The 138,404-nt window shown below is 31.5% G+C and overlaps 2 protein-coding genes and 1 long non-coding RNA gene across 5 annotated transcripts; all 3 read left to right on the forward strand.

The window, feature by feature from the left end:
- Positions 1–1,571: 1,571 nt before the first annotated feature.
- LOC139511635 (protein crumbs-like) lies at positions 1,572–87,583 on the forward strand. Of its 3 annotated transcripts, none has more exons than XM_071298562.1 (31): positions 1,572–1,925; positions 10,829–11,410; positions 33,815–33,943; positions 36,696–36,791; positions 41,396–41,512; positions 47,588–47,730; positions 48,176–48,389; positions 49,329–49,506; positions 50,525–50,657; positions 51,269–51,422; positions 51,824–52,162; positions 53,968–54,285; positions 55,125–55,262; positions 55,926–56,121; positions 57,008–57,125; positions 57,989–58,172; positions 59,005–60,057; positions 60,444–61,125; positions 61,508–61,620; positions 62,210–63,035; positions 66,645–66,756; positions 68,577–68,639; positions 69,628–69,775; positions 70,724–70,837; positions 71,513–71,638; positions 72,221–72,442; positions 78,399–78,515; positions 79,535–79,765; positions 80,764–80,906; positions 82,816–82,909; positions 83,383–87,583. In XM_071298562.1, exons 1-31 carry the CDS (start codon positions 1,865–1,867, stop codon positions 83,520–83,522), a joined length of 7,284 nt encoding a protein of 2,427 aa, XP_071154663.1. In that variant the 5' UTR covers positions 1,572–1,864; the 3' UTR covers positions 83,523–87,583. The 3 variants fall into 3 exon arrangements, with proteins under 3 accessions (XP_071154663.1, XP_071154664.1, XP_071154665.1); XM_071298563.1 differs by having other exon boundaries at positions 1,592–1,925; positions 51,824–51,937; XM_071298564.1 differs by lacking the exons at positions 1,572–1,925; positions 10,829–11,410 and adding an exon at positions 28,854–29,813.
- A 27,051-nt stretch (positions 87,584–114,634) lies between these two features.
- Positions 114,635–116,880, forward strand: LOC139510751 (uncharacterized). The gene is made up of 2 exons (XM_071297279.1): positions 114,635–115,310; positions 116,765–116,880. Exons 1-2 carry the CDS (start codon positions 114,635–114,637, stop codon positions 116,878–116,880), a joined length of 792 nt encoding a protein of 263 aa, XP_071153380.1.
- A 4,794-nt stretch (positions 116,881–121,674) lies between these two features.
- LOC139511637 (uncharacterized) lies at positions 121,675–124,352 on the forward strand. Its single transcript, XR_011662061.1, has 3 exons — positions 121,675–122,216; positions 122,967–123,035; positions 123,801–124,352. It is a non-coding gene; the product is annotated as an uncharacterized lncRNA (long non-coding RNA).
- Positions 124,353–138,404: the final 14,052 nt, after the last annotated feature.

A 138,404-nucleotide genomic window follows, 5' to 3' on the forward strand; every position in this document is an offset into this window, starting at 1 on the left:
CTCTGCTGATGACTGAAGGGCTTGAGGGGCAATTTTATGGGTCTAGATTAGTGTGCTACAATTCTACAATCCATTAGTGATATATAATGTACATTGAAGCATTACTGATGTTCGTACAACGCAAGATAACTCAATATTCCCTGTCTAGAATACTACGCATCCCGCTTCTTCTCCATGGAAAAGTATTAAATTAATATTAAAATAATACATATATACATATTAATATTGAAAAAAATACTGTTTATTAATAAAATTTACAATTACGTTTCTGTACTGATATTTTGAATGAAAAAAATATTAGTACTTTTATAGTCAGATTGTATAAGAGTGAGCATTGGCATGTTGAATAAAGAAAACGAATAAACGGGTAGATAAGAATCTAAAACTCACACACGCACAAAGTCATGCATGCTCACTAAAAATGTCCACAGATATATATATAAAAAAAAAAGACAAATGCATTATATGATACTCAAAGCGCCAGTTATGTTATTAAGTCTAACATTTTAAATATAATAAACAAAGTATTTCAATATAAATCAAAAAGTGACCAATTTCTAGTTTCTTAGTTAAAGTGATAGTGCATTGGGCTATTTTTTCGTTTTTTTATGTTTTGCGTCAAGTCCATGCATCTGGAATTATTTCACCCACAGCGTCAAGATCTAAAAGTTGTTACATGTAAAACCTACTAGAATAGGAATATTTATGTCTGAATAGTAGAAATTTCATACTTTTCATTAATGTTACAAATATCCATACATTCAGAATGCTATTTAGTGCCAAGCATAATAATGATGACATTGCATGCTTTGAAATGTTTGCATCGGAGGACATCATTTACCAAATGCCACTGGAAATGGTTTATATCTGAAAGATAAAACGTCACTTTACTTTTGATTGAATTTATGTTTGAATTATTTATGTTCTGGTTTGAGATAAGGAAAACTTGTGACTCTTAGACTTTTTTTTTGATTTATTTGATTTATTTATTTATTATTATTTATTTATTTTTTATTTTTTTTTGGGGGGGGGGGGGGGTGAGGGGGGGTCTGAGGGACAGAAAGATTTCATGAGATTGACATTTTCCTTTATCTAAACGCATGCTTATTTTTAACTTTTGTGTACATAGGCAGTCTCTGATATTATTTTTTACTACACGTATTCGGTAAAATAAAAATCTGAGGCAACTGCCCGTGCATTTTTTGTAAAAAATTACATCCTGCATATTGTGTTTCAGAAGATTAATTTTCATCCCGTCCAAGGCATAGAGATATTCATCCCCCCCCCCCCCCCCCATTTTTAGGGACATGCAAAAAATACGGTGAACTCGTTCTGTCACGCAAAATAGTAAACAAAACTTTTTGTATGACCCGAACTATCGTACTACAGATTATTGGTAGAAGTTATTAAATATAAAGTTGCACTTGCGAGCTTTAAAAGGTTGAAATGAGCTTTTAATTCAAAATGACTTCGAAATTCGTTTAGGTTCAATGACTGTAAGGTATGCAATGTATACAATGTGACAGGTAAATCCAATTATCTCCCCTTTATCCAATTAACACACCTGTGAAACAGCAGACGACATATTAAACGTGACAAACTTTTTGATGTTCCAACTTTGAACTAAATAAAAGTATTGATAAGCCATTTAAAATGTTGACCAAGACTAGTTTTAAACAATAAAGAAGAATTTTACACAAATCAACCGATGATCCCTCAGGTTCACAGGTCACGTGATCATATGTGACATCTCTTATTTTTGTACACATTTCACGCATAGCTAAATTTATATTGATGGGAATACACCACGGATCCATAACATTTTAATGATGGACAGTTGACCGGTGCTATAGGGTGACCAAGCATGATGGGAGCACCCTTCCTGAGAGGGGTTAGGGCCACACCTCCTCTTGGATGCGTAGCAGGTAAGTTACAGGTATTTCTGTTTATGACCGATATCTACCCCATTGTGTCGGTTGTTTGTAAACAGAGATATCGATAAGTATTTATGTAACTGTTCAGCGTGGAAATTCTTGCAGTAAATTTACAGTGTGGAATTCCTTATGTAAAACTTTTAAAATAGTAGAATTGTACCATCTGGTTTCTATTGAATAAAAGTTATCCTGTTATATCGTGTTCAAGAACTTAATTGTTTGTTTTGGTTTTAGTTTTGGGTATTTGTTTGTTGTGTTTATTATTATTTCATATTTCTTAACTTGTTTAAGTTTAAGTTGTTGCTTAAAATTAGAGTCGGGTTTTATCTGGGACTATTATACTACTAATAATTAATACTCAGGTTTTATCAAATTACAGTTCATCAAAAATAAATTAAATGAGAACATCCTCTCCCATCCTTATGCCTAGTTCAATACTTTTAAAATAATTCATGGTACTTTGGAATATTGAAAACATTTAAAAATTTAAATAACACGTTAAAAAATAAAATGAATGATATATAGATTCTTGTATTAAAAAAGCAACAGAAGACATTGGATTGCTAAGATGGACTAAATGTCTTTGCTAAAATGTGTTCTAGTAGTTTTTAATTGTTTCCTTAAAATTTAAGTGCTCACAGAGAACAATCTCTCCAAATTTCTTAATTTCTGTGAGATGCTAGTTTGTTTACACCATGAAAAAGAGGGGTCATTTATAAAACTCAGTTGTCATCAAACTGGAATATCAAATTTGATATGTGTGTGCTTTAAAAGTAAAAACTTTTCTGAATTTTGGTCCAAAATCAATGTGTGCATGACTAACTAAGAGATACATCTATATTGTATAACAAAATGGTTTTCAACATAACAACCCAAGAAATTTAGTATAATTGAAAACACTGCGGAACCTGAAATGAAGGTCACCTCTATTCAAGGAAACTCTGTCATGCAAGATACAAAATGTATAAACCTCTTCTTGATCTGCTTTAGTACTGCCTATACTTTTTGATACTTTATTCAAATTTAATCTCTCTTATAAGGACATGACATGATAGTGACCTGCTATGGAATTTTGACTGTCCCCAAAATATATCTAATTCCTGGATTATTTTTTTTTTGCCTTAGTGCTACAAAGATGCATGCCAGCAATGCTAAACATATATTTTCAAGATTTAAAGGCAAGGGTTATGGTCATTTTCTTCTGGGACTAGTATAATATTCCCAGTTTTAATGTGTGTTATATAATGTATGATTTAATGAATTTTTCCATAATTGGCAAGCTTGAAACAAATACCTCTGACGATCCCTAGTTCGAGCATGTTAAATAATCTTTGGTTTGAGAAATAGAAAAAGCATGGCTATTCCTAAAAAAAGGCTGTCTGTCACTTTAGTGCAATCTCTGACTAAGTTCCTTTAAATAAATTATGTAATATATAGAATGTGGAACAAAGAAACTTTTAAAATAATTATTGTGTTAAAATTCTTTGTAATTTATAATTGATATAATTTAGTATTTGAAAAAGTTACAATTGCAAATGTAATTGTGTGATATACTTTAAAGGGAAAAATAAAAAAAAATACTGACAATGTTTTTCTCTAAAGCCCAATTTATTATCATGTTTTATGAAAAAGATCATTTCTGGTAAAACATGGATAATCTGGTAACAAGAACAACCTTAATTTCATCATTAAAATGATTTTTTTTTTAAATACTGAACCTGGGACTTCTGTTTCCTAATAATCATAGTACATGTTTACCTATACCTATATAAATATTTTACCTATCCCATAATTTAAACACTGGATATTTTCATGGGGTGTTATTTTCACTATGACTTGACCAAGAATTAAACATGGATATATTTTTCATTCAAGTTTCAAGTGTCATTGTAGCTTTTTGTTGTAAACCATTTTCTGTCGTCAGTATGTTTGTAGTATGAAAATTAACTTGAATTTTTGCTTGTTTAACAAATCTGATATTAGGATTTCGGGTTGAGGCATGAAAATCAGGATTGTACTGCCAACATCAGAATAGTTGACTGGTCATCAACTTTTTTTGGCAAACTTTAGTTTAATAAAAATCAGTAAATTTTGTAAAAATTAGCACGATCTAAAATAAAGAATTTCTAATTTTTGTTCTAGTTTAACTACATTGAGCTAATATTTTGTACTTTACACATCTCACATTTTTTTTTATATTTTATAATTTTTTTATGCATATAATATCAAGGACAGTATTTATTTTGCCTGAGGTAGAACAAATTAATTGATGAAGATTATGAAAATACCAGTAATTATTAATATGTTGACAGATTATGATAAATATGGTATGTTATCTTATATTCATAGCCAAAACATTTTGGTGTAATTACATCATTTTATTAAGCAAATTAAGATAAGTAGATAGTGCAACAAATGTAGAGGTGTAATTAGGGGCTTTGAAATTATAATGAATATAAACAAATGCAAGTTAAAAAATTTACCAGTGTTATTAGTATTCCAATAGGGGAGATAATTCATATTTTTGTTAAAACTATCTAAATTTGTTTCTTTTAATTTTACAATTTGCCATTTGAAAATGAAGGTTTGAGCGACATAACTCAATAAGAATAAGAAATCATAGTCAAAATTGCTCAAAATTTGGACATAAACATTTTTTTTAGTGCTAAATTGTCTCAGACTGTAAGACACCATAGTATGCATGAACCTTTCTTCAAGAGGACTTAAGAGTGCCTATGTAAACTTGATTTCAGAGATGTTGGGTACATGTAAAGGAGAAAGCTTTATGACCAAATATGAAAATGTTAATACATTTTATTGTTGACTCTTGCTTTCTGTGTGTTTGAGTTTCTTTCACAATAAGAACAGAACTCAGGGCATGCTTGTACCTGTTTGATGATGCCTAATGTTACCATCTCTTTTCCATTTATTTAATAGTGGTTTTAATCAGACTTTGAAGCATTTATTTAATTTAAAACTAAATTTACTTGTGACATTTTCTGATTTAAAACATTAGATTCATGCATAGAATAAAAATGACGTCATAAATTTCATTGGCCATTTAGGGTTCTGATAACCATCAAGCTGAACAAGGTTTTTCATGAATTTTAAAGCCATATAATTAACATTCTCAGTTAATTTCTGTGAAATGAGACATTCCAAATCCTATTTAATATTTTATCAGTTCAGAGGCATATAAGAATAAGCAAAAAATTTGTACCCCTGAAAAAAATGTTGCTGTTGGAACAAATATTCTATACCATTTATTCTGTTAGGAACATTTACTGGAATATTTATTCCAGCGAATATTATTTCCATTTGGAACTTATATTATGAAGGAACTTCTATTCCTTGACAGATTGATTGTTTATGACAAGTTGCTTTACATCCTGTGGCAAATTATTTCAAGCATTTGAAAAAGCCAAAAGCAAGGAAACCAGTAAGCACTAAGTCTTTTATTTGCTGTTCATCATCATAAGACCTTTGAATTTGACAGGGAGCACTTTTAAAACTCTCAACTCACTGCAAGTTCAAGACAACCCTTAGCATTGGAATAATTTAAGCTGAGTTCTTTGTTTGGTGTTTATAACCCTAATATAAATCAGTGCATTGAAGAACACAGCTGTCAGATTATATTAACAAATCATAAATTAAAATCTGTTGAATTAATCTGACAAATATGATCATAAATATGTAGATAATAAAACTTTATAATACAGAAACAATACAAACATGAGACTTACAAAAATCAAAATATATCTTTGATAACCTGAGGGAAAATATGAATGAAGTTACAGGACAAATAATTCCTGTTTACTAAAAATTATAACAATTACAATAAATAAATTGGTTGAAGTTAAGAGAATGATGTAGTGCACACATTTTTTCTTAATATATTCTTAGTTAAAATGTAAGAGCACTCATTATAATCTTTCCCCAGATTTGGTCCTCTATTTTAAATGCTTGAGACAGAATTAAACAATGGCTATATTATATTTCATATTTATCTATTGAAATAATATCTTTTAGATGGTAATTTTAATAGATTAAATATGATTATCTTTGACTTTAAATATCTTAGGTAAGGTTTTATAGTCAAGTGTCAAGTCTTTTTTTATTTGCAAGCTGACATTGCAAATACATGTGCAATTATATATCTAATTTTAAAAATTTATCTTTTGAAATTTCTATATTACTGGTACACGTATAGCAATTAGTTCCAAAGGTTGATATTATAATGAATACTCAGGGGTGGATCCATGATATTAAGTTAGGGAGGCTTGTACATAAATTTTTTGAGGTAAAATTATTGAAATATTGTTCTAGATAGGATGTAAAAGCAAAGTAGATATCTTGCTGAGGACAACCCATGCTTTGCAAATTTTAAGGGGGGAGGGGGAGAAAGGGGTGGAATCTACCCCTGATTCTAACCATGAACTCATTTATAAGTAGAGATAGATTCCTCATTCATAATTAAGCTGTCATTATTGTTCGCATATTTATATTGCTATTGTAAACATTTCTGAATGTTCTTTTAACTGTCTTCTAGCATTAGAACACACTTTTGGAATATACTTTTTCAATATATAAAATATTCATCGAAATCAAATTAAATCATACTTTCCTACAGTCTTCAAGAGTAACTTTTTTGAATAAAAGTTAAAAAAAAAAATGGGTGGCCCAAATAATGATGTCTACCTGTCAATATCCTGGCCAGAAAAATTGCCTGTATCTAATCTGTGCTACTAAGTAGAAATCTTAAGACTGAATGACAGCTTTTGTTTACTTCACGAGCACAGACGTCCTTCTTCTGGATTTTTTTTTAAAACATGAACATGATTTGTTGTAGGACTCTTTTTCCTTTATATATAACCACCAGAACAGAATATTCTAATTTTTCATGTTTTTTTTTCCCTTTATATATAACCACCAGAACAGAATATTCTAATTTTTCATGTTTTGCAGGATTTGTGTTTTTTCAGCGAGAATTAAGGCAAAACTTGTCTGAAATAATCTTGATTTCTTGATTTAGAGAAAATGTGTTATTTTTACTCATTAAACCACAGGTACTTATGTCTGAAAAAAAAATCCTATATGCCTTGATATTAAAGTATATAAGAAATTTTTGTTCAGAGAAGAAGTGCCTCAGTGTTTAAATTAAACTCTATTTATTTTATCATCCTTTATTCTTTGCTGGTTGTCCAATAATAGTAGACCTAATGACCCTATTGAATCATATATCAAACCTATAGATATTTATTTAAGATAGCCATTGATCTTTGATCTGTGATTGATATTATTGATTGATCAGGTCAATATTGTTATTATTGACAAAAGGTGTTATTGGTCACATGATACCGACAGGTATGCAAGGAATCTCATATATCTCTTATATAATTATAATAGGTATATCTTATTTCATATTAAAGTTATAAGGTATCTTAATATAGTACTACTATCACAAACTTAAATGGGAGTTTAATGGACATATTAGGCTTAACACATGTGCCATAGGCATAATCCTAAGAAAAAGGATAGACACCTTATTTCAGATAATAACAGATGTTTGATGTATCTATGGTATTAAAGATCATTAAATATCTGTATTTGTCACAATATATTCACCAAAGATATTTGTAGATGTAAAGGTATTATTTTGTTTGAACCATAGTTTACCATAAGAAAAAAATGATTAATTTGAGAATGGAAAAGGGGAATGTGTCAAAGAGACAACAACCTTACCAAAGAGCAGAAAATACTCACTCACTCTATCTGCCCAGGGCCACCCACGAGTTTTCAAAATGTGAGAAAATCTCGCACTAAGGGGCACAGCTCTGAGCTACATTTTGTAGCCCCAAAATGATAATGTATAACTAGTTCTGCAAATTGGCCCCCTCAATAAACTCCGAAACATATAAATGAACCAAACACACAAGACTTACAAAGGCAAGAGGTTCCTGACATAGGAGATGCCCAAACATGCGCTGGGTTCAAATAGGGAGTAGCTTGTGTATTTTTTTGTTTCATTGTGTTATTGGGTTGCTGTCTCATTTACATGTAAGCACTTTTAGCTGGGAAGCTGTCGTATCTCTATTTTTGCAATTTTTTCTTACACATGGTCTTATAAATTTACAACTAAATTATATAAATGTGGATGTGCAGAGAACAATTATTTCTCAGAGTGACTTTTTGACTTCAAAGAAGTGAGGTTAATTAAATAGAGAAAGCTTTAGTAAGCCATAATGAACTATGTAAATATATAAAACTCTAGGTATGTTATAGTATAGGAATGTTAACAAAAGATCTATTTACATTTATTGTCTTTCTATGTAGGTTTGTTCAAAGGAGGACAAACTGTTTGTTTAGGGAACCCTTATAACAATAATGTTTGGCAAAGATTATGGATTTTTATGGAGAGAAAAAAATCCAGATCACCTCTTTCACAAGTTTCAAATTGCTCATGACCATGCATGTGACTTATTTTTTTGGAGGATACATATGAAAAATAAAATTACTGAATATATACATAATGTAATGGATTGTTTAATATTTCCCATCAAAAAGGTTCTGCCAAATCTGTTTTTATAAAAAGCTGAAAACTTGAAAGATCATTAAAAAATCATTTTAAAATGCTATTCTTCTGCTTGGATATGGTAGTTAAACTAATTAATGAGTTTAATCAGTACTTTAATGTTTGAGTGTATTATAGATATAGTATAAAAGTCAAATTCTTAATAACTTTTGGTACTACATATACTTGTAATCTACATCGATACTCATGAGTATCAACTGGAAAAAAACACTTCATAGTCAATATGTAATGGCCATTTTTCAATAATCCATTAGCCTATATGTTTAACAGCAAGACCCTAATTACATGTATTTTGCCATGTCATGACCATAAAACAAAATATGGTAAAAGGAAGAATTGAAGGTAAAAAAGAAAGCACTTGAAGTTGATATTGTTTTCTATAATGTGAAAGAAAAGATACCTTTAATTATATCAATTGATTTAACTACTTTAAACCAACTTATTTTTGCGACTTTCGCGAGTAGAAAAATAACGCGAATATAAATCGTCGTGAATATGTAAAACTGAGATCTTTCCTGATTAAACTATATCCAGAAATAAGAAAATCGCGAAATTAAATTTATGGGAAATAGACTTGAAAGGGTAAAACGCAAAATAAAGTATCCGCGAAAATAAGTCGGTTTACAGTATCAGTTGACAATTTCTTAAAGATTGCAAAGTACAATTCATTGGCAGAAATAGTAGCTTTTTTCAGAAACAGAATATAAGGAAGTTTACATTAAGAATATAAGGTTAAATCTATAAAGCAGCCTACCTTCAAATTTTATAAAGATTTGTCCTGCTCTTACATCATATTTAGTGTCTAAACCATGCAACTTGTGTTGTTTGCCAAAAAAAAAACCCCATCTATACCTACCTATCCATCCCTACAAGGCATAGGTAGGCAACATCCAACAACAACTGTTTTGAGGGTGGCCGAGCTAACCTTGCAAGAATTAAGGAGAAGTAATAGGATAGTTTTTCTAAGTAAAATAATATTGGTTCATGTAGGTATTTATTAACACAATTTTTACTTTTTGATTATCAATTATTTCCTTTTGGGCTACTGAAAATGTATAATTTTGCCTTCGGATGCAAAGTGCAAATATAGTGTCTAGTTATAAAAATGTCGACTACATACAAGGAAAAATCAGGATTAGCAATACTCCTACTTCAAAATACCATATCACACAATGGTTCAAGTATAGATGTAATACCCATGGGTATTAATACCCATGGGTATTACATCTATGGTTCAAGTTAAACCTGTAGCACATTTAGGAATTGGAGTTGTTTCCCTTTGTACATGCTGTCTATAGTATATATGTCACAAAAAGAAGTAACATTCTTCATACTGTAAAGATATGAATTGTACATTATTTGTTCCTAAATGAATAAATGGTATAGTAAATTTGTTTCACTAGGAACAGATATAATGGCATTGTTAGATAACAAAGTTTCCAGATGAACTTCTGTCTGGCATGTTTGAAAAATATAGGTTGACAATGTCACACAAGCTCAATCTAATGTTTAAAAACTTGTTGACAGAAACCTATTACATAATGTACTTGGGAATTGGGATGTATGTTACTGGAAAATAGCATGAACTAATGCATAAAAGATGATCACTTTATAAAGATTAGCAAGGAAAAATCTTTAAAAAAATAATTTTGTTTCAACTTACTGTATTTGATACATAAGTAAGTACGATTCAACAGATATGTGGTGTTGTATTGCAGATTTTGTACATCTATCTATTAACTTTTATAGTTATGACACTATTCTCCAAATAAAATCCTCAAAAATATCCTAAGAAGTCTAGATTTATCAAGACAGAAGTATGGTTACCATTAACATTTAAAATCTCAGTTTAGTTATGATTTTTAAATGCAAGATTTTTTTTTTACTTATGTATAGATACTGTGGATTCATTATTATTTCTAGATAACTTATTTTGATGGGTATGTGTGAAGAGCAAATTTAAATGTTCAACAAAATACAAAATTTCACTGAACTAGTACACAGTTTTATTTAGGGGCCAGCCGAGGACCCCTCCGGGTGAGGGATTTTCTCGCTGCTTTGAAGACCCATCTGTAGCCTTTGACTGTTGTCTGCTCTTTGGTTGGGTTGTTGTCTCTTAGACACATTCCCCATTTCCATTCTTAATTTTGTTAGGCTAAAACATAAAACCTTTTGGCAATCTTTGAAAGTGTTAACCATGAAAATAAATAAATCCATAATAATGATAATTTCAAAACTTCGATAGGATAAAAAGGAAGACAGAAAAAGAAGGTGATTAAATAATTTTTCTTGTCTTTTTCAGGACTAGTGTTTCTAATCTACCTCAGTACACTTGTAACAGCAACAGGAAGAATTGCATTCTTGGACCATTCTGCCAACTCATCACTAGTGCTAACGCAGACTACAATAAATTTTAGCATGAAAACTTTCAGGATTGCATTTTCATTTTTAACGTGTAAAGAAGGACAACTTTTGTACCAAAGAGGAAACTCAGGAGATTTTATTAGATTATTTTTACAGAACGATTCTTTTCATATTTCGTGGAAATCACAATTAACAGAAGTATCATTAACTATCGCAAATCATTTGGATAAAAATTCATGGTATTTTGTAGATTTATTTGAAAGAACCGGTGATATTCATTTTATTTTGAAAAAAAGTGGTGTTTTAGTTAAAGATATTATATTTGCAAATAATACACACAGGACGAGTATCTTTCAACTTAATTTAAGTGGAAACACAGGCCTTTCGATTGGTGGAAATGAATTTACTGGCTGTGTGATGCAAGGACCATATTTTATATTTGTAAATAATCCAAATATTATAGAGGACAATGTGATATGGAATAATACAGACTGCCCATTTAGTTCTGCTGATTGTACTGGTAAGTCATAACATAGATTCTGTAGAAAATTGAAAACCAAATGTTGGTTTCTACTAACACAAGAAAATATTAAAGGATCTTCAGTCTAGCAGGAATTTTATTTTTATTTCATTTTGTTTTTTTGCAAACTCTTTTGCCAAAAAACTTAGATCGATATTATACATTTTAAGAAATTCTCACACAATTAAACTATGATAGCATCATTTATAATTGTCTGACAAGGGAGTCTTGCAGGGATTGCAATATCACGGTGGGTATGGTTGTCCTGCGAGAGAACGTACTGTGCTGGTGATTTGGTCCTGACGGGTGCTGGTGGGTCCTGATTCTGTGCTGGTGGGTTTGTTTACATTGTATCAGAACGGCAATAAAACGACTGTTTTGTTGCTTAATTTTTCTCTGATGCGTCATAAGTACCATGCAAAGTATATTACAACAATATAAAATTGCAAAAGTCGTGCAAGTTCGTTAAACGGAATTGTCCTGACGATGTGCTGGTGATAAGAAAAACGGTCCTGGTTCTGTGCTCCTATGTCCTGGTTCTGTGCCTTTATATTTTAGTCAAAAGTGGCAAATATTCAGTCAAGATCATTGATGCTGTACTGTTATTGACTACTAGTAATTAACTGTTGTCTGCTTTCTTGAAATTGACATTGTTATGAATCTGTTTACTGTTATTATGAGAGAAAAAAAAAAACAATTTTTTATTCTTTTTATAATTAACTGTGATTTTATTTATTGGCATGTTAATGGAACCCTTCTTGCCCCCTTTTAAGATAAGAAAATATGTTTACGATTTTCGGGATTACGATCATTTTGCAAGATCGCCAAAATACGTTGTAATTTATACAATACTTATATAAAGTAGATGATGTTGTATGTTTGTTGTCAATGGACAAATTTCCATAAGAAATCAAAGAAAGTATGTGTCAACAACCATACGTCATTGTACGACCTTCAACAATAACCCATAAAATAAAAATGTAAAAGGTTTTGTATAAAAATGGAGAGCAAAATTATAGAAGAAAGGACTTTCTGAGCGTTTGAATCATATGTCTTTAGCAGCTTAAAACACATTTGTTTGTGAAAAATTGAGTGCTGACTATAAGAATGACAATAGTATTGCGGGTTTGTTTGTTTGGTTTTTTTGAGGGGATGGGGGATAAGTTAGAGCGAGGTTACAGTGAAAGTGTTAAGCTTGGAATAGTTTCCCGTAAGATTTAAAAGTTGTATTTTAAAAGAAAAATGTATCTTACAGCTATTAAGAATCACTTGCTGTATCTGTAAGATTTTTTCAACATATTTTTTTGTCTGAACGGTTATCAGGTATTTTTTTTCGAAAGTTCGATAGAACACTAAAAAAAATCACTATTTTATGAAAGGGCAGACTAGAATATGTCAGAGAATATGTCAGAGAATGAAGACGAGATAACCTAGAGAACATTAACAAAACTAAGATTTCTTAGCTTTTTCATTTCAAAATTCCATAATAAATAAATATTTTTGATAAAGAATTACAGGGGAGGAAGTGAACAATGTGTCCTACTTTTCTATATTTAAATATTTTTATGAATAAAAAATCAAATGTGCCTTAATTATGATTGAAAATGAGTAAATGGAAAAACTACCAAACTAAAATACATTTTTATTTTAATATTGGTAATATCACTAAGCTTTTAAGTTTTGTGTGTCAAACACACCATCTCTGTAGTAATGACTCCTTATTAAGATATTTCACATCTCCATTTTTTTTCTGCATTTTTTTATATTGTGAATTCTTAGTATTATTATATTAAAATGTAGACTTAATTTATATTTAAAAAAACTGAATCTAAAGCCAGATAAATCAAACATTTTTGTTTCTATCTATCCGTTTTCAGGACTTTAACAATCAACGTAAACTCGCCTGGAAAGTAAAATGCGTACTCGGCTGTCTGTAATCGACCATTTTTAGACACCCTCCTAAAAAACAAGCCGGGGTGGGGGTTCAGAGATGCAAATTAAGTACTTAGATCAATATTTTATATTTTCGTGTATGGTTTATCACCCCCTCCTGTGGCCTGTCAATTACGAAAATGTGCAAACTGCAATAGTATCAAAACAGCACAGACAATGAATAATAGAGATATAATTTTGTACATATACATGTATCAAGGGGAAACTTCTTGCAAAGCATTATTATTTATAGTTCATTATTGTATTTAGTAGAAAAAGAGAATTTGGTGAAAATAAAATCACTATTTTTGTAGAAAATTCACAGACCTTTGTACAGAAATTTTTGTTATGTTTAGCATGGGATCAACACAAGGGTACATTATCCTTAAAAATCTATTTAAAAGTATTTGAAACTAACGTTTGCTTTGTTAATTGTGCCTTCAATTTCAAAAATTAAAATATCTCGTAACTTCATACTACCAATTGAGTATAAACAAGTAAATAAGTTTAAAAAAGAAATTCTTAGATTAAACACCTAGATTTAACTTTAAAAAGTCATAACAGTTTAAAACAATACAAATCTACACACACAAATAACTGGCTTAATTTCAACTGATTTTCAACCCGAATCGCTATAAGATCATATATAAGCTCAACTGTGTCGAGGGATCGTGTGAGGTTCATTTATTGTCTTGGCGTCCGTATTACAATGACCAAATGTTACCAAATGATTTTTTTCAAGAGTGAATCTAGGAAAAACAATATTCATCAACAAACCAGACCACTGTCTGTTAAAATGTATTCGAGTTTTTAGTTACAGCCGATTCCATTGAGTATGTAGGCAAATGTTATATCTTTGGTTAGCTTGCTTGTTAGCTAAACCGTGAAGTCATTGTTAGGTAAGGTCTATACCCTCCTTTCGAATTAGCCTGGTCCAACAGACAGAAAGATGTGTCATTTGTCGGACTAGTCTACTCTTAAAGTAGGGTAGTTTACATAACCTAACAATGACTTTTCTGTTCAGCAAGCAAGATAACCAAAGATATTCCCTTTGTCTACACACTCATTGAAATCGGCTTTAATATTGCAAATGTTCAAGCAATTAGGGCAAAACTTACCGAGTAAAAAAAATCAAAATGTCTATCACCTTGCACATTTCAGAAAATTCAGATCAGATAACGAAACTGGGTCCAGCAACATTTATAAGCAATTTAAGATTTTGACCCTCACAGTTTCCATTCACCACAAATATTCTCGTTACAACGAATCAAATACCAGTTGCAGCCTTTTGTTTATCTATTAATATATGTATACGGATAAAGTTATGAAAGGCAGCAGGGTCACCAGGGTGAGGAGTCCATGTCATCTGAAATAAATGCTAAGCATAGTTCTAGAAAGCGGCAGATAATCATGGCATTAAAAAAACTCTCTTCTTTTCGACTTTTTTCGAACAAATTGACACATAAAATGAATTATATAGTATTATGGAATTTTTAACTTGTGTTCAATTCATTGGTTACACCTTTTACTAGGATAACAGTCCTGTCAAGTATGAGCTGGGTAAAATATTTCAGAAAAGAAGATGGAAATGTGAAAGTTTCCGTGCGTCAGGTGCAACAGCATACGAACAGCTAACATGTCTCGTCAGGGTGGAAGCTAAAAAGTCCACGAAAATTTGATTTAAAACCTTTATTCGTTCCATCAAAGATATTGTGATTTTGTTGAGGATTTAACCATCTACGACAACAAAATTTCTTTTTTTTTTAAATTTACAGCTCTACTATAAATATATGCAAAGCAAACCATTGATTAAATTGCTTGCTATGATTGTTTGGATGTTTGTAAACGACATTATACTACAATTTATTTGGAAAATAAACATTAACTTCAATTCCTGTCAGTTTGTATTTGTCCAATCAAATCCCAGTATGTATTGAAACTCCGCCTACCTATTATTTGAAAACATCCAAGCAAACATAGCAAGCAAGTCAATCAAAGTTTTTTTTTGCATGCTTTTATAGAAGAGCTGTACTATATAATGCAAGGAAGCGTTTAAGTCTTTCGCCAAAAAATACTATCAATTTCTTTTTGTCCTATGTAAACTTACGTACCATTTCCTTCCATTCATGATCATTAAATTGAACTGTAAAATATTGCTTGGTACCTTCTTAATTCCTTTATGAGTCTTATGTAAACATAATTATGACAATAACTGTTGTGAGAACAAGATTCACTGCACACTTTTAAAGTTCTGCTTCATCAAACATTAAAATGTGAACTTAAGTTTTGAGACTTTTTTAATCTACACGATTGGGATTTTTGTATATGAGAACATGGTTTATCTATTAGTTGAAAATGCGGCTTTGAACTAGCTTTCAGTACCTGCAAGCATTCGTTATTCAATAATGTGTGTCTTTGTGTTATTATTTTATGTAATAAATTGTTGTGTTGGTACACCACTGTAACAATGAAGGAGGAAATGAGGAGGGTTGGTTGGGTGGAAGTGGGGAGGGGTATGCGGAGCGCTAACAAACATGTCTATGCGGCATTGGCTTTGATCATTGTTGAAGCATCAATGTAAGGGGCATTTAAAATATCTTAATAAAACTATTCTTATTTTAGATACTATATATTGTTATCTGATATTGGACGAAAGATGTTGCCCTTTTATGTAATTATTTAATACAAGTTACGATCATTTCAAAACACATATTAAAAAGCCAAATGGATGCACAAGAGCTAAAATAGGAGTCATAGATCCTATTGACAACAATTATCTGCCCAATTTTATTGATTTTGTAACATTTGTTTCAAATATGACCAACTTCTTATCCAAAATCACCAGCACCGTATCAGGACCCACCAGCACAATGACAGGACCCACCAGCACAGTATCAGGACATGAATAAATTGAGAAAATGCTAAATGTTGATAAATTGCAATGTTTTTTCACAAAATAGTTTTGTCGCGTGGATTGCGGTATAGAAAGCGGACTCTATGAGCATTTTTGTTTTATTTTTTCAGTTCGATATTTTCTGAAAATGAGCATTTCTGTGTTACGCTTACTGAAAAAGTTTAGAGGGTCAACTTTTTAATGGTTTACATATGAACCCATAAGAAACAAAATTGAAAAATCTCAACCGTTTTCTTCCATTTTTTATGAGTGAAAACGTCAAAAATCATTATTTTCGTCTTTGTTTACATTTTTTCATTGATCACCAGCACCCGTCAGGACCAAATCACCAGCACAGTACGTTCTCTCGCAGGACAACCATACCCACCGTGAATATATAATACCAAAACTTTCAGCAACATCCAATTCCTGTAGAAAGGATGCAATAATAGGAGGCATTTTCACCATCTTTTTTTTAGCTCTCATCTGCTTGTATACAAATTCTGTTTCTTTTGGAACTTATCTGGTGCATATACCAATTAAACTTTAAGGGGACAGAACATTGATCTACTTTTTATGTATACAGGTATTAAGAGATTTCAGCTAAAATAGCATTTATATTTTACAAAGAATTCTACATGAAATATTTGAAACTAAATTATGAATTTATATATAAGATATATTTCTACATTTAAAAGATGTCCTGGTGCCATAAATATTTTGAAATTAGCCCAAATCCTCAACATTTTATACATGTACTTCTAGGTTTTCTAAATGTTTACTAGAGTTAACTCCCCTTCACCAATACAAGTAACTCAAATTTCTTTAATTGAATAGAAATGAATCTTCTTTATCTTTTGCTTAAAAGTAGCTAAATAACTTTAATTTGTAAATTCATTATTTTAAGTTTATGCTTTTGATTTTATTTTATAAAACCGCATAGAAAGCTTTTATCAAAATATTTCAAAATAATTGCTGAACAACTATATTTTCAGGAAATATCGTCCCTTATTGTATTTTAAATTGGACTTTTTTATAATCATATAAACACGAAAGAAACTGTTTTAAAACTTTATTTAAATAACACAGAAGTAAATGTGAAATAATATCAAAAATAATGATGCATTCAAAAAAAATATACTTACCAAATTGCTGTTTCCGGTCAAAACATCTCGTCAGTTTTAATTAAGCATATCTAGCTGGAGCTTATTTTCTATGCAATTAACCGAAATGCCACTTGTGGGGCTATGCATATAACCATACAATTTAACATTAGATGAATGGGAAATGGTTTTGTGCAGGAGAAAAGTATGCAATTAACCGAATTATGCTATTAAGCGGTATGCAATTAAGTGGAATCGACTGTACTTTCTGTCTATCTTTGAGGTATTTTGTATAAGGTAGTCTCTGTCTATCTGGGGCAATATGCGCAATTGTTTCTCCATAGGCCGTAATGGTAACGTTTTCTTCTGTTGCTCAGCCCATATCGTAAACTTGTGTATGTATGATGGCTTGTTTCGAAGCTGAGACATTTTTACATATGTGGTTAAATTTTCGGGGTACGAAGTGTGATTCATTTTTCCGTAATTTAGCAAACCCTGAGTATCCTTTTGCGATGTGGCTCCTCATGGTAAAAAATCCCATTTTTAACACAATAAGTTCTTTGAAATTTTAATACTTTGAACACATTTAATAGCTCCATGGTTTTTATACGACCGCAAAATTTGAAAAATTTTTCGTCGTATATTGCTATCACGTTGGCGTTGGCGTCGTCGTCGTCGTCGTCGTCGTCCGGCGTCCGAATACTTTTAGTTTTCGCACTCTAACTTTAGTAAAAGTGAATGGAAATCTATGAAATTTTAACACAAGGTTTATGACCACAAAAGGAAGGTTGGTATTGATTTTGGGAGTTTTGGTCCCAACATTTTAGGAATTAGGGGCCAAAAAGGGCCCAAATAAGCATTTTCTTGGTTTTCGCACTATAACTTTAGTTTAAGTTAATAGAAATCTATGAAATTTTGACACAAGGTTTATGACCACAAAAGAACGGTTGGGATTGATTTTGAGAGTTTAGGTTTCAACAGTTTAGGAATTAGGGGCCAAAAAAGGGCCCAAATAAGCATTATTCTTGGTTTTCGCACAATAACTTTAGTTTAAGTAAATAGAAATCAATGAAATTTAAACACAATGTTAATGACTACAAAAGGAAGGTTGGTATTGATTTTGGGAGTTTGGGTCCCAACAGTTTAGGAATTAGGGGCCAAAAAGGGACCCAAATAAGCATTTTTCTTGGTTTTCGCACCATAACGTTAGTATAAGTAAATAGAAATCTATGAAATTTAAACACAAGGTTTATGACCATTAAAGGAAGGTTGGTATTGATTTTGGGAGTTTTGGTCCCAACAGAATAAGGGGCCCAAAGGGTCCAAAATTAAACTTTGTTTGATTTCATCAAAATTGAATAATTGGGGTTCTTTGATATGCCGAATCTAACTGTCATGACTGTGTATGTAGATTCTTAACTTTTGGTCCCGTTTTCAAATTGGTCTACATTAAGGTCCAAAGGGTCCAAAATTAAACTTAGTTTGATTTTGACAAAAAATGAATCAGTTAGGTTCTTTGATATGCTGAATCTAAAAATGTACTTAGATTCTTGATTATTGGCCCAGTTTTCAAGTTGGTCCAAATCGGGGTCCAAAATTAAACTTTGTTTGATTTCATCAAAAATTGAATAAATGGGGTTCTTTGATATACCAAATCTAACTGTGTATGTAGATTCTTCATTTTTGGTCCTGTTTTCAAATTGGTCTACACCAAAGTCCAAAGGGTCAAAATTAAACTTAGTCTGATTTCAACAAAAATTGAAATCTTGGGGTTCTTTGATATGCTTAATCCAAAAATGTACTTAGATTTTTTATTATGGGCCCAGTTTTCAAGTTGGTCCAAATCAGGATCTAAAATTATTATATTAAGTATTGTGCAATAGCAAGTCTTTTCAATTGCACAGTATTGCGCAATGGCAAGAAATATCTAATTGCACAATATTGTGAAATAGCAAATTTTTTTTTAATTAGAGTTATCTTTCTTTGTCCAGAATAGTAAGCAAGAAATATTTAATTGCAAAATATTGTGCAATAGCAAGATTTTTTTTTTAATTGGAGTTATCTTTCTTTGTCCAGAATCAACTTAAATCTTTGTTATATACAATATACAATGTATATTCACTTTTTACTACCAACTGATAAATTATAATAAATAACATTCAGTGATAACAAGCAGTTTTTTTTACATCTTAATATTTTATGATGTATTTAAATGAGTAGTTATTGTTGCAAACTCCATTAGAAATTTTAATTGAGATTAGTTTTGGAATAAGGGAAAGGGGGATGTGATTAAAAAAATTGGGTTCAATTTTTATACGACCGCAAAATTTGAAAAATTTTTCGTCGTATATTGCTATCACGTTGGCGTCGGCGTCGTTGTCATCGTCGTCGTCGTCCGAATACTTTTAGTTTTCGCACTCTAACTTTAGTAAAAGTGAATAGAAATCTATGAAATTTTAACATAAGGTTTATGACCACAAAAGGAAGGTTGGGATTGATTTTGGGAGTTTTGGTCCCAACATTTTAGGAATAAGGGGCCAAAAGGGCCCAAATAAGCATTTTCTTGGTTTTCGCACTATAACTTTAGTTTAAGTTAATAGAAATCTATGAAATTTTGAAACAAGGTTTATGACCACAAAAGAAAGGTTGGGATTGATTTTAGGAGTTTTGGTTCCAACAGTTTAGGAATTAGGGGCAAAAAAAGGGCCCAAATAAGCATTATTCTTGGTTTTCGCACAATAACTTTAGTTTAAGTAAATAGAAATCTATTAAATTTAAACACAAGGTTTATGACCATAAAAGGAAGGTTGGTATTGATTTTGGGAGTTTTGGTCCCAACAGTTTAGGAATAAAGGGCCCAAAGGGTCCAAATTAAACTTTGTTTGATTTCATCAAAAATTGAATAATTGGGGTTCTTTGGTATGCCGAATCTAACTGTGTATGCAGATTCTTAATTTTTGGTCCTGTTTTCAAATTGGTCTACATTAAGGTCCAAAGGGTCCAAAATTAAACTTAGTTTGATTTTAACAAAAATTGAATCCTGGGGGTTGTTTGATATGCTGAATTTAGAAATGTACTTAGATTTTTAATTATTGGCCTAGTTTTCAAGTTGGTCCAAATGGGGGTCCAAAATTAAACTTTGTTCATCAAAAATTGAATAAATGGGTTCTTTGATATGCCAAATCTAACTGTGTATGTAGATTCTTAATTTTTGGTCCAGTTTTCAAATGGTCTACATTAAGGTCCAAAGGGTCCAAAATTAAACTAAGTTTGATTTTAACAAAAATTAAATTCTTGGGCTTATTTGATATGCTTTATCTAAATATGTACTTTGATTTTTGATTATGGGCCCAGTTTTCAAGTTGGTCCAAATCAGGATTCCATATCAAGTATTGTGCAATAGCAAGAAATTTTCAATTGCACAGTATTGCACAATAGCAAGAAATATCTAATTGCACAATATTGTGCAATAGCAATTAATTTTCAATTGGAGTTATCTTTCTTTGTATAGAATAGAAGTTGATAATATATGTTTGCCAGACATGACTATGATGTCATTTTCTATTTTTATTTGCCAATAACTTTATGTAAATAACTTCATTGGAAATTTGCCAATATAAAATGTTGCTGATGAAGCTTTTTTTCCTTATCTTATCTAAAATGTTTTTAGATAATGTATGTTGGACATTTGCCAGACATGACTATGATGTCATTTTCTATTTTTATTTGCCAATAACTTTATGTAAATAACTTCATTGGAAATTTGCCAATATAAAATGTTGCTGATGAAGTTTTTTTTATTGTTTTATACAATAAACAATGTATATTCACTTTTACTACCAACCAATGTTTACCATTCAGTGATAACAAGCACTTTATTTTACATTTTTATATTTTATGATGTATTTAAAAGAGTAGTTATTGTTGCAAACTCCATTAGAAATTTGAATTGATATCAGTTTTGGAAAAAGGAAAATGGGGATGTGAAAAAAAAGGGGGGGGGGGTTTAAATTTTTCTCATTTCAGATTTCATAAATAAAAAGAAAATTTCTTCAAACATTTTTTTGAGAGGATTAATATTCAACAGCATAGTGAATTGCTCAAAGGCAAAAAAAATATTTTAAGTTCATTAGACCACATTCATTCTGTGTCAGAAACCTATGCTGTGTCAACTATTTAATTTTAGATTTAAAAAGTTTGAAGAAGAAATCTTTAATTGATTTGTAAAATCTTGACATTTGATTTGTGTAAAAAAAAACATGTAATGTCAAAAATTTGATCACAATCCAAATTCAGAGCTGTATCACGCTTGAATGTTTTGTCCATACTTGCCCCAACTGTTCAGGGTTCGACCTCTGCGGTCGTATAAAGCTGCGCCCTGCGGAGCACCTGGTTACACATTTACTCTGTGTTCTCTTACTTTCTAAATTAACACTAATGGTTCAGCTCAGTCATTTGTTTATCATAGAAATGTGTCAAATATCACTACACAGAGATTTTTAGCTCACCTGGCCCGAAGGGCCAAGTGAGCTTTTCTCACCACTTGGCGTCCGTCGTCCGTCGTCGTCGTCGTCCGTCGTCGTCGTCGTCCGTCGTCGTCGTCGTCGTCGTCGTCGTTAACAATTTACATTTTGAACTTCTTCTAGAGAACCACTGAATGGAATGGAACCAAACATGGCATGAATGTTCCTTATGAGGTGCTGACCAAGTGTTGTTACTTTGTAGCCGATCCATCATCCAAGATGGCCGCCAGCGGGGGGACTTAGTTTAACATAGGACCCTATGGGAAATGCATACAGATGACTTCTTTTAGAGAACCACTGAATGGAATGAAACCAAACATGGCATGAATGTTCCTTATGAGGTACTGACCAAGTGTTGTTACTTTGTTGCCGATCCATCATCCAAGATGGCTGCTAGCCGGGGACTTAGTTTAACATAGGACCCTATGGGAAATGCATACAAATGACTTCTTTTAGAGAACCACTGAATTGAATGAAACCAAACATGGCATGAATGTTCCTTATGAGGTGCTGACCAAGTGTTGTTACTTTGTTGCCGATCCATCATCCAAGATGGCCGCCAGCGGGGGACTTAGTTTAACATAGGACCCTATGGGAAATGCATACAAATGACTTCCTCTAGAGAACCACTAAATGGAATGAAACCAAACATGGCATGAATGTTCCTTATGAGGTGCTGACCAAGTGTTGTTACTTTGTTGCCGATCCATCATCCAAGATGGCCGCCAGCCGGGAACTTAGTTTAACATAGGACCCTATGGGAAATGCATACAAATGACTTCTTTTAGAGAACCACTGAATGGAATAAAACCAAACATAGCATGAATGTTCCTTATGGGGTGCTGACCAAGTGTTGTTACTTTGTAGCCAATCCATCATCCAAGATGGCCGCCAGCGGGGGACTTAGTTTAACATAGGACCCTATGGGAAATGCATACAAATGACTTCTTCTAGAGAACCACTAAATGGAATGAAACCAAACATAGCATGAATGTTCCTTATGGAGTGCTGACCAAGTGTTGTTACTTTGTAGCCGATCCATCATCCAAGATGGCCGCCAGCGGGGGACTTAGTTTAACATAGGACCCTATGGGAAATGCATACAAATGACTTCTTCTAGAGAACCACTGAATGGAATGAAACCAAACATAGCATGAATGTTCCTTATGGAGTGCTGACCAAGTGTTGTTACTTTGTAGCCAATCCATCATCCAAGATGGCCGCCAGCGGGGGACTTAGTTTAAAATAGGACCCTATGGGAAATGCATACAAATGACTTCTTTTAGAGAACAACTGAATGGAATGAAACCAAACATTGCATGAATGTTCCTTATGCCGTGCTGACCATGTGTTGTTACTTTGTAGCCCATCCATCATCCAAGATGGCCGCCAGCATGGGACTTAGTTTAACATAGGACCCTATGGGAAATGCATACAGATGACTTCTTTTAGAGAACCACTGAATGGAATAAAACCAAACATGGCATGAATGTTCCTTATGAGGTGCTGACCAAGTGTTGTTACTTTGTAGCCGATCCGCCATCCAAGATGGCCGCCAGTGGGGGACTTTTGAATGAAATTAAACATGTTCCTTTCCTTATCAATGAGGTTGTGTTGTCACTTTTAGCCAAATTTTATATTTTTTCATATGATTTCAAAAACCCAAGTAGAATCAGGTGAGCGATACAGGCTCTTGAGAGCCTCTAGTTTGTTTACACGTGACTTTTGTGTTCCTCATTTGAAGGCGCATTAGGGGTATTGTCCCATCTTTGAAGTATTTTGTATATTTAAGGTATTCTGTCTATCTTTGAGGTATTTTGTATATTTAAGGTATTCTGTCTATCTTTGAAGTATTTTGTATATTTAAGGTATTCTGTCTATCTTTGAGGTATTTTGTATAAGGTATTCTATCTATCTTTGAGGTATTTTGTATATTTAATGTGTTCTGTCTATCTTTGAGGTATTTTGTATAAGGTATTCTATCTATCTTTGAGGTATTTTGTATATTTAATGTGTTCTGTCTATCTTTGAGGTAATTTGTTTAAGTTATTCTGTCTATCTTTGAAGTATTTTGTATATTTAAGGTATTCTGTCTATCTTTGAAGTATTTTGTATATTTAAGGTATTCTGTCTATCTTTGAAGTATTTTGTATATTTAAGGTATTCTGTCTATCTTTGAAGTATTTTGTATATTTAAGGTATTCTGTCTATCTTTGAAGTATTTTGTATATTTAAGGTATTGTCCCATCTTTGAAGTATTTTGTATATTTAAGGTGTTCTGTCTATCTTTGAGTTATTTTGTATACTGTGGATTCATTTTTATTCATTGGATACTAATTTTCGTGGATTTCGTTGATAAAGATGAACCATGAAATTAAGTATTCAACAAACACCAAATTTTTGTAAGGTAATATGCAGATTTTGGCAAAACCACAAAATTAAATATCCACGAACATTCAAATTTTCCTAAATCCATGAAAATTCATACCCACGAAAATAAATGAATTCACTGAGTAAGGTGTTCTGTCTATCTTTGAGGTATTTTGTATAATGTGTACAGTTAACATTTGAGTACTAATAGACTAATAGTACACATTTTCTTCTGTGTCCAAAATGTACATTGGTAATGTGACAGATGTTCAAAAGTTGGTAGGCAAAAACAAAAGTAACTGTGCATGCAACACTTCACAAAATCAGTCCTGTCTGTCCAGAACACCAACACTTAGTTAGAGTCAAAAATTTCAAACGAGTAATGGTTTGGCATTCAGACTTCATGTATAAGTTTGTAGTCATTGTGGTTTTAATCCTATAATGTATGAATGACCACCAGGCTAAAATTAAATTTCAAGAACTCTGCAAAATGACTGAAAATTGGTAAAATACAGCAATTTAATTAATATGCTGCTATTGTAAAGTCTAGACTAAGTAACAGCATTGTTCAAAAAATATAACATCTCATCACCATACAAAGGGTAGAAACAGTCTGTAAAATAACTTTTACAGCCAGATGAGCAGGGGTAGGAACCTTATTTATAAGAACTTAGGCAAGAAACCTTAAGTACATGGATGTTGGGCCAGGAGTAGAGTGTCGGGAAAGACTTACATGGGATTGGAGGCGAATCACAATAATGAAGTAACAAGAAAAAAGACCAGAGTAAAAATCAGTGACCAGAAATAAGGGATCGATTGTTTGATAAATTATAAGAGTGGGCAGGAGTATATTTAAAGCTGACATATATTCATAAAAAAATAATTTGGCAATGCAAAATTTATTTACCAGTACACCATGCTTTTGGAAAAATATTTTGATTATTTTCACAAGGTCAAGCTATCAATTGCCAAAATAGAAACCACCCAGTCAGTGTAAATAAAGTAATTGTGATCTAACTTTAGAAAAAGGAATAAATTTCCTAAAACTTCCCAGTTACTGGTGTCAGTTATTAGTGCTAAGAGTTCTGTTATAACAAGAATGTGTATACATGTATATGTTTTCAACTTAAGGTGGTACATAACACTACAGGGAGATAACTCTGTAAATCACTTTCTTTGGAGAAGGAAATACTTAGCTTCTCAATGATTAAATTAATATTTGTCAAACTGCATATCCAATGAAATTTTTCCGATAAAGTGTGTGCATGGTTGAAGTAGTTTTAAATTTATACATTTTTGTCGAAGAATAAAATTTAATATTTTGTCAGAGTTTTATGAAAATTTAAGCAGCCACATAAATTTTAGTCAAGGTGTTTGGTACCACCTTAAAAGAGACAAATTGCATTAATTTTCAGTAATGTCATGTGTCAGTTATAATTGTTTGCTGTGTATAATAGTCATGATTGATTATAATTTGATGAAATCTATTACAGTTGTTATTTCAATGAAATTGTAAAGCAGTTTTATAATTTCCTGCAATGTGCAAGTGATTTATTACATTACATTTGGGGCAATTGAATTCATTGTATATAACATTGATAATTCATCATTTTATTTTTATCAAAAAATTTGCCAACATAGAAATACAATGGAGTTTTTGTTAAATGGTACTTGCATGTAACAAACCTTGGCACAAAGTAGTTTCAGGCTGGATTTGGACATTCATTGAACAAATATTTCTGTCACATATTTCTCAGGCACTGCTGATCGTTTTCCTATACTTTGAATTAACATTGGGTGTGTGCTGCTTGGCATTCCAATGTATTTAACTTCTTGCGCCACATGTTATGCACTATCCCTTGGGTATGCTGGCATCAATTTACTTTGGGGCCTTGGTAGCAGAGTGGTCTAAGTAGTTACTACTGTAACCATAAGCCAGTCAACACTGAGGTTGTGGGTTCTAACCTGGCTTCTGCAGGTGCATTAATTCAACTATAATCTTAATTGACTAGGATTATTAGTTTTTCTATCTGAGGTCGGTGGTTTTCTGTTGGGACTGCGGCTTCCTTCACCAATAAAAAATGGCTGCCAAGAAATAGTCCAATAGCAGTGCTTCAAAATGGCTTTAATACACCATAAATAAAAAAATCATCAATTTACTTAAAACTTACACTGTTGTTGGGATAGATGAAAGTTGCATGTCTTTTTTTTTTGGGGTGAGGAAAATCAGATTTTCCTGGAGGACTTTTAACATCAAATTTTAAAGCAATATCAAGGAGATATGTTTTTATGCTTTCTTCAATATCCATTTTTTTCTTTCAATAATATTAATAAAGTCATAAGATAAGAGCATCTTGCACCCCTGGCGCATCTTTCAAATTAAAAAGATTGATTGATTGTTTGTGTTTTAACGCCACTTTTGGCCTTTTTTCATGGTGACCAGTTTTTATTGGTGGAGGAAGCTGGAGTGCACAGAAAAAACTACCAACCTTCGATAGGAAAACTGAAAATCCTAGTCAATTGAGAAATTAAAAAGAAAAAAAACACAACCTTATTTGTAGCTTGAGGGCTTAGCTAGCTATCTGTTTGTATACAAATGCAGTTATGTGATGAATATGTATCAATTAATAGTGTATCTTTAGGTCACAAATGAACAATAATCTGATTGTCTGCACATAACAATTTGTCAAAAATGACAGGTAGTAAAACTTTTATTATGTTGTGTACATTTACCTTATTTTAGTATTTGTATAAGTGGGTAGATGTGGGCTTGACATTTATATAATAGATGGATTCAATAAACATCAACAGGATAGAAAGCTTATACAAATTGTACTGAAACTGAAAAAAAATTGAATAATTTCTACATGTTCTAGAAATTTTTCTGATTAAAATTATGTTTCTGATCCAGCAAATAGTTCTGAAAGGGGGGATAACTCAATATTTTTCAAAATGCCAGACTCAAGAAAATTAAACTCCTGGCTGGCAGGTCAATTATAAAAGAACAATTATAGATAGAAAATACTTTCCTTACTTAATTTGCAAAAAGATGAAATAAAACTGTCAAAGAAAATACTTTCCTAACTTAATTTACAAAAAGATGAAATAAAACAGCCAACCAGTTCTCCAGGGTTTTCTAGTTCATGGTGTCACAAAGTGAATGTCAGAATTAAACAAACTTTGCAGCTTAAGACACACTGCAGTCCTGTGATTATCTTAAGTATTGGTTATCAAAGGTCTTCTGTATCACTATGACATGACTGTGTACAGCTGCAGGGTATCATGTTCATATTTACCAGGCCAGATAAATGATGTTGTTATCTTTGTAGTTACTCTGATGCACAAGAAATACCAGAAATACTATGAAATATAAATGAAAACAGGGTTGTAAAATCCTCTACAAAATTTGGAACATTTTAAAGTATCTTTCAAGTGAAACAATATTTAGATACAGTCTTGAAATTGGGGTACATTTTACCACTTAACTGGGAAAGTTATTATCAGCAGTGTAAATTATATGAATGCAAAACATATTATAGTGAAGCTCTGCATCTTATATGCTACATTTGTCATAGAAGACCCCTTTGGTATATATCCTAGATACATGTTAAATGCAGTGCCAACTCCATAATGTTCTTACAGTAAATGAGTGTATATATAGTAGTCATATTGTCATTGTAAAAATATACTTAAACACTTGAGCAACAATAAGGGGGGCTGAACTAAAAATAAGTTTGCTTTGGTATATGTAACAATGGATCCATGATTTTGAATGGGGGACTAGGCAACATTAAATAAAGGCAACAGTAGTATACCGCTGTTCAAAACTCATAAATCCATGGACAAAAAACAAAATCGGGATAACAAACTAAAACCGAGGGAAACGCATTAAATATAAGAGGAGAACAACGACATAACACTAAAATGTTTGACATATAGACAAAATCCCACGAGAATGACAAATATAACATATATATATAACATCAAAACCAAATACATGAATTTGGGATAGACAAGTACCGTGACACGTCTTATCGCAATGTGAATTTACACTCAAAAAGTGAGACACATATGAAGTCTATGTCTATTAATCATATATAATATAGCTCAATAAAGGGACAGGTCCCATAGGCCCCCTTAATCTGCCTCTGTATGTAGTGTTGATATAAACCAGTGAAAAATTTAAGAAAATAATAATATCTATTATCAATTTTAACTTATGATAAATTTTTTTTTGTGAAATAAGACCCAGTACCTTACCTTGTGGGTCTATCTATGTCCATTGAAGAAATTATACCTATGTACCTGTATTTGTACCTTTCTTCATTGGGGGATTATATCTCATTATTTTTTATACAGTTGTCTTTCTGAATGAAAATACCTCACATGCAGCCAAATTATTTTTGACAATTTAATTAGATTTTGAATGACTACTCAATGGCAAAATTTTGTTTTACACACTTTATTAAATTTAAATGAATTGAATTTGGAACCAGTTTGTTAAGATCACTTGGACCATAGCCTGGGGTGGTACACAATAACAAAATGCATGTCATTATGTCTTAGCTAGGAACATCTTTTGAAAAGTCCTCATTTTAAATCTACTCATGCAGAAATCAGGGGTGTCCATTTTTACCTGGCCATAGCATTAGATCGAGAACACAGAAGGTCACTGCATTCCTTATGGGATTAGGATAAAAAGGATTACTTTGGATTTAAAAAGCTATATGAATTTCAGTACTGCACCCAAAGTTTTATTCTAAAATCAAATTTTGGATTGATCTAAACTACTTAGGTGGACATTTTTGTTGTGTTTAGGGTGCATATATTTATACAATTACATGGTGAATTCCTGTGCAATTAATAGATTAAGGTGCAATTTTGGAAGTGACAGTATTAAATTTCATGTTTATTTTACTGCATGACTCATAATTTGGAAATTCTACCTGATAGCCTTGCTAATTTCAATTTAATACTAGAAAGTCTTTACACTGTGCTAATAAGAAAAGGAAAAGTCAGGCAAACTGAATTAATTATTGATAAAAACATAAAAGTGTAACACAGGTGGATGTTCTACCTGTAGTCTAAGATTTATTGAATTTTGTGCACATTTCAACAATTAAATTTGGATTTAAACTTGGAGAAACTTGTCAATTTGCGTTTTAAAGTTCACAGTTTACATGATATATTTTTGAAACATTATTCATTAATTTTTGTCAACAATGTCTTGTCACATGTGTTTACCTGGATTTTTACCTGTTTATGTGTGTACAACAATGGAGTGTGAATAGTGAGACAAAAATGTGTGTCAATCCTGTATAGTGATTTTTATTATTAATAATATCTGAAATAATAATTCAAACAGTCTTTATATGGAACTTATTAATGGAAAATTCAACTCTTAGGGAATATATACCTGTAGAAATTATGTGGAATGTTTATGGATAAATATCAATAATTGTGTGTGATTGAGGCAGATCAATACTGATTGAAGAGAATTATGAATGGAATTTATGGAATTTTACTACTACAACTAAGCATAGTACATTTTGTAATAGTACATGTGAGGTGTGAGACTACAGGTAATTCTATATTCATCTATAAAAGATACATATGAATCTTATGATCTCTAAACAGATGATAAAACCCCCAAAATGCTGATCATGAATTTCAGAACAATTTGACCTAAACCCATTAAATTGGGACAGTGGTTAAAATCCTGAAGAAACCAAAGTGGTAAAATCTTCCATAAGTCAGAAATGGTCATTGTCCATGAGTCCAAAATGGTTTTTGAAAGGGTATGAAATGAAGTATGTAAAATGGTGATGGTACACAATGGTTTTATAATGCCACAGCTGATTAGCTACTATTACATGTATTATAGCAATCTCAGGCCACAGTAAGGGTATGAAATGAAGAATTTGAAATTGTTGGGGTACAAATGTTTTTTGTAATAGTATATGTATAGAATAAAGATACAAAATGGTTTTTGTAAAAGTATGAAATAAAAAATGTGAAATATTAGGGTACTACATGATTTTTGTAATGAAGGATGCAAAATGTATGAGGTTACATTTAATTCCCCAAACTTATTTCAATAATACTTTTACTCAATACTGGTACCCACTCAATTTACCCTGTCAAAAATGATACTTGATGGTTGGTTGGAACTTACCAAATTAGCATATAAGATCACAAAATCTCGGTTGTAAAACTTGGTTGGTTGATAATATATTTTGACTCCAGCTCCTGTGGAGAAAAAACATAAATATACAGATATAATAAATTGCCGTGTCTTTCTTTAAACTAAAAGTACCTGTAATTGTCTGTTGGTGAAACTTGCAATGTTACATGTAATGGTCTATTCTGATGCTACAGTAGCTGAGATACATTTTTTTGTAAAACATCGGAATGCTTCAAATGAAGAATATTTTCAGAGTGTAAAATATTGAGAATACACACCAGTCTCTTTCCTGATAATGTAAAATACTTATGAAAATGGATCAATTTAATCGAAGAAGCATTTTGAAATAGTTGCTTCAAAATTTATATGCAAGGAAAATGGTTATCAGTGGCTGATCCAGAAATTTTCAGAAGGGTGGATCCACTGACTCCCTAAGAGGGGGGCCACTATCGTCATGCTTCAGTGTTTCGTTATATAATCAACCAAATTTTTCCAACAAAAGGGGGGCCGGGGAAACTGCTCCCACTAAATCAGCCCCTGATTATTTTAGCGTGGCTTATGTTGAATTCCTTGAAAGTCACTCACTAATTTTGAGGCATAAAAATATAAAGGTATTGTTCTTTGTTGTAATTGTAAAGTTTTTATCAGGGATATATTTATGTAATTTATATAATACCCTAAATTTTAAGGGCTGTGAACAACTTGTAGAGCTCTTAATTAAATTTCACTAGTTGATATTCCTACATGTTTTTGCACCTAATGTGATCACCTTGTTCACCTTTACTTATACAACCCATAATACAGTTACATGTAACTTATTGCAATAGAAAAAAGTGTCATGAATGTAACGGACAATCCATCATGCAGACGTGTACATTATATTTACATGTACATGTAGTCATTTTAAACATATCTGTCCTTAGTAAGGAGTAACGTACATGATAAAACTGTCCTTTCCAAATTGGTAGGCCATTGAAAAATGTCGGTTTCCCCATACATGTGAAAATTATTTTAAAAATAATGGAAGGCATAAAAAAAAAATAGATTTTACTTAAATTTTTTGTAACATCAGTTTTGCAATGCATAGATTGTTGTTTTTCATTCCATATTGTAATGATTGTGGTATAAGATATAAAAGATTAAAGGAATGTATTTCAGCAATGTTGACACACTTTGAGATTATCAGACAATTTCATATAAGCAACATTGAAAATTGTTAAAAGAGACCAGAACAACTTTTTTTTGCCAAAAAAAGAAGAATTAAATAGAACAGACCATGAAGGTTAAAAAAGACCTACATGTAGTAGGGTTGGGGATACAACAATAAATTTAATATTAACTTATTAGTAACTGTTTGATTACTCAGTTTCCATGTAGGATTGTGGTCAAAATTAATGAAAATTATGGCATGATTTATCATTATATTGCAGTATATAGCTGCATGATTACTTATAACTGTAGCATAAATTGTGCAAGCTTAAGACCACTGCCATCTTAAAATTCGTCTGTTTTATCTTGAACTAAAACATTACCTTTTGGTTTCAAGTTTTGTTAAATATCTTATATTTTTCTTAAACTTTCACCAGGCCAGAAAGACCAATGTCAACTTAAAATTCCTTGTGCGTTCTGAAAACACTGACAGCCTTATATGATAAAGCAATTTGATGTGTTGGGCTTTAAACTGATTATTTACAAAAAGCAAGGGCGGCATATCTAAAATATTGAAAATGTAATGCCATTATATCAATTTCCTTCACTATAGAATAATACTTGACTATTATATCAACCTTGTATTTAAGGGCAGGTAATTATTTCAAACATTGTATTGGACAGATTTGTTTTTTGAATTGTATTGTTAATACCCAATGAATAATATAAAAATAAGGAGATGTGGCATGATTACCTTGCTTTGGATTATAGAAGATATATTGGTAGCTGTTTTTATGTGTATTACCAGTATAAATGATTAATTACCATTTTAGTGTTAGTTACAACCGAATGTTTCTGTTTATTTTTAAGGAAGAATTTTAAGACTTGATTATGTAGTCAAGTTCTATTACTGTTTATCAGTACTTTGACAAAATATTTTAACACAATTGTGCTGTTAATGTTGTCCTAAATGGTGTCATAATACATCTATACAACATTGTATTACAAAATTCTATAACCACATATTATATTCTGCTATAGCACATTCAACAAGGCCAAAAAAGGAACACAGAATTATCTCTCTGTATTGAAGACCCATTGGTGGCCTTCGGCTGTTTTGCTCTCTTTGGTTGGGTTGTTGTCCCTTTGACACATTCCCCATTTCCATTCTCAATTTTACATATACATCGTCATGTAAGCTATAGATTTTGATCAAATTAGCACAGATCAAGAACCTTGCAAGTGTACATGTTTTGCCTTTTAGGTTGTATCTCAAAGTTTTACAGAAACATTTTGTACACAACATTATCTTGAAAGTCTTTGTTAATTGTACACAATTTGTCCGGATCTGATTATGTTACATGTACAGTACACCATTGTCCCAGAAAAGGGGGGACGGTGACAGGCGGCAATGTAATGGTTCGCATCTTTGTTTCTTTAACAGTTAATATCTTAATGGCAATCATCCACATAAAATATCTACCTATTAATTTAATTTTGGTGATATTGACTAATGACACATCACAAATGTTTATGAACATTAAATGGTCTATTGGTGAAGTCAGTATATTCGCCACTTGATGACTTTTATTTTTTTTGTAGTAGGGTTGCTGTCTTAATGACATATTCCCTACTTATCTGGTTACTGATATTGTCACTATAAGGTCTGTAATAAACATCTTAATGTTTGTGATCAATGATGAACTTTTGTTTTTGTTGCTTTTATTATCATGGTTTAGATATGAACTTAAACCATATCAAATTGGGAAGACACTTTATTATACATGTACATGTAGATTCAATCAGTGCATTAAGTAAAATATAATAATTTTTGCGAATTCTGAGCTTTATTTATATGAACAGTTGCCTTAAGTTGAGTAGAGTCAAAAAGGAAATAAAATGAGATAAAATAAGAATATATAAAATACCTAGGCTAGCTATACATGTATACATTGTATATTCACTTCACAGAAAGTATACATGTATATTACAATTTATAAAAAAAACCTCTTTGCTCTAATTTAAAACAACAGCTGTTTAATTTTTGGTCCACAATGCTTTTCAACTTAGTTCTTTCAAGCCTTCTAACTTTTTTGATTCAAGTGTCACTGATGAGTCTTTTGTAGACTTTACGTGTGTCCAGTGTACACAATTTACATCGTGGTGTCTTTGATGAGGTTGTTTTTCATGACTCGAGCCTTATACATATATAGTAGCTTTATTTTATGTGTTGTTTTCATTTGATTTCAGCTTCCCAAGATATAAATGACTGCTGGAATACCCCCTGTAAAAATGGAGCGACCTGCAATGACCTTCCCAACTCTTTCAACTGTACCTGTCCCCATCTGTTCAATGGAACCATCTGTGAAAATGACCTCAGTAAGTACATACATATATGATCAGGTTTAAATCTACATTGTACAGTAAAACCTGTTTTAAGAGACCACTCTAGGGAGAGCAAAACAGTGGTCTCATAAGACAGGTGGTCTTTTGATATAGATTCAATCTTTAAAAAATACACTACATATGGACCTTAAATTGATGGTCTTTTAACTTTTTTATATTGAAGTTTTTGGTTAATACAGTTGGTCTCTTAAGCAGGTTTGACTATAGTTTAAAAAATTCAAACACCACTTGTAAATTTCATGACTTCAAAGTGGTATCTGGATTTACCTTCATCAGGATGTCTTAACCCGATAAATAACACCAAAAAGAAGTAAAATTCATACTAAACATTTATTTTCTAAAGTTGCATATTAATACAAGTATGTAAACAAGTCTTGTTATCCATACACTATGCATATTTATAAAGCATTTTTTAAGGTCCAGCAAACTTTAAAACATTATTAAGAAAGAGTTCAGAAATGCTTCTCACTTCAAAGCCTTTCCTACAGACATTACATAGTAATTGGTATACACTTACTGACTGACTTCTTGACTGGTTATGAGGATTGTAGCAAGTTTGTTGACTCCCTAGACAATATCTACTTCCCAACAGGAAGCAGATGGACATAATTCACTCAGATGTCGGGTGTCAGGTGGGCAGGATATCAAATAGGATAATTGTCTGAATAACCAGTTAGAAGTAAAATCACAAAAATACTGAACTCCGAGAAAAATTCAAAACGGAAAGTCCTTAATCAAATGAAATAATTTGGGTAAACCTCCATTTTTGATTGGGGAGCAGTCGATGTAAATATTCGAATAACCCATATGTTACTAATAAAACTCTACGGAAAAGCATTGATATATCTTATAAACAACGCTCAGTGACTGTAGTAGATCACAAATAAATATACTCAGTCTAAATAGATCAACACAATTTGAATAGCTGTAAATATATGTAGCCCAGTTGTATTAAATACAATCTTTCGGGCGTCTTTGGGGACTAGTCAATTCAAACAACACAGAAAGTACAAGAAAACATTTGACTATTATAACAGTCACATAATTTTATTTGTCTATAATTTTATAAAGAAAATATAATTAGAATGAAATTCAAAACAGTGTGGCTGTGGCCATTGATTGACACATTAAATTCATCCATTGACTGGGACAATTTAGGTGAACGTTTGTATGTAACGACCACTGATCACTATGTACTTTTTAAAGACACTTAAACTATGGGGTCACCAAAGGTTCTCAACATCTTAACATAGTAATTCGAAAAACTAATCAGAAATAACATGATGTTTTGATTTATATCAATTATATAAATCAAAATATAAAGGTTATTCCTGATTATTTTTTTGAATTATTTTATAATTGAAGGCGTTAAGAAACCTTTGGTGACCCCACAGTTTAAATGTCTATCGTAGGTACATTGTACGTCGTGAACAGTGGTCGTTACAGACAAACGTTCATGTAAATTGTCCAAGTCAATGGATGAATTTAATGTGTCAATCAATGGCCACAGCCACACTGTTTTGAATTTCATTCTATATACTGCTGTATAAAAATATGCATAATTTAACATTACAATATATGTACATAATGCTTAAAAGTTTAATTATCCAAAACAGTTTTGTATCAACTGTGATGGCTTACAGCCAGAATATTCTGACTGTAGCCTTCCTGGGAATTCCAAAAGGAAGATTAAAACAACTTAAGTTCTGCAATGAAACCGTAGGAGTTTAAAATCAAGTAACTACATGTGAACTATAATTGTCCTATAGCAATGTTTAATCATGCTTTGCTGTATTTATTCAGATATTTATCAATTAGTATTGATTTGGAAGTTTTACAGTTTGATTTATTTCAGAGTTATAATGAAATATTTTTACAACAGAACAGACTAAGTTCAAAGTTTTAATTGTGGTTTCAAAGTTACAGTGTAGTATCTTATCAGCTTTAGAATAAAATTTATTTCTAAATCTGATGTAATGTAGACATTAGCCATAAACCGATAAATTCCAAAAATAGGACTGGTTACTGTTATGGATTCTATAGAACTGATTCAGACACTTCCAATGCACCGTAACAATTAATTATTAAATGAATATAATCAAATGGGGCTGTCCTCGTCCTGAACATGCATGAAATATTTGAGAAAATGCAACTTGCAATCTTGAAACTTCTTTTCCTTACCCTTACACTTTTGACTGTTGATGGGGATTCGCTGTTATTTTACTATGTAGGATTAACAAATTGATTAAATAACTGATTTTACTTCTAATTTAAGATGGATCCACTATTATTCATGGGTATATGCGTAACCAACTTTTTCGTTGATTTGTGGATCAAATCGAATTCAAATGTTCAATGAATTAAAAAATACTTTATATGCTTGTTTGTAGAATTTGGCAAATTGACCACAAATTCAAAAATCAACAAAAATACAATTTTTCTTATAACACGAAAATTGGTCCACACATAAATAACTGAATACACAGTATTGCATTTATTTCTGTATAAAAAAGAAGATGTGGTATGATTGCCAACAAGAAGACTCTCCACAAGAGACCAAATGACACAGAAATTGACAACTGTAGGTCTGTACAGCCTTAAACAATGAGCAAAGCCCATACCGCATAGTCAGCTATAAAAGGCACTGAAATAACAAGTGACATTTCTTGCCTTGTTGCCAAAATTTGTAAATATTTATTTAGTTTTATCACTGCTGTGTTTTCAGGTATTTACGGCTGTTCAGCATCCCCCTGTTTAAATGAAGGAACTTGCCTTGACCAAAATGATGGCAGCAGAATTTATAAATGTTTATGTAGACAAGGTAAGATCTGACAAAATTTAATATTTGACATAAAAAGTTTAGCCTGAGTTCTGTTCTGTATGAGACGTTTTGTATTTATCACTCCTACTTTGATGGCTGGAGAACAGTGACATAAATGTTATGCTTTATAGATATAGGAAGATGTGGTGTGAGTGCCAATGTCAGACTCTCCATCCAAATAACAATTTAAAAAAAAGTAAGCCATTATAGGTCAATGTACGGCCTTATAAAGTGCATGATTTTGTTAAGTTTTGTTGTTTAAATGTCCTCAGAAAACTATAATAATTTGTAACAGTTATAAATTATCGACAGTGCAAAGCTGTTTAATAGCATGTGTATTGCTGTGGATTCATTATTATTCATTGGATACCAATGTATGTATTTTGTGGTTACAACAAGGGAAACCACAAATTTAAATGTTCGATTAATAATTAATTTTCTATAGAAATGTATGCAGACTTTTGCAAAGCTATATGAAATTAAATATTAATGAAAATGCATGTTTTCCTCAATCCACAAAAATTGGTATCCACAAAACTACATGAATCCACAGTACTATGATGAACATTTCACCTCTTTAGTGACTTTGATCAAATCTAAGTTGGATGGGCATGTTTAACAAGAGCCTCAACACCAACCTTATCCTAAAATAGTCCAATAATAGTTAAATTTAAAGATCAGATGTATTTTTCTAAATTTTATTTTGATATTACGTTACTAAATCATCTGCAGTATCCCACGTGTGTTGTATGACAAGTATTTTAGTCAGCCTGTCCAACATTTCACAATATAAGAGCTAATTTCCTAATGCTTGTAGAGTAAACCTTTTGGTTGGCTTGCTCTGTTTGTAAAAACATTAACTCAAGCCTTGTAATTCAGATTGACATCTTTAAACAATATATATAGGTAAACAATAGGCATAGGTTAACCGATATATATTATATTTATTTTAATTTGATAGGACGTTTTCCCATTTTCCTGTGTATAATTGTACAATATGCAAACAAAGCAAGCAAGCTAACCAAAGTCTTGCGCTACATGCATTAGAAAATTAGCTCTGAATGTTAATTGGGTGAGGTTTTTCATTTGTAAATTGTCTACATAATATTGAGGGTATCACTGATATTATCAGGAATATTAAAAAAACTTTGGACTTCTGAAAGAAAAACAAGAATTGGTTATAGTCAAACAAACTAATACAAAATATAAAATCAATTTATTATTCAAGCAGTTCCAACAAAATTCTTTTAGTTTTTAGGATAAATTATTTTTGTGTTGCCTTTTGAAACAAGAAATAGATTTTTTTATGGCATTTTACAATTAGTCACTAATTTCTATATACCTGCAGAACTAGAATTTTTTGCAATTTTGCTGATGAATCATTTATTTATTTTTAAGTCATTATTCCCATTTAGAATTAATAACTTTAATTTATTGCAAAAAGTAAAGCCCTAGCAAGTCAAAATGAAAACATTACATATGTACATAAGAAACATACAACACATGAAAAATCCTCCAGTTCATCAAAAGCTTACATTCTAAGGATAGTTATGGTATATGTATAAACTTTACATTTTAATTACTTTCAATTCAGAGTAAGTTTTCTGGTAATCTAGGTGTGTTACAATGTAAATGTCACTGTTAACGTCACAGCAATAAATGTCATATTATGAAACTCATTTTTCATAATTAACAAATTTATAAAAACAAATGTTTTGAAATAAAATATGAATGATATTGTAAGTGTTGAGTGATAATGGATTAAAGACAATAGTTGGTAGAATTTTTTTCACAGCCACAAAACTGTACGCCTAAACAAAATGGCAAACACTAGTTCACATATTATAAAAGTTGTTTATAGATATAAGAAGATGTGAATGAGTGGCAATGAGACGACTCTCCATCCAAGTCACAATTTGTAAAGTATACCATTATATGTCAAAGTACAGTCTTCAACACACCGAACAGCAATTGCACGCTATAAATTTCTAAAGACCTTTTATTATCTTTGAACTATAGTTTGTCATTTCCCTGAACATTGGTTATGTAGGTCTAGACTTTATCCTATAGCAAAAATAGTGGACATAGCTTTGAAATATTTAATGTTTAAAAGGGTTCCAGTACCATTTACGTCTACCTAGCCTTATATGAGTTCCATCTATGGCAATTGGTAATTACAACCTTTGAAAATACTAAAGGTGAAGTATCATAGCTGCATATTGCTGTCCTTAATGATAATTGCTTCAGATCTTACTGATCATATTCTTCAAAATTTGTTGAAATAAAAAGTTGTTTGGAAAATGATGTCCTTGATTGATTGCTTGATGTGTACCAAATGCCCAGTGGCAAATTTTTCATGCATAATCAGAATGAAGTTGTCCTTCACAGATGTGGAAAGTCAAAATGTTTGTTTCTGATTAAAAAAAAAACTTTTATTTTATAAATTTAAACATGTTAATCCATCTACTCAATAGTAATTAAGAATAGTTATGAGGTACTAGATAGGGGACTTTCATTTCTTTATTCTTTAATTCATGACTAATTGTGCCACCAATATTTGAGGGGGGATAGGACCTTTATCGGGACTCCGAGATCGGGTGTTTTTAAGCTCAGGATTTCGGGATTGACCCTTTCGGGATCCGGGAATCCTTTTTTTTTGTATTTCAGGACGTCAGGATTTACTTTAGTTAAATTCGGGACCATGGGATTTCGTTTTTTTAAGTCCGGGATTTCGGGATCAGGACCCCTCCTATACCCCCTCATATTTAATATTTTGGTCAATTTTTCGCTACTCTTTATAATTTTAGGCCTTTATTCGGCACGTTTTGTCCATTTTGTTCCGTTTCTTTAACCCCATCCATCCCTCAGTTATCTTGATATATTTAATCTTGAGTGTTCTAGAACATTACTGGATCAGAACTGTATGTTGCCAGTCATGATCTTTATGTTAGTGCTAAGAACCTCTTGTACTATGTGCCTTCTATATACCAAATGATACCAGGTGATTACCAATGCATTATAAGTATGCCATAAGGAGGTTAAAATCTGCTTGTATCAATCATAGTACGTGTATTACCATAACCCTTAGGGAAATAATTCTATTGAAATATTTAATATTTGTCATATTTAGATAAGCAGATTAAATACTGTGACATGTGACACAATCTTGATGAATGGTTCTAAGTGATATTTTAGGGTTATGAATCAAAGTTATGTTCATTAAAAAGATGAATTTTTTATGTTTATTTTAAGCAGAAATTTGTTTGATATGACACAATTATGGATGACATTATTTTGTTAAATAAAAAATTTTAACTATGATTTTACAATTACACTGAATTTATGAATAAAGTAACGATTAAGTAAAATTGAGAATGGAAATGGGGAATGTGTCAAAGAGACAACAACCCGACCAAATAAAAAATAACAGCAGAGGGTCACCAACAGGTCTTCAATGTAGCGAGAAATTCCCGCACCCGGAGGCGTCCTTCAACTGGCCCCTAAACAAATATATACTAGTCCAGTGATAATGAACGCCATACTAATTTCCAAATTGTACACAAGAAACTAAAATTAAAATAATACAAGACTAACAAAGGCCAGAGGCTCCTGACTTGGGACAGGCGCAAAAATGCGGCGGGGTTAAACATGTTTGTGAGATCTCAACCCTCCTAAGGTTTGTTAAGGTACATTATTTCCAACATAAGCATCGTCTATGTGCAACTTTATCCCAATATTCTTCACTGTACCTGTATTAGCACTTTGTTACTGGGCAGGAAAAAAAACCCAATGTAATGCAGTTCCAACATTTTTGGACTATATGTACCTCAAAATATATATACTAAAAGTCCTGTCTATTGCAATGTTGTTACATAGGCACTATGAAAATCTCAAAACTTATACATGTAGGTACATTCTGATAAAGGGATTGGATGATTTCATACCTGCCAACTTTTCAAAATGCCCATGGGGGTTTTGCGTGCAAGATGGCTGTCATAGTACTAAAAACCTTCTAGCGGGCCTGGAAATACATTTGAAAGTTGATTTTTGGCTTCTTCATACTTTGAAAAGCCAAATGTCATTGTAAAATTAATTGTTTTGTTTAAATTGTGGACAAAATTGATCTTTCAAAATTTCAATTTGGGAGCCTCCATGGGGGAAATCCCCCGCAAAAAGTGACAGTTGGCAGGTATGATGATTTATTGGTACTTGTTTGTTTAAAATAGAAATAAGAAGATGTGCCATGAGTGCCAATGAGACAACTCTCCATCCAAATCACAGTTTGTAAAAAGTAAACAATTATAAGTCAAAGTACGGCTTTCAACACAGAGCCTTTATTTGCCCACACTGATCAACAATCTATAAGGGCCCCAAAATGACTAGTCTAAATTAATTCAAACAGGAAAACCAATGGCCTAATCTTTACAAAAAAGGAAAGAGAGAAACACTTATGAACCACATCAACAAACAACAACCTCTGAAGAACAGGTTCCTGACTAAGGTCAGTGCAAACAAATGCAGCTGGGAGAAACGTTTAAACAGATGCAACCTTCATATATGCATTAAACTAAAATAAGATAACATATACATTATTTTTTTTGCAGGTTTTAATGGTATTAATTGTCAAAACAGTATTAATGAGTGTGCCTCAGGACCATGTAAACATGGATCCAATTGTATAGATGAAGTTAATAATTATAGCTGTGATTGTACAGGGACAGGTATGTATTGACTGTTCAGCCTGTTATACCTACATCTCAGACCTATTGTTTTTATGGTTAAATTTTCTAATCCTGAATATGTAAGAAATGATTCCTATTTGACGTTAAGCTCGCAGAAATTAATAATTCAATCCCGTCTCTCAATGTTCTGCCTGCTTCCACACACTTAATTTTGGTGAATTTTACCACAAATTTGACAATTAAAATAATTCAATATACCGTAAATAGGATTTGGCGTCTTCTTAAATGAGAAGAAGCACCTTTTCTTGAACCTTTTTTTTTGGACACATCATTATAATGTTTAAGGGTCAGCATGTCAAATAAACTATAGCCGGTCAGTAAATGCGAGGGAGGAACAACATATATAATTAGGTCACATGATCAAAATTAATATCATAATATGTCAGCGATGTGTCAGATAGTTGAATATACTGTCAGGTCAACTTAATATTTGTGTGATGTTAGTACATTGAGTTCATCTAACAAATATGTATTAACATGAATACCATACTCTAATGAAAATAAAAAAAAAGGGGGGAGTCTATGAAAACTGACATATAAATCAAATGTTATACTATATTAACCCATGTGAAACAACTGTCATAATCCTCACTTGGAGCCAGCATTTGAATAATTTAAAATTTAAAAAACCCTATTTTTTTTCCTGTGTCATGTTTGATAGCCCTTCCATGACTGCACATTATGTCTATTTCATGTTTGATTGAACTTATTTGTTTATTTGACAAAAGTAATTGCTTTAAAGCTTATAATACCACATTTGTTTTGATTGATTAGATATAAGAAGATGTGGTATGAGTAAAACTTTGGATTCTAGTGGCTCCTATTCATGGTTCACTTTTGCAAAAGATATTCTTTCTGAATCTAACATTGATATAGATAGACTATAAAAACCTGTAATAATTTAAAACAATTAAAAATATTAAAAGCTATATTAAACCCCAAATAAACTCATATTACAAAAACCTGTTGATGAATAAGTTGAAATCTATTGATGATAAAAGTAAATTAAATTTTTATAAAGGACTTGAGCCAAATCTATTGATCAAACCTTACCTCTCTAACCCAAACTTTGAATTTAGAAAATTAATTACAAAACTTAGAATCAGTGACAATTCATTATTAATTGAAAAAGGAAGGCATTTTAAAATTCCTCGTGAAGAGAGACTTTGCAAAAATGCAAAGTACTAGATGATGAGAAACATTTCTTAATAAATTGTTCTCATAATTCAAATATTAGATTAACATATTTTAATTGCATTAACAGAGAAAGTAATTCATTTGCTAATCTCACTGACAATGACAAAGTTATATATATACTTAACCCATCAACACCAATACAAGTGAATAAACTAGGATCCTTTATAAAAAAGTCAATGGAACTGAGGACAGGGGACCCTTTAATATTTACCTGAATTTGTGTATATATATTGAGTTACTTAGTTATTGTCTTTATTTGTTTTTGTTGTTATATGTCACAAACTGTATAGTTTATATGGCAATAAAACTTTGAATAATGTCTAAGACAACTCTCCATCCAAGTCACAATAGTAAACCATTATAGGTCAAAGTAACGATTTGATCTATATGAAAAGTCATTAGTGAGAAACGAGAAACAATTTATGAACCTCATCAACAAACTAAAACCACTGAACAACAGGTTCCTGACTCAGGACAGGTGCAAACAAATGCAGCTGGTTAAATAAATCTGGTATACTTAGAGTATAATAAGACTAATATTAATGTGCTATATAATGCTAGCTTTTAGTCTTTAGATGACATAAATCTGACATTATTTATGATGTTCATAAGTGTATATGTCAAAATATATACTAGTAGTGAAATAAAATCTGATGTATATAATGGTAGATTGTCAAACTTGTGGCCAGAATATAGGAAAGACCATAATACAAATAAAAGATCTGCAATAAAATCAAATCATTGGAAACCTTAATATAAATAAACATTTGAAACATGGGTGCCTGTACGAAAAAATCCAGGCGTCTTTTACACGGATTTCAGGCGGATATTTTAGAGGGAATCCGTTTAAAGTCCACTTTTACACGAAGAATCTTTCTTACATGGATTCCAGGCGGGTTACGGGAGGAATAGAGCCGAAATATGCAAATTTATCCGCCTGTCTTAGGAGGAAAAATTTCCGTCTAATTAAAAGGAAAAATGTTTTTCTCAAAAATATATCCGCCTAAAGAGACGGAAAATATATCCGCCTTCGAAAAAAAATCCGCCTTAGAATATGAAAAAAAATCCGCCTTAAGAATATGAAAAAATTCTGTCTTCAATGAAAGAATTTTTTCATTCCAAAGATTCAAGTTTTTACCACTGCCATGCCTTCTTGCGAAGAAAAACTAGGCCTTCATACAATAAAATGCAAAAAATGTTATCAAACTTGATCGAATTTATTTAAGCAACTACAAATTACTATACATGTATGTATAATTTTGACATTTTTAGTTCTTCACAATTTCTTCATTTTCAGTTATTAGTCATATTTTTAAGGGTTTTTCAGTGTTCTTTGAATATAAATTATTATCACAAGTTCCTGAATTTATTTCGTGCATAACTGATTTGCTCTGTAACAGCATCATTGATATGACCATCTTGCATGGATCTGTTGTGTTTTGTGCACCAAGCAGTATCATAACCTGAAAAAAAGAGGACATAAATTAAAATTACCATGCATTATTGGTTTAACTAAAAGGAATTTGACAAATTTCTCTATGTTATACAGGTAAATTGTGAGCTGCCTAAGTAGGTGGGGTTTTCCTTCATTTTGACATATTGACCTGAATTTACTATTTTTACCATATATCATTCAATATACATATTACAACAGAAACATCTAAAACTTGAAATTATAAGATTAAACTATGAAAAATAAGATGTTAAGCATGTTTTAAAGAGTAATTATATTTTAAGAAAAAAATCCTTGTAAAATCAAGGGCAGATAATTATAATGAATTTACTATGACCTGTTTTGGGGATTTTCTCAATAAAATAAGACCTGTGGGCTGTAACCCCTGTTTTCAATTTGCTAATTTTAAAGATATATATCATGTTTATATCAAAAAAATATTACAGATGGTTTACAACTTTTGATTTTTTTCAAATTTGTTAAAAGTCCAATATGTGCAAAAGTTAATTAAAAAGCATTCATAAGGATTTCTTTCATATAAAACTACTTACTCCAAGTCTGATTGAATGTGTCCATTCTTCAGTCCTATCAGAAAACAATTTTCTTTTGTTTCACCAGTTCTGAAATATAAAAAAAATTGTCTTATTACAATTAAACAAAATAATTATTACATATACTGTGCATGAAGTGTATAGGTTATTCTTTACTTTGATTAGTACATGTAGTATTGGTCTTTTATTTTACTTTAACATCATAGGCCCGCATTTACATGTACAAAATGTTTGTCTTGCCATTTTAAAAATCTTAAATTTGATCCATAATCATGATAATTGAGTACATATGTACTAAATTTTAAAAGATAACACTTTATGATTTTTCGGAATAGATGTCTATTATATATATTTAATTATTACAGTCATACAACAGATCTCCAATTTTGCTATCAAATAATATCATATAAAAGAGATTGTCTTAAAGATATAAGTCTTGTGTCATACACAAATACCACAGTAATTATGAACATGATGTAATTATGCAAAAATTGAATGGTCTTATATAGTTATTTTCTTGATCCTACATGGTACTTATATATATATATGTCACAAGTTATTTGAAGGAAATAGCAGTTTCATAATATTCAAAAAGGTTGAAATACTTATATTCATAATTTCAACTTACCAGAAGATTCAATCCAAAATATATGAAAACATCAATCTTCACAAATCCAATAGTCATGTCATCAGAAGAATATATACATCTGCACTTTTTAATGTTAATAGACTACTTTGGCTCTTTTTAGTCCACAACTCCACATCCATGGTAAAATTCATATTTTGGTCAAGATAAATATTTAAGACATCTTTTCTTGTAATGTCTGCAAGTTCAAATTTTGAATCTGACCTGAGTGTTGGGGTTATTTTGGGAGTTGTTTGATTCCTTGAAATGTTTCCCTAATCATTATACTATTAATTACCTAAATCTTAAATATTTGATTTATAATAATAAATAAATAATATTCACCAATTTTTATCTATTATTTTTATATTTTGGACTGTAGCAATTTAAGAGAAATGTACAAAGCAATGTGGTCTCCTTCATAAGGCCCCAACTCTTGAGTGTGTACATATCATTTCCTGTCCATTTCACAGAGGCAAATGGAAAACAGATGGGGGACCTACATAACATTTCTATCACTAACTGATAAGAAAGAGACTGCATGGAAATACTATTTGTGTATTATCATGATTATTACTTAATTAAATAGAGATACACTTAATAATTAATTGTACTTGAAAATAAATTAATTTAACCTGCAATTCCTATGTTGGAAAATTCAAAAACAAGTTATTGTTATCACTGTTAGTGAAATAAGTATATATATTCTAGTCACTTTTTATATGTTTAAATGTATATAAATAGCAACACATAACATAAAGTTATAAATTACCTAACAATGCTATCACAATTTGAATTTAATTGAATTTAATATGCCATCTTTAAGACTCTTTAAATATAAAAATATTAAATATGTTGGATTTCAGGGGGGTACAAATACTGGCTTTATGGCCCAAATAATCACCATGCATGCACTCTCTCATCAGTAATGATACATTTTCATTTGAAAAAAAAATTAAAAGAACAATTCTGCCTCAAAAGTTAGAAAAAATTTCTAAGTACAATTCCCGCCTGATAAATTTGAACAAAATCTTTTAAGTCCAATTTCCTCCTAACAAACTTGAACAAATATACTAAGTCCAGCATTCCGTCTATGATATTTCTTTTACTAAAGAAATCCTGTTAACTCAACAGGAAAGTAGTAAATATTTCGCCTAAGGTCTTTGATACTTCAGGCGGATTTTTTTCAATATTCCATGTCCGCCTTAATTCCGTCTATAAGTCTTAATTTTTAGGTGGATTCCGCCTGGGTTCCTGCTATTTTTAAGCGGAATCCTCCTAATATTCTCATACGGGTGATTATGGGTGTATTTTCTCAAAGATTGATATTTTTAACATTGGATAATGTGACATTATTTTGTGAACTCCTGATGTATACTTATACAAAGAGGACCTCTCCAATAAAGATTAATGAAACTAAACAATTAGCTAAACCTGTGAAGTATTGGAACAAAGAGCATTTAAATTATTATTTTCAAAAGAGGTTTATTTTCACTTAGTTTATGATTAAGATAAAGTTGCAAAAATACCCTATAGCATAAAAAGCAACAATTAAAACCTTGCATGCAAACAAGTTTGGCCCTTGCAGTTACAAAAATTAAACTCTGAAAAAATAAACCACTTAACAGTGCATTTTGTAATTGTGGTAGTATGCTCAGTGTCAGTGAAGGCCACTCAGGTTGTGGGTTAAAATTTAAATAAATGACATCATATTTGGTATTTGCTGCTTCTTTGCCAATGAGTATAAGATCAAATGCTGGTAGTTCCTGAAGTATACGTTAATGCCCTTTCCTCCATGGATTTATTTTTTACATACTTGATTCACATAGGATTTTTTCAATAAATAAAAATCATCAGGTTTAAAGTATTAATACATTGCGAAAACAAATATTTCATCATTGAAATTCCAGTCAGATCTTCTCATGAATATACTTTTTATATTAGATACAAATTTTATTAAGTCTGATAAAGTTTTTTCGTAGGTAAGACATTTCAACTGAGGCAATACACAGGCGACAAAGGCGTCATTATGGAGTAAAGGGGGTGGCGTCAAAAGGCTTCATTGTGAGGAAAGGGTTAAAAAAAGCATGTAAAAAATTGGACTTTGTATGTTGCTCTTATGTTCATATGAAATCATATTGTATTGAACATTATTATGCAGGTTATTTTTGATTTAGATAATCTAAGACTGTGTGTTACTGAGTTTAATATGTATAATATGTTTTCAGGTTATACAGGACAGACCTGTGAAACAAATATAGATGAATGTCAGTCTGGGACATCAGTTTGTGGTCCTGGAACATGTTTTGATAATCAAGGCTCCTTTACTTGCCAATGCCCTACTGGGTATGAAGGACTACAGTGCCAAAATGTAAGCTTATCTTTTATTGAACTGGTATTTGTAGCATGTAATGGAAAGTAAATAAATGCAGTACTAGGAAATCGAAAAGCTTCCTTGTTCCGTATTTATATTATAAAATATTAGGTTGTCTGCAGTATTTTTTATTCTTAAAGTACAAATTTTTACACTTTCCTGTTAAAGTAAAACTTTTGATTCTCATTGGGCAGATTGAAAGAAGATACTATTTTTGTATGCTAAAATTAGCTGAAAATATGTCATATATTTAGTATTAAAAAGCAAGATTCTAAATGGTGACTGACATTTGGAAACTGACGGATTTCATAGAAATAAGAATGTATTATCTATAGGTAATAATATGTGATTTCATGGGACAGGAGGATATATAAGAATGTATACTCTTATAAAATAATGACAAGGGTCATATAAATAATGAGCTAATTTAATATGTTTGTAGAATGTAAATGAATGCAGTTCTTCTCCTTGTTTCAATGGTGCCACTTGCCGTGATGGTACAGCTTCATACACGTGTGTTTGTGTAACTGGATTTGAAGGTCCGGACTGCAAAAACAATACAGACGATTGTAAAGATATCATATGTCCAGGAAATAATACAATATGTGTAGATAGTATTAATCAACATAGTTGTGAATGTAAACCAGGTTTTACCGGTAAGACATGTATTTGATGAAACTAAAGGAGTAGAATATAAGTATGATGTGAAAAGACATTAGATTTATTTACATGATTAATCAAATTTATAATAAGTATTTCCCCAAATTAGAATTGTACCTATCACCCTTGACTTCTTTCTTGAGAAAAATCATTGCTCTTTGGCTTCAGCATTACTGATATAACCTATAGATCATACAAGTTTTTCACATATTGGAAGTAATTCGTAGCTTAGCAGATGAGGATGTATAATCTTGGCAAAAAAAAAAGGGGGGGAGAGCCCAAATGAGGCAATGCATGGAGTGGGACATGTTAAAGTAAATGGATAAACCATCTAATGAAATATTCAAATACAATTATTTTTATGTAAATGAAAGCCTGAAATAACTTTTATATTACAGTATGAAATATTATCATATTATTTTAAGCAATTCAGTTGATGAAATACACTACTGTGGAAATGTGTCATGAGAAATATTTTGCCTTTTGAGGTAAATGTTATGGTAAATTACCATTAAAAAAGAAATATATCATTTGAGACATAGTTAAAGGTGACACATTATTTATACACTGAGACTTATGCACAATGCTCATTACCACAAAACACAGATCAAGATTGAGTTTTGATGGTGTGACTTTTGTTGTTCTAGAGTTATGCCCCTTTACAAATGGAAAAATTGATGAATTCAGCTCTCTAACTTAAGTTTGCTTCAACAAAATGTTTAGAAACATATACACAATTGTTATTACCACAAAACTCAGTTATAATGCAAATTTCGGTAGCATCACTTTTACAGTTCTTGAGTTATGTCCCTTTATAATGTTATATGTCTGGGGCTTTGGACACATTCCCCATTTATTTTATGTTTTGTTTTCCTGAAAATATATTGCGATGAATAAAAAAAAAAAATCCAGCAAACCAATCTTTATCTTTATAGGCGCACCAGGAAGCTGTACAGATATCGATGAATGCACAACAGACCCATGCAAAAATGGAGGAACTTGTCAAAACTTAGAAAATGCATATACTTGTGTGTGTCCTGCTGGCTATACTGGACAACAGTGCCAGTCTGATATTAATGAATGTGCTCCTAACCCTTGTCAGAATCAGGCAGAGTATGTATTACTCTCAACACTGTATAAAACACAGGGGCGGATCCAACCATTTTAAAAAGGGGGGTTGATCGTCCAAGAAAAAGGGGTTGGTTTCCCCCCCACCCCCCCCACCCCTGAATCCACACCTGAAACAAAATTGATAAGTAAAAAAAAACAAGAGATGTGGTATGATTGCTAATGAGAAAACTGTCCACCAGAGTTCAAATGACAAATATAAAAACAATTAGAGGTCACCTTACTGCCTTCAACAATAAGAAAAACTTGTGCTGTATAGTCAGCTGTAAAAGGCCCTGACATGACCAATGAAAAATAATTCAAACAAAAAATAATGGCTTATAAATTCATAATTCAAATTTTTGTATGAAAGACGTGAACCAACAAAGGTTTCTAATGTCTATCTGAAAGGGGCTGATTATAAGAAATATTTTAAGAGTGTAAGGACTTCTTGTGAAATCTTGTGAGGGTTGAACTCTTTCAGTATGATTATTTGAATATATCAAATAGCATTCATATGAGAACTTTGGGGCTTTTTGAGGTTGCTTAAGAATTTACCCATCAATAATATTGATTAACCACTTATATATAGTACTTCATAAAAATATCTTGACTATCTGTTATTGAATTTATCAATTGAGACTATAGATTTTCTAAATTCTTAGCTTTCTAAAGATATAGATGATTAACCTTTATGGAGTTGATCATTGAAAAAAAAGTGTCTAAAAGAATAATTTTGCATACCAGCCATATTTTTAAAATCTCCATAGGGGGTTTAATGCACAAGAGAACCTTATGCTCATCATATTGTAATGATTTTTTTTTTTAATCTAATACTATATTGTTTAAATGAGTATGTATGTGCTCAAATACCCTTTTAACTCAATGGATTCCTGTTGAGTCGACAGCTCATTGGGCACCCATATAAATAGTAAAAATTGGCAGGTCTGATATTGTGTCAAACTAGGTTATAAATTTCTTGATAGCAGGAACAATTTCTAGTTATCATCTAATATTTTTGTAGATGCAAAGATTTGGAGAACAACTATGAGTGTGTTTGTTTAGCTGGGTATACTGATAGGAACTGTCAGACAAACATAGATGAATGTGTAACCAACAATCAGCCATGCCAGAATGGAGCCACTTGCCATGATTTGGTTAGTTATGCATGTAGCAATTATTAAAATATAGATTTTATGAGGGGAGATTACTGACTAAAAAGTAAAATCACAAAAATACTGAACTCCAAGGAAAATTCAAAAAGAAAAGTCCTTAACAAATTACAAAATCAAAAGCTCAAACACATCAAACTAATGTATAACAACTGTCATGTTCCTGACTTGGTACAGGCATTTTCTTATGTAGAAAATGGTGGAATGAATCTGGTTTTATAGCTAGCTAAACCTCTCACTTGTATGACAGTCGCATCAAATTTGATTATATTGACAACGATGTGTGAATTGCGTAATTGACTGTTATTTCCTGACAATCTATACAAGAATTCACATTTGCACTTCATATTAAAACTGTTTGCATGATCAACAGTTACAACCCTATAAAATTACCAAAAGAAGCTTTCTGTTCTTATAACTACATACTTTATGCTAAAACCATGAAACTACAAGATATAGCTAATTTTTAGCTGAATTTTTTGAAAAATACGACAGAATATTGGAATGCATCATGATGGCTTTCAATCAGCCAATTAACAGTATGGTTTCACCAATGAAACAAACAACTAATGTAATTATTCTTAATTTGTTTTCAGGTGAATGACTTCAATTGCACTTGTGCAGCAGGATGGACTGGACAGCAGTGTAACCAGGACATTAACGAATGCAGTCCACAGCCCTGCCAAAATGGTGCTACATGTCATAATTATCAAAATTTCTACAATTGTACATGTGTTGCTGGTTATAATGGTAAATACTTTTCTATATAAGTTTTTTGCTATTTTTTTATTGCAGTAAATCAATTAAGGAATATTATTTGATCTATTGCCACCACAAATACCCAAATTGACAGTGGCAACTCTTCAAATAATATGCTTATGCAATATTAAAACAAAAAAATCAATATGAAGTTATGAAATATCTCTGAAATGTCCACTGCAATTAATTGCCCAATCTTGTTGCAAATGACTGCAAAGGTCAATTTTGGAAATTATGGCATATATATACACCTATCAAAACACTTGTTATCATATTGTATTAGAAATCTTGATATATTTAGGGCATCTCAAAAATGACTATGATACAATTAGTCGAATTATAATTTTTTCAATGCTTATAATCATTAACTTTTTTTGTTGATGAAATTGTAGGTAAAAACTGTGAAAAGAACATTGATGATTGTGACCCAGATCCATGTCAGAATGGGGGATCATGTACAGATCTTGTCAATGGGTATAAATGTAACTGCGGTAATGCCTGGATGGGTAAGAACTGCTCGGAGGAATATGATGCATGTTCATTCTCGCCATGCAGGAATGGTGCCAACTGCTCCACAAACAAACCATCCAGACAATATAGCTGTGCATGTGTTACCGGATTTGAAGGCTCTAACTGTCAGACGAATATTAATGATTGTCAGAATGACTCCTGCACGTGGCCATTTAAATGCTTTGACCTGGTCAATAATTATACCTGTGCATGTCCTACAGGTTGGTGTAATATGTAATAAGGTTTTTCTTCAATCTTATCAGTGATAGTTAAAAACTGCATTTAATGCAAATGTACTTATTATTTTGCAACTTTCTGTCAACTGATATAAATTAAGATATAAATTAATTAACACTACATTGAGATAACTCTGTAAAATCAGCTAATTGTTTTAATCACGTTGTATTATTAAGGAAATGATCAAAATCTGTGTATATCAAACTGCTTTATATCTAACCAATTTTTCCTATATAAATGTGTCTGGTTCAAGTTTTTTGAAATTTTGATATTTTTGTCAAAGGGTCAAAATAAATATTTTGTTAAAATATTAAGAAAATTAAACAAGCAAAATAAATTTAGTCAAGGTGTTCGGTACCACGTTAAGTAACTTTGATAGAAATTAAGGTGAAACATAAGATCTGGGATCAGTTAATGTAAAAGTCCCAAGTATAATTCCAGTTTAATGTTGACAGTTGAAGAAAAATTTCCAGTCATAATCATGCATGCTTTGAATGATACCTCTTTCAAGAAAAAACCTTAAAGCATAATGAATATATGGTTGAGTTCATACATATTACCAGCATTTCAAAATTAACAAAACTCACTAGGAAAATAATGGACAAATACATATTGCAGCATTTAAATATATTGTGACATCGCTGTTGAAGTCATACATGCGTTTTGTTGAACATTTAAATTCATGGTTAACCTGTACCAAAAAAATCACCGAAAAATTTGTATCCAACAAAAAATGAGGAATATACTGTATTTGCTCCATATTGAATTTGAATAATAAAGTACAATTTTTAAAACTACATATGGTTGTGAAAAGTAAAAATAGGCATTGAATAACAGAAGCAGAAATATGCCAAGTTTTGACAATGTAAGGTAAGATAGCTGCACAATAGGAGGAAACTGTGGTAGCTTTAGCTTTCATGGTATGAAATGAAGATGATTAAAAAGCACATGCAATACTTTTACTAATATTTTACTTCCTGCCAGTGTTATTTTTAAAATCTTTTGGCCTGTAGGTCAAATGGGGCTAAATGCTATTATATAGACAATTGTTTATTATAACCACAAGCTTTGAAAATCATATGGTGAAGTAAGAAATTTGCTATTGTTCTGAGTTTTTTTTTTGTGCTTAGAAACCTAAAGAGAAAGATTTCATTAGATAAAAGCAATAAGGATCAATTAACCCATTCTATTTTCATTTTTATATTTTTAGATTTTGAGATCTGAATGAGTTGCAATTATATAATCTTGATCTTTATAAATTCCTAAATTTCATATGACATTTAAAAACTTTTTGTCACTCTTTGAACCCATTTGAATCACTTAAATTTGAATTACATTTTCAGACCCTTTTAAGTTTTTTTCCCATATGTATTTATTGTTTGCTGTAAACAGTAAAGATCTGATTATAAAGAATTTGCATGTTTAAGAATATTTAAAAGACATGTAACTTTTATTTGATAAATATTTTAATATACACATTTGAAGACTATTGTCTGTTGGTAATCATCTACTTGTGTTTTTCAAAACTACTTCTTTAACCTAAGACACTTCTTGCTGTTCTATTAAGATCCTTTCGAGTATTTATTCTACCTTAATTTATATAGGCTCAAACGTTAGGTTAATAAGTAAACAGTTTGTAGTTATCACTTGCTTTCTGATTCCTCTAAGAAACGCAAATGAATAAGGATGAATCTTATCTTCTCCAAATGATGGCCAAGAACCTTCATATTTTTATTACCATAAAAACTGTTTTCACATCTTTCTTCATATTCCATTTATATGCATTCAGGATACACTGGTGTAAACTGTTCAGTAGAAATAAAGGAATGTAACAGCAACCCTTGTAGGAATGGTGGCACCTGTATTGATCAGATAGGCAATTACAAATGTAAATGTCCTCAAACATTTGTTAATTTGACCAAGTTTGGTAATGGAGAAAAACTAGAATTTTGGACTGGATACAAGGGAGAGCACTGTGAGATTAATATCGATGAATGTGCATTGAGACCATCCATTTGTTTAAATAATGGAACTTGTAAAGATGGAACTTCACAATCAGAATATTACTGTCAATGTGGACCTGATGCCAATGGGATATATACTACAGGTCAGTAATACATATACAACAAAAATAATGTTGGGTAAGACGCTATTAACTATGACTCATTACACAAAAACAATTTAAGGTTACCAAATAAAAAAAAGGGAACATTATTTTAAATTTAATACTGAAATTCAATTGTCTGATAAAACATACATTGAAATCTTTAATAATTCTTTAAATTATGAAATGGTAAAATAGCTTTTTTTAAAGAATTCAATCTGAAATTTGTACCATTATGATACATGAATTGCCTAATTGGTTTTTGTTTTCAGTAAACTAAAACCAAACTAAATATTACACTTATGTACCTTAAGGTACTACAATCTGCTGATACCTAATTTGGCATTGCACAAGGTCATGTTTTTCTCTGACTGTTTAAATAACGTTTGTTCACTACCGGTAAATCCATTGGATATTGGATGTGTACTGATTGATATTTTAGTCTTGCATGTTTTTTGTGGGATATAAAAATATCAGGCTTCTGTCCATTTGGTTCTGTTAGCGCTCTCATGTGTACAGTTTTTGCCGGATTTTTATGAAACTTATCAGATGTTTATTTCAGGTATGTCTTGGACAAGTTTGAAAATCAGTACCAATCGATCATTTTAAAAAGAGTCATGCCCCTGTAAAAACATGAATTGTTAGCCAGTATTTAAATGGTTGTGTTGGTTTATGTCTGTAACATTTGTTTTGTTTCTTAAATGGTTTCTTAGAATGTTACAATCTGAAAGGACAGAGAAAGTGTCCAGAAATTTTGTCATATCTTAACCATTATATGAGAAGTGAAAAAAGAAATTTTTTATACTGTTTGAATAATCTTTTTGTTCTGATATATTTTTCAGGAAAGAATTGTGAGTTACGAACATCATACTGTGAATCATCAGACGATGTAAAAAATGATCCACCTGCCTGCAAAAATGGTGGTACATGTGTATCAGGGGACACAACTTATGCTTGTAACTGTACTCCAGGATTTAATGGTAATTGTCTTCCTTAGCAATTCAAAAATTGTTTAATTAATTGGACCAATCAAAAAAAAGATATATAAAGTTTGAGCAAGAACTTGGTAATTGTGTATTTTTCTTGGATTTTTTGGATATATGAATCATTTACTGCACGTCATATGTTTTTTGTTAATTCCTTTCAAAATATAAGCAAAGGTTATTGCAATATGCAAACTAATAACAGTATTCAGGCTTTTAAATGATATTGAGGTTAGTCAACATTATGACCTTTGAACTTTAAAATGTTTACTCCTAATGTCATCATTACTTCGGTCAATAAATTGTGATCATAAAACTTTGTTTTTTTATTAGCTGGATATATTTAGATATACATTTTCCAATGATGCAACATTTAATTTTCAGTTTCAATTATTTTGAGTATGAGCTGTGAACGGAAGTATCAAAATAAAGATATAACATATGCAATGTTCAAGAAAATATATTATGACTAGCAGATAGGTGAAATATTTCTTTAAATACTGTTTTTGAAAGGTATTACCCAAAAAAATTATGATGAGCCTCTTGGTAAATTGAATTAGCATATATAAATGTTTGTACCGGTAATAAGTTTTTTTACAATCTTTGTAGAAATACATTCAATAGATGAAGTAAAAAATAAAAATATTTGTTGGATTTCAGGAAGAAGATGCGAAGTCAATATTAACGAATGTGAATCTAATCCCTGTCAATACAATGGGACTTGTAATGATGGTATAAATGGGTACACCTGTGACTGTATACCAGGTATAACTGGTCCAAACTGTGAGACCGACATCAATGAATGTGCCTCTGCACCTTGTTTGAATGAGGGTCAATGTCATGATAGAATTAATGGGTAAGCCTTCATAAATGAATCAGATTTTCATTGTGGAAATATTTGCTTTTTGTTAAAATTTGTGCACCAGATAGAACTTTGAAAAATAAATAATGTTTACTCATGATTTACTCATGCAGGAGAACTCTTTATTGAAGGAAAATAACTTAAGAACATGTTTTCATTTGATATAGTTCTCCCTGAAATAGAATTGTTTATTTTTTAAGTCACTTATATGATTGATATTGTAATAATAAGTTTCTATTCAGCTTTGTTATTTCCGAAGTTCCTAAAACAGTTGTACAGTACACAGCAGGGTATAAATGCATGACAGAAAATGGAATTCTTTATATTTTTCATCTTATTTTTCAGTGTTTAAAATACATCCAAAACATAATAATTGACTAAATTTTAAAATTAATATTAAAAAACTGGGGGATTATTTTACTTCAACTCTATATAGGATACACTTATTATTAATATAAATAACAATAACACTTAAATATAAACATATCTAAATGAGATACTTTAGAAATATTTTTTTATATTAATAAATATTTGTTGATAAAATATTTTGGTTATTAGAATTGAAGTCACTAACCTATTTCCTGTTTGTTGAATTATTTTCTATACTGGTACTTCTGTTTAATGGATTGAATTTTAGTTTTTTTTTTAGATATTTTACTAAATGTTATCTAGATACAGTCTTCAACCTTGCTGCTAAAGATGATATTCAAATAATGTATGCCTCATTTATTATATTATGTTTCAACCAACAATGATTCCGTTAAAGTGAGCAGTTGTCTCATTTAACAATAAATATTTTATAAGATCTGTAAGATCACATAATTATCTTAAATAAATCTCTTAGTTCAAGTTATTATATCCTAGTTATCTCCCTTTTCAGATATGTGTGTAATTGTACAGATACAGGATTTAATGGAACAGAATGCCAGTTTAACATTGATGATTGTGCCATCTTAGACCCCTGTAAAAACAATGCTTCATGTACAGATCTTATTAAAGTAAGAGTTAGTTATGGTCTGGCCATGTGGTCAGAAAATTTCAAGTATGCTTATTCTACACAGACTCAGCAGTCAACCAATCAAACATATTGGATTAGAAATTTGAGGACATACTTTGTATTCTGAGTGCTGTGTAAAGTTTATGAAGAAGACCCCTAATTTTCAATTTGAATATATTTCCAAAGCTTGGTAACACCAAAGACTTTGAAATTACTATTTGAAATTTTTCTACCAAGCATTCAGCAATAAAAGTGAGATACAATAAGTCAGCATAATATGTTTGATTAGAGTAAGCCATGCCTCTTTTGGGGAGATACATAATATTCATAGATATGTCCATTTGTTAACGTAATGGTTCCGAGATATGATCTCTGTGTATCATCTCATAGTGACAAAATAACATTTGTCACTTATAAGAACTATTTTAACCTTTGATTAACCTTTGCTTAGCTTAAGTTTTAGAAGATTCCTTCACACTAAGTGAACTCCATTATATTTTAGAATATATTAGAAAATATATATTTTATGAGTTGAATTTGCAGAATTTTCACTCCTGATTATGTTTTTATGCCCCAGCATACACAAGCCTCAGGTTGAAGTTTTTTGTCGAGGTAGTTTTTGATGAAGTTGAAGTTCAATCAACTTGAAACTTAGTAAACATGTTCCCTATGATATATTCTTTCTAATTTTAATGCCAAATTAGAGATTTTATCCCATTTTCATGGTCCACTGAACATAGAAAATGATAGTGCGGATGAGGCATCCATGTACTGGGGACACATTCTTGTTTTCTATTGATGTTATGCTTCCAAAATCAACACTAAACTACAAAAAAATATAACAAATCCTCTTTTTGTTTGCAGGACTACAGATGTAATTGTTTCCCAGGATATACGGGTAAAAATTGTGAGACTGACATTGATGAGTGTGATTCAAGCCCATGTCAGTATAATGGTACATGTACACAGAGGTCCATTCAGAACACTCCAGACTTTTCCTACTTTAATGCAGAAGGATATAATTGCAGTTGTATTCCTGGAATAACAGGTAATATTTCAATTAGAATGAAATATTTATGTACTTCTCATGTTCATTCTTTCTTTTGGATTTTTGTTCAACTTTGCATCTTTTTGTCTTGGATTTGAAAAGCAGTTAGAGTTTCTAACAAAGGGGAAAGATTTATACAGATGTACTGATAAGACCATTCTAGTCAAAATACAAGTTTCTTTTTCTAAGTTTCATTTGTATGTTTTATACCCCATGTAAATGAGTAGTCAAGGGGTATATATAAATCAATGACTTTTGTCAAGTCATGCCCATCAAACTTTTGAAAACCTTTAAATTCATTGGATATATATATATGATTTTATATCAAATTGTGTACTATTTGTAAGATCTTGTAAGGGTGCATGGTGGGTATCTTAGCAGCCTAACTCTGATTTTTATTTTATTTTACTTTTCATTTATTAGATTATTAAGTTTTACAACCAAATTCAGATCTTAGGATACTTAGAGACCAGTATTCATAGTACATTGTACTAATCTTAATATTGCATCTAATTATAGCGGTATTCCAAAAGAAATAGATGCTCTGATATACTTTTAATGGTTCACCGACCAAGCTTTATAACCTAGTTCAGATCTCAAGCATATAAAGTGACCTACAATGATATTATGGTGATTGATCTAGAACATGCTTAAAAAAGTGATAACATCTGAGATGATTTCAGAAGAAATAAAAAGACACAAGCCAAGTTTAATTGTTAGAGCTATTTTCCTTATGCTTGTAGTTCAAAGGTTTGGTTGGCTTGCTTGCTTTGATTGTATAATTGTTTGTCAATCAAATTTTATTTATTTATTTGAAAAATTTATATTTTAGGTGATAATTGTGAAATCAACATAGATGAGTGTGTAAACAATACTTGTCAGTTTGGTTCAACTTGTGTGGATCAAATAAATGCCTACACATGTTCGTGTGCTCCTGGTTACCGTGGAGACAGATGCCAGACAGAAATTGATGAGTGTGTAGAGTTTCAACCATGCCAGAATGGTGCCACATGCAAAGATCAAGTTGCTGATTATAACTGTTTATGTCCAGAGTTTTATATGAGGAAACAGTATGGCGGGAAAAATTGTACCGTACAGCTGACCAGTTGTGTGGATAATAATTGTACAAACGGTGCTACATGTAAACCATATTTAGTGAATGAAGCTACAAATAAACAGGCATACACATGTGCATGTTTGAATGGTTTTACTGGAGATCTGTGTGAAATCTCAACAACTATGTCCTTTAAAAATAATTCTTTTTTTCAAAATACACTGACAAATTTGGTCAACAACACTATATCCATCCGATTCAGGACAACATTGTCTAAAGGATTAATTTTTGCATGGGATGGAAATTATGTGACATCTCTCCTTTTTTGTACAGTTGAATTGTTTAATGGAATGTTGTATGTGACATACCCAACAGGGGAGACAAACCAAGCTGTAACTAAAAATTACCATTTTCCTTATATGGTCAATAATTCTCTCTGGCATGAAGTCAAAATAACACAAACTGCTGATGAGTTGTATTTTGAATTGAAAAGCAGCAAATGTTCGTCAATTTCAAGTTGCAGGAAAAATGTGAGCTATACAATCGGGGCTCCAAAAAATAATATATCATTTGGAAAATCTGCAAATGCTTTTAAAACTAGTAAGACAGTGTCTAAATCAAACTGGATTGGCTGCATGCAGGATATACATATAAATGATCAAGTTTTGACCAAGAGTTCATTGCCTGATGCTGTAAATGTTGTAGATGGTTGTGCAAGGACAATTCAATGTACCCCAGATTCTTGTAACAAAAGAGGGACATGTATAGACTTGTGGTATAAACACCAATGTGTTTGTAAACGACCATACCATGGGGCAGACTGTGAGAAAAGTAAGATTTTTTTAAAGTTATTAATAATTTAGTTAATGACAGAGTTTTCAACCAAAAAAAGGACTAGCACATACTTTCATAATTGTATAGTTTTCTTAAAAGAAGTTAAATAAAGATATTCTTATATGAGTATGAGTCATATATGACGTTTAAAAATGTTTAATCTAATTAAATAGAAAATAGACAGATTAAAAGATATGGTTGATTAATATCAATAATTGAGGCTATTAATTATGCTGAAGAAGAGACTGAAAAGTCCAAAATCGTTTCATTTAGTTGCTTTAAAGCTATAAATATACAGTGTATAAATACTAAGTAGCACAATATTTCAGAACACAATTTGCTGCTGCATTAAATGTAAATGAATTAATATTTTGTTTCTTTAGGTTTTACTGCTGCTACTTTTGCCAAAGGTGACAGAACAAGTTGGACTAGTTTCGACATAAACAGTTTAAAAGCCTCACTCCAGAGCACTTTAGATATATCATTCTTTTTCCGTACCAGGGAAACACAAGGTCTCATGATGTTTTTAGGAAATCAGGGATCTACATATATTACATTAGAGCTGTACAAAGGATACATCTTAAGTCGGATAGTTCTGTGCAGTTTTCGTCAAGCTTTCTATATTAATGAGACAACATTTAATAATGGCGCTCAACATTTCACAAGAGTTCAATTGAAGGACAATATGTTTACTCTAAATATCGACACATTTTCCGTCAATGATTCAGTATCATCAACCCAGTGTCCATTTAATGCAGATTACCTTTACGTCGGTGGGGAAATTCCAGAAAACTTTGGAACTGGAAGAAGAAAACGTAATGCTGATTTCACAATTAGTATGGACGATATATCTAGTTTACCATCTGTTGGTAGATACAAAGGAACAATACAAGATATTGAATTGAACAATCACAAATTACTGTTTTATCCAGAAATTGGAGTGCCAAGCATTAATGCATCCAATGTCTCCAGTCTTGAAGAAGGGGAGATTACTGAAGATATATGTAGTAGTTTTCCTTGTGATAACAATGGAACTTGTACCAATGTATTCTTCAATGATTTTCAGTACGTTTTCTCAATTTCTGTAGAAGATATTTTATAAATTAATGCATTTAAGATGATTCAGAAACATCTTTTTCTCTTTTTAAAATTTTGTATTTACAGTTTTTTTTGTTTAAAAAATAATTAATTTTTTTTTTTTTTTTTTAATTATGTGGTACTGTTTAGTTTATTCTAACCATACAAACAAGAGGCACAATGAATTTTGTTCAGTATCTGATAAATGGATTTCTGTTTTTGATATAGTAAACTTGACTAGTTACAAAGAAGTGATGCAGTTGTTTTTAAATACAAAATAGAACTGGAGTAAAATAAATAAGAAATTTTTAAACATCATAAAAAGATTTTCATATATGAAAAATAGAAATCTTTATTTCTTTTTTTTCAGTTGTGCTTGTCCCCATGGATTTATTGGTAAAAACTGTAGTGAATTGGATTTCTGTAAAGATTATTCCTGTCCTGCTGGATCAGAATGTAACACTTTACCGGATGGCTATGAATGTGAGTTTTACTACATATATTTTTATTGACTGTATGATATCAGAATTATCTCCCATTGAATGTAACTAAGACAGTATTACTTTTTTCTGTCAGTAATTGTCCTGAAAACACAATTAGTTTGTAATGCATTTATTTTAGACAATAAATTCAAATTGAAAAAAAATTGCACCTGCTCTGTCTCAAAAGATTTTTACAGCTATGTGTACTACTTTTGAGAGAAACAATATCAAAATTAAGAAATGATATCAAAATTATAATGAAGTTTACTTACTTTAACTCAAAATATGGACAAGTCTGTGTAAAGTGGGTCTAAAATTCAGTTTGACAGCTTTAGACATACATTACTGCTTTAACATATAGATTCATCACCCAATTTTTAACATGTTATCTCATACTGAATATTTCATGCATAAGATATCAAGAAATAAATTTTTAAAGATGTATGAAAAGAATTTGCAAGTTATACGTACACTGTTTACACTAGGAACTGTATGTGTAGACAATGAAAAAACAAAGGACCAATTTTTAATTTTATGTAAATGCAATATTTTACATTTTTTGTTAAATTTATGTTTTATGTTTTTTTTAGGTATAAGCACTGCCACATTAACAGGAACTCCAACTGCTCCTTCTTTCATTACCTATGATAAACATATAAAGTCAGATTACAAGATTCACGAAATATCTTTGAAATTACGAACTATTGTCCGAAATGGCCATATATTGCTGATAAAAAATGAAAATGATCTGTATATTAAAATTGAGCTTATTGGAGCTAATGTTGTGGCAACATGCAAGTTAGATAATTTAGCAGAACAGAAAATCATGGTGGATTTATTGATCAGTGATAAATCTTGGTATACGGTTTCCCTAACTGAGAAGGACAAAGACCTGACGCTAAAGGTCAAGGGAGATAATCAGGAGGCTACTAATACGACAGTGATGTCGCCTAATGCTATTTCAATTCAAACATTGGTAAATTATGGAACATCGTCACCAGATATAGTGCTTGGATTTACATCTTTAATTTCACCCTTGGCACACCATTATTACAGTGGATGTCTCAAAGAAGTCAGAATTGGGGGAATACTATTACCATTTTATCAACAACACCTGTTTACCAATTTCACAACAGAGCAGTATTTTTCTGTAAAGGCAAAACTAAATCTTCTAGATGGTTGTGTTGGTGGGACTGGTTGTACAGACAATCAATGTAAACATGGAACTTCTTGTATGGCAGGTTACTATGGTTACCAGTGTAATTGTACAGGAAGTGGTTATGATGGTGATTGGTGTCAGACAAATGTAAACGATTGTGAAGTAGGAAGATGCTATGACAACTACAAGCAAGGGAAATGTGTTGACAAGGTCAATGGTTTCTATTGTCAATGTAGACCTGGTTATACAGGAACAAGGTATGTTGTATAGAGATGTCATAGTTCTGCAATAGCAAGAAATCTTTAATTGAAAATAAATACAAATATTTCAATCCATTTCAAACTTTTTAAGATTTTTCATCACATTTATTTTGTGTCAGAAACCTATATTATGTCAAAATTGGATCACAATGCAAATTTAGACAGACAGTATCAAGCTTGAATACTGTTTCCAAGCTTGCATCAACTGTTCAAATTCTATGTCTGCAGTTATTATCCGACTGCGCTCTGTGAAGCATTTTATTAATTCTAGTTTAAACTTTTATGAAAATGTTCCTTGTTTTTTTTTAAATACTGTATATAATTAGAGTTATCTCCCATTGACTGTATCTATTTTATCATGTAAAATGATTCAATACCCATTAGAATCTTTGTTATATTGTTTAATTTTTGAGCAATAACCACCAGTGCTCAATATTTGATACACATACATAGATTTTATTCTTTTCTATGTTAACATGTTTTTTTTAAATTTAAGTGTTTCTAAAAAAAATCTTTCAAAACTCAACAAGGTCTATTGTTTTCTAAAATCTGAAGATGATGATTTATTTTTATTTTACGAAAATTCCCTCCCATCTTTATAGGTTTACTGATTATATAAAATTTGTGTTGACTCTTGGCAAACAAACCTGAAGATTATTGCAGGAAGTGTAAACAAATTTTCAATATTATTTGTTTGCTTGATTTATTATGTGTAAACAGAATCTTTGAATTATTTATATAATTGTTTAACTACTTAACCAGATTAGGCAAGACCTGACATTTTATGATTAATTTGGGCACGTTTTTATATGATAAAAGTTTACTCTATTTTAGCCTGTAGCATTGTTAAGTTACAATGAGGAAGTAAAAAACAAAAAAATATTTATGCAACTGCAAAATAATTAATTTGCAAAAAGAAACATAACAAATTGTCACTATTTCAAACTGTGAGAAAACTCTTCTAGTTTTGAGCTATCAAAATTTACGGGTGAATTCAATTACACGCTTTGTTTAAACTCATGCTGTACATTTAAAACCCCTCTGTTAATTTAAGGAGGTCTTTTCATATTATCTTGAATGAGTTTGGCCTATGTATTTGTAGTTTCCTGAATGAAAGATAAGCTGTTTTATGATAATATGTGAAATTGTTTATGCATCTCTGTGTTGTGATGTCCATTAATGGAACAGTCTGAGTAATAATGTGTCTTGAAACAGTGTTAAAACAACCTGTCATGTTGTATATGATGTCAATTGTTGTCCTGAACATGCATGAAATATATACCATTGGACTTATCAATAATTTTTGGTACAGGAACTTTGAAGTTGTTGTCACATGAACTTGAAACATTGTACACATCTTCATTAAGGCATGAAGTATTATACATTACATGCTAATTTATTGTTTTCATGTAAATTTCAAGGTCTATTGAATTAAGAAATATAGAGTGATTATGACCAATTGACACAGTTTTTTGTTTTCAATCATGAGTCTTTCCCCTTATTGTATATAACACCCCCCCCCCCCCAAATCAGTTTTAAATCCTATTTTCAGTATGATAGGTTAATCTTATGAAAGTATAGGGATGTTTGTTCTGATAGTATAAGGTATAAAGATAACATAAGCTATTTATAAAGGAGAGAGATAAATCAAAATTGATATAAGTAGATGATTGTTGGGTCTATAAGTCTTCTTTAAGAGGATAACAAACAAAAATGTCAACCATTGAAATTGTTTTCTTCATTGATTCTGTGAACAAGATGATACTGTAATTATTTTTTTTTAAAGAAAATGTCCTTTTATAAATACAACAAAGGGTATTATATAAATTATTGATTGATTGTTGGTTACTTAATTTCCAGTGGCAAATATTTCATGCATATGCAGGATGAAAACAAATTAGCAATAAATACCATCGGTAGGTCCTGTAATCTGGACAGCCACTACAAAATGAGGGTATAATTATGATAGAGATGGAGATTTAGTAATTTGCAACAGGCCACCTACAGACCTTTATAAAAAATTAAGTAATAGGTATCTGTAGAAATTTTAAAATGAAACTTCAATTTGGCATATGTCAAAAGTGCAAAAAGAACAAAATGATTGTCTAAGAAAAAAGAAAAGGTACTGGTACAACAGTATTAAGAAGTATATCAAGCAAAGCGAACAATATTCCAAATGTTCCAGTGAAAACATAATAAATGTATATTTGAGTACTTTTGAATGACATATATGTAGGAAAATAAAAGTATAATAGGACATTTTATTACGCTGAAGGACATAAATAGTTTCTCTTCTCTTTATGACATATTTTTCTTTTCAACTACTGTGACACATAAACGTATTAGGAAAGTTTTGGCAATGATCTTTGCATTCATACATTCAAGGTTTTCATAAACTCAAGGATTTTTTTCTGTTTGGATAGACTGGAATTCTTTAACTGACCTTTCAACTCATATTACCTGTTAAGATAGTGTAAACTTTTTATTTATTAGTTCAGTGATTGAAAAAGGAGTTTTTATATTTTTTGTGTGAACATAAAAGGAGATGAGATTGAGAAAAATAAATAGAATTAAGTATATGTCAACTTGAAGTCAGTAGATTTTTATATCAGTTAATCAATATTATGATCAAATGATATAACACCTGGTGAAAGATGGATTGTCCTTTTATATGATGTAGGTGTTATTGCCGTCTAGCAAATGCAGGGACAAAAATCATTAGATAAATAGTAGGCTGCTGAATACGCGACTATTATGAAGGGACTAGGAGTTGCATTTCAGGAGTGAACTATTACTTGGCATTACTATGCATTAGCTTTACATTAATTTTTGAACTGTGATTTTTTAGGAATCAAATTAAATAGAAAATAGTTGTTTCTATGGTGATAGTATTTGTTTCCTAGAAAATAATGTTACAATTCCTATTTATAAACTTTTGGAATTACAATTTATATATTTTTGGAATTACAATTCGTATTTATAAACTATGATGGATAATGTACTGGTGATTTAGAAATAAACTGACACTGCTACTTAACTTTACGAATGTCAAATTTTGTTTAGTGTTATCTTGGCCATGGAAGGTCAAAATGTTTGAGACCTTTTGAAATATCATTAGGACTTTACATATCATGGTGATAGGGTATTACAATGAACCGTTAAATAGATTTACGAGGAAATAAATTGGCTTAAGGATTTGTGATTGATGGAATTACCTATGTTGCATTTTCCATCTTTGTTAAATATCAGTCTGGTTTAATTTGTTCAGAACATAGAAATATTGAAATCTGAATATTCATTCAGAGCAATTAGAAGAGTTTCTTTTTGCAACACATTCGTAAAAGATTGAGAATTAATCTGGCTACATAATGCCTTAAGGATTGTGATATTAACCACCTTGGAACAGTTTATAGATGAAATGCTAGAATGCCTTTAAGAGTTAGCATTTGATTTCATACTTATTAGCTATGTAAATATAGTCTACCAAAATGAATAAAGTCATTTGGAATATACATTTCGGAAACATCCAAAGATGATGACAACTGTTCAAGTTATATTAGGATTATCTGTTCTGTATCTTTCATTATTGTTACTTTTCATTCCTAGTTGTGAGACTGAAGAAGCTGGATGTGATCCATCATGCCAGAATAATGCTTCCTGTCAACAGAATAAATGTCATTGTGGAACATCATTTGTTGGCCAATCTTGTGAAGTTAATGTAAGTTAATGTTTCAATTATAAGTGTAATACCACCATTGATGTGTCCCATATTAATCTTTGTTGAATTTGCACTTTTCAAAAACTTGTACAGAATTTATCTTTGTTTTAAAAAAAGAAAAACTTTGCATTAGTACAGATTTATCCTGTCCAATCTATTGACAAAATTTTACATTAATTACATTTCATTACATAAAAATATAGCTATCACTGGAATTTCACCAATAAAATTTCACCCATTACTTTCCTGTGAAACAAGCTTTTTTAACCATGTAACCTCAAGTTTCCAAAATATTTAATATAAACACCAAACAAAAAATAAAAGTGCTTTGAAATACTCAAGATATATGTTCTCTGCAAAGAAATTTTCAAATTCAATTTCAACCCTTTTTTGTATGGTGTGATGTACTATGATTTGGTGGTATTACACCATAAGTTGTAGTAGAATAAGAACTATTAAATAGCAACAAGAATGTGATTCTGTGTAACAGATAAATTAAACAAACTATTGTAAATTTTATTCATATGTTGTAGTTTATATGTATTAAAATAAACTTTTTATGGTATAAGCAAAATCAGAAAACCTTTTTGAAACAGTCAATGTATAATTTTAAAAAGATAAAGATATAGTATTTGTAAATCCTCTCTGTAGGTGGAATGAGCTTTTACCATCCTATTCATTAATCCTGCTAAGTTGTCTGAATAAGAAATTGATATGAAATTCAGACACTATTTTAGGAACCTATTAGTAAACCCAGGCCAAGTTTGAAATGATTTAATTTCAAAGCCATTTTAACAACGACTAGTTTTTAGAAATGATCATATTTGCCCATTGGTTCTTTGATATCTAACGATTGCTAACCATGTTTTCATATTTTGGGCCCTGTTATCAAATTGTTCCACATTGAGGTCTAAAGGTTCCAAAATAAAACTTTTTTGTTTGATTTCATCAAAAATTGAATTCTCAAGGTTCTCTGCTTTGGTGAATCTAACATGTATTTAAATTTTGTGATATATAGGACCATGATAGATAAATGCCCAATTTCAAATTTTAAAGTTTTTAGACCATATTATTTCTGTGTTAGGATCCTATGCTGTGTCAAACATTTGATCACAATTTAAATTCAGAGCTGTACAAATCTTGAAAGTAGTGTTCCTACTTTCCCCAACTGTTCAGGTTGGTTGTATAAAGCTGTGCCCATTATTGTGACCAAGTTTGACTTCGAGTTAATATATATCCTTAGCATTATTTTAGATTTTATGTTAAGCTACAGCTTGTTCAACTTATGTCACAAATTTTCTGTTAAATAACTTCAGTATGCTTTTAACATATCATTAACACCAAGTTAGGAACTTATTAAGAGGGACAGAATTAGGACCTTTATCAGGATTAGGCCTTTATTTTTATGGTAATTTGTGATCAGGCCTTTGTGTTCACAGTCATTCATGATTTTTACCTGGAATGAAAGATTAATTGTTTTTGGGATCCAAGACACAATACTTTTTTTTTTGGGGGGGGGGGGGGGGAATCAGGATTACACTTCCTCCTAAGGCCCCTCTCTTTACCTAGTTCTTGCTGTAAGTCAAATTTTGTGTTCAGATGCATACATACTAAGTACAGACACATTCTTTTTTATTTTGATTAGATACAAAACCACAAAGCATAAATGCAAACTAATATCTCCGAAATTTTCCTTGGCTTAAATAGCATCAATTAATACAAAAAAGAATGGCAATGAATAAAACTTAATTAATTTATTAAGTCTTTGTTTTAAAGTTAGTTAGTACATTGTAATAATCATTTATCTTGTATATACACAGGCAGCATCAAATTGTACAGATACACCATGCAAAAGTGGTGGACAGTGTCTGGATTTAACAGGGGTAAGTTTACCAATATTTTTTAAGGTGGTACCAAACACCTTCACTGAAATAATTTGGCTCATCAATTTTCATTAAATTGTGACAAAATTCTGACTTTGACCCTGTTACAAAAAAGCAGTTTGACAAGCACTGAATTTGATCATTATGAAGCTTAATATTAGAAAATGATGAAAACATTCAACTGATTTTTATGCCCCACCTACGATAGGGGCATTATGTCCGTTCGACCGTCCGTTCGTCCCGCTTCAGGTTAAAGTTTTTGGTCAAGGTAGTTTTTGATGAAGTTGAAGTCCAATCAACTTGAAACTTAGTACACATGTTCCCCATGATATGATCGTTTTAATTTTAATGCCAAATTAAAATTTTGACCCGAACTTCACAGTCCATTGAACATAGAAAATGATAGTGCGAAGTTCAGGTTAAAGTTTTGGGTTGGAGATGGAAGATTTTCTCGTGGGTTTGAACCCACCCCCATTGAAAAATTGTCATTTTCCGTCTATTTTCCGATTTTAAAACGGCCTTGAGAGATGAACATTGACCAGACTGTGTTCCTTTGTCATTCAAGTCTTACCCTATAGTTACTGCAGTCCATTCATGCCAACTTGGAGTATATGGGACTTAAGTGTCTTGATGGCGAATTTTTATTGTCAAGTCAGGTCTGCCTAAATGTCTGTTTTTACAGATTTTTGACAAAACTGTGACCTAGATTTTACAGACTAGTTTCATATTATATTTTTATTAACTGACAGTCCTTCAAGCAATAGTTGAAATGATAAAATTGTTTACAACAACTATTTTTAAAAGTAAATTGATAAAAAAAAGTAGTTGTCTCCCTTGTTCTCCAACTTCATAATCCAAGTATTTACCTGCAAAATTGTAATTGATCTAAATTTATAAGAACAAAAGAGCTCATTAAAACCATAAAAAAAATCGCTCCAAAAACAAGGCTAACAAAGACATTATAACAGTTTATTCTTCTACTTTTCAGTCTACACCAAGTTTTAACTGTACTTGTCCCAGTGGATACAGTGGATATTTATGTGAAAAACCAATAGACTACTGTCAAGATCTGCCTTGTGAAAATGGTGGAAACTGTACATCAATGAACAATGATTACCAGTGTGTTTGTCCACCAGGTAAACAAATATATCTGTCTTCATTCATACCTCCTCTCAGGGGGGGTTCCAACTGTACATCAATGAACAATGATTACCAGTGTGTTTGTCCATCAGGTAAACAAATCGTTCTGTCTTCATACATACATACTCTCAGGGGTGGGGGTTCCAATTGTACATCAATAAACAATAATTACCAGTGTGTTTGTCCATCAGGTAAATAAATCTTTATGTCTTCATTCATACCTAATCTCAGGGGGGGTTCCAAATCTTTCTGTCTTCATTCATACCTCCTCTCAGGGGTGGGGGGTTCCAATTGTACATCAATGAACAATGATTACCAGTGTGTTTATCCATCCGGTAAAGAAATAAATCTTTCTGTCTTCATGTATACCTCCTCAGGGGTTGGGTATTCAACTATATGTCCCCATTCAAAAGCATTGATCATCAATAAAATAACAGTGTTCTTAGCCCAAAAACACCCTTGGTTTGGCCACTGTCCTCTTATGCAGATCATGTATTGAAATGTTTTTATTGTGAGCTTCAGCCATTTATTACCATTTGTCTGTCATTTTTGTTTCATTTGGTCTCTTGTGAAGAGTTATCTCATTGGCAATCATACCACATCTTCTTAGTTTTATAGTAGGGATATTTTTTTAATTTTTGTTTAATTGCTTAATTAGCAAAATAGATCCCTCATACATTAATCCCAGTAAATGGAGATCTTAGCCATGAGCATGTCAATTGTGAAATGAATATACATTAGTTGTTAAAAAATATAATTTTCAGGGGTATTTGATTAAGAAAACAGTAAGTTACGTCAACAACAACAGCTGGTTCAGTGTGTTCTCTCATCATACTTAAGTGTTGTATCTATTGTTGTTTATAGTCATTAAGGTACAATTTCTTTAAATGAAGAGCTATAGTTTTCTTTTGCCCAACTTTAATTTTGAGACTTATCTTTTATAGGATATTCCGGTAAGAACTGTTCAGTAGATACTGATAACTGCAGTGCTGGCACCTGTCAGAATGGAGGGACATGTATAGATATGGTGGCCGACTATATATGTAATTGTACTGATAGTAAGTAACAAACTTTTTATATACATTTCAAGATATGTATTTTTGAAATATATGTATAATAGAAATATTTCGATTGGTTTTGTCACAGGGTAAATAAAGACTTCAGATGGTATACTAGTTCTATACTGTAGCATATCAACAGTATTGACGTCAACCACATTGCAATTATTATTATTTTTATTTATTTACTTAAGGATGTACCTAAATCTAGAATTTAAAATCATTTAAATGATACTATATAAGTCAGAAGAGCATTCATTAGTTGAGTTACAAATAAGCTAAAAACATTGATAAGTTATTTTCAAGTTTTTTTTAAATGAAGGAAAAGGCTGACATTTGGATTGGTATCATTGGGTCTTAAATCCAAAGACAAAATATATAGAATTTTCTAAAATTTGGTAGATGACCTTTTCTGAGCTATTGAAGTCTTATATGAAAAGCAAAATTGGTGTTATACCTGTACACACTAATATACCCTGTATCGTATAAAAAAAACTAAATCCTAACATCTGACAAAAGTTCTTTAACCTGAACTAAGTACATCCTGAATGCTTTCAAAACATTGCAAAATTGATAGAGATAAAATTAGAGTGAAGCATCAGCATTGAAAAATTTAAATACTTTTTAAAAATCCTCATTTAACACATTGTTTCAATATTTTACTGAATTTTGCAGGTTGGCAAGGGAAACGTTGTCAGGTTGATGTTGATGAATGTGAAACACAACCTTGCCAAAAAGGAGGAAAATGTCAAAATTCACCAGGATCATTTAAATGTGACTGCTATGAAACAGGATACAAAGGTAATTTATTTCAGTGACCCTATCTGAGTATGGTTAGAGGACAGGTAGCAAGGGGGATGGGGATATAATTTGATGTCTGTGATGATAGTGGTACAGGATACAGAGGTGATAGTTTCTATAACATATGAGCCTTGTCGGATAAATATCAGCCTTATTCAAATTAATATCAATACATCCGTTTTCCTATTTCAGGGTGAAACATCTCTATTCAATGTCTGTTACTCTGAAATTGAGTTGTTATAAAACAGACCAAAATACATCTTTTATTTTGTATTTGAATTTTCCAAAATAATTGCTGGATAACTAGTTTATATTTAACTAAGGGGCCTCGATGGCAGTGTAATCAGTAGCTAGTCAACACTGAGGTTTTGAGTTCTAACCCCTCTCTTGCAGGTACACTCAACTCCAATCTTAATCAACTGCGATTGTCAGTTTTCCTATCAAATGTGTGTGGTTTTCTTTGACGCTCTGGCTTCCTCCAACAATAAAAACAGGCCGCCACAAAATATCCCAAAATCAGTGTTTAAAAGTGGCGTTAAAAGACAGAAAATCTAATAAAATCAAAATATTTTCTAATTTTAGACAAGTATTGTAATGCGGACCTGAACGAATGTGAGTTCTCACCTTGTCAAAATGGCGGACAATGTACAAACTCTGATGGAGATTACAATTGTTCTTGTACCCTGGGGTATGAGGGTAAAAACTGCAGTAACCCTAACTGTGACCTTGTTTCTTGTGAAAATTCTGGAACCTGTGGGATTGCTAACAACCAATGGAAATGTTCATGTCAGCAGTATTATTTTGGTAAGTTGATATCTATATATACATAATGTTTTCTTTTTAATGTAAACAATGAAATGTTCATGTAGAATTTCATTTAGATGACTTATTTCATATTTGTTGAATTGATCGTGTAAAAGATGTTAAAATCTTCTGACATCCAATAACAGATTTTTTGTTTGCAGATGGTTGGTTTGCACTTCCTACCTCTCCAATGCAGGCCCTTCCGTAAAATTACCTAAAAAAAATTAAACCTTTTGGCAAAGTTTACCAGTAGTTATGATTTATCTCCCTTTATAGTGGAGTAGTTTTGACTTATCTCCCTTAATAAAAGAATACTTTTACTTCACCGGATGGTAACTTTCATTAATATGTGTGCTTTGTCTTTGAATTTTTTATAAGTGAACATTATGCTTTGTTTTTAATTTGATGAGCGGTAAATTTGAAGAAATTTTTGAATTTAACTGTTTTTAATGCTATCTTTTGAAAGAACAAAAAGATTAATGAGAACTATTTAAATTTAGGATAAACAAAGATGAAAAGATAAGTTGTGGTTGAACTAGTTTCAAAAATAAAGAAGTTTAGTCGTCTCATTGGCAATCAAATACCATCAACCACATAAAAAATAATTTTTATATAAAAAAAAAATCATTTCTTAATATTGAAATTTTTCACTCAAATATGGAAACAAAACAAAAACTTAATGAACCACAAAATTGATATGACTTGCTTTAAATTAATAAAAAAAAAGAAATAAATTGACATATCATGCTTTGATTTTATATTATACTTAAACATATGTAGCATTTGACAGCTGTCTGAAATACTTGATATCAATAATGAACAATTACTTTCTTATTGATTTACTGGTAAACCTTGGAATTTTTATCCAGAATAGTACAACGCACTAAAGGAAATATCTATCAAATATATCATTATTCTTTGTTGACAAAATGATCATAACGATATTATGGAAATTGGAAATCTTGTAAACTTAGTAAGTGATATAATTTACAGATATTTATGATAATGTTTCACCGTTATATTTTATACTTTGAAGTATCTTTATTTCTTCACTCACAATTCTTACCAAGCAGGTCATACAGTTTTTCCTTAAAATTAAATGTATGGTAGTAAAATTTAAGTAAGTATTCTTTCTGTTTGTGTATCGGTCATTAAAATTATATTTGAAGGTCTTAAAGCTAGATGCTAAACTTTGAGGTAACAATAAATTGCTCTTGGGTGAATCCTTCATTCTAATTTATATGAGAGCCTTGATTATATATAATATAAGTGATTGATGCAGCACAGGATTTCCTTTGTAGTACATAAAGCATCAATCTTTTATAGCAAGTTTTTTTTGTGGAGTCATATAAATAACAATCATTGCTTTAAACTATAAAAAGGACAGACTTTAAATAGCTTTCTGTAATTCTCAGTCAAATCTTTTTTATTGTGGATAATCCTTTCACTTGGTTGACCGAGTACAGTACACGTTTTTACCTGTGTCTACCTGTGCTTTGATGTAGATTTATCTCGTTAACTACTCAGGTGTAAAAGGTATTACATAGACATACAGTTTTGATGAGTAACATATCGTTATCATAAAAGGCCATATATGGAACATATGATTAACGTGTTTGTGTCTTATGTCAAGTAAGAAAACTTTAACCTTCTTCACACATTTAAATCAAAGTTATTTTTAGCACCTGTAATGTCATATTTATGATCAAAGTGAATTCATAAAAAGTGAATAATTCAATATGCACTTTTCAAGTTGATAAGGAAATTTTTGTCCATGAATTTGTTCCATTTAAATTTGATGCCAGTTAACCTTTATATTTAATATACGAGGGGCACTTCAAAGATGTATTAACTCTTTTACAAATTTTGTCAACCAAGGGTTTGTTTAGAAAGACAAATTCTCGAATCAATCATGAGTTAAAGAAAAACGGAGAAATCAGAAAACACAGCTAAGACACTGCATTGATACTATAACATTGAATGTATAAAGCATGGTAACTCCAGAAATAAACTCCCTCAGCTGTATTTTGCAAAATATTTTATCAATTTTTTGTCCTCTATTATGCCTTTGCACTTCATACTCTATTTGGGTTAAATTTATGATTGAAGTGTTACTGATGATGAGCCTTTTGAAGATAAAATGTCCTTCTGTCAATCAAAAATGATAAGACTGGTATCTTTGTTCAGTTTTTTTCACAATTTAAAAATAATATATCTCAATGTTTGGAAGGAACCAGATTTCATATATAACATTGTTCAAGTTAAATGTGTCAATGTTTATAGCAGTTGTGGTAACAGAATCTGTAACCATTTAAATTCTTATTGTTACTTTGGTACAGATTTAATAACTTCTCTTAAACAGCAAAAGTAGCTGAAAGAATACTTTCCTGATTTTTGTTTTGTGTCCAATAGCACTGCCTTTGGATCAAAGATGGCCATCATAGCAAGAGTTCACCAATGTTTTCCTCATCTCTAATACATGGACTAACTAGAACAGTGAAAAATAGTATATGAAATCTCCTTTCCAAATAAATGTGACCTTATATAAAAATAAGTCTTTTGTAATGAGAAGATTATAAAATTTGTTTAAATACTGTGTGAATCAATTTTAAAAAATTGAAAATAACATTAACTTAATCAGGACTTTTACGATGAATTAAAAAATTTGATGACGTAGTAAGTAAGAGTTTTTTTTCTAATAATGTTGATTCATTTATTTTCGTCTGTAAACATTTTCATGGATATTTAAGTTTGTGGTTTTACAAACATCTTCTTGGGATTAGAAGGCTTTAGAATTTTTTTTCTTAGTTGAAATTTTAAATTTGTGGTTCACCTGTACCTACTAAATCCACAAAAATAGATATATATATATATATATATCTATTTTTCTATTTTTGTGGATTTAGTAGGTACAGGTGAACCACAAATTTAAAATTTCAACTAAGAAAAAAAATTCTAAAGCCTTCTAATCCCAAGAAGATGTTTGTAAAACCACAAACTTAAATATCCATGAAAATGTTTACAGACGAAAATAAATGAATCAACATATATATAGGATCCACAGAAGAACGAAAACAAATAATTGTAATGAATGAATTTTGTATTTTCTGGCTATATTGTGAATATCTGTGTATTATTTACTGTTTAATATATAATGGGAAAATTATGTATCACAATAGAAGGTGAACACAAAAATGTAAAACAAAAGACAATGTTTTCCTTGGAGCGATATGTATACATATGATAGAATCCAGGTAATTAGAGGTGTCCAGTTTGTTTAAAATATTATGTCAGGTGATTATGGGATGTATTTATTTCCCAAATTTTCAAGTACTATTTGTCTGTTACTGGGTAAGTTTAGTTTCATTTTTTAGACATTAACAAAAAACTTTTTTTAAAGCGTAGTTTGACACAGCAAGCAATTTCATGTAATTTTTGTAAATTTCATGATACAAAAACTGTCATAATCAGTCAAAAGTTGTATTATTACAAAATACTTGCAGAATATTATAATTATTTACTTCATAAAACATTGGATATTTTAACCCTAACCCCCTCTGTCCCTTAAAAAAGTTAGCAGTAAAATTGAGAAATTATTAAAAAAATAGTTTAAAATGAAAAGTATCAAATTTTTGACTTTTTCATTATAGAATCAGTCATTGGAGACTTTTAGGTTCATTATGCAATTTTCAAGATTAATTTCACTGTAAAAATTCAACAACTAGAATAATTTGCTAACAATACAGTTATGTAATTGTGTAATAGACTTCAAACTGTGTGCATTGATTGTTTTAACCAGTAAATTCAGTGATTTTGAGATAACGTTGGATACCTGAATGGCTCCTAGGGGTATATAGGTGTTCACTATGACATACAGGAAGTTTATAAAGGACATTTTGTCATCTGTTTAAGGAGATATTTATTTCATTTTACTATTGTAAGTTTTATTGTTTCATTTATTTAAATATCTAAAGAAGTAACAGAAGTAATAGAAGTTTATTGCCTTTTATGACAAATTGAATTTATAACTTATTTGTTAATTCTGAAACTTATGGAGTCTAAGGATTATAATAAACTTTGGATATCTTATTGAAAGGCATGGAAAAGTAACTACATTGTAAACAGAAATTATAAGTCTCAATGTTTTATAGTACAGATTAGCCATCTGATAAATATTATTGGTCTTTTTTTGCCATAAATTTAAATCTCCAAGCAGACTTTCCCATAAGGGTTTCATAAGTTTTCCTTTCCCAGCAGATCCCAGACAGGAAGTTTTCTAGTGTATCAATTCTTGCTTTTGTGATCAAAAGCAGGCATGTTTTGTACATAAATTAGCCTTTTTGGTCTCAATTCAATGTTGAATTGTCTCATTTGGCAGTCATACCACATCTTCTTATTAATATATATGAAAATTAGGAGTAAAAAGTAGTTGTCTTATAGGTCTTTAGTACCTAAAATCAACTCAAAACCCTGAATATGGAAAATTCTTAAAAAATTGTGTAAAAATTTGATGTTTAGCTAAATGGAAAATGGAATAATATTTTAACCTAGAATAGCAGTTAAACTTGGTTATCAAAATCAATACATCTATTATACTTAAGTAATACTTTTCTGCAATAAATTTATGATTTTATAAAATTTATTACTGCATTAATGGACCTCCCTAAGGGAAATACCGATACATGTCATAAGTAAAGCAAATGAGTAATTGAGAAGTATATATACTGATATATTATAACAACATTGCTGAAGGTATGTTATCCTAATTGTAAATGTCTGATACTAATGGATAAGTCATAATGCTCTCAGAGAAAAAAAATCACCTTTATTGTGTCAGAATCTTACTGATAACTTTCTTCAAAGCTTTTTAAAATATTTTAATTATAGTTCACTGCATTTACTTTATTGTTTAAGAACATAACAAATCTTACTGACAAATTTCTTTATAGCCAAGATGGTTTGCTTTTAAATCTTTTTTTAATTTAAAATTGACAGCATTTTTTTTTTATTGCGGTTCGTAAAAATAAGATATTACTGCAAAAAGATCATGTATGGAATATCAAGTTGGTAAGCAGAACATCAACTGAGACAGCATTTAATTTTTGTACGCCCTCTCGTAATCTATGAAAGTTACTTGTATTTTTTATGATACTGCACTTTCCTTATAACAAGATAATTAAAAATGACTGCTTGATAAGATACAGTTAAACCTGAGAAACCGAATCGTGCATAAACCGAAAAAACCCTTTATTAACAAATAACAAATAATGATCTCAAGTCCAGTCATATTAAATTTTATGTATTGTGGACCTGATTAAACCCAACATCTGCCAAAACTAATCATAATCTTAAGCCCCGAAGACTGGTCCTGTAAATACAGGTTTCACTGTACCAAAGAAAACCTCTGCAGGAGCTTCAAGGCCGTTCAATCATCTAATGTTAGTCTTTTGAAGCAGTTTGATAGAAAGGGTGCATTATGGTATTTACTGACTCCATATATATTGTATTAGGTCACTAGCACAATTAATGTGTTTCAAATGTTACCTAATTTACCAACTATTTTAACATGTGACTTAAGTTGCCTATCAAAGTGATCAATTCTTCATTATTAAGCACCTTCTTACATTGGTCTATCTAACTTGTGAGCTGTTAATGTGTTTTCTGCATTAATTTCAATGGTCCATCATCAATTTCTAAGTCTATTGTCTGGGTAAAACATTTCAGATTTTCCTCAATGCTGTGTTGTTTTTATAAAGGGATGTAACACCACTACTAACTGTGTATTGAAATTAACCACACCCCCTTACCAAATATTAAATATACAGGGACTCCACATGGTCACTTTTAACCAATGATATTCTAAGTAATTTATAGAGAGCAAGAGCCATTCTAGAATGTAATTTCAGATTTTCATCAAATAATGTGACCTATGTAATTATTTTTATTTGAATTGTAGGTCAGTTGTGTGAATCAAAAGGAAAATGCGCTGACAATCCATGCCATCAGAATAATACAGCATACTGTTATCAAGAAGACAAAGTTAACGGATTTTACAACTGTACTTGTAAAAGGGGTAGGAACATTATAATTATTTAAAAGACATATTTACAGAGTGTGTAATAACATGTATTGATCAATATGAATACCAAATCTTTATTTAGATTTTATATATTGAGTAGTTACAAACTACAAAACATACCAATATGTACAAACAAAAATTACAATATAAAAAGCATAATTAGACAAGCAAATTAAAATAAGAGAAGTACACATTAACTTAAAATAAGCATAGCACAAACATGGCAACAATAATTATTCATGGAGGAAAGGTACCAGATGGACATTCAAACTCACAAATCCAAAATAAACTGACAACACTATGGTTTAAAAAAAAAAGGAAAAAGACAAATAAACAAACAATAGTACACAAAACACAACATAGAAAACTAAAGGCTAAGCAACACGAAGCACTCCAACAACTGGGGGTGATCTCAGGTGTTCCTGAAGGGAAAGCATATCCTGTTCCACATGTGGCACCCATCGTGATACTCATGTTAGTACAAACCTGGTAACATGTCTAATTAGTAAGTCACATCAGTGAAAATGGGAGGGGGTTGTAGTTACAACATTAGGAACATATCTGCTATCATCTGGGAAACAGATATTCCATAACGGTCAACCAACTTGTGATGTGAAAAGGTACTTGTTGTTTTTTTGAAGACTTTATATGTTTTTAAAGATTACAAAATTTGAGGCATGTCTCAGTTACTGATTTTAAGTTGAAAAGTATGAAAGGTTGAATCTCAGCTAGAGGGATGCTTTCAATCAATTACATCTTAGTGCTGATTAAAAAAATAGTTGATAGTCCAATTGATACATTAAGATTATGAGATTTCAAAATGATACTAGTAAATAGATAGCAGAAAGTTAAAAATATATCTGGAAGTATTTTTTACCCAACAAGCTAGATGATACATATCCATAAATAAGTATTTTCATATATATGCTGAACTAGGGAAGTAACAGCAGAAGTGCAATATTCTGTTGAAAAAATCAGAGGATTTTAGGAATGTTATTTTTAATTTATTGCAGGATGGGAAGGCACCCATTGTGGTATCAACATAAATGAATGTAATCTAAACATCTGTCAACATGGTAGTACCTGTACCGACTTAGATGGTGATTACTATTGTAACTGCATCCCTGGTTATTCTGACAAGAATTGTTCCACTGATATAAATGAATGTCTAACTCAACCATGTAAAAATGGTGGAAACTGCAGTGATCAAGTTAATGATTTTTCCTGTGATTGTAACAACACAGGTAAGTTTAAATGGAAGAAGCTGGGGAGGGTGGGTGGGATTGCTGAGGTCATTTTATCAACAATACTCTAACCCCCCTCTAGGGCACTATTTTTAATAAGCTAAAAAATAAATGTTATGTAATTGCCTAAGAATTGACTGAGATAACTGCCAGATGCATTATAGTGTATAAACTATAATTTAATACATTAGATGTCCTTAAGTTTCAATCAAAGTGGCATTTTATTTCCATCTTACTATGGATTCATTATATTTGTTTGATACCAATTTTTCTTGGATTTAGTAGGTAAAGGTGATTCATGAATTAAAATATTTAAAAGAGTACAAATTATTTAAAGGCTTGTATGCAGACTTTGGCAAAACCAAACTAACTATAGTTAGTATATAAAAATAAGAAGATGTGATATGACTGCCAATTTGACAACTATCCTCAAAAGTTTAACAATGAGAAAAACCTTTACTGTATAGTTGGCTATAAAAGGCCCTATTGTGAAAAATATGAAACAATTCAATAGAAAAAACTAACAGCCTTATTAATGACAAAACTATTTTCTAAATGTAGATGGCAATCACTGATCTACAGGCTGCTGTCATATCTTGGGACAGGCACATAAGGGAATGTGGCTGGTCTAAGCATGTTAGTGACCACTACCTACCTACCTATCTTTTTGCTCCTGGTGGAGCATAAGGTTGCCACAAGATTTCTCCATCCAGATCTGTCTTTCACCTTTGTTTCGGCTTCTCCCCAGGTCATGTCAAGCTCCTTTTGTTCTAAACCCTCCCCAATATGTTAGAATATGTTTAATTCTACAGAGTTATAAGAGTTCAATTACTGAGTCTGCAGAAACATATTGTTTGTACCTAAGTAAATAAACAAAATTGTCATTTGAAAAATAACCATTTTGATTTCAAGAATGTGCATGGAAGCAAACTTTTATTATTTGTATTCAACATATGTGGATTATTTAAATGAAAAGAAAATGTTTGCTTGTTTTAAAGGTTACATTAATAAAACCTGTGAGGAAGATATAGATGAATGTGCCTCTGATACCTGTGTTAACTTTGTCCAGTGTGATAATTCTCCTGGTGACTTCACATGTACCTGTATTCCTGGATATGAAGGCAAAAGATGTTCTGTAAAGGTACAGTACCAGTATATTGTAAACAACTGTAAATTCAGAAATCATTGCAATGTTTTTCTTATTTGTGAAAAATGCAAAAAGGGTTATAATCACAATAATTAAAACTGGCATTTTGAAATTAGTAAGCTTTAGACACTTTGTTCTTTTATTGGTTAGGTTCAATGTTCTTTAAATATGGGATTGGAGATTTATCTTGAATCACTGTACATGTCCAAAAAGAAAGAAAAGAATGAATGAAAGTTTACACTGTGTAGAACACTACATGAGGATTTGCATAGAGCAATTATCCCTGCATAATATGATTAAGGGGAGATAATTGTATTTCTGAGACAGGAATATCCTTCTGTGAGTTTATCACAGGGTTACTTTTTACTGTATCTGTGTATGGGTAGAATAAGCATGATGATTGACCTTAAAGTTGGTCATGTGTAACGAAGAATGTTAAAAACTTTGTATTCTTTCTTTATATATAGTAATTCACACTTTCATAATACAAATATTCTTGTCCATTATCACTAAATGCATATTTTTTAAGGGGCCAGCTGAAGGACGACTCCCGGTGTGGGAGTTTTTCGCTACATTGAAGACCCATTGGTGGCCTTCCGCTGTTGTCTGCTCTATGTTCAGGTTGTTGTCGCTTTGACACATTCCCTATTTCCTTTCCCAACTTTATTGTGAATGAATTATATCACACATGATTCATCATACAGATATATGAAGATGTGGTGTCAATGAGATAACTCTCCATCCAAGTGACAATGTGTAAAACATAAACCATTATACAAAGTATGGTCTTCAACACAGAGCCAGTCATGTTCAAATTGTGAAAGTTATGTTGGCAATACTCATTCTTACTATTTTGCGTGAACCCGTTCATGCTTATATATTGGCGAGTTTTGGATGTGTCTATGGGCCACTCAATATCTCTCGGCCGTAAGTCCGAATAAAATTCTCGGAACGTCTCAAAAGTTTTCAATCATTTGTACAGGTAGTTATCAACTTAAATGAACGGTCCCTCTATGGCTAGGCTACCACTTGACATTACACAATCAAAGTAAATTGGAAAGTAAATAAACAATAAGACTAGATTGCAGTCAATAAATTGTGTCCTTTCTACACAGTTATCTATGTATATAAACATCTTAAATTGATGAGTTCTAATAATCTTAGAGAACTATGTAATTTGGATAAAGGAGTAGGTTCAGTAAGACCCCTTTTTGGCCCCAAAATATAGCAGTTTTACAAAATTGTGAAAATGTAATCTTTCAGCTATTTATTGGAAAGTAGAATGCTTCTGTTACACAAATATGGGCTGTTTTTGACAATATAATGCACATATATTGGGTATTAACATCATTAAGTCATGCTAAACTACTGAAATCTTCACAATTTTAGAATTTTAGTTAAATTTTAGACGGTTTCCGTCTTAAATGAAAGTGGGTGCATTCGTGTTTATTCATAATATTGAAATGTAAGTTGTATTTGATGATAATACATAACATATATAAAGGTTGAGGATGAACACGGATGCGGCCACTTTCATTTTTTTTTTAAAAACCATCGGAAAAGTGACGATTTTTTGCATATTTGATGGTTTTTTCATATTTAAGCTTGAATCAGATCGTTTTTACTGACTAAATCAGTTCATTATCTTTCACATAAACTAATTGAATCAATTGAAATATAGACACTGAAGTGCTTAAAAAATGTTCAAAATATTTCGTAAGATGAACCTGAAATTCGATGCCAAAATCGGCCCTTACCGGACCTTCTCTTTTATATTTCGTGCACAAAAATTAAGATCTATCATGTTGTAATATGTTTCACACTACCTTCTGCTATCTATGTATACTTTGTTATGACTTTGGTAAATAAAAATTATTATTATTACATATATTAATGTTTTCAGGATCCCTATTACCAAAGAATAGATAATGAAAATGACATTATGTGGTATATCATTGGACCAGTTGTAGCTGTTATACTTATTGCTATTGTTGTTGGTAAGTTTTCTTTAAAATATTTACCGTAAATTTACAGCTTTTTGTTAATTTGTTTTTCTCATTGTGTTAATTGTTTTTATAAAGAAGAGTTACTTTTCTGTTGTTTCCCTTTCACACACTGTTATAAAATGATAATATCTAATGCAATATATGAGATAATCTTAAACTTGAATCAACTTGCATGTTGTTTGTGGACTTTATGATTAGGAAAAGAAATAAAGTATAACTAAAATACCTAACTTTAAGTTAAATTTCAAAGAGAAAGTCAATTAAAACTGTCAAAATCAAAGTTTAGACTTTGCCACACAAATAACAAATATAGAAAGCAACTTTCATATTCCTGACTTAGTACAGACATTTTCTGGAAAGAAATGTGAGTAAAACCTAGTTTTATAGCTAGCTAAACCTCCCACTTAACAAAATCTATGATCTAAATAATTTCCTATCATTAACTGATTTGTTTTCTTTAACAGTGATAGTTGTGTTTGTGTTATGTGCTCGCAGTAAAAGGGCAACAAGAGGAACATATAGTCCCAGCAGACAAGAAGTTACAGGGTCCAGAGTAGAACTAGGTCAAGTACTTAAACCACCACCAGAAGAAAGGCTTATATGAAGCTTAAATGCAATAAACTTAATTTATGAGATTATATCCTACACATTAATGTGTCGGACTCAGAATATTTAAAATCAAATGCCATTCCAAAGACTATGAAAATGTCTACACTGATGTCGGAGAGTATTAAATGTGCCCATATGACAGTGTCAAGATTCAGGATGAAATTATCATAAAATGTCAAAAATGTGCGACATTTATTACTGTTTTTCAAGAAGGAATGGGACATAGTCAGATATTCATAGTCAGTTTCAGATTCAAAATGATAGTATACATTTACCAATTACAATGATATGTGAACGAGAATGTGCCATTAATGTGCCATTCAAAATATTTTGAACTATTTACTATGCAATCATTATGATTGATTAAATATATGTTGAATATATGCGGTTTTGAAATAAGCTACAGACAAAAAAGAGTAAAATATAATATTCAGACTCCAGATATTTATAGTAACACATTGGTATCGGTTTAGTTGAACAAATTAGGTTGTACAGCAATGACACTTCGGTCTCAAACCATATTTCATTTGATGAATTGTACAAATGTTAAACTAAATTTTGATCCAGTATGAATATGCAAACTTTTCTGTAGGAAAATTATAAAATTTAGGAATATTCCAAAGAACAAAAACAGTTGGATTTATTATGAGGTTTAATTAAAAGAAAAGAACTTTTCATAAAGTTGTTTTTTCCAGTTTATGCAAAGCATATCAGCTGAGGTTGTGAATTTATGTTTTTTTCAATTTTGATTTATTATAACATATCAATAGGTCTTATTGCCTTCTTTGAATGCTAAGTAAATGAGTGGGGTAAAGATTGTGCATAAGTATTTATTGCTTTCATTTACCAAAGTGCTAGTCAAGTCATACCCATTTTATTTTGCCAAAAAGTAAAAATATTAATCAAATTTTAATTTCATTTTGTTTGAATTGTTCAAATGAATTTCACCTGACCAGGCACGGCTAATACATTTATTAGTTTGGTACATTGCAACCTTGTTTTTTATTGTCATTTTATAGACATATTTTGGTGATTAAGGTTGGTGAATAGAGAAAATATTTTACCAAAATTAATGATTTCTGGATATTATTTTTTTTTTCTTTCAAATATGAAATGTCAGCATGTATGTAAATAAGAAGGTCAACCCTACCAGCTAGGTCGGGTGGATATATAACCTGTTATATATAAATGTATAAATACCCAAACTATAAGAAAACATTTCGGTTCTATATAAAGAAAACATTGCCATCTTATTATCATTCCGTTTTGGCTATTCAAGTTCATGCAATTTTTTTCATTATTGCTTAAGTTTCAAAATCGACATGCCTTTTTTAATTTATTACAACACAAAATACTCATTGATATTTTCATTATGAGAGACACTTCCAATCATTTACAGCATTTTAATAATCACAAATTGTTTGAATTTCATTTAAAAAAAAGAGCAATGTATTTAAAATGGTTAAAGCTGATTGCATTGAGTGTGTAGGAAAAGGTAATAACTTTGGTTAGCTTGTTTGCTAGCTTAGTTTAGATTAACTACCATACTTGAAGAGTAGACTAGTGTGACAGATAACCAATTGATCTGTCTGTAGGACTAAACTACTTCAAAAGGAGGGTAGTATACCTAACCAAATAATGACTTCATGGTTCAGCTAGCAAACTAACCAAAGATTCTACCTTTACCTACACACTCAATGCAATCTGCTGTAATAGTTCATCTAAATTGGCAACATGTGATGAACTCACAATTTTGTGATATACAAAATTCGTAATCTTTCTATAATTTCAATTTGGTATGAATATGATGCTCTTATGAAAATCTATGCTGTCTGTTTAATGCTTTTCTATGTTAGCAGAGCTGGTCTTGTTTCCATTTTTTGTTTAATCAGAATTTGCTTCCAATATAGCCATTTCCACTTTTAAAATCTTTTTTATTTCAAAGATTAATAATTAGTACTATTGTCATTTGTTTACTAAATAGAATGTTTTCAGATGAAATCACGATTAACTGCATTCAGAAATGCTTCAGACATTCAGAGTTTTTATATTGTGAATATTTATTTGTCATGATTTTTTTCTGTACGATATTTATGTTATATTTTGTAGAATTGGTCATAAATGATTGACCATTATACATTCCTCATCAAAAGGTTGTGCATTGTAAATAGATTTTTATACACTTGTATGATACACTTATACACATTTGTACATAATTTACATATCATAAACACATATCATGTAGAATATTCCATCCATGTAATCTTTTGTTTTAATTCTGAAATTGTCATATTATATTATATTGCGTTATAAATTATATTTTGATTGATAAATATGTATGAAAAAAATGTATAAATTATCAGTTGACACATTTTGTTATGATGATAAAATGATAATTTCACAAGAATGCCTTACAATTTATGAATATTTTCAATGGGGATTTATTGCTAGGCAACTATTCAAAAATAAACAAATTTTGGGGGGTAAAAATTGAGTATTCTCCTTGTTTGGAATATCTTACTTCTTTTTTGGAGAAGCTGTATAAAAATTTGCTGGTGCCATCTGAGATTGACCATTTCACTCACTTCACATTTTGCACACAATTTCATTTTTTCTTTTTAAAAAATTCTTACCTTAATATGAAATGAGATAGATTGCTTATTGTATGACATTTGTGTCAGAATTCAATTATTGCACTCACAGATTATGTTTAAATAATTAATTCTAATGCAACAACGTTTTTAACGTTCATTTTGATTGGATAACGTCACTTTTTTACATGGCATCAATTGACAATTGATGCTATGGGACGTACGCGCAAGCGCAGACGGCATATGATAGATTTTAATTACATGTTTTAACGTTGTTTCTGTCAGTTTCATTAGAATGGAGATAACAATATTGTATTTTAAGCTCAGACGGCATCAATTGGGGATTTGATGGTTGCAAATACCCGTTTACTGTCTGCGCTAACACGTCGCCAGTAAACTTAATTTGCTACCATCAGGTTTATTTATTCAGACAAAGGCTTATATTCACAAAGGGAAATGCTTATAGACAACTGAAGACATTTTCACAATATATATTTTAAACAAGTTTCTTTTGCATCATAACATAAACTATGGTGCAGATGGTTTAAAGAAATTTTAATACATGGTTTTATATATTTCTTATAATTTATAGAAATAAATATATTTTTCTACGCAGTACTTTTACTCACAATTCATACATTATACAGAGGTGCAGAAGAAAATATTGAATTAAAATATGAATTAATTACTTAATGCAGGATAAATTCACATTTTTTATTTTAAAATGTTTTATAAGGAACTGACATCAATCAATTTTCTGTCTGCTAACCTATAATGAATTTCAGTATAACACCTTATCACAAATGTGCTTACTGAGGACAAATTTCATGCAAATATAGGTCACCCATCACAAATCATCTACCAATATCAAAGTTTGCTGGACAAACATTGATTGATGTAAAAATGACATGCTTTAAATTCTTCAAGCTGAATGAGGGTCTGATGGGGTTTACAGAATACAATTTTTAGCAAAATGTGCAGAATAAATAGCAAATAATTTTTTTAGAATAGATAGAATAAAATTTTAAAAACTAGAGGATAATAGGGTGCTTGAATATAAAGAATAGAAAATAATGGGCAAATTAAATGTAGAATAAAGAATAATAGACTAAAAATGAAAAATACAGAAATAAAGGACCCCATCTGGACCCTCATGTATATTAGCAAGAGTTTGAAGCTTCACTTATTCTTGATTCATTTGATGAACTGTCAAATATTATAATAAGGTGATAATTATTGAATTTTTATCAAGACAGAATTGTATATGTTCTATTTCATAGCATTTCAACATTATTGTCATTATATTCCATGAAATAAATTGAAAATATTTTATTTTTTGAAATAAATATGCAATATTTAATCCATACATCATTATTATCCATGTATCATGTATACAGAAAATTGTTATTTTTTGTACTGCTAACTAATGACCTAGTCATTGAAAAATAAAGAAAATCAGACTAAATAGTGTTTTACTTATTTTATGCTTACAACCAAATGAATGTTTTAATCTCAGACTTATTCTTGAATTGAATTTTAGATTCACACCAACCCTTAAATATTGATGCATCTTTCAAATCTATGATTTTGTTTTTACATATATGTTGTGTCTTAAGCTTGTGTTCCATTATTTGTCTGCTTGTCATTTTCTTTTTTAGCCATGGTGTTGTCAGCTTATTTTTCAAAATTGTTGAGTTTGAAAGTCACTTTAGTATCTTTCACCCCTCTTTCAAAGAAATAAAGAGCCTTTCTATATATTTATTATATACTTAGTAGTAAATACAGATAAATTGTATGTGTAATACAGAGCTCTTGGGATAATATTGGTGTCTCGGGTTGATACGGATGTGATATTGAAAAAGCAATATGATATTCTCTATATACAGAAAAGCTTAAGTTGTACTGTGCTTATATTGATATAGAAATAGGAAGAATACCAATGAGACAACTCTCCACCAAAATACACATAAAGTGGATGTAAGGAATTATACATAATTTCATGCTTGCATCACATCTGAAGATTGACCAATCAGATAATTAGATTGTGTTTATCTATTTGAATATTGGAGTTGAAGCTGTGGCAAATCCTCGGGTTTTACCATATATAGGTACACAAACTTAAAACTCAATTTATTTTTTGATGAATCATTAAAATTATTTTTTTTTCAAATCTCCTTATCATACTAGACATGTGTTTTAAAAATCTTTGTGATATCTTTTACCGTTTGGTTTTAAATTGGAATTAAAAATTGTATTTTCCCATAGAGTTTGAGGTAGAGACTCGAGAATTTCACCTCCTAGAAATTGCAAATGCCAGGATGTTTGAAAATATGTATATGCAACTATACAAAGAGAAAAAAAAACAATACTGTATAGAAGGCTTTAAAAGGTCCAGATATGAAAAATATGTAACAATTCAGTTAGATAAACTAACTTACTGCCTTCTTTTATAACAAAACAATTTACGAAATATGAAATATCACAGACATAATTAAGACAACCACTGAATTACAGACGCATGACTGGTGACATGTACATATATATAATGTGGCGAGGTTTAACATGTTAGAAGGCACCATTCCTCCCATAACCTGGTACAAATGTGTAACAGTTCAGCAAAATCTAACAATAAAACTCAGTTTAAAAGGTCTAACTCATTAGATCGAAAGTGAGTCAATTTTCATTCAGCCTTTCAGAAGAAGATGTACATAGTTTAGGTCAAATTTTCAAAAGTCCCCAATTAAACCGAAAACATTGGACCTTTGGTACATTTTTAAAGTCTAGGTACACTCAGAGACATATATACACACAGTGTGTATATATGTCTCTGGTACACTGAAGTCTATGATACATGATTTTATAAAAACAATACCTTTTGAAAACAATACAAATTAAATATAAATATAGTCATTAAGAGAGAAAGTTCTATTCGTAGTAGTGTTGTCAACAGTTAACCGGTCGAACGACCGAATACCGAATACCAATAACGTTAACCGGTTAACCGGACGTTTTGTTCAATTTTGATAGATTTGATATACATGTGTATTTAAATCATTAAATAGTTATGTTTTATAATTTAAAAATTGTCGTCGTGGTAATTAATTTGACAGATCAATTGTCCAGTATATTGATTGTTATTGTTAATCCTATAAACGTAAAATTAATTAAAACTTGCCTCTCAGCTCGGGGCAGGATCTTAATGAAACATAATTAGTAAACATGTTTTTTTAACAGTAACTCTAAATCAGTAATGCGATTAAAATTTACAATTTACTTCATTATTTCGTTTCTGATCTAATATTGTGTAAACCTACATCTAAATGTGCAACCTACGTCGTGCAAGGCTTAGTCTTACTTTGAACGAAATGCTAACTCAAAAATTATGAAATGCAAACCAATGTGAATGTACTCAATGTATCCGTGATAGTACGAGTAACATGCAAACAAAGTAAAGAAACAGGCCGTACGGTGACCTATAGTTGTTAATTTCTGTGTCACTTTGATCTCTTGTGGAAAATTGTCTCATTGGCAATCATACCACATCTTCTTTTTTATAATTAATCATTCAAAATGAAACACTCCACATTATTTTCGGAGACAACAAGTGAAAAGGAAAGAATAATCAGTTTCAGACATATTCAATTCTACGAGATCAAGAGTTTTTTTTTTAATTTTTCAATCTGAAGTTGGTACAAACGCTATAGTTGATACGGTGTAGTTGATTATAAAAGTCAAACTTCGCCAGGAATCCTCACAGACAAGCCTTATAATGCCAAAGGACAAACTTCAACTCTAAAGGCGTAAATTTATAACTTGGATGAAAGGTTGTCAAATTGACACTCATACCGCATCTTATATCTATGTGTAGGGTACTATTGATAAGGTTTTCAAACACCAACTCAAACTACCGGTTAACCGGTTGATCGGTCGAACGATTATCCGAGTAACCGGTTAGGCAAAAGTGTACGATTTGACAACACTAATTCCTAGTCAACCCTTCCGTCTATTGTTCTCACTCAACGCAGAACTGGCAATTTCGTCTGAATTTGTTTCACACACATATCATTTTCTAAAAGTCTTCAAATCTTTACTGCAATTTACAGTATTATACATTGATATGTGTATATAACTAATTGATGTAAAAATTACAATTGAAAGCGCTTAATAACATTTTGATTCTATTGAAATATGTAAAGTTGATATCAATTTTAAGTTTATTATATATAGACTCCTTCATGTTCAAATTCAACTGGGTTTTAACAGCTTTCTTATAATACCAATTTACCCACAGTAACCAATGTGAGTGAAAGAACAAAGAAAATGTATCCTTCCTCTTTGTAGACTAAAACGAGATGGTATTGATCAATATCACATCATGAAAATAACACTGTAAATTTCCTTGGTTTGTAGCGGTTTTCTGGCTTCTCTAGCTTCAAAGGGAACACTCAAATCCTATATATATGTGAAAGCCAGGGATGTAAAAATTAGCAGTATCATTCACGTTATAACCAAAGAGGATACACAGTTAATATCATAATGTACCTATTTGAATTCAGATTAGCTTGTTGGAGTTGGAACCTTAGTTTAGGGATAAATACGAATGGTATGTTATATATCACGTACGTATTAACAATTTTTTCAACAGAAGAAGTACCACTGACGAGTAAAGCTGATTTGTTATGTTCATGCCTATTTACATACAGTTGTCTTTAGAAATGGACGAAATCAGAAGTGATGATTTTTTCAAAGGTAACTTTATTTTGCAATGAATACATTCCTTATTATCTCTGAAAATAAATGTGAGTTACATTTTAAGATTTGCAGTGTCACGGCCGACACTCGGCTAACCGAGAGATTGGTCGGTTAATCTATATTGAGTATGTGGCTATATCGGCGGTGGGTCTGTTAATCGGGTTGGCTAAAGTCTGTTAATCAGGTGTTATCGAGGAAATCATTGGAAATTCTGCATGTTTCATTGTATAACTTTTTAAATATATGTTTATCATAAAAATTATTCATGTCTAACAAAACAATTCAATGTACCGAATCCAGTGGTGTAATTATTATTTTTCTAGCTTCGATGTACGATCTATAAAATGAAAAGGCGTGTTACTCATCAATAAATTTATACACATTTTACACACACAAAATGTACACAAAAAGACACGTTGGTTGAATTTACTTGCATGCGATATTTTGAACATCGAACAAAGACAGGCATTATGTTTGTCAACCAAATTGATATCATTGTGTGAAAAATCTACACAAAAATCTGTATTTTGGTGACATAAATCAATCTTTATTTAAAACCTGGTCTGTTAATGGGTCGGATGTATAAAACCCGGTCTGTTAATTGGTCTGTTAAGAGTTATGAATGGCAATAAAAGTATAATTTTATTGCTGTATGGGGTGTTATCGGATCAAATGGGTAGGCTAAACGAGTGGCTAAAATACACGGAAACAACACATGAGCAATGAAACATAATATATACGGAAACACTGACATGAACAATGAATTTAGGCCATGAATATTGAAAACTGACATAAAAAAAAGTGTAATATTAAAGTATTATTATACATCATGTTAAAATGCCATCTTTTGATTGCCTAATACGAAGGTGTTAATTTACTCTATCACATGGCTGAGCGGGTGACAATTTTTTGGAATGTCACCCTCTCGGCTAGACCAATCAAAAATCGGCAGTTTAAACGACAATGAATTGAATCTACATCAGTTATTTTATAGACAATGCTTAAAGTTCTAATTTACTATACAACGAAACGTGGAACGACTCAAACTTATTTCTTTTACAATTGTTGGAAAAACGTATTTCACTTGTTAATATTTTTACTTTAAAACCTATAAATCATTGTGTGTTATGCTTATTGTTGATATTAAACGCATTCGTTCACCATCGATGGGTTTCAACTGGTGATGTACATTTCATCATGTTCATTGTGATGTATATTTCTCAGCCAGATATGAGGCCTTTTGAAAGGGGTATTTACCCAAAATTTAAATAAAATAAATAACAATAACAAAATAACAGCAATTGAAAATATTTTTTTTCTTGATAGCAGAGCTTTTTTCCCGTTTCGGGCCTAATCCTTGTATCGTTTATATGTCAAGTCAATGCATACTATTGTCTATTTACTTCACTTCTAATGACGTTTTAAATACCCGTTACGCTGTCAAGTACGTGACTACATAGAAAATACTTTATAATAAAACTCATCTGTTAAAGAAAATGATGATAGGACATTCATTATAATAAATCAAATATCACATAGCTGAGAGGGTGATAAAGCAGATCGGTATCCCTCGAAAAAACATTGAGTTTTGTATGTAAATTGTATGTATGCTGTTCGGTATCCCTCGAATGAGAGAAAAGTAACAGACAATTTAAAGAATATAGAAATAAACAACACCCCCAATCCGGACCCGCATTGTATACACGAGAATCTGGATGGAAACACAGAATATATAGAATAATAGATAAGGACAGTAGGAAGTGATGCATTAATAAAAAAAGATAGAAAGAAGAAGAAAAAAATAATAACTGTTTGAGAATAAAGACATGAAACTTCCCTGAGTGTTGAAACAGTAACGGATTGCTATGTACTCATATTGGTAATAAATGCTAAAAGTTTACATGCGGACAACTGCAGTTCTCCTCTTATGTAGAAAGGAACTAAACGGAATAAAATGAATTAAAACTTAAGATAACCAAATGTAGCTGCATTCACTCCTTTCCATTTACTTCTTTAGACTGATTTGTAAACAACAGATGATTCAGTAATAGAAGAAAAGAACCAATCGGATGATGTTGACGATTTATAGTTTAACTCCAGTGACAAATATCATGTGCATATGAGAACAACAACACGTTATATGTGCCCCGTGTTGTATTAGAAAGACACTTTCGGACGGATTTGAGAACGTGCTACTTTGAACAGACAAAAAATTAAGGCTGAAGAAAACGTTAATAATACATTCATGCATATTCTAGCAGGCAATCCATATCCATATATTGAAGTGACACACTCCTTAATAAAATGCAAAGGAAGTCAAAATAAAAATGTTCTTACTAGAAGGATACTGTTGCAGCGTATTGTCATTTTTTTTTACTCAAGAGCATCTCATTCTTAACTTTTTCAAAGGGAAAATATAAAGGTAGCACAACTATTGTCGTGGCTAAATAACTCTTAACTGACACAATTTCAATTGTCCAACCCATTAACAGACTTTATTCCCATAATGTTCACTAAAACGTGGTATTACTGACGTTATATTACAATTATGAAATATTTACTAATTTCAATTTATATTTTAGAACCAAAGTACGATTTTGTGTCCTTTAAATGATATCTAAAATTGTTTTTTTTCGCCTTTCATTACAAAAATCGCTATGCGTATAAGCATAAATACTACATACTTGCGCGACGCCTTTTAGTTTTACTGAAAACTGCGTAGACTATGAAATGTTTTTACAGTTGGAAAATGTTCTATGATATATATCATTTTGTCAGACACTTTTCTTTTTTTGATTTGATTCTTATAATGTACCTAAAATCTGTATATTAAATAGATTTTAATATTAAAATTGGCGTTTTACTCTTAACAGACGTATAACCAACCCGATTAACAGACCAACCGCCGATATAGCCGCATACTCAATATAGATTAACCGACTATCTCTCGGTTAGCCGAGTGTCGGCCGTGAGTGTAGAAGTTGTGTATGTATATAAAAAAAAATAGTTAAAAATCCGAATGACACACGTAAGCTCTTATACAAAATATAGCTAAAAGGATTATTTTTCCCTCAAAAGATAGTTTACGCCATATACGTAGAACATGTAGAAATCGGGATCAAACTATACTTGTACGGACGCCAAAACAACCTCCTAAAGTAATGATGGTACCATCGAATTAACTAACAGCTATTCTATCAAAAGCTACTCATAGAAGTATCATGACTCATAATGGAGGTCAAGGGAAATCCGGTTTTAATATTGGCAACCTTGTTGACGTTGAAGCAACTTGGCTCCGTGTGAAATGGAATATTTTTATTTGTTGTTGATACTGCGAACAATACTGTTTTACTCCCTCTACACTAGAATGTTAAACTAAATTTTGATCCAGTATGAATATGCAAACTTTTCTGTAGGAAAATTATAAAATTTAGGAATATTCCAAAGAACAAAAACAGTTGGATTTATTATGAGGTTTAATTAAAAGAAAAGAACTTTTCATAAAGTTGTTTTTTCCAGTTTATGCAAAGCATATCAGCTGAGGTTGTGAATTTATGTTTTTTTCAATTTTGATTTATTATAACATATCAATAGGTCTTATTGCCTTCTTTAAATGCTAAGTAAATGAGTGGGGTAAAGATTGTGCATAAGTATTTATTGCTTTCATTTACCAAAGTGCTAGTCAAGTCATACCCATTTTATTTTGCCAAAAAGTAAAAATATTAATCAAATCTTAATTTCATCTTGTTTGAATTGTTCAAATGAATTTCACCTGACCAGGCACGGCTAATACATTTATTAGTTTGGTACATTGCAACCTTGTTTTTTTATTGTCATTTTATAGTCATATTTTGGTGATTAAAGTTGGTGAATAGAGAAAATATTTACCAAAATTTATGATTTCTGGATATTAATATTTTTTTTCAAATATGAAATGTCAGCATGTATGTTAATAAGAAGGTCAACCCTACCAGGTAGGTCAGATGGATATATAACCTGTTATATATAAATGTATAAATACCCAAACTATAAGAAAACATTTCGGTTCTATAAAAAGAAAACATTGCCATCTTATTATCATTCCATTTTGGCTATTCAAGTTCATGCAATTTTTTTCATTATTGCTTAAGTTTCAAAATTGACATGCCTTTTTTGATTTATTACAACACAAAATACTCATTAATATTTTCATTATGAGAGACACTTCCAATCATTTACAGCATTTTAATAAGCACAAATTGTTTGAATTTCATTTAAAAAAAAGAGCAATGTATTTAAAATGGTTAAAGCTGATTGCATTGAGTGTGTAGGAAAAGGTTATAACTTTGGTTAGCTTGTTTGCTAGCTTAGTTTAGATTAACTACCATACTTGAAGAGTAGACTAGTGTGACAGATAACCAATCGATGTGTCTGTAGGACTTAACTACTTCAAAAGGAGGGTAGTATACCTAACCAAATAATGACTTCATGGTTCAGCTAGCAAACAAACCAAAGATTCTACCTTTACCTACACACTCAATGCAATCTGCTGTAATAGTTCATCTAAATTGGCAACATGTGATGAACTCACAATTTTATGATATACAAAATTCGTAATATTTCTATAATTTCAATTTGATATGAACATGATGCTCTTATGAAAATCTATGCTTTCTGTTTAATGCTTTTCTAACTTAGCAAAGCTGGTCTTGTTTCTGTTTTTTGTTTAATCAGAATTTGCTTCCAATATAGCCATTTCCACTTTTAAAATCTTTTTTATTTCAAAGATTAATAATTAGTACTATTGTCATCTGTTTACTAAATAGAACGTTTTCAGATGAAATCACGATTAACTGCATTCAGAAATGCTTCAAACATTAAGAGTTTTATATTGTGAATATTTATTTGTCATGATTTTTTTCCGTACGATATTTATGTTATATTTTGTAGAATTGGTCATAAATGATTGACCATTATACATTCCTCATCAAAAGGTTGTGCATTGTAAATAGATTTTTATACACTTGTATGATACACTTATACACATTTGTACATAATTTACATATCATGAAGACATATCATGTAGAATATTCCATCCATGTAATCTTTTGTTTTAATTCTTAAATTGTTCCATATTATATTATATTGTGCTATAAATTATATTTTGATTGATTGATATGTATGAAAAAAAAATGTATAAATTATCAGTTGACACATTTTGATTTGATAGGAAAATGATAATTTCACAAGAATGCCTTACAATTTATGAATATTTACAATGGGGATTTATTGCTAGGCAACTATTCAAAAATAAACAAATTTTTTTTTGGGGGGGGGGGAATTAAGTATTTTCCTTGTTTGGAATATCTTACTTCTTTTTTGGAGAAGATGTATAAAAATTTGCTGGTGCCATCTGAGATTGACCATTTCACCCACTTCACATTTTGCACACAATTTCATTTTTTCTTTTTAAAAAATTCTTACCTTAACACGAAGTAAGATAGATTGCTTATTGTATGACACTTGTGTCAGAATTCAATTATTGCATTCACAGATTATGTTTAAATAATTAATTCTAATGCAACAACGTTTGTAACGTTCATTTTGATTGGATAACGTCACTTTTTTACATGGCATCAATTGACAATTGATGCTATGGGATGTACGCGCAAGCGCAGATGGCATATGATAGATTTTAATTACATGTTTTAACGTTGTTTCTGTCAGTTTCATTAGAATGGAGATAACAATAATGTATTTTAAGCTCCGACGGCATCAATTGGGGATTTGATGGTCGCAAATACCCGTTTACTGTCTCCGCTAACGCGTCGCCAGTAAACTTAATTTGCGACCATCAGGTTTATTTATTCAGACAAAGGCTTATATTCACAAAGGGAAATGCTTATAGACAACTGAAGACATTTTCAAAATATATATTTTAAACAAGTTTTTTTTGCATCATAACATAAACTATGGTGCAGATGGTTTTTTAATACATGGTTTTATATATTTCTTATAATTTATAGAAATAAATATATTTTTCTACGCAGTACTTTTACTCACAATTCATACATTATACAGAAGTGCAGAAGAAAATATTGAGTTAAAATCTGAATTAATTACTTAATGCAGGATAAATTCATATTTTTTATTTTAAAATGTTTAATAAGGAACTGACATCAATCAATTTTCTGTCTGCTAACCTATAATGAATTTCAATATAACACCTTATCACAAATGTGCTTACTGAGGACAAATTTCATGCAAATATAGGTCACCCATCACAAATCATCTACGAATGTCAAAGTTTGCTGGACAAACATTGGTTGATATAATAATGACATGCTTTAAATTCTTCAAGCTGAATGAGGGTCTGATGGGGTTTACAGAATACAGTTGTTAGCAAAATGTGCAGAATAAATAGCAAATAATTTTTTTAGAATAGATAGAATAAAATTTTAAAAACTAGAGGATAATAGGGTGCTTGAATAGAAAGAATAGAGAATAATGGGCAAATTAAATGTAGAATAAAGAATAATAGACTAAAAATGAAAAATACAGAAATAAAGGACCCCATCTGGACCCTCATGTATATTAGCAAGAGTTTGAAGCTTCACTTATTCTTGATTCATTTGATGAACTGTCAAATATTATAATTAGGTGATAATTATGGAATTTTTATCAAGACATAATTGTATATGTTCTATTTCATAGTATTTCAACATTATTGTCATTATATTCCATGAAATAAATTGAAAATATTTTATTTTTTGAAATAAATATGCAATATTTAATCCATACATCATTATTATCCATGTATCATGTATACAGAAAATTGTTATTTTTTGTACTGCTAACTAATGACCTAGTCATTGAAAAATAAAGAAAATCAGAATAAATAGTGTTTTACTTATTTTATGCTTACAACCAAATGAATGTTTTAATCTCAGACTTATTCTTGAATTGAATTTTAGATTCACACCAACCCTTAAATGTTGATGCATCTTTCAAATCTATGATTTTGTTTTTACATATATGTTGTGTCTTAAAGACCAAACAGCCTATTGTTTATGCGCATCAACTAACGCATCTTGGTAGTGACATAAAAGCTCTATGACGTTGTTTCTAGCAATGCAAAAACGTCAAATTATAACATCCTATTTCACGTTTTTCATGAATTCCAACATGGTGTACGCTTTTAAAAAATCGTCTCCCAAGAAAAGAGGAATTAAGCGTTGCGCTGATATCTTGTGGAAACACAAATGAACACAAAAGATACTACACTATATTTAACCTACGTTCTAATAAAAATACTAAAATATGAATTTTGATCACGACTTTTTTGCGCCGATCTGCATCTCATTTTTTATTCCTTCACATGCGTATAGATTTTGTCTTTCATTTGCGCCGATTGTGTACAGGTTACCGGGGTTATTAGTATGGTGAGAGTTATTTTCATGTTCCATTTATGTTTTCTGGTCTGTGCGTCTGTTTGTCCGTTCGTTCGTCCATCCCGATTCAGGTTAAAGTTTTTGGTCAAAGTAGTTTTTGATGAAGTTGAAGACCTGTCAACTTAAAACTTAGTACACATGTTCCTTATGATTTGATCCTTCTAATTTTATGGCATTTTTTCAAGAATTGAGTATTCAGAAGGTCAGGCCAATAAACAATTACTCCTAGAAGTTTTGACATACATGTACTTGCAACGTATGATCTGGATGATTCTCGTAAAATAATGTCCGGTCTTGCAATGAAGTTAAAATTTATTTATACTGCTTGTTTGACAAAATCTCATAATAAAAATAAATTATGACAAAGGGTCATTGTCGTTTGTCATTTGTTTCATTTCAAATTGTCTTAAGAAGAAATTATCAACATTTCGGCTGATCTGACTGAAACTTACAGCTAATTTCCTAATGTATGTAGATCAACACTTTGGTTAGATTGCTTGCTTTGTTTGTATATTTTGTATAATTATATTTTGATAATGTCCAATTGAATTTAAATATCATATATACAGGTTTACATACCTATATATGAAGATGTCAATCTTAATTACAAAGCTTGAATAAACATTTATACAAACAAAGCCAGGAAGCCAACTGAAGTTTTACCTTACATGCATTAGGAAATTAGCTGTATGGCAAAACATATTAATCAATTAATACTCAGCAAATATGAATTAAAATCAAAATGTTCGGTGTTTAAAACCTAATTGTTGTAAATTTAACTTATGACAAAACAATTGCCCAAAGAATAATATCTAACATAAAATCTCTCCCTTTTATTTAGCTACGACTATGACCAGAAAGATTGAAAACAAATTTCGATTTTCAATGCCGGCAACAACCTCCTTGTCTTTGTTCTAATTTCCAAAATTAGCAATTTCGATTTAGAATATTTTATCCTGGTGGAGAAATCTTACTTTGTTGTTTTCAACAGAAAAAATACTTCTAAATTAATTTTTGATTTAAAAACTTTTTGTATTTTATATTTACTGTCTCGTTTATTAAAAAAAGCATGAGGTAGTAATAATAGAGATTGTATTTTATGACAGATGTATAACGTTTTAGAATCAAAAACTTTAATTCAAATATTATACCTATAATTTTAATTTCCTTATATCTTAAAAGAGGGACGAAAAATAAATATTCAAAAATAATGAATTCACAAACTAGGTGGAATAATTTCTATACGTTCATCTTAGTCAGGAAAATATTATGGTATAAAGATGTCCGTCCATGCTTTTGTATGTCCGTCTTTCTATATATTTATTATATACTTGGTAGTAAATACAGATAACTTGTATGTGTAATACAATCATTGGCAAGCGTGCTGTATCAGCCACCCGTGATGATATCGATATCAGCACGGTTGCAAAGGCTTTATCACACCTTTAATCTGTATGACGTCACGTCATCGATTGCAGTCACTGTTGCAAAGGCTGTATCAAAACCCTTGTCTGTATGACGTCATGTCAAACCTATAATCTGTTTGACGTCATTTCAAACCTCCTTATTTGTATGACGTCATGTCACATAAAAAAATCTACATGAAGTATATGCATATAATAAAGTGTATATGATATGGCTTTTTCAATATCACACAAGGTATCAACCCTCAACCAATATAATCCCTCGAGCTCGGGTTGATACGGGTGTGATATTGAAAAATGACACATGACTAAATTATGTCTATGGGCTGATAACAAAATAACGTCAGCCAATCAGAAGACGCGTTACATCCAAAATTAAATTATGACAAAACAATTTACGAAATATGTAATATCACAGACATAAACAAGACAACCACTGAATTACAGACTCATGACTGGTGACATGTACATAAATAATCTGGTGAGGTTTAACATGTTAGAAGGCGCCATTCCTCCAATAACCTGGGACAAATGTGTAACAGTTCAGCAAAATCTAACAATAAAACTCAGTTTAAAAGGTCTAACTCATCAGATCGAAAGTGAGTCAATTTCATTCAGCCTTTCAGAAGAAGATGTGCATAGTTTAGGTCAAATTTTCAAAAGTCCCAAATTAAACCGAAAACATTGGACCTTTGGTACATTTTTAAAGTCTAGGTACACTAAAGTCTATGATACATTATTTTATTAAAACAATACCTAGTGAAAACAGTACAAATTAAATAGATATATAGTCATTAAGAGAGAAAGTTCTATTCCTAGTAGTCTGTCTGTCTGTCTGTCTGTCTGTCTGTCTGTCTGTCTGTCTGTCTGTCTGTCTGTCTGTAGTGGTACGTGTAGAATCCTGTTTAGGCTTTTATACACGGTGGAGAAGAGCGCCGATGTTATGGGCGGTGTTCTTGTAGAGCGGTCTTAAATGCCTCTACAGAACCTGCATGCACAACTTTATCTGGTAGTTGGTTCCAGTAAATAGTTGTTTCCACAAAGAATGAATGTTTGTACTGTGGTTTGTTGCTATTTGGTACTTTAAGTCCTTTGGTGTTATTGATAACTTGACGTTCGATAATATTGTCAATTTCACAGTTTGAATAAGTTTTGGCTTTTATTGTTCGTTTAGGTCTTGCTGGTATGACAAAATTGTCGGCTGGTAGAGCCGGCACCAGACCCTCAACCACCTTGTAAATCAGGATAAGACGGAGGCTGTGTCTTCTTTCCTCTAGCGTCTCCATTTCAAGTTGGCGTCTCATATTAGTTATCGACCCTGTTTCTCGACTCCTGTAGTTTTTCTTGATGAATCGTATGCTTCTGTTTTGGATACGTTCTAGTTTGTCAATATCCCCTTTCATGTATGGGTTCCAGATTGTTGCCCCATATTCCATAGTTGATCTTACTAGGGATATATATGCTACTTTCCTACATGCTTCTGGTACGTTCCTCAAGTTCCTCCGAAGAAAGCCCAAGGTGGCGTTGGCTTTCTTGCTGATGTTATTTATGTGGAAGCTCCATTTCAGATCGTTTGAGATTTGGAGTCCTAAGTAGGGGTTCACTTGTACTTCTTGTAGGATGTGTTTATTAAGCGTGTAGAATTTGTCTGCTTTTTTGTTTATGGATAGAACATAGCACTTTTTGGCGTTGAAACGCATTCCCCATTTGTCGGCCCAGATTTCTAGTTGTTCCAAATCTGTTTGTAGCTTTTGTTGGTCTTGGCTATTTTTAATTGTTCTGTATAATAAACAGTCGTCAGCAAATAGTCTTACTGATGATGTTACACTGTCTGGTAGGTCATTGATGTGGCACAGGAATAGGATTGGTCCTAAGACTGTGCCCTGGGGGACCCCAGAGTCAATTGTTGTTTCGCCAGATGATTCGCCTTCCACGATGGTTCTCATTGATCTTGCAGTTAGGAAGTTCTTAAGCCATTTGTGTGTATTTCCTTTAATTCCATACTGATCTAATTTATGTAATAATTTGTTGTGTGGTACTGTGTCGAAAGCTTTTGAAAAATCTAATATGCCTACGTCGATTTGATGTCCCTTGTCATGTTCTTGTAGGAAGTCGTTGATGGTAGTTATGAGTTGGGTTTCACATGAGTATCCTGACCTGAAGCCGTGGTTTAAGTTGGTTAGGATTTTGTTTTTTTCCAGATGTTTTAGGATATGCCTGCATACGATATGTTCTAGAATTTTGCTGATGACAGATGTTAGGGATACAGGTCTGTAGTTTTCTGCCAGGTGTTTGTCTCCTTTTTTGAAGATACTGGATATGTTTGCGTCTCTCCAGTCTTTTGGTAGTTCACCTGTGTCTAGCGAGCATTGCATTATGATTTGTAGGATGGGTGCGAGTTGTTCAGCACATTCCTTGAGTATACGGTTTGGGATGTTGTCTGGTCCAGAGGCTTTATTTGGGTTGGTGTTTTTAAGTAGTTTTTCCAGTCCCTTTTGGTCGATTGTTAATGGTGTTATATTGATTTTAGCTCGTATTCTTGTTGTTGGTAGGTTAGTGTCTGATGTTATTGTGAATACGGACTTGAATTGTTCTAGTAGGAGTTCGGCTTTCCCTTTACTGTCACTGACAAGATTAGTCCCCTTTTTTAATGGTGCTATTCCTCCTGAGTCCTGGCGTTTGGATTTAATGTATTTCCAAAACGGCTTTGTGTCATTGTTGTTTAGGCCCTCAAAGATGTTTTGGTTGACATATTCATATTCTGCTTTCCTCAGTTGTTTCTTGCATTCCTTTTGAAAAGACCTATAATTTGACCATTTGTGTGTTTTTCTGGCTTGTTTGTATAGCCTCTGTTTTTTCTTTAGCATTTTCCTCTGTTTGTGTTTGATCCATGGAATGTTATTTCTTGATCTTATTTCTTTGTTCGGAATATTTGTATTCATGGTTTTTTGAAGCTGACTTTTGAAGGTGTCCCAAAGTTGATGTACCTCAGCTCCTTGATGATGTTTTTCCTTGACCTCTTCTAGGGTGTGTTTAAGGTCTGTGGTGATTTGGTCCCATTTTGCCTTCTTGTAGATGTAACATTTTCTTGGTAGGCTTTTTTGATGGTGTACTTTTGTTTCCAGGTCGGTGATTATGATGTCATGGTCTGATATACCTGGTACGTTATTGGAGGATTTAACTAGAGTTGGGTTTGTAACAAATACAAGATCTAGGAGTATTGTCAACGGTTAACCAGTTAACCGGTCGAACGACCGAATACCGAATACCAAAAACGCTAACCGGTTAACCTGACGTTTTGTTCAATTTTGATAGATTTGATATAAATGTCTATTTAAATCATTAAATAGTTATGTTTTATAATTTAAAAATTGTCGTCGTGGTAATTAATTTGACAGATCAATTGTCCAGTATATTGATTGTTGTTGTTAATCCTTTAAACGTACAATTAATTAAAACTTGCCTCTCAGCTCGGGGCAGGATCTTAAAGAAACATACTTAGTATACATGGTTTTTTAACAGTAACTCTAAATCAGTAATGCGATTAAAATTTACAATTTACTTCATTATTTCGTTTCTGATCTAATATTGTGTAAACCTACATCTAAATGTGCAACCTACGTCGTGCAAGGCTTAGTCTTACTTTGAACGAAATGCTAACTCAAAAATTATGAAATGCAAACCAATGTGAATGTACTCAATGTATCCGTGATAGTACGAGTAACATGCAAACAAAGTAAAGAAACAGGCCGTACGGTGACCTATAGTTGTTAATTTCTGTGTCACTTTGATCTCTTGTGGAAAATTGTCTCATTGGCAATCATACCACATCTTCTTTTTTATAATTAATCATTCAAAATGAAACACTCCACATTATTTTCGGAGACAACAAGTGAAAAGGAAAGAATAATCAGTTTCAGACATATTCAATTCTACGAGATCAAGAGTTTTTTTTTTAATTTTTCAATCTGAAGTTGGTACAAACGCTATAGTTGATACGGTGTAGTTGATTATAAAAGTCAAACTTCGCCAGGAATCCTCACAGACAAGCCTTATAATGCCAAAGGACAAACTTCAACTCTAAAGGCGTAAATTTATAACTTGGATGAAAGGTTGTCAAATTGACACTCATACCGCATCTTATATCTATGTGTAGGGTACTATTGATAAGGTTTTCAAACACCAACTCAAACTACCGGTTAACCGGTTGATCGGTCGAACGATTATCCGAGTAACCGGTTAGGCAAAAGTGTACGATTTGACAACACTAATTCCTAGTCAACCCTTCCGTCTATTGTTCTCACTCAACGCAGAACTGGCAATTTCGTCTGAATTTGTTTCACACACATATCATTTTCTAAAAGTCTTCAAATCTTTACTGCAATTTACAGTATTATACATTGATATGTGTATATAACTAATTGATGTAAAAATTACAATTGAAAGCGCTTAATAACATTTTGATTCTATTGAAATATGTAAAGTTGATATCAATTTTAAGTTTATTATATATAGACTCCTTCATGTTCAAATTCAACTGGGTTTTAACAGCTTTCTAATAATACCAATTTGCCCACAGTAACCAATGTGAGTGAAAGAACAAAGAAAATGTATCCTTCCTCTTTGTAGACTAAAACGAGATGGTATTGATCAATATCACATCATGAAAATAACACTGTAAATTTCCTTGGTTTGTAGCGGTTTTCTGGCTTCTCTAGCTTCAAAGGGAACACTCAAATCCTATATATATGTGAAAGCCAGGGATGTAAAAATTAGCAGTATCATTCACGTTATAACCAAAGAGGATACACAGTTAATATCATAATGTACCTATTTGAATTCAGATTAGCTTGTTGGAGTTGGAACCTTAGTTTAGGGATAAATACGAATGGTATGTTATATATCACGTACGTATTAACAATTTTTTCAACAGAAGAAGTACCACTGACGAGTAAAGCTGATTTGTTATGTTCATGCCTATTTACATACAGTTGTCTTTAGAAATGGACGAAATCAGAAGTGATGATTTTTTCAAAGGTAACTTTATTTTGCAATGAATACATTCCTTATTATCTCTGAAAATAAATGTGAGTTACATTTTAAGATTTGCAGTGTCACGGCCGACACTCGGCTAACCGAGAGATTGGTCGGTTAATCTATATTGAGTATGTGGCTATATCGGCGGTGGGTCTGTTAATCGGGTTGGCTAAAGTCTGTTAATCAGGTGTTATCGAGGAAATCATTGGAAATTCTGCATGTTTCATTGTATAACTTTTTAAATATATGTTTATCATAAAAATTATTCATGTCTAACAAAACAATTCAATGTACCGAATCCAGTGGTGTAATTATTATTTTTCTAGCTTCGATGTACGATCTATAAAATGAAAAGGCGTGTTACTCATCAATAAATTTATACACATTTTACACACACAAAATGTACACAAAAAGACACGTTGGTTGAATTTACTTGCATGCGATATTTTGAACATCGAACAAAGACAGGCATTATGTTTGTCAACCAAATTGATATCATTGTGTGAAAAATCTACACAAAAATCTGTATTTTGGTGACATAAATCAATCTTTATTTAAAACCTGGTCTGTTAATGGGTCGGATGTATAAAACCCGGTCTGTTAATTGGTCTGTTAAGAGTTATGAATGGCAATAAAAGTATAATTTTATTGCTGTATGGGGTGTTATCGGATCAAATGGGTAGGCTAAACGAGTGGCTAAAATACACGGAAACAACACATGAGCAATGAAACATAATATATACGGAAACACTGACATGAACAATGAATTTAGGCCATGAATATTGAAAACTGACATAAAAAAAAGTGTAATATTAAAGTATTATTATACATCATGTTAAAATGCCATCTTTTGATTGCCTAATACGAAGGTGTTAATTTACTCTATCACATGGCTGAGCGGGTGACAATTTTTTGGAATGTCACCCTCTCGGCTAGACCAATCAAAAATCGGCAGTTTAAACGACAATGAATTGAATCTACATCAGTTATTTTATAGACAATGCTTAAAGTTCTAATTTACTATACAACGAAACGTGGAACGACTCAAACTTATTTCTTTTACAATTGTTGGAAAAACGTATTTCACTTGTTAATATTTTTACTTTAAAACCTATAAATCATTGTGTGTTATGCTTATTGTTGATATTAAACGCATTCGTTCACCATCGATGGGTTTCAACTGGTGATGTACATTTCATCATGTTCATTGTGATGTATATTTCTCAGCCAGATATGAGGCCTTTTGAAAGGGGTATTTACCCAAAATTTAAATAAAATAAATAACAATAACAAAATAACAGCAATTGAAAATATTTTTTTTCTTGATAGCAGAGCTTTTTTCCCGTTTCGGGCCTAATCCTTGTATCGTTTATATGTCAAGTCAATGCATACTATTGTCTATTTACTTCACTTCTAATGACGTTTTAAATACCCGTTACGCTGTCAAGTACGTGACTACATAGAAAATACTTTATAATAAAACTCATCTGTTAAAGAAAATGATGATAGGACATTCATTATAATAAATCAAATATCACATAGCTGAGAGGGTGATAAAGCAGATCGGTATCCCTCGAAAAAACATTGAGTTTTGTATGTAAATTGTATGTATGCTGTTCGGTATCCCTCGAATGAGAGAAAAGTAACAGACAATTTAAAGAATATAGAAATAAACAACACCCCCAATCCGGACCCGCATTGTATACACGAGAATCTGGATGGAAACACAGAATATATAGAATAATAGATAAGGACAGTAGGAAGTGATGCATTAATAAAAAAAGATAGAAAGAAGAAGAAAAAAATAATAACTGTTTGAGAATAAAGACATGAAACTTCCCTGAGTGTTGAAACAGTAACGGATTGCTATGTACTCATATTGGTAATAAATGCTAAAAGTTTACATGCGGACAACTGCAGTTCTCCTCTTATGTAGAAAGGAACTAAACGGAATAAAATGAATTAAAACTTAAGATAACCAAATGTAGCTGCATTCACTCCTTTCCATTTACTTCTTTAGACTGATTTGTAAACAACAGATGATTCAGTAATAGAAGAAAAGAACCAATCGGATGATGTTGACGATTTATAGTTTAACTCCAGTGACAAATATCATGTGCATATGAGAACAACAACACGTTATATGTGCCCCGTGTTGTATTAGAAAGACACTTTCGGACGGATTTGAGAACGTGCTACTTTGAACAGACAAAAAATTAAGGCTGAAGAAAACGTTAATAATACATTCATGCATATTCTAGCAGGCAATCCATATCCATATATTGAAGTGACACACTCCTTAATAAAATGCAAAGGAAGTCAAAATAAAAATGTTCTTACTAGAAGGATACTGTTGCAGCGTATTGTCATTTTTTTTTACTCAAGAGCATCTCATTCTTAACTTTTTCAAAGGGAAAATATAAAGGTAGCACAACTATTGTCGTGGCTAAATAACTCTTAACTGACACAATTTCAATTGTCCAACCCATTAACAGACTTTATTCCCATAATGTTCACTAAAACGTGGTATTACTGACGTTATATTACAATTATGAAATATTTACTAATTTCAATTTATATTTTAGAACCAAAGTACGATTTTGTGTCCTTTAAATGATATCTAAAATTGTTTTTTTTCGCCTTTCATTACAAAAATCGCTATGCGTATAAGCATAAATACTACATACTTGCGCGACGCCTTTTAGTTTTACTGAAAACTGCGTAGACTATGAAATGTTTTTACAGTTGGAAAATGTTCTATGATATATATCATTTTGTCAGACACTTTTCTTTTTTTGATTTGATTCTTATAATGTACCTAAAATCTGTATATTAAATAGATTTTAATATTAAAATTGGCGTTTTACTCTTAACAGACGTATAACCAACCCGATTAACAGACCAACCGCCGATATAGCCGCATACTCAATATAGATTAACCGACTATCTCTCGGTTAGCCGAGTGTCGGCCGTGAGTGTAGAAGTTGTGTATGTATATAAAAAAAAATAGTTAAAAATCCGAATGACACACGTAAGCTCTTATACAAAATATAGCTAAAAGGATTATTTTTCCCTCAAAAGATAGTTTACGCCATATACGTAGAACATGTAGAAATCGGGATCAAACTATACTTGTACGGACGCCAAAACAACCTCCTAAAGTAATGATGGTACCATCGAATTAACTAACAGCTATTCTATCAAAAGCTACTCATAGAAGTATCATGACTTCTTATAATGGAGGTCAAGGGAAATCCGATTTTAATATTGGAAACCTTGTTGACATTGAAACAACTTGGCTCCGGGTGAAATGGAGTATTTTTATCTGCTGTTGATACTGCGAACAATACTGTTTTACTCCCTCTACACTAAAATTCTCTGTTGTTAACTGTTCATGCCTGTATCTTTATCTTTATTATTTCATGTTCTGGTAATTGAATTCCGTCAACGTGATGGTAATATTTTCAGGTGAATTTTTTTTTTATATCAAAAACCTACATCATCATTCCCTGAATGTCTTTAAACATTGGCGCTCAACGTATTTAGATATCGAAACTTTTTGTTTAGAGCCTTTTGATATGTTTCTTAACGTCTCGAATTGGATCATTTTGTAAGATTTTTTATGGTCCAGATCGACGTGAGGATTCCAAAAGAATACTAGCTATCTGGAAATAATCAAGATATCTGATGGCATTGTACTATTGATGTACTTTGTAGGACTCATCATCACAAACCATATGTGCATAGTCCTTGAGGGTATATGTCCGTCTAAAACGTCATACCACCATGTTGAGTTTGTAGGATTTGGTATATTTCTGAGTACTGATACATGATAGATGAATTGTTATTGGTATATGACTGTCTGTATGAAAATATGTTTTTCTGACGTTTTATATAGCATTGAATGGAATTTCATGATTCAGTAAGACAACTGTACAGTACAACATACCACAGCATTTACCTGTTTTCACACACTGTCACACCGGATTCATATGAAACAAGAATGTGTCCCTAGTACACGGATGCCCCATCCGCACTATAATTTTCTATGTTCAATGGACCATGAAATGCGGGGAAATCCCTAATTTGGCTATCATAAGTAACATGTGTACTAAGTTGGACTTTAACTTCATAAAAAAACTACCTCGAACAAAAACTTTCACCTGAAGCGGGACAGACGGACGGACGGACGAACGGATGACCGAACGAACGGACAAACGAACGAACAGACAAACGAACAAACGGACAGACGCAGACCAGAAAACATAATGCCCATAAATGGGGCATAAAAATAATATAAACAAAAGTCATGTTGTGCTAGGATTATATCCATTATAAGGAAACTTTAGATGGTATGTTAAAGTCATATGAAACCTCAAACTAAAAAGAAAAATGATGCATATGTTTTTATAACAGAATGGATAGTTTTCATTATTAAACTTATGTACATATAATTTTCCCTCATTTTCCGTATGCAAATGACTTAGCATAACCCTTCTCGCAAAAAATCGGTGATCGCAATACGCATGGATCTGTCACTGAAATAAACTATTATCTGATTGTACATGTGATACACGTGATCAATATCCATGATTATTTGTTGATTGTTTACTATAAGGTGAGAATTGGTAAACTACGGCTACAAAACATGATAATTAATGAGCTGCCATATTTTCACATCATAACAGAGAGTTAACAAAATTGACGATTAAACGATATGTTTACGTAAAAAATGATAAAATCGTGCACAGAAGACTAAGTTTATGATATATACATGCATTGGTTCAATTTGGTTTAATTTCATATGTGAGTTTGTTTCAAAAGAGTATTATGTGACTAAAGACATACAGCATATCCCTCAAACTATTCATCTGTTATGATGAAAATATTTCATATTGAAAACGTAACTCATTCATTAACATGTTTCCTTGGCCAGTTTTATTTTGGTCTTGAACTTAAAATCAGTTCGAGAGTTCGTTGTCATACAAAATACCTAAAATATTGAAGTAGTTGATAAATCTGAAATTTCCGATGACTACATGTAACAGTGCTGTATTAACCTTTTTTTACCAGAAACGTCTCACTTAGGTAAGCCAAAAATATTATCACTAGTAAACAAATTTTGAACTTAAACTGTCATTTTGATCTGATCAGTCTTTCAGTAAATTGTCAGAATGATCTATACTGGGATAAATTTAAAAACCAAAAAGTACCTAAAATATAGTCAAAAGTAAAATAACAAAAATACTGAAATCATGGATACCAGGACTAAATTTTGTATATACGCCAGACGCGCGTTTCTTCTACAAAAGACATCAGTGACGCTCGAATCAAAAATACGATAAAACCAGCCCCCACTATCCACTTGCGTTTGTAGATTTGAAAAAGAAAGACAAACTCAAATGGATAGTGGTTGCTGGTTTTAATCAGATTGGTTTGGATTTGACTTACCGTTAGAAGATAATCCACCGGATCGTGTATACATAGAACCAATGCACCAATACGTACAACATTGACAGACCATGATAAAATCAAAAGAATAACCGTCACATTATGATGAATCAAAAATTCTAAGAAATCCTGAAAAAATCAGTTACCGGTAAACGGACAGAACATATCCTACAAAAAATAGCAGTAAACATTAATTCTGAGGGTATTCCGTTTTCCATATTCAATGCTACACCCCCACCCCCACCCCCACCCCAAAAAAAGACAAACATGAAACAACGGCTTTTATGAGTTTACATTTATATGACGCTTGGTCTTCACGCCATCTAATTAATCATTGAGTTGACCTCCGATGACTGCCAATGGTCATCTAACCCGGTAAAATCATAAATATAGATAAAAATCGATAGCGAACTCCTACAATTTGACATTTTGAAGTCTGTTTGATTACATATCATAGTTTTAAAATATATGTTCATCGTCGTTTTTACCTGTATAAGAATGAGTTTTTGAGGATCCAATCAATTAATTAAATAATTTACCCTTGTTTCACTTTCAATGATGACATTCTTTTCCTTTCAATAATTGAACACGCATAACTCATGCGTAACCCATCTCTAGCTAAGGGGTCAAATTGAAGGTCACATGAATTCGGTTTCAATGGGGTCGATTTATTCACTCTCAAGTGTCCAATTCATCAGCAATGTTTCTTAGCGTCTTTTGACAAAATGAAACCAAATTAGTTTTCTAAAGCGAATTATTATTTCACCATTTCACAATAATGATTGAACAACTCAAAAATCATATCTTTTTGTTAAATCTTTAATTAGTGCTAGTTTAACAACAAAACACTTAATCCATGACACCGGTATAAGATACTTGTTGAGTAATTTGTTTTTTACATTTAACACCGCTTTCAGCACTATTGTGTTGTTTTTTTTTTTGTGGCGTTTAGCTTTTGTTAGTGGAGGAAACCGGAGTGCGCGGAGAGAACCATCGCTAGGAAAACTGATGATCCTAGTACAGCATCGGTGTTGACGGGTTAACAGGTCGACTACTTCGACCACACGGCCACCAATGTCCGCTAGGATATATATTTAAGTTTGAAGCTTATTCTGAGATCCAAACAGTACTGTTTGATATATCTATTTGACATAATCACATTTTTTTTGTACAGAAAAAGGACTAATTTATTCAACCTTGAATTATAAAGACACCATACTTGAAGCCACTTACTTTTCTTTTATGGTCTGTGAACAGCATATAAATATATGAAATATGATAGCCAAATTATAAGAGGTAGTAGTAATACATATTGTTAGACACTGTCTGAAACACAAACAAAATAAATATTCAAAATTGAAAATAAAACTGAGAGTTCTTGAGAGCACGATTTATTCATTAGTTGTAATTAGCTTTGAACTGGCTTTCAGTAACTGCGAGCACTTTAAGATTCTGTGAATTTGTATTTATGTTAGCAAACCCTTTTTTGTAGTTGTCTCATTGGCTATCATACAACATCTTTTTTTTTTTTTTAATAGTGAGCAACATTTTAGATTGAATCTAAAATTCATTAGTTTATATAAAAAGTTGGCAGAATATTTGTGTGTGAAAGTTGGTGATCCAGAACGTATGTTTATTTGAAATCAACATCTGTGTAAGATGATGTGCCCTCAGCATGTAACACATTTATATGGAACGCCACAGCTATGTGGAACTCTGATATTACTTTATGTTGTTTTATTATTACTTAATGATATTTTATCTTTACATAATTTGGTTTTGACATTACGTAATGATGTTTTAATGTAACTCAATATGGAATAGTCATTACTTAATGTTATTTCGATATTACACGATATGGTTTCGTAATGACTTGATATAGTTTTGTCATTACTCAATATGGTGTTGTCATTACTCGATGTGGTTTCACCAATATTTGATATGGTTATGTCATTTGTCAATGTGGGTTTAACATTACTTGATGTGTTTGTGACTTAACGTAATGTAGTTGTTTGATGACATGATATGGTTTTGTCATTTCGTAATGATGATTTGTCTATTCTTTATATGGTTTTAACATTACGCAATGATGTTTCAAAATTTGACGATTTTACACTACTTGATGTGTTTGTTTCATTATTTGATGTGGCCTTGTTATTCTTTGATGTGGTCCTGTCATTCTTTGAAGTGTGATAGTTGAAGAAAGACGGTCAAATAAAAACACGAAGAGACTACCAGTTAACGAAAAGCACTAATCAAAATATTCAGAACTGAGCAACATCGAAAATCTAGGAACTCATGTATTCCCAGATGTAATGCCGTTTGCCTTATTATTTTTTCGTATTTTTGTCATCATAGTTCAGGCTGTTATTTTTTCTCTTTTGAGTTGTTTCCCATTTTGTCATTTCGAAACTTTTTATACAGTTACTTTTTGGAAGCAATCTTGATGTATACATATAGTTACAGATGAATATACATTGTAGGTCTTTATATACAACTTATATCTATTGAGGTGCATATAGACTGTAAAGCTGTGAAACTGTATATCTGTTAAGATATATACATACAATAACTATATATCTTTACAATTGTACATTTTATATGCATCCAGAGATACTAAAAAAAGTCTAGACTTACCGACATTATCATTATCATATAGGTGAATTCGAGGGGATATGATTGAAACCTTCAAAATTACGAAATGGCCCCTTTGTTATTAAGGAGGCAAGCTCCTTTTAAACATTGCAGAGGAATCTCCTCAGGATATACAACAAAGGAGCAGTAGCAGGACAAATAATTACATAGTGACAGTAGATTATTGGTTTTTGTTTTGTTTGTTGCATTGGTTATTGCTCACTTTTGAGCTCTTATGCAGATTGAGGCGAAAGATGGATACTAGTAGTCCATTTATATGATGTAGGTGTTATTGCCGTCTAGCAAACGCAGGGACAAAAATCATTAGATAAATAGTAGGCTACTGAATATGTGACTATCGCATTTATGAAGGGACTAGGAGTTGCATTTCAGGGGTGAACTATTACTTGGCATTAGTATGCATTAGCTCAACATTAATTTTTGGACTGTGATTTTTTAGGAATCAAATTAAATAGAAAATAGGTGTTTCTAGTGTTGATAGTATTTGTTTCCTAGAAAATAGTGTTACAATTCCTATTTATAAACTTGGATTTAATACAATTCATATATTTTTGGAATTACAATTCGTATTTATAAACTATGATGGATAATGTACTGGTGATTTAGAAATAAACTGACACTGCTACTTAACTTTAGGAATGTCAAATTTTGTTTAGTGTTATCTTGGCCATGGAAGGTCAAAATATTTGAGACCTTTTGAAATATCATTAGGACTTTAAATATCATGGTGATAGGGTATAACAATGAACCGTTAAATAGATTTACGAGGAAATAAGTTGGCTAAAGGATTTGTGATTGATGGAATTACCTATGTAGCATTGTCCGTCATTGTTAAATATCAGTCTGATTTGTTCAGAACTTGGGAAAATTGAAATCTGAATATTCATTCAGAGCAATTAAAAGAGTTTCTTTTTGCAACACGTTCGTAAAAGTTTGATAATTAATCTGGCTACATAATGCCTGAAGGATTGTGATATTAACCACCTTTGAACAGTTTATTGATGAAATGTTAGAATGCCTTTCAGAGTTAGTGTTAGATTTCATACCTATTAGCTATACATTTGTTTATATATATATATATATATATATATATATATATATATGAGTCTGAAAGATTGTGTAACAATACCGATAAATAGATGGAAAACAAAACACTAAAAAGTGTTGAATATCATTGCACAAAGATGGAAAAACTGAACAGATGATATAAATTATACAATAATAGCAAATATTTCGGCTCAACAAATGGCCTTCTTCGGTGACAAAAGTTTTAACAATAATGAGATATAATGTATAAGGTGTAAACATAGATCACTAATAATACAGGTAAGTTTTGGTCGATTGATTTTAATCTAAAATCCTGAATATAATAATATAAACACTAGACTGTAAATTTAATTATTTCTTTCTATTGATTCCATCTGGATGGAGGACACCCAGTGTTTTTATCCAAAACCTCTCCCGATTTTCTCTTTGCCTATGTTGCCATGTACAATCCTGTTCGATCACAAGGATCTTCATGTGATCAAAATCTTTCAGATTGTGATCTGGTAACCTGAAATGTTGGCTGACAGGAATATACGGTTTTTTTGTGAGGTCACTCCTGTGGCCATTGAGGCGTTTGTGAAATGGCTGCATAGATTCACCAACATATTGGAGACCACATCTAGGACACTCAAGAACGTAAATCACGTTTGAGCTTTTGCAGTTGACATTGCAGAAGATCTTGTATGTCTTTTCTGTGGTCTTACTGTGAAATGTTGATGAATGCTGCAATTGGTTGCAACATGTTATGTTAAAATTCATAAACCTGATAACCCAGGTAGACCAATCGTCTCAGCTAATGGTCATCCCACAGAAAAAATATCCGAATTCGTTGATTACTATCTTCGACCTCATGTAGAAAACTTGCCATCTTTTATTAAAGATTCTACAGATTACTTACTAAAGATGCAGGATTTAAACCCTCTACCTGCCAATACTACTCTTGTCACTATGGATGTCACCTCTCTCTATACGAATATTCCCCATGCGGATGGTATTGAAGCATGTAGAGAAGTTTGGGACTCTCGATCTCTTAAAATTCCACCTACTGATTGCTTAGTTGAAATGCTTACTATGGTCTTGAAAAAGAACAACTTCACATTCCAAGGAGAACACTATTTACAGACAAATGGCACTGCTATGGGTACAAAAATGGCTCCATCTTATGCCAATATATTCATGGGTAAATTTGAAAAGCAACTGCTGGAGTGCTCCATCGAAAAACCGCTTTCCTGGTATCGATTTATTGATGACGTTGACATGAAATGGGACAAGGGAGACCAAAAATTACAAAATTTTATAACAAATGCTAACAATCAACACCCTACCATCAAATTCACCCATGAAACATCTAATTCCACCATAAACTTCCTTGATACATCTAGCACCCTCTCTGTAGGTATAATAAACACAGATATATACTCTAAACCTACAGATACTCATCAATACTTGTCGCCTGAAAGTTGCCATCCTCCACACTGCACGAAGAGCATTCCATACAGCCAAGCTCTAAGAATAAGGCGAATCTGCTCCTCTGAAGACACTGCAAAACAACGTCTGGGGCAGCTTAAAGGACATTTGAAAAGAAGGGGATATAAACACAAAAACATCAAAAATAGTTTTCGAAAAGCGGAATCCATCCCCAGAAGCAGTCTGCTAACTTACAAAGATAAACAGAAAAGTAAAAGAATCCCATGTGTGCTCACCTACCATCCATGCCTGAGAAATAGTTTCAAGACCATTCGTGATCATTGGACAGCAATCGAGAAACATTCGAAGTTATCCAAAATCTTTCCTGAGCCTCCCATGATTGCCTTCAAACAACCTAACAGCCTGAGAAATATACTTGTCCGTGCTGACCTTTCCAAACCTAACCATACTGTAGGTAATTGTCAGCCTTGTGGGGATAAGCGCTGCAAATGTTGCAACCAATTGCAGCATTCATCAACATTTCACAGTAAGACCACAGAAAAGACATACAAGATCTTCTGCAATGTCAACTGCAAAAGCTCAAACGTGATTTACGTTCTTGAGTGTCCTAGATGTGGTCTCCAATATGTTGGTGAATCTATGCAGCCATTTCACAAACGCCTCAATGGCCACAGGAGTGACCTCACAAAAAAACCGTATATTCCTGTCAGCCAACATTTCAGGTTACCAGATCACAATCTGAAAGATTTTGATCACATGAAGATCCTTGTGATCGAACAGGATTGTACATGGCAACATAGGCAAAGAGAAAATCGGGAGAGGTTTTGGATAAAAACACTGGGTGTCCTCCATCCAGATGGAATCAATAGAAAGAAATAATTAAATTTACAGTCTAGTGTTTATATTATTATATTCAGGATTTTAGATTAAAATCAATCGACCAAAACTTACCTGTATTATTAGTGATCTATGTTTACACCTTATACATTATATCTCATTATTGTTAAAACTTTTGTCACCGAAGAAGGCCATTTGTTGAGCCGAAATATTTGCTATTATTGTATAATTTATATCATCTGTTCAGTTTTTCCATCTTTGTGCAATGATATTCAACACTTTTTAGTGTTTTGTTTTCCATCTATTTATCGGTATTGTTACACAATCTTTCAGACTCATATAATTTTTCCTGTTTGTGTAGTATTGTCAATTTTGATGATCCAATACCTATTAAGTTTACTGGTTGGTAGATTCGTATAGACTCTATATATATATATATATATATATAGTCTACCAAAATGAATATAGTCGTTTGGAATACCAACAGAAACATACACTTAGGAAACATCCAAAGATGACAACTGTTCAAGTTTTATTAGGATCATCTTTTCTCTATCTTTCATTATTGTTACTTTCCATTCCTAGTTGTGAGACTGAAGAAGCTGGATGTGACCCATCGTGCCAGAATGATGCTTCCTGTCAACAGAATAAATGTCAGTGTGGAACATCATTTGTGGGGCAATCGTGTGAAGTTAATGTAAGTTCATTTTGTATTATATTTTGAATTATAGTAGTAGTAGAATAAGAACTATTGAATTTGAATAAGCATGTGAGAGAGTATTAATTGGGTACCTGAAGAGCATAAAACCTTAAAAATTCATTTCAAATGACGTTGACTCTCATGTTTGGTACATGAAAATACTGTAAACCAACTTATTTTCACGTGTGATTTGATTTTGAGATTTTCACGAGTAGAAAAATTACACGAATATAAACATCACGAATATGTAAAACTTGGATCATGTCTTATTTAAGAACATCAAGAAAATGTGAAAATCTTGAAATTAAAATCACTGCAAAATGCGCCTGAAACGGCTATATGTGACATAGAGTATCTGCAAAAATAAGTTGGTGTACACTTTACAGTATAATGTACACTTTTTTTTAAATCATATAAACGAATGACATTATTTTTTTCCAAAAATAACAGTAATGGTTATTAATTGAGACCTCTGACATCAATCCCAGTAAGGATGTTTAATTAATCAATTAAGAAAAATTTAATTTTTTTGTTTTTTTTATATGCGGTTTCTAAGCATGTATTAAGATTTGGGATTTGGGGTCCAATCAGAGTGAGTTTTCAAGTAAATCCAATTCTGGGTGCTAAATTAAACTGTTTGATTTCAACAAAAAATGAATTTATTGGCTCATGGGTTCTTTGATATGCTGAATCTTACTGTGTATTAAGATTTGGGCTCTGTTATTAATTTCCCCCATATTGATGTATAAAGGGTCCAAACTTTTGTTTGATTTCATCAAAAATTGAATTCTTGGGATTCTCTGTGTTGGCCAATCTGACCATGTATTCAGATTTTGGATATTGGACCACAATAAGTGAATGTCCAATTTCAAACATGTAAGCGGTAAGACCACATTATTTCTCTGTCCGAATCCTATGTTATGTCAAACATTTGATCACAATCCAAATTCAGAGCTGTAACAAGCTTGATATTAGGTCAATACTTGCCCCAATCTTTCAGGGTTCAACCTCTGCCATTGTATCAAGCTGTGACCAAGTGTGACTTTGATATAATATCTCTTTTGTACTTTTTTTATTAATGGCTCTTGTCAATGATAGAAACAGCTCTTATTAGCATGGTTAATGTTAAATATATACCGGGTAGAAGTTGATTGTTTTTCCCCTAAGAGTATGATTTAGATAGTCATACAAATGAGGTTCTAGATGCTAGTATTTTGTATTTTTATAATGCTTTGAAAAGTAACATTGAGGTTTCTGCAACCTAAAGTTAACTTTCAAGTTTGGCCAAATCATTTGAAACTGTTTCATGTTTAGCTTGAGCTCATTCCTTATATGTCACAAATTGTCTGTTGAATAACTTGAGTATTCTTTAACATATCTTTAACACCAAGTTAGGAACTTATTAATAGGGACAGAAGGACATTTATCAGAACTTCAGGATTGGCCCTTTATTTTTGCAGTAATTTGTGATAATGCAAGTCTTTGTGTTCTACGAAATTCATGATTTATACCTGGAATGAAGATAAATATTTTTGGGGATTCAGGATGACACTCCCTTGCTATAAGTAACGTTTTGTGTTCAGATGCATACATACCAACAGACATTTTATTTTTTATAAGCTCACCTGGCCTAAAAGGCCAAGTGAGCTTTTCTGATCATTTGGCGTCTGTCGTCCGTCGTCCGTTGTCGTCTTTTAACTTTTACAAAAATCTTCTCCTCTGAAACTGCTGGGCCAAATTTAACCAAACTTGGCCACAGTCATCATTTGGGTATCTAGTTTTAAAAATGTGTCTGATGACTCGGCCAACCAACCAAGATGGCCGCCATGGCTAAAAATAGAACGTAGGAGTAAATGCAGTTGTTGGCTTATATCTCTGAAACTTAAACATTTAGAGTAAATCTGACATTGGGGTAAAAATGTTCATCAGGTTGAGATCTATCTGCCCTGGAATTTTCAGATGAATCAGACAACCTGTTGTTGGGTTGCTGCCCCTGAATTAGTAATTTTATGGAAATTTTGCATTTTTATGTTATTATCTTGAATATTATTATAGAAAGAGATAAACTGTAAACAGCAATAATGTTCAACAAAGTAAGATCTACAAATAAATCAACATTACCAAAATTGTTAATTGACCCCTTAGTGAGTTATTGACCTTTATAGTCAATTTTTACCAGTTTTTCGTAAATTATTGTAATCTTTTACAAAAATCTTCTCCTCTGAAACAACTTAGACAAATTTAACCAAACTTGGCCACAATCATCATTAGAGTATCAAGTTTAAAAATGTGTCTGATGAGCCCGCCTGCTAACCAACATGCCTGACATGGCTAAAAATAGAATATAGGGGTAAAATGCAGTTTTTGGCTTATATCTCTGAAACTTAAGCATTTAGAACAAATCTTACATAAAATAAAATGTTTATCAGGTTGAGATTTATCTTCCCTGAAATTTTCAGACAAATCAAATAACCCCTTGTTGGGTTGCTGCCCCTGAATAAGTAATATTAAAGAAATTTTGCAGTTTTTGGTTATCATCTCGAATATAATTATAGATACAGATAAACTGTAAATAGCAATAATGTTCAGCAAAGTAAGATCTACAAATGAGTCAACAAGACTAAAATTGTCAACTTCCCCTTAAGAAGTTATTCCCCTTTAAAGTCAACTATTAACAATTTTTCGTAAATATTTGTTTATCTTCTCCTCTGAAACTACTGAGACAAATTTAACCAAACTTGGTCACAATCATCATTAGGGTATTTAGTTTAAAAAAAATTGTTGGATGATCCCGCCTGTCAACCAACATGGCCAACTTGGCTTAAAATAAAACATAGGGGTAAAATGCAGTTAACAAAAAAATATATCAGGTGAGCGTCACAGGCTCCTTTAGATACAAAAAAAAGCTAAAATGCAAACCAATAGCTATGAAATTTTCCTTGGCTCAAATACTGTATAGTGGGTTATTTTTCGCGGGGTGTAAATTTTCTATTATTTCTAGTGGATTGATCAAAACCACCAAAATAAAATCCGCCAATTTAAAAGTGCACAAGCAAAGGTATTGATAAAAGTTTTGAATCCGCCAAAATATTAACCGCTAAAATATTTCCTATACCTGATTCAATGAAAATCATATCAATTAATACTAGACTACAGTAGATAAAAGAATAGCAATGAACAAAACTATATTAATTATATAAAATCTTTGTTTTAATAGTGAATCAATACATTGTAATAATTATTTATATTGTATATACACATGTAGCATCAAATTGTTCAGATGCACCATGCAAGAGTGGCGGACAGTGTCTGGATTTAACAGGGGTAAGTATACCAATCTTTTTAAAGGTGGTACCAAACAACTTCACTGAATTAATTTGACTCATCAATTTTCATTAAAATTGTGACAAAATACTGACTTGGACCCTTTTGCAAAAAATCAAAAAATCAAAAACTTGAACAACACATTTTATCAAGCAGTTTGACAAGCACTGAATTTTATCATTATGAAGATTAATATTTTCCAGATTAACAATAAAACACAATGAAACATTCAACTGATTTTTTACAAAGCTATCTCAATGTAGAGTTTAAATCAAGAAAATATGCTGCATCATAGACATATATACTCCACATCTACTTCAATTCATTTTTTTTGTCCACCTAGCAGCATTATGTTTTTCAGTCTGTGTGTCGATTATATATAAAAAAAGAAGATGTGGTATGATTGCCAAGGAGACAACTCTCCACAAGAGATCAAAATGACACAGAAATTAACAACTATAAATCACCGTACGGCATTCAACAATTAGCAAAGCCCATACTGCATAGTCAGCTATAAAAGGCCCCGAAATGACAACGTAAAACAATGTAGTTTGTTTGCCTGTATGTTCTTCCATCTGTCCTCCCTCAGGTTAAAGGTTTGGTTAAAGTTTTTTGGCCAAGGGTAATTTTTGATGAAGTTGAGGTCTAATCAACTTGAAACTTAGAACACATGTTTATGATCCCTATGATTTGATCTTTCGAATTTTAAAGCCAAATTAAAGTTTTGACTCCAATTTCATGGTCCACTGATCATAGAAAATGAAAGTGCCAGTTGGGCATCCATGTACTATGGCCACATTCTTGTTCATTAGAATTTCTTACCTAAGGTCTTATTCATAATTTTGAAAAAAATCTTGTATTGTTTTTCCAAAGCTCATGTAAAATAGAAAAAAATCCAAAATGATGTAATTGGATTTTTTTATGAGGATGTATATTGAAATACAAACATAATGCTTTCCAATTATTTTAATAAAAACCACATGAAGATTAATACTAACAAAATATGTATAATTATTTCTGAATGTTCGTGTAAAAAACGTTTTTCCAAAGTCATTTAATAGGTTTTTTTTTATGAGGATAGAAATTGAAATAAAAACATTAAGCTATCACACGATTTTGATAAAGACCACATATAATATATATACATAAGGTATCTCTGTGGTCAAAGATTATTGCAGTAAAATATGATATGATGAATATTTTTTTTATTAACTGACAGTCCTTCAAGCAATAGTTGAAATGATAGAAATGTTTACAACAATTATTTAAGTAAATTGATTAAAAAAAGGTAGTTGTCTACCTTGTTCTTCAACTTAATAATCCAAGTATTTACCTGCAAAATTGTAATTGACCTAGATTTATAAAAGGAAAAGAACTTATTAAAAACATGCAATAAATCACTTTAAAAACAATGCTAATTAAGACTTTATAACAGTTTATTCTCATACTTTTCAGTCTACACCAAGTTTCAGCTGGGACAACATCCCTAATGCGCCTTGAAATGAGGAACTCAAAAGTCACGTGTAAAGAAAAAATCTCTGTGTAGTGATATTGGACATGTTTCTATTTTTAACAAATGACTGAACTTAATTATTTGTGGTGATTAGGAAAGTAGAGGAACATAGAATAAATGTGTAAAAACTATGGAGCTATTGAATGTGTTCAAAGTATTAAATTTTCAAAGAACTTATTGTGTTAAAAAGGGGATATTTTACCACAAGGAGCCGCATCACAAAAGGATGTTCGGGGTTTGCTAATTTACGGAAAAAGTAATCTCACTTCGTACCCCGAAAATTTAACCACATATGTGAAAATGTCACAGCTTCAAAACAAGCTATCATACATATCCAAGTTTACGATATGGACTGAGCTACAGGAAAAAACGTTACCATTATCGCCTATGGAAAAACAATTAAAGATATTGAGCCAATTTACAAAAGATAAATCAGAAGTTATCAGAGTGATCTATGGATGATTTCACCTTGTACACCCGGGAAAATTGTGAAAATGATGGTAAGTATTTTTTTATTTATACCCAGATATCCCAGATGATTTCAGATAACCATTATAGATAAATACCAGCAGATACTCAATGAAATTTTCGCTTTTAGAAAGCATTACAGGCACGGGGCTGAACACTTTTTTTAGGCACAATTCTAACTTTGTTTACACCCCGAGAGATCCGAAAGGAATTTGTTTATGAATTGAAAAAGGCATGAACTAACATAATAGTTTTATCTGTAAGTAAACATGACACAATACAGTCTTTGTTATGTAATTATCACTCCGGTTTACAGGAATAACTGATAATCAAGGGAGATAACACACTCCATACGAGTAAAGTGAAATACATCATCATCATGTGCTTTTATCCAATAATTTGACCCATGGTCAGTCAGTAGATATCACAGGCAGTTAATAAACAGACAAACATGTACATGTATTAAAGAAATCATGAATTATTATTTGTAATGCACACTAGCAAATCACAAGATATTGTCTTTTCTCAGTGAAAAAGGGGGAGGGTCAACAAACCTTTCGAAAACAATATTGCTGCACCTTTTCAACTATTAAGCTAGTTAGCTACCACTCGTTGCTTCTAATATAAAAGATTTAAATGAAGGTTGATAAGCCACAAGGGAGAAGCATTTTTCTTTCTTTGCGATAAAACGTTCAAGAATTTGATTTTTGCTCTCTCAATAATACTTATGCATTCAAACCAAATAATAACACAGCCTGAGTAATTTTTTTGTCTTATTTCAGTTCCAGTCATATCATTACTTTTTAACCTGAGATGACAAACTAGAGGTTTTAAAAGGTCCTGAATAACTGGTAAGCATTTTGTTTTATTTGGCAAGCTCTAAATTGTTTATTTATGGTATTTATGCAATTCAAATTACAGTCGGTATGTTAAAAATATACTGATATGCAAACTGTTGCTATGGTCTTGGCATTAAATGAAAATGCTTGGTTACTGATCTTTTCGACTCCATATTTCAAGTTAAACCTTGCGGCAACTGTTCCTCATGTAACACTGCAAACTATAATTAGCATTATTTTGATATGTGGTTATTTAATGACGCCATATTACGTGTGATGTCACAATGTTTCCTTTAAAAACCTCATGCCGATATCTCACTGATAAAAGATTTTCACTGAAATACATGTAAAAAACATTTTTTCTCAAATACAATTATGTGAAAGAACCAAGTTTTGAAAATTTGCACTTCATCGCACTCTAATTATATGATTCAAATGACTTTTACAGTAGTTTATAGTGGTTTCTACAGTATAAAATACCAGGTTTCCACCGGCTAGAATAATTAAGTATTTTGGTGTTTTTTTTATGAAATCTTCATTTTTGCATAATTTCTCTGTCAAAATGCACTTTTAGGCACCAGAAAATTTTATTGAATGCTTTAACAGGGTCTGTGTGTTGTATTTTAAGGTTACATTCAGATGTTTTGTCCTTCTTTTGACTAGTGAAGGTATACTGTTAGAAATTAATTATGCATACACTTTGTATTCAAAATAAATAAATATAACGATAAAAGTGTCATTGCCTTATAGTGCTGAAACAACTTTATTTTTTTTCAGAAATGGACAAAAATACACAGATTTATTCAGAATGTCATACCGATGAAGATCACATAAAAATATTTGGAAAAATCAGAACTATGGATTGCAATATGGGACAACATCCCTAATGCGCCTTGAAATGAGGAACTCAAAAGTCACGTGTAAAGAAAAAATCTCTGTGTAGTGATATTGGACATGTTTCTATTTTTAACAAATGACTGAACTTAATTATTTGTGGTGATTAGGAAAGTAGAGGAACATAGAATAAATGTGTAAAAACTATGGAGCTATTGAATGTGTTCAAAGTATTAAATTTTCAAAGAACTTATTGTGTTAAAAAGGGGATATTTTACCACAAGGAGCCGCATCACAAAAGGATGTTCGGGGTTTGCTAATTTACGGAAAAAGTAATCTCACTTCGTACCCCGAAAATTTAACCACATATGTGAAAATGTCACAGCTTCAAAACAAGCTATCATACATATCCAAGTTTACGATATGGACTGAGCTACAGGAAAAAACGTTACCATTATCGCCTATGGAAAAACAATTAAAGATATTGAGCCAGCTGTACTTGTCCCAGTGGATACAGTGGATATTTATGTGAAAAGCCAATATATATAGACTACTGTGAATATTTCCCTTGTTTAAATGGTGGAAACTGTACATCAATGAACAATGAATACCAGTGTGCTTGTCCACCAGGTACATAAATCTTTCTGTCTTCCTTCGTATCTCCTCTCATGCTGTCCTGAGATCACCCAATGAAATGTTTTTATTGCGCGCCTCAGCAATTTATTACCATTTTCATTTTGAAATACTTAAAAATTATATTACTTATGAAAAATCAAAGTTCAAAACATTATCTGAAAGATTGTGCAGGCTATAAATAATTATAATAACACTTGGTAATACGGCTGCTGTAAAATAGTTATATTTTACAAGTTGAAATTTCATGATTTCTGAAACCGAACTAATTCAAGATGATTAATACATGCATGAGGTCTTTTAAAGCTGACTATGCTTTATTGGTTTTACTCATGGTTGTAGACCATACAGTGACCTACAATGTAAAGCTGTTAATTACTGTTTCATTTGATCACTTGTAAAGAGTTAACTCATTGGCAATCATGCCACATCTTCTTATTTTTATATAAGGGGTATTTTTTGGGGGGAAAAATGATTTTTTTTTATTAGCAAAATTAATCCTTCGTATATTTCCCAGTTGATATTGATCCTAGCAATGAGCATGTCAATTGTGAAATGAACATATATTAGTTGTTCAATGACAATTTTCAGGGGTATTAAATTCAGAAAACAGTAAGTTACTTCAACAACAACTGCTGGCTTAGTGTGTTTTACAGATCATACTTTAGTGTTGTATCTACTGGTACTTATGATAATAAACTTAGAATTTCTCCAAATGAAGTGCTATAGTTTTGTTTTGCCCAACTTCAGTTGAGACTCACCTTTTAAAGGATATTCTGGTAAAAACTGTTTAATATATACTGATAACTGCCGTGCAGGCACCTGTCAGAATGGAGGTACATGTATAGATATTGTGAACGACTATATATGTAATTGTACCGATAGTAAGTAAAAATCTTTATACATAGATTTCAGGATATATATTTTTGAAATATATATAAGATAGAAATATTTCGATTGGTTTTATCATGATGACTTCAGATGAGATACTTTATTGTAGTATATCAGCAGTAAATTGACTTCAAGCTCATTACAAAAAAGAATTTTTCAATGCTTAGAGAACACTGAAATTGAAAATGATACAATAAATGTAAAGCATCAGCATCAAAACATTTAATTATTTAAAATTCTCATTTCTATAATTCTAACACAATTTATCCTCTTCCTGATCTTTTGATTATATTTATGTAATCATTATGTGTGGTTCCTTTGATCTAGTTCTTCATTAGACAAAATTTGATTCTGACGTCAAATCTTTACTCTTTCTGCTGAATTTCTTCTGTGGTGTCAAAAGAAAAAAGTTTACCATGACTGTTGACATCACATAGAAAGAACACATCTTTTTAGGGTCACTCGAAAGGAAGAATTGAATTTGTCTACATATTGTTTAAAAATCATTAGAGAGACATGTTCCACCACAAAATCTTATGCAATAAGATATATAATTATATCCACTCTTGACAGATAAATTTTAAATATCTAAAACGCTCTGCAATCCTCGTGTCTTAAATTTGAAAGTTTAACTGTCTTGAGTGAAAATCACATTCCATATATATATACAGTGGTAGAATCTTTATTTAGCACATTGTTTCGATATTGCACTGAATTTTGCAGTTTTTCAAGGAAAACATTGTGAGGATGATGTTGATGAATGTCAAACACAACCTTGTCAGAGAGGAGGAAAATGTAAAAATTCATATGGATCATTTAACTGTGATTGCTATGAAACAGGATACACAGGTAATTACTTCAGTGACTCTATCTGAGCATGGTTAGAGGACAGGATGCAAGGGGGAGGGGATACAATGTGTCTGTGAATATACTGGTACAGGATACAGAGGTGAATCTCTATTCAAAGTCTGTTACTCTGAAAATTGAGTTGTTATAACAACCCTTCAAAACAGACAAAATTTCATCTTTCTTTCGTATTTGAATTTTCAAAAATCAATCCAATTCTTATACATGTACATGTATATGTGCACTTATTGAGGCCTGACAATACAAATTTTTCTATCTAATTAACTGTTCACATTCCAAAGAAAAAGTAAAATCACAAAAAAAACTTTACTCCGAGGAAAATTCAAAACGGAAAGTCACTCAAACACATCAAACAAATGGATAATAACTGTCATATTCCTGACTTGGTACAGGCATTTTCTTATGTAGAAAATGGTGGATTGAACCCGTCAAGTTAACTTTTGAAATAAATTCATATTGCAGTACTGCATTGCATATTATGTTACAGCAATGTCATAGTCCTGCATAAATTGTTACTTGCTCTATCCCATCATAATTACATCCAATTAAGAATGATGATCTCTCTCAAAGTCAATAAGATCAGTTTGCTGGATACAATAAATTCAGATATTATTGCAATTTTGTCGTTTTAAACTAAAATGCGATTTTAATTTTTGTGATATTTAGAAAATCCTGTTTAATTCATGTAAAAACAATTCTCAAAATTGAGTTTAATTTATTGCAATTATAACCCTGTAGCATTTTTTTTGCAACAATAAAAACATTGCATTAATTTCCGAATTTACAGCTATTAGTTTTATATTTGACTATTTTAGACAAGTATTGTAACGTGGACCTGGATGAATGTGAATTATCACCATGTCAAAATGGAGGACAATGTACAAACTCTGACGGAGATTACAATTGTTCTTGTGCCCTGGGGTATGAGGGTAAAAACTGCAGTAACCCTAACTGTGACCTTGCTCCTTGTGACAATTCTGGAACCCGTGGGATAGCTAACAACCAATGGAAATGTTCATGTCAGCAATATTATTTTGGTAAGTTGTTATTTGTATAGATTTTTTTTTCTTTTGGGGATTTTTTTTTATTATAGAATTACAGACTTTGGTTGTATTTTGGCTATCAGAACAACTAGAAGAAAATCAGCTACACCGTTATAAAGTTTAACTGAATTAACCGTTATTAGAGCATATATAACAGGGTGGAAAACAGAACAAAACAGAACAAAATGAACTAAACATGAAAATAATTAAATCAAACATAAAAAACACATGAAAAAACCCCACATATAACAAACAAACAATGTCTAGGTTATAAAGTATTGGTAAACATTTTTTTTTTCTTAATTGGTAATGATAAAAGGACTGTTGATCTTTTCTTTGATGCTTTGTTGGAAAAGAAATATTTGGAAAAAGTGTTTGTTTGCGCTTTTGAAAATCAAAGATTTGCGGAAATAATCAGCTATACCGTTATAAAGTTTAACTGAATTAACCGTTATTTAAGAAATAATTCATGGAAGCCATAGATTGTTGGAAATTTACACATGTCCTGGGCCGTGATATTCGAATTTTATCCTGAGCGTTAGCGAGGGATAAAATTAACGAATATCACGGCCCAGGCCATGTGTAAATTTCCAACAATCTATGGCTTCCATGAATTATTTCGATTCTAATAGGACAAATATGGTCATTAAAAAACTGAAGCGATGGTAGGTATGCTGTGTGTGTGGCTGTTCTTTTTTTACTCCCGGTTCGATAAAGCTCAAATATTCACAAAATCTGTAGCTTGCATGGATTGTTTAGTGATTAACCGCTAGAAAAAAAAATCTGTTTACTTCTTTAAATTCACAAACCCAACATTTGCCATTTTTAATTTACATGTTTTTCTCGTAAGCTACCGTCAAATCCAAAGTTGACAGTTTGTAACTAATGGTCGCCATGTTGACTTGCTGAAATCAGTAAATATGCGAAAAATGCAATAGAATAGAAAATAAAACAAAACCTACCTTACAAATCAATTTTAATACAATATTATACGAATTTCGATGGTTCACTTTTCAGAAAACGTTCAACTGTAGCGTTTTCATTTGTATGACGTCATGTTTTGAAATGACTTAAATGCGTCAAAAACATTAAAAGACTTACGCGGAATTTTATTTTATTTTTATTTTGTTGATTTCTCCGAGCTCTTGTGCATTTCTTCTTTTTATTATGCATCCGAATTAGAATAAGTTATTTTGTCTTTTTTAACTGCAATTTAAAAAAAAAAATCGGCAAATGGTTTACAAATAGGTTCCAATACATATGGATTTACGTGGGAAGTATATTGTAACAGCCATTATTATGTATATCTCTGAGTCTGCGCTAAGTATAGATATATGGAGAATTTTATCACGGTGTTGTTTACAAAGCGAAAGAAGCACGTCATATTAGAATAGAGCATATATAACAGGTGGTAAAACAGAACAAAACAGAACAAAACAGAACAAAATGAACTAAACATGAAAATAATTAAATCAAACATAAAAAACACATAAAAAAACCCACATATAACAAACAAACAATGTCTCGGTTATAAAGTATTGGTAAACATTCTTTTTCTTAATTAGTAATGATAAAAGGACTGTTGATCTTTTCTTTGATGCTTTGTTGGAAAAGAAATATTTGGAAAAAGTGTTTGTTTGCGCTTTTGGAAATCAAAGATTTGCGGAAAGAATAGTCAAAACAATAGAAATTGGCTTTTACTCAAAGCGGAGTATATTGTTGTCTATTACTTTCATTTAATTCTTCCCCATTTACTGTTTCAATATTTGTACGAATAGACACAAATGAAATAATTTAGGTTATGTAGTTATATGGTTTTACAGAACTTAAATGTTTTAGAGACATGATAATTATATAGTAATAATTTAGTTTAATTTCTATAGTCTCGCATAATTCTTTATATGATGGCACTTGTATTTTAATTTATAAAATTGCTGTATAGCATAATGAGTATATTACAAGTGGAGATACATTAATGAAATATTGAATCTAAATCTGAATCTTTTAAAGAGACATTGTCATAAAATGCTCTAGGTAATTTCTGTAAATGTATGTTTTATAGTTAAACATCATATATATCATAATTGAATAAGCATAAACTCCTTGGTGATGACTAACTACAGATTTAACACATAACAATTAAATGTTATACGTAACAATTAAATGATATTTAGTAATTTGATATTTTCTCTTTGGTATGTGCACTGTCATAACTTTAATATTAAAACAAATATATGCATCAATTGTGCACCGTTAAAGAAGAGCTAGTGGCGAATGAAAGCTATCCATACAAACAATCATGCACTATTATAAACTCTATCCGCCTTACACTGCCTTGAGCGGATTTATGCTAGATCCATGGGAAGGGTGCTATCTAACCGACTCTTCAAAGTATGATTTACAAAATGCTAAGTGAAGGACGTGTTCGATAGCATATTTGCATGAACGCATGGCATGACGGTGGTTTTACCGCAACATTCAGGTGCTGACGGCTTTCCCATTGCACGGATCTTAACGCTCATAGAGTAGTATTACAAGAAAGTAGTATTCCCAAGTGTGGAAAGGTTTTGTTGCTTCAGGGCAACTATCCTGAACTCGCCTCTAGCTTTTCTATTTTTCGGTAAACTTTTGTTATCAATGTACTCCAACAAATCATACTCAACTCTTGGTTTTAATAAAATGAACAGAATCTCAACTAAAGGTACACCACTTTTGCTTTATGTTCTAAAACGTTTACATTTTTTTGGCTCATATAACAATGAGAAAATATAGATCTTATTTGAAATTGTTTGACACCACCGTCTCGTTCTGTCGTATAATAAAAGACAGCTTAAAAACTGGACAGCTGTGATGTCACACAGTTTCCCTCATTCGGTACTTCTTATTTGGCTAGTGCACAATACTTATTTAAAAATAAACACAATACGTTCAATTCAATGTTTTTTTAAGTTTCATCTAAAGTACAATCAATCTTTATACATTGTAAAATAACACTAAATAAAATGAGAGCCATTATATACAGAATTATAAGAGACTATTAAAATGCATAGGTAAAATACACAATATCAAATAAAATAATATTTACAATAAATAAAATGTCTACGCCTTTTTAAAATAAAATGGCATGTTTTGGCACACACACGTATCATATTTAGATCTGAGAATAAAAACACTAACTTTTTGGTTATCATCTAAAGTATTAAAATTATCATTAAAAGTTTCAGCAACATAATATAAATGGTTTCTAAAATCGTCATAAAGAGGACATCTTAATAAAACATGCGCTGCATCTTCAATGAAAACGTCTATGGCACACTCTTTTTTCTAAAACAATATTATCATATCTCCCTGTTTCAATTCTTAGGGGAGTAACACCACATCTAAATGGCGAAAGCACTTCTGTGACTGAAGGGTTAAGCTATTTTGCAGTATTCCTCCAGTTCAAAATTTTCTTTAAACAGTATGTACGTTCGTAGCCTTGCCACCTCTTCCCGATATAGATTTATCAGAATTTAAAACAGCATGCCAATTATCGACAAGTTTTTCGTGTAATTTTGACATAAAAAGTTTTACAACATAGTTAGTGTCCATATTTTCAGGACACGATAAATGACTTGAATTTAGTTCACAGAAGGTATTCTTTACTAAATAAATCCAGTTTTTTTACGCACTTGTGCTTAATACTCATATTATCAGCCCACTAGTGAACTTTTGCATTTAACCGATTTGACCTAATGTTATTTAATATACACCACAAACGAATAATACTTTTTACACTGCTTATCAAAAATATGTATTATACCTAAGTCTCCAGTAACAGCAGCATTCCTACTCCGAGAAAAAAATCTAAAAGCCCTATTATGTTTGGAGTTAATACAAAAATCTGTTTTTACACCCCATATACCTGATCCATATTCTATTATAGGACAAACCAAACTTTCATATAATTTTACAAATACATCGAAACAAACACCACCTAAAACAACCGTTTTACAAAAATCATCATAAATGCCATTTACACAATTTTGTTGATGTTCAACAGTCTTAAGGTTTTCTATTAATGTTATTGGTATTTTTGAAATCTTCTGCGTTCTGAGTCTCAAGGCTCACACATTAAAATAACATCAAACATTTGTATATAGGTTTTCAAGACAGAGTTGTATGTATGGGTCTGTTGAATGAATGAATGAATGAATGAATGAATGAATGAATGAATGAATGAATGAATAAATAATTAAATAAATAAATAAATACATACATAAATACATAAATAAATAAATAAATAAATAAATAAATAAATAAATAAATAAATAAATATTTTTTTCCTATTTTCAGTCATCGTCGCAGTATGGGTTTCAACATTTCTCTGATGTCGTGAACGACCAGAAGAAAAGTTTGCAACCGTTTAATCATTTATATACAGTAAGCAATAAACCAACAAGCGTTATAGACATCATATCCCAAAGTCATCTACGTCAATGTAATCTTTCTCATCTTTGAAAACCGTATGAAGTAACTGGCAACGGTAGCTGTCTTTTTAATGCAGTATCCTTTGCACTTTGCGGGTCAGAAGAATTATCAACCGAACTCAGTTACCGCACATGTATTGAAATGGTGTCTAGAAAAGACTTTTACACGTCTCTTCCAATTACCAAGAACATTATTTGGGTTTCACCTAATTACATTACTTCAACATTTGAATGTGCTTCAAAACATGGTTGGTCATCTATGTGGACATTGCTAGCACTTGCTCAAGTTATATGTATCCCCATCAAATCTGTTTACCCACCATTAAATGGAGAGAATGACCTTTCGTTCAAGACAGTCAATTTAACAGCAATCCCTCGCAATTGCCTAGATGAAAGTGTAAATGTAACAGTTATGTGGACACGCGCCTCTTGTCACAATCCAAAACAGATATGGACACCTAATCATTTCGTTCACAAGACGCCTAACATCAATGTCAGTACTAATATTTCAACAGTCCACTCTCCAAAGAGCCATGACCAAACCAACGAGTTAATGTCCGATACAGAACAATGTAACAACACTGATGAAACTAAAGAAGTAGCATCTACCTCCACCAGTGATGTTAACACTCTAAATAGTAGCTTTTCTAGTGAACATGACACCGAGAGTACTATGGCCCCATCTACTTATCAGTTACCAAATGGTCAGAACTTAAATGCAACACACTGCTGTCTATTATATTAGATCAACAACTTGTAGTAGTCGACTCCATACCAACTGGTTTCAAAGACAATGTTTACTGTGTTCTAGACAATACAAGTAATATGTCTTGACGACAGAGTTTTTAATACAGCAATTTAACAGATGACTGCGGCGCCTGAGACACACACAGCGGCCGAACTAACAAAACCGATTTTATCATTCTGTCTAGCAATATTTTAAAGTGGACAACCAAGAAAGACTGTATTTTCTGTTACGAAAAAAAGAATAAAGGGAAAAAGACTTTAATACCTTATATTCCACAACCAGGTAATATTGTCACATTTAACAGATACTACACATCATTCAAACGTGATAAGTTAACAAAAAACATGTTAGCTGGTTTACTAATCTACCAGACACTCTCACAGATCTTAGTTACACAGCAGTTGCAGAATACTCGGGTGTGGCTCCACGACAAGGTGTACCACATTGCAATGCCCAACATATATCACAAGAGTATTTCAGAACTGATCCAAATGTAACAGACAAGGTTAAGGAGGGTCTTTCTCACAAACATCTCTTGTTCCGAGATCTATAAAAATATGGTTTTAGATAATCCCGAGGCAGCTCCACGTGATCATCATCAAATCCGCAATCTTGCTTACAACCAAAAAAAAAACCAACATAAATCTGCACCTCTTGGCAATATAGCAGACGAGATAGTTCATATCTTTTCTCTTGTAAACAACTCAGACTTTGTAAAAGAAGTAGTATACACAGAAGGTAACAACAAGCCACCATCAATAATCTGCTATACAAAAGACATGACGAAAGACATGACACAGTTTTTAAAGTCTGACAATGACCGTATACTTGGCGTTGACAGGACTTTTAACCTTGGTGCTGTCTTTGTTATAAACTTTGTTTACAAGAACACAAATGTTATTAGAAAAGAAACTGGTGAGCATCCCATATTCATTGGTCCATTATTTCTGCACTGGGAAGGCTCTTATTTAAATTACCATACGTTCTTCTCGCATGTTAAAGCACGCATTCAAAAGTCAGTTAAAATCATTGATCTAAGAATTGAAAGTGACGATGAAAGTGGTCTCACCAAAGCTTTAGATGACGTCTTCCCATATCCTGGAACGACTCGATTGCTCTGTATTAAACACATAAAAGACAATGTATCTGATCATTTATAGAATAGTGTTGGTTGCAATGACAAAGATCGCTTACAAATCATTAACAATATTTTTGGGTTTACTGGACTTGTTACAACAGATGATTCTGTAGAATTTGACCTCAAATCACATGAAATCGCTGCAAAATAGGTCTTGTAGACTTTTTGGCTTCCAATTTTATTGATTTTTTGAAAACACAGTTATTATTTGTCCATAGTTTGTTTCAAATGAGTTTCTGTGTATCTAAATAATCATGTATGTCCCTCAAATTATTCATCTGATAGAATGAAAATGTTTTATATTGAAAACGCAACTCGTTCATTATCATGTTTATATGGCAGGTTTTATTTTGAATTAGAACTATCAGTTTGAGAGTTCGTTGTCATACAAAAAAACCTAAAATATTGAAGCAGTTGATATATCTTAATTTTCAAAAATAATGACAAACAGTTCAATAATAGCCTTTTTCACCCGTTACGTCAGTTTAGAGAGCCTATAATCACTAGTAAACTAACTTTAAACTTTCTATTATTCATCCTTAAAATCTGAACAGCATCTCAAAGACTGAACAATACATTATTGTTTATATCGATTAGACCGTTGGTTTTCCCGTTTGAATAGTTTTACACTAGTAATTTTTGGGGTCATTTATAGCCTGCTGATCGGTGAGCCCAAGCTCCGTGTTGACGACTTACTATAATGGTTTACTTTTATAAATTGTGACTTGGATGGGGAGTTGTCTCATCGGCACTCATACCACATCAACTTATATCTATTTAATCATATTCAGTCTTCCAGTCATTTCTCGAAATTATTTACTGCGGCAAATTCAGTGCTGATCAGACAATTCGAATAAAATCGGTATAGTCTATACATATATAGATTATCTGTTTTTACCTGAACAAAACAACAACATGCTGGATTGTTAAAAAAGCTAATTAACACTACTGTATTCACTGCAGCCCAATTGCCTGAGAGGCAATAAATTCCCATCAAGAAAATATATGAACCATATAATTTGGAACTGTTGTTTGTCTGATTTCCGTGTGGAGAGAGGCTGCAGAAAAGGGAAACCGTCGATTCTTGACTTTTTCTTGCTACTCGCATTTTTGTAAGAAATGGTGGTGAGATAAGGGTATTGCATAAAGGCAACAGTGATATGACCTATTCAACACATCAGCTATAAGAGGATAACAACAGAACACTGAAGTGCAACAAAAAACAAACGACAATGCAACATACATAGAAACGAACTATTAGATAAAAAACTGCAATGTTTCTGACTTGGTGTAGGACATTTCAAGAAACAAGAGTGCACACGCTGAAATGTCTCGCCTTCTTTACTAGTCATTGATATTATGTTGATAGTCCTAAATATGATTACAACTATCACATAAAAATTTATCAAAATCTAAGAAATTGAAATGAAGGTCATATGAACTAAACAAGATATACATGTACACCTCACAATCATTCAATACACTAAGTATAGTTGACTTATTGCCTATAGTTTCTAAGAAACAGACTTAACCATTAAAACTTAACATGACCAATGAACCACGAAAAATGAGGTCAAGGTCAGATGACATCTGCCAGTTGGACATGTACACCTAACAGTACTTCCATACACCGAATACACTAGACCTATTGCTTATAGTATCTGAGATATGGACTTAACAACTAACATTTAACCTTGTTCACTGATCCATGAAATGAGGTCGAAGGCAAGTAAAAACTGTCTGACGGGCATAAGCACCTTGCAAGGTCAGCACATACCAATTATAGTTATCCCAGTACTTATATTTAGAGAGAAATTAACATTACATAAAATCTTAACCTTTTTTTCAAGTAGTCACCGAACCATGAAAATGAGGTCAAGGACCATAGACATGTGACAGACAGAAACTTCGTAACATGAGTCTTCTATATAAAAAGTATGAAGCATCCTGGTCTTCCACCTTCTAAAATATAAAGCTTTTAAAGTCATATGAAACCTCAAATTAAAAAAAATTATGCAGATGTTTTTTATAACTAAATGGATAGTTTTCATTATAAAACTTATGTAGCTACACTTTTTCTGAAGAAATTTCCTTAATTTGTCAACATTTAGAAGTTTACTTTTTTAATTGCTTGCTTCCAGGAAGCAATTCGCCGACATATTTTCAGTATGCAAAGTGACCTTAGCGTGGTCCGTCTCGTAAAAATCTGATGATTGCAATACGCATGGATCTGTCATTAAAATAAAAAATTATCTGATTGTACATGTTAAAATCGTACTCAACATCCATGCTTCTTTGTTGATCATTTATTATAAGGTGACAATCGATAAACTACGGCTTCAAATACGACAACTAATAAGTTGCAATTTTTTCACCTAATAACAGAGAGAAAAGAAAAAATGACGATTATACGACATATTTGCGTAAAAAATATGATAAAATCGTGCACAGAAGACTTAGTTTATGACTCATTCATGCATTGGTTCAAGAATTGGATAAACATTATTTTTCAACAGTGACTCGTTTCATATGACTTTTAGAAGGGAGCAAACGCCGCCGCCGTAGCCGTATTACTATCCCTTTGTCGAACTTTCTGCGACTTTGCTCGACAAAAATGGTGAACAGGGAAATATTTTTCATCGGCTCATACTAGAATTAAAAAAAGTGGTAGCAATTCATTGCAACCAACACATAAAGAGAGATAAAAACCCTTTTGTCGAACTTTCTGCGAAAAAAGTCGCAGGCTCGACAAAAATGGTGGGTCGAACCTGGATTGCTTTCTGAAAATGTTAAATATACCGCTAATATGACAACATTACATGACGGGAATGCAGTTCAAATAAATGCAAGAACACTCAAGACAGAGCAATACATAAATAAATGATATAATTGTACATTTCGACATGTTTACCACAGAATAACAACGAACAACTAAAATCAAATTAGGACAGTACACAAAACCAGCTAAAGATAGTTACGAATTGTGTGTCTGTTATACGAATGCATCAACGCCACAAAAAGTAACGTCACAGCTATTTCTAACTAGCGACACTTAAAAGCCATGTGCGTATTGAACAAAGGAAACACATGAATTCATTTCGTAATGGTGATGTGTTTGCAGATCTTACTTTACTAAACATTCTGGCTGCTATCTATAATGAACTTGGACCAGTAGTTATAGAGGAAAATATTTTGTTAAATGTTGAGATATCAGGACTGAAAATTAACAAAGACAAGACAAACGTTGTATTGATAGGTAGTTAAAGACACACTCCAGACAACATGTTTGTAAAGTGGGGACTGAAGTGGGGTTCCAGTACCTTCAAATTATTTATGGAAATTTTACTTTTTGTTGAAATTTTAAACAAATCGAAGAGGTAACAACTATTCACCTTTACGGAGGAAAAACATATATACAGAGTTGGCTTTTTTTGGAACCATTGACGTATCAAAAACAACTTCTGATATGAAGTTTTTTAATGCCTGGAAAACAATTGTCAAAACGCAGACGTCCTTGTCATTTCGGCATTTATATGACATAATGAGTACATCAAAATTGATAATGTTAGCGTTTACTATACAAATTTGGCACGACATGGGGCGTGCACTGTGAATGACCGCCAGGTGAATAGGGAAATATTCTCCATCGGCTCATACTAGAATTAAAAAAAGTGGTAGCGATTCATTGCAACCAACACATAAAGAGAGATAAAAACAAGCTGTTATTCCTTTTGGTATTATTATTTTCTACGGGCCAGCAATGTCTAAACAACATCTATACTATTGTAAACCAAGGTGCTGTACCACCTAATTTTGCAGCGGGAAAAAGGTTGTGGGAATTTGCAAAAGATACACTTGTGTTGTACCAAGTTTTAAAAAAACTCTAAAGCTATGTTGGTTTAAATATAAAAGTATTCATTATAGTTTGGAAACAAACGCTCTTCGCTTTAAAATGAACATTGTTAACCGTAATTTATGCACAGTTTGCAACGAAGAGCCAGAATTTATAAAAAAAAATTTAGTTCAGGTGGTTATTGTGCAGCTACATTTGACACAACCTACATTCTTTGAATTTTTTATAAAGTACATATTGAAATTCCACTCAGTTTAGATATACTAGTAGTCTTTTTGGTCTTTGTGAAAATTATTTATTCGCCTTTTTAAAAAATAAGGTTATTTTACTGACAACGTACTTTATTTATTGATCTTGTATGCAAGATGTAAAAAGTCATATTAAAGGACTTCAAGATAACAAAAAAGAAAAACAATTTTCTTCCAAAAAATTGTTTGTGGAAGAAAACAACTTGTACTAGAACCCCTGGGTTAGGTCACTTATTAAATATTATTGTTGTAAATCCATACACACTATGCGTATATGTTGTATGTGCATATATAAAGTTGATGCTATATTTATACTTTTATACCATATATATATACTTGTACGCGTGTTCTTACACTTTTATAACTATTGTTATTTTTTATAGAAAGTAAAATAGCAAAAATGAAATGTTATCATTCTCTTACTCCATAGCTTTCATACTGTTATACTCTATTACGCTTATTTATTTCATTTGCTTGGTTATTGTACCACAAGATGTACATATGTAAATGTAATTACAGCTCTGTAAACTATCGAAGAAATAATAAACCAAACCTTTGCAAGTCTTGTATTATTTTTTTTAAATTTCAGTTTCTTTTATATATTTTGATTTTTAGTATGAAGTCCATTTTCACATATCTAGAACACATTTTTGTTTA

Source organism: Mytilus edulis, chromosome 2, assembly GCF_963676685.1.
Source record: "Mytilus edulis chromosome 2, xbMytEdul2.2, whole genome shotgun sequence".
In the NCBI taxonomy this organism is placed as follows: Eukaryota; Metazoa; Mollusca; class Bivalvia; order Mytilida; family Mytilidae; genus Mytilus; species Mytilus edulis.

Excerpts from the sequence above, each read along its gene's own strand:
- LOC139511635 (XM_071298562.1), top strand. The coding sequence starts at position 1,865 with ATGATGGGAGCACCCTTCCTGAGAGGGGTTAGGGCCACACCTCCTCTT. Across the intron at positions 79,766-80,763 it reads CTGTGATTGTAACAACACAG|GTTACATTAATAAAACCTGT; the intron begins GTAAGTTTAAAT and ends CTTGTTTTAAAG. Across the intron at positions 80,907-82,815 it reads GCAAAAGATGTTCTGTAAAG|GATCCCTATTACCAAAGAAT; the intron begins GTACAGTACCAG and ends TAATGTTTTCAG.
- LOC139510751 (XM_071297279.1), top strand. The coding sequence starts at position 114,635 with ATGCTGCAATTGGTTGCAACATGTTATGTTAAAATTCATAAACCTGAT. Across the intron at positions 115,311-116,764 it reads ATCTAGCACCCTCTCTGTAG|TTGTGAGACTGAAGAAGCTG; the intron begins GTATAATAAACA and ends TTCCATTCCTAG.